Source organism: Pteropus medius, unplaced genomic scaffold (assembly GCF_902729225.1).
Source record: "Pteropus medius unplaced genomic scaffold, Ma_sr-lr_union100, whole genome shotgun sequence".
Taxonomy (NCBI): Eukaryota; Metazoa; Chordata; class Mammalia; order Chiroptera; family Pteropodidae; genus Pteropus; species Pteropus medius.
In genome coordinates, this window is record NW_024354550.1 from 2,419,029 (window position 1) to 2,563,207 (window position 144,179).

General features: G+C 33.3%; 1 protein-coding gene across 9 annotated transcripts; it reads right to left on the bottom strand.

The window, feature by feature from the left end:
* Positions 1 to 1,533: 1,533 nt before the first annotated feature.
* Positions 1,534 to 113,135, bottom strand: USP25 (ubiquitin specific peptidase 25). 9 transcript variants are annotated; one of them, XM_039855097.1, is made up of 27 exons: positions 112,659 to 113,135; positions 90,776 to 90,853; positions 87,540 to 87,684; positions 83,647 to 83,730; positions 75,908 to 76,031; positions 67,414 to 67,576; positions 62,030 to 62,116; positions 58,402 to 58,539; positions 56,909 to 56,985; positions 55,541 to 55,614; positions 51,136 to 51,284; positions 45,753 to 45,880; positions 45,267 to 45,362; positions 43,928 to 44,089; positions 43,075 to 43,301; positions 40,590 to 40,660; positions 39,648 to 39,876; positions 38,001 to 38,195; positions 29,184 to 29,323; positions 24,182 to 24,295; positions 22,104 to 22,199; positions 14,147 to 14,325; positions 12,584 to 12,662; positions 9,532 to 9,611; positions 5,660 to 5,783; positions 3,317 to 3,512; positions 1,534 to 3,036 (listed from the first exon to the last, which is right to left on the bottom strand). In XM_039855097.1, the coding sequence occupies exons 1-27, from the start codon at positions 112,701 to 112,703 to the stop codon at positions 2,864 to 2,866; spliced, it is 3,453 nt and encodes a 1,150-aa protein (XP_039711031.1). In that variant the 5' UTR covers positions 112,704 to 113,135; the 3' UTR covers positions 1,534 to 2,863. The 9 variants fall into 9 exon arrangements, with proteins under 9 accessions (XP_039711031.1, XP_039711032.1, XP_039711033.1 ...); XM_039855098.1 differs by lacking the exon at positions 90,776 to 90,853; XM_039855099.1 differs by lacking the exon at positions 83,647 to 83,730.
* Positions 113,136 to 144,179: the final 31,044 nt, after the last annotated feature.

Consider the following 144,179-nt stretch of genomic DNA (forward strand, 5'->3'; position numbering starts at 1 on the left):
TCTGTCAACACCTTGATCTTGAACTTTCAGCCTCCAGAACTGTGAGAAAGTAAATGTTTTTTAAGTCAGCCAGTCTGTGATATTTTGTTATGGCAGCCCAAGCAAACTAATGTGTATATTTTGGATGAAGTTACCGTGGGCACAACAAATGGTATTTAACCTGCTTACTGTTGTAAATTGAAAATAAACAAGCAAAAAAGGTTACAAAAAGGTACCCTTACTCACTTCCCCCAAGCATCGGAGTGATTATACTTTTTGGGAATGACAGGGGACCCAGAAGTCAACAAATCATAAAACAAAGACACTGAATTTCTAGAGAATCAGATACAGGAGAAAATCCACCTTAGTCTCAAATCTAACAACTTCCTTGAAATTACAAGTGAGGAAAATACTGAAAATCTTCCGACAAACAAGGGATCACAAGTGAATGGTAATTAAATAGCATCAATTTAGGGTTCATTAAATGCGTCTAAATTTTATTTAGTGCTATGGTTCTCAAACGTTAGCAATATAAGAATCATCTGAAGGACTTGTGAGACCACAGATCATGTGATGAGTTTCTGAGTCAGTAGTTCTGCTGTGGGGCTCAACAATTTTCAGTTCTAACATGTTCCCAAATGTTGCTGAAGCTGCCAGTCTGAGACCATATTTTGAGAACTACTGATTTAGTGTATGGTCATTATAGTATTTTAATGAATTTGAAAAGTATTAGTGGGGTCTCACAGGTTCCCTCATGATTACAGTTGTCCTAAACCTTGTGTTTTAAAGAAGTTCCTACAAGTCTTAAGTTCTACCTATTTGAAATCTATACAGAATTATTTCAAAGCATAATTTTGGGGGAGTAGGAAGAGAGGATTATAGTAATCAAAATGAGTCACTTAAACCAAAATGAAATCTGCCATGGACGAGAGCTTTATGAAGTTCCAAGTTTTAAATTACAAGCTATAAATTAAATTTAGCCCAGTAAATTATAAGAAATTTATTGACCTAAATCTTAAGACTAGATTAAAAGCTGATATAAAAACAAGCAGTTTCCCCAGGTCTTGAAAAAGGTCACTTCTGTAAATAAGTACTTCAGATTCATTACTAGGAATGAATAAAATGGCTTTTAACTACAAAGCAAATGTAATAATAATACTTACCTTCAGCACAAGAGCCACATGTAATTCCCTGTATGTGGCTTATAAAAGGAGTAATTTCCATATGGTGTTTGAGCACTTTGTGTCTCACTAGTCAGTTATACAGCAAACACAAACTACTTTGCTGTTATGATAGAATATCATAAATTATTGAAGATAATTTATAAAAGCTTTGATGATACATATGAAATTTCTAAACTTTTGACAGGACTTGAAAACCAATGCAGAATACTAATTCTGCTCAATTAGAGAATTTAAAATCTAAACCAAAACACATTTTGATAGCTACAATATGCAAAATCTAACTTTATAATAGAAATAGTACCAATTTCTTGTCACTAATACCTCAGTAGTACACTGATACCTTTATAAGAAGCATCATGAAACAGCTTAATATTTTCCTCTTCCTCTTCCATCCAGCATCTTTTGTGAGAAGCACTTATAAAAAGCACTAGTTTTGGCGACGCTATAACAAACATACACATAGTATAATGATATATTTTACTACGCTAACAAAGTATTGTTTATAAAGAAATTTTTATAAATTCAAAAATAGGTCGTTGGTAACATGATTACCTTTAAAGCATTGATTTTCATTTACAACATTACTTCATTGATTTTAAACAGAAGTTCCATCTATAAAATTTCTACAGCTTTTCCTTTTTGAAAAGGAGGTCAATAAAAGCAGGTAAGATACTCATAACTTCTAGTTCAACAATATCAACTTCATTTCACAGCATTGATTAGTAGAGAACATTTTCAATTAAAGTGGTATACAATTTACAAAAATAGAATGATTATATAAGGCGAAACATTGTCCTCCATTATGAGGAATGTGTGTATGTTTGTGTGTATATATACATATACATATTTATTATAAGTGTCACTATTAAATAGCCCTTATTCAAGTATTTTTCTCCGGTATCTCTTGAATTAATCACCTTGCTATATTATTTGTAAATACATAAAAAAATAAAAGGTTAATCTAAGAAAAAGTTAAAAGTTTCAGTGTACTTGACTTAAATATTAGCCACTCACTTCAGTGAAAACCTGATTTGAATTCAAAGCACGTTTAGGTGCCATATTAAGTTTAAAAACTTAGTCAAAAATATAGATACACTTAAGTGTCATATATTTAGTAAATTTTCAATGTGCCAACATTAGAGCAAAATTAAGTCTGTAATAATCTATTCATCACCCGATCTTAAACAATCACCCAAATTCGTTTATATATTATATCTAAAATAATACACTAATATACAATATACCTGCTTACAAACACATAGGTAGCCATAAATAAAACTTTATTCTTCAATTTCATTTACAAGCTACCAAATATTATGTATCGTACACAGTGCTGAACACTTAAATGGCTGTAGTCATGGAAGAATCCAGACTGAATGGAAAGCTGTAGATAAAGATAAAAGCAAAATAATACTGTAACAGAAAGGTGGCAAAAACATGGTTTTGCCATAATAAAATCAATCAGATTTGTAATTATACATGAGTTCTGGTTAAAACAAAGTCTGAGTGCCATGCGATTCTCAGCTTTATTGTTTGCAATCTGGCTAAAGTTTGTATAGTTATTTTCTTCTGCAGTTATTAAAATTAAAAAAAAAAAAGTTAAAAACTATAGCAGCAACAAGCAAACCCTGTGACAGGAAGGCAAGGGTTAAGAACTAAAAAAAAGTTTATACAGTGTTTTCAGGGAAAGTGTGTGCAGTTTATCTCCCGTCAGCAGGAGTTCGACTGAGCGACAACATGATTCGGGCAAATCGCTCACAGAGTTCATGCGTGGAATACGAAGGTAACTTCGGTGGCTCCTGGAAACCCTTAATCTCCGTAGAACAATCAAGCAATTTTGGCAGAAAATCTGTCAGCTTCTCTTGAAGGTTTGCTGCAAATACAATTAGAGGTAACTAAGGACAGAGAGCGAGGGAGATAAACGATCATCTTCAACGTGATTTCTTAATTTGGAGTGATCAGTTAATGTTTCATTTCAAAATATTTAAAATAATTACTATTTTGGGGAAAGAGGTAAAATATAAATGGCAAAGGAAGAGTGCACGGCTTAGTTTAGAAATAAAAAGTAATGATGTGAATTTTATAGGATAAATAACATCTAATTCTGCACTTAATCCCAACAACTAAGGTGGGTGCTAACACCTTAAACTTACATTCCATTTCTTGTCCAAGGTAAGAACACCATCGATTTCTCATGTCTTCCACAGCGAGTATATCTTTCTCTTCCATTTCATCCACCAATAACAAGGGCAAAAATGGGACAATAAACTCATTCATGATAATCAGACCATTGTTTACTTCTCGATCCTCTCCAGATTCAAATAGTTCTGCAGCTTGCTCATTTAATTTCTTAATGCAATGAGAAAAAGAACAGATTTGTTTCCTTTTTAATGAAATAAAAATACCCATAAGTGTTAATACTGAAGACAACACAGTATGTTCACAAACAGCATTAGAAAAAAGGGCGATCAGGAAAAATTATCTCAACTTGTCCTAGCATGAAAAATCTCTTAGAAAAAGCTATATTCATAACAACAGAAATAAGAAGTGGGGAAAATATTGTTATCATGTTTTTAAAGTTTATGTTCAGCTTATATCACTTTGATTATCATTACAGGGGTCAATTTTTATTTATTCTCCAGAGGTGAACTTCTCCCAATTCTAAAATTTAATAAGCACTCAAAGTAATTTTAAAAATAAAGAAATTCAGACTCCATATTAATTTTTAAAACTCTTCATCATCTTCTCTATAAATATCAATGGAATAGTACTGCTATATTCCTTGGTACAAAAACATAATCAATTAATTCATTTATCCCGTTAAAAATTTTTTACTGAGTTCATGTCATATGCCAGAAACTGTTCTAGATGCAGGGGTATCCAAGTGATTAATACAGAAAACTCTCATGGAGCTTATAATTTGGTATAGGATCAGCAAACTTTTTCTGTAAAGGACAAGATAGGAAATATTTTAGGCTTTGAGGGCCATATAGTTTCTGTTGCAATTACTCAACCGTGTCACTGTTGCACAAAGGCAGCCATATGTAATATGTAAATGAATGAGTATGGCTGTGTTTTAATAAAACTTTATTTACAAAACTGAGTGACAGACTGGTGCAGGCCAAGTATGCTGACCCCTGATATAGGAGAACGGGGAAGTGGTAAAGAAACAGACGTAAGAGATAGATAAGGAATATAGGTAAAATAAGAGCTATCTATTTAAGGGTTTAGATTTGAAATCTTATATTTATAGCATGATAAATATAATTTTTAAATAATTATAATTTTAAGCTGAATTTCAAATACAAAAATTATAGTGTTTATCTTTGTATTATGTCATTCCTGTGCAATTTATCTTTACTTTGGAGAGAGGCTTATGCTAAACATCTAACTCAGCCACTAACCAATTATTTAACCTTGAGCAAAAAAGTAATCTCTTGGCTTCAGTTTCTTTACTTGAAAAATAGAATACTATTATACCTCCTTACATAGTGGTTAAGAAGACTAAATAAGATAAGCCTTGAAGTATCTACTATAATTTTACAATATGAAAGACATCACTATTATTCTGAAACTTTATGTTAGGTTTGGTATGACTGAGTTTGTTTTCAGAAAATTCTGGAAGTAGTATACTAGAGAGCAGACTGGAAAGGAGTAGTGATCGAAGTCAAGAAAGAGAGAGGTAGACAGGGGAAGGAAGATGAGTCTCAACTAAGGCAGAAGTACAACGGGTATGAAGAAGAAGGTATAGAAAATGGTGAAGCAAATGAAATCAACGGACTTGGCAACTATTGGATGAATGGAAAGGCTGAATCAAAACATGTCCTGGTAATGCTTTAAATATAATCTGTCCAAAACCAACCTTGTTTATGTTCTTAAGATTCCCTAAAGCCAAACACAAAACCAAAAAGTCAGATAGCTTTGATGACTCTCTTCTTTCTACTCAACCAATATGGTATTATAACCAAAAAAAAAAAAAAAAAACCTGCTATAAAGACTTTTAAAAAGTTTATAATAGCAGCAATATTTCAGCACAAAGTGAAAATATTTGAGGAGTAAACTAATGACTAGGTGAAAAAATATATTGTATTACAATGATCCTTTGACTTATATATACCACATATACTGCTACTTATAAAAATTCAGAAATATCTATTACTTTTCTGAAATAATGATAATTCTTTGTGCTCTATGCAGCCCCTCCTCTCCCACCAAAAAAGGGACTGGTAGAGGGATGAAGAAAGCTAATATAAAAATGTAATCCTTCTGATCCAATTTTGAGAACATTAGGATTTATCACATGCAACACTTAGGACCCATAAAGAAGGGATAAAGAATTGAGTGTATTCTCCTATCTTAAGGGAGTAGACCCAAATTATAGGCATCATCATGATTCTTACCCCATCAGAGTTTATAGAGTCAATCACTTATATGAGTCTGGAAAATTTGCCCAATGTAAAACAAAATGATAAACATACTATGTACATTCAACTTACTAGTAAACATTCTCTTCTATAATGTGATATCAACTCTTCATCATGTCCTCTGTATGGGCCTTTGGACAAGAGTTCTTTGTTATTCTGATAGGCACAGATAAGGAATAGCAAGGAATCTATATAACTTAAAAATAAAGAAAAACATATAGTATTAGTATTTCACATTTTAAAAGTCAACTAGAATTATAAAACATTTTAAATAAACATTTAAATTTAGATTTTCCAGAACATTACAATAAAAAAGACCATCTAATGCACTGTATGCCTGAGAGCATTGTTTTAAAAACAAATACATGTGAAACTAGAAGATAGTTAACATCTTAAAAATAAAAAATGAAAATCAAATAGCAAAACAAAACAAAAAAATTTGGAAGAAAAGCCATAAATGATGAATTCATGAAGTTCATTTTGTCTGCTTTGGCATTTATTTTCCTGATGTCTTTCACTTCGATTCAAAATTAAGACCTTGTGCAAGTCAACAAGCTATTTGTTTAACAACATGTCATTTTTGTATGAAGGAAGGTGTTTGTTTTTTGATAACAAACATTATTTGATTCATTCAGTGACTATTTGGTTAGGTTTTTTTTCTATCAGGTATAGTTCTAGTCGTTGAGACAAATTTACAGGTAGAAAGGAGAATATCTAAAGGAGATGATGGAAGTAGAGAGGTAAAAGAATGCTTCTAAATCTGGGAAATTAGTGGGATGCAAAGAAACAAAAGAAAACACTAACATAAAAAGCTGACAGGGTAGACCTTTGTATTATATTTAATATAAGTAATATTCATGTTATATTAATTAAATCTAGATATTATGAAGTTCAAACTAGTTTTAAAAAAGGTAGGAGAGGAAAAATATTTAAGTGTTATAATTGCCTCTAAAATAATTATCCTTCTTCTAACATGCAATAGGACAAAATACATACAGCTATATATTTGTATAACTGACATACAGAAAATAGTTTAAGATACCATCATTATTTCAGTTTGTCCAATCATATCTCCCCATAGATTAATTCAGAAAACTGTAGCATCATAACAAGTGAAATATTGTAAAGAAAAACTATCTTTAAACTCTAGCATACACTGCTAATCAGTGGTACTGTTTATTATTTAATTTCATGTACTTAGATATAAATCAGTGCTATATGCCAAAGATTAAATGTACATTTGGAACTTAATGCATACATTTGTGACAAATAGAATTACATGTTTGAAACTATGTCTTAAAAAATAAGTTATTTGAAAATGGTTTGTTCCAGGAATTTGTTTTCGAGAAAACTTAAGATTATGAAACTTTATTTTGAAATAATATGGATACAGTCTCAGCTAAATATTTTTTGTTTTAGTTATGAAATTAAAAAGAAAGGATGATAATATCAAATGTTGTTTTATGCAACTAAGTTGAAGTAATTCGCTGGCACATCTACTTTTTCTTTTATAGCTATTAAGTTTCCTGTTAAAAAGGTATCTCCTGAATGACATTCATATCTGGCCTCCTAGACCTCGTCACCTCTCCAAGAATAGCCCTGAAACCATGACCTTGTTCTAATTTTCTACTGAGGTGCACAAAATGTTTTAAAATATTATCAATACATTTTCAAATAGATCAGAATAAGATTCAGCAGTCCAGTTAACCACATTCTTATTTAAGATAAAATAAGATCGTAGCTTGGCATACTTTATGTTTCCTTATACTCTGTAAAATCATGGTTGCAAAAAACATGATTTTACTTCACTACTCACAGAATTGACAATAACCCATCAATCAATATTCTATTCATGGCTTTTAATGGTTATGTATTCATTAAAAATAAGTTTGACACAAAATTTTGGCAATATTTTACATGCTGCTAGCTATGGTAACTGCTGTATTTAAAGTGATAAAATTAACTTTTTTTTTTTACAATGTTCCATAAACATTATTTGTTATCGTTACTAACTTTCTATCTGATCTTTCCAATTTAACATTTGGTATACTAGAATACTGACTCTGAACAAGTATACATTTGAGAATAAGAAAATTATGAAATTTCAATGTACTTTCCAGTTACAGTTATATCTTAAAGACCATTAACAAATGTTAATAAAATAAGCTAATGTAAATGCTACTGTAGAGAGTATGAAAGTGATAGTTTCATCTTTTTAATTCTTAAAGAAAAAGGTAAATGAATAACATTTTTTGTGCTTATCTGATTTCATTAAATTATACAAGAGTACAGAGGTCTCTATGTTAGTTTTTCTCTCCCTAGTTAGTTGTGTGACTTTGACAAAGTCATTGCACTGGGGGATTTATTTATTTATATTTTTGTTTGTTTGTTTTTAGCATTTTATTGTTAGTTTCAAGTATACAGTACATTGGTTAGACATTTTATACAGTTTATTAAGAGATCTCCCTGATTATTCTTTCACCAATCTGGCTCTACATACAGCCATTACATTACTGTTGACCACATTCTCTATGCTGTGCTCCACATCCCCATGACCATCTATCAACTACTAATTTTTACTTCTTTAACCCTTCACCCCTTTTTCCCAGCTTCCAACCCCCTTTCCCTCTGGCTGTCACCAGATTGTCCTCTATATTTGTGAGTCTGTTTTTGATTAGTTTGTCTATAAAAAGAAAATGCCTTTTTGGTCTTAGACATTCTTTCTTTGTAATGTCATATTAGTATTTTTCTTACATCAGTGCAAATCTCAGAAATCCTAATGTGAATTTGAATATTCCCATTAAAGAAATAAAACCTAGACCAAAGTAATAATAAAAGAGCTATTGATCAAAATAGTTTCCTATTTCAATAACCAATGTGAATTTTCTTACATGCAATGACTAGGACTTTAATAATTTGTATCTGAGTATTTAAACTTTTTATTTTTGTGTGATAACTTCTAAAACTGTGATAAGTGTAAAAAAATAACATTGTGTACTGTCTAATGAATAGAGCAACACTTCCTCAATAGAATTTTCTGTAATGATGGAAGTATTTTAATCTATTGGCCAATATAGTAGCTACTAGCCAGATGTGGCTACTGAACATTCAAAATGTGGCTAGTCTGATAAATTAAATTTTTAGTTTTAAATATTTTAATCTAAACTTACATTGTCACACATGGCTGGTGGCTTACCATGTTGGACAGCATAATTCTAAAAGTAAAGGTCTATGTTGTTATTAAAAAAGATAGCATCATTATCTCAATGACTGTAATATGGCATTATTTACAGTACAAAACTTTCTAAAACAAATCGCTAGTCAAGTAAGTTAATGTTGAAGGATATAAATTAAGAAATATGTGGAGAAATAAGTAAATGCAAACTAGCGAGTAATCTGCAATGGTAAATAAATCAATATCTACCTTTTCTTCTTGGTAACAAAATAATAATTATATTATAGTTTAATAAGTAGAAATGCCTTTAAAATCATTTATAATTTAAATGAAAAAGTCTAAAATGTGTTTGCAGTCACAATACTTAGAAAACAAGAGATCAGTTTCCTACAACTATATTTTTTATAACGCCTGAAAGGTAGGTGCCTGAAGGTAGGGAATACAACTTCCACGTGCTTGGAGACCAGCTTCTTTGGTCCCCAGCAGACTTCTGGGTTCCATCTAATCCTATCTATGCCTAAACTTCAGCTGCAGGGTTTGAGAGCTGATAAAAACAAAGACACTATTGCCAACCTTACACATTTAATTTAAAATAAAACTCGCTGTATTAACTGTGAAATTTCTCTGTAAACCTAAAACTGTTCTAAAATAAAATGTTTATTAAAAATACCTATTGTGAATAAATCTTTTCTATAGATAAGGTCATAGCTGAATAGAATTAAGTACAAAAATTAAGCTCTTTTTTTCGGATGTGTCAACTTTTCCTTACCTTTCTCTCTGAAAATTCTCTAGTCCAATTATGAGATACATGGTTGTTTCCCTGAATTTCCTATACTCCTGATGCCACTCCTGTAGGTGAAAAAAATATTAATAGCATACAGAGAAAGATATTAAAACTCTAATAAAACCGTTCATAAAGTAATATATTGTTCTGATAACTATTTGAATTAATAGAAGCAAAGAGTTCAAAATTAAGATAAACTTGACTTAAATCAAGGTTTTAATTTCTGACAAGACTATTTATTAGTAAATAATAAATATAAAAATTATTAGATACAGATGAGGAATTAAACAACAAAGATCTCATTAGAAGATAACTGAAATACAAGGACAGGATAATCAACCAGGTTCTCTTTCTCTCAAAATTTCTCAGTATAAAAGCATATTAAATATTATTATACATTTGTATCACACTGAAAGTAAGAGGTAAATGGAAGTTACTACTCTAATATAAATCAAAGCTTGAAGTCTGTTATTTGATGCCAAATTTCAAGAAACTAAAAGGAAAAAAGTTATAGTTATAATGAATTTATTTAACCTTTTAATTTTGCCAAATTTGTTTTAAATTTGATTTTAAATGTAGTAGCTGAATAGTTTATTCTTTTGAGATACAGTGAAAAGGATAGACACATTTCACGTTTCACTACCCTATCTTAAAAAAATAAAAAAACAATTATGGGGCATCTCATAGGACTAAACAATTCAGAAATGACATTCTATAATTTTAGAAAACAAATAAAAAATCATGATTTTTTTCTTAACTTATTTAATAAAAATTGATTCAAAGAAAACCACAACTAAAATACACGATAGAATTATCCTAAAAGAGATACTAACAATAAAAGCTTTTATGTACACATTCTTATAAGCAAATTAAAGTAAGAAACATAAAGACAGATCAGTTATTGGCCAACTATATTCTCCCTGATATAAACCATTTTAATTTTTAATTTTAATTTTTTGAGGCATAATTTTCATACAATTAGACCTTAATAACAAAGGCAAAATTTGTCTTACAAGTATAAAGTTAGCTTTCCTGGGGAAAATATTCAGATTGCCATTCTATTGTCATCAGAATTGCCTTAGAAGTTGTGAGTAGGTAAACTTTTTCTATAAATGGCTAAACATTAAATGTTTTATGATTTGCAGGCCATGCGGTCTGTTTACTCAAGTCTGTGACTAACGAATGAAAAGACACATGAACAAATGGCTGTGTTCCAATAAAACTTTACTTATAAAAATAGGTGGTTAGCTGGATGTGGTCTGCAGGCCAAGGTTTGATAATCTTTGCCTTAGAGAAAAACAAAGATATGTGAGATATACAAAATCCCAAAACATGTTATGTGTTAGATTTAATGGCTCCGCAGTTAGAATATGAGTTTTCAGAATAAAAATATGCTGAATCTAAAATGATGAAACAACTTTGCAGAAGAACTGCAGAATCAAATCACAATTAAAAATTAAGTCCCATGCAATTTGAATTTTGGGGACAAGGCAGAGTTAGCAACCGATTTGCTTGCCATCTCTGGCATGTATCATGTGTCCATTTATTTATGGATATGTTCTTAGATCTTCTAGGATGCTTTGTTGTTATAATTTACCAATTCTTATGTTAACATTAATTGATTCCTCATAGAAAAAGCCCTTCTATCTTTTTCTTCAAGAATGTCAGGGCTAGACTGAGATCTTTGCATTTCCTTGAAATTTTTGAATCGGCTTATCAAACTTCCTAAAACAACTTGCTAGAAGTTGGAAAGGGACTGAAGTGAATCAATAAATCATTTAGGCGAAAACTGTCATCTTTACAAAACCAAGTTTTCCAAACATGATATATATTATCCATTAATTCAGGTCTTCTTTAATGTCTCCTAAAATCATGCAAATTCTTTGTTAAATTTATTTCTAGATATTTCATAATTTTGGATGCTATTCCAAATGATGTCATTTTAAAATTTAATTTTCTGCTTGTTATTAGTGTCAGGGAATAAAATTATATTTGGCATAGGGTTGCATGTCGCAAAGCTCTTATTAGTTCCAATAAATTTATCAGTAGATTTTGTTTATTTTATCTAGGTATAAAATTGCAAATAATGATAATTTCGTTTCTTCTTTCCCAATCTTTTCCTTTATGCTGATTTCTGTTGCCTTACTGTTCTGCTTGAACTTTCAGTACCATTCTGAAGATAGCAGATATCCCTGTCTTTTTCCTCATCACAAAGGAAAGCTTTCAATGTTCACAATTTATATATATTTGCTGCTGTAATTTTGTTGTGTTATGTTTTTTGAGGCACTCTTTAGCAGATTAAAGTAGCTACCTATTTTCCAGGTTAGCTAAGGGCTTTCATCAAAAATGAGTGTTTTCTATATCTTTTCTTTTATCTGTTATAATATGGTGAAATACACTATTTAAGGGAATTTAAAATAATTAAGTTTGTAAATGGGATCAAACATTAATCAAAGGCACTCATGAGAGCAACTAAAAATTCTAGATTTAGAAATAAGACTATATACATATATGAATAAAGTATTATACATATTTAACAATACACACACACACACACACACACATATACTATATATAGTAGAAAGTTAAATGTAAAAGTTTGAAGAGATACTAGTAGTTGAATTGGTAAAGATTTTAAAAAGTATTAATTTTAAAGCCAAAGAAAATACAAAGAGAATTTTGTGCACGAAAATTACTGTAAGCACAATATTAGTACGCTAGTGTGCATTCTTTCTCATGGCACAACACTGTCCAATAATGACAAATATATATGGCATTCAAAGATTAAAATGAATTTCTAACATCTCCCAAAAGATGTTATAAAACAAATACAAATGGCTTCATATAGTATAGCATTTAAGAATGCAGGTTCTATTAACAAGTTGTAACCTGCTAGCTGTAGAAAAACTTTGGTCAGGTTATTTAATCCCTCTATACCTCATTTTCTCAGGTGCTTAATTTTGCTAAAATGAAAGGAAGATCAGTGAATGACAGTTCAACCTCAATCTACAGTTCAGCCTCTCAAAAGGCACATTACCTCATATTCCTCCAAGTTTACTTCTTCAGGTTTTATCATTTCAAGTTTGGCTTGAGCAACTTTCATTATGTTGTGACACCTTTAAATAAAAGATATATATTCCTAAATCAAAAGCAAAATCCATAAAAAGTTGAAAACTGTGTTATACAAAACCAAACTAACACATATGAAAATGAAATCCACTGTCATTGAAAAATAGCTTTTTGAGAAAACAACTCTCAGGTAACCTTAAGTGAAAAATTTGTTCTTTTGGACGAATGTTGGATAGTTACAAAGTATATAAAGAAGATAGCATTGATAATTCTAAGCCAAATTTATCATGTTATTTATATATGTTTTAAATTACGTTTTATTAATAAAGTTGCATAGATAAAAAGTTTTAAAAAATGATTTATATATATTAGGCAAGCTTAAGAAACATGAAATCTCATTTCCCCCCAAATGGCATTATTTGTAAATAGTTAAAAGGAATCCAAAATGTGCCTAACGTTTTGGGTAAGAATGGAAACATTCCAATAAATTTTATGATCAGAATCATAGCTAAAGAAATCCTCATGAAATATATTTAGTTATCACACACACCTTACTCTGTCTTTCAAGCACAATAGAAATTAGGTTATTAAAACAAATTGACTATGTACAGTCCCCAGGACAAATAATTGCAAAAAAAAAAAAAAAAGAATTAAAAGTCAATGTGATTATTCCATAAATCTCTTCCCCAAATTTAAGAGCATATATTTATTGGAACACAGTCCATTGACAGCCCAGATATAAGGGCCATAATCAGTCATATTTCTGAGTTTTGTAGTCATATATAACAAAATCAGTAATGCCAAAACTACTACTAATTAAAATAGTTAACAGCCAACACTCACTAAGCACTCACTGTCTACCAGCTATTGTTCAAAACCGTTCACTTTATCCTAAATTTCACAGCAGACACATAGTGAGGCAGGAATCAATCCTGGAAGCTTTGTTTTTCTTCATAGTCTCCTCTGCCAAACATATTTTTAATTCAGTATTTTTGAGACAGTCATAAAAGGATAATCATTTATTTCAGAATTAAAATATGATTACAGTGAAGCCTATATTTCTTTTAATAGTATTCATTTTAACGAGAGTAAATTTTAATTTTTAACATTAGTAAACAGTTTTAAGGGGCTTCTAAGAGAAAGTATGTTTTGGTAAAACAAAACTAATTTAACCAATTATCTGACCCAAAATATCCATAGTGTAAAGATTGAGAAATTCTTTATTTCTTTAAAATATTGAGTTCCAAAAGGGCAGCAATTATAGTATACTCTTTTGTGTATCATTATATTGCTTAGCTCAGTACTTTGGTTCACAATTAAAATGTATTAAAACCATCTGAATTATTTTTAGTTCAAACTTTTGAAGGTCATGATTATAAAGTAGATAAATTACAAAGCAACTGCTCGAATTAAGTGCAGTCAAATTTTGTGCTGTACTTTATCTTACATATTTGTGTATATGTAAAATGAACATTCAAAAATTGCATTGAGAGCTATAAAAAGACAAACAATTTGAGCATTTTCAAATTACCTTTCATCAAAACTCAAATTTCTGTCTCCAAATTGTTCTAGTAAAGTTTTCTCAATGATTTTCTTTGGTGCCTGGTTCTGGATAAAGTAGACCACTACATGATGTAGACGATAATCTGTTTCTGGTGGGGTGTCTTCTTGGGCCAATTTAAGCAACCTTGAATACTCCAACTTAATTGCCTAGAAAATGCAACAAAAATGCCAATTTTGGTTAATTATAATAATTAAATCCTTTAGTATTGTAACTTTAATTATTCTTGCATTCAAATACTTTTTTCCTTTTAATCTAAAGAATATTGTCCCATGTTCCGTAGTTTAAAAGAACTTTCTGAAAACTGACCACATAAACCCTTCCTATCCCTTCACTATGTTTTGTTTCCACGCAGAGAAGTGACAAAATAAACAATACATTTAAGCTATTTAATTCTGTAAAACTTATTAGAGGCTGGTCAAAGTCTATTCAGAGGCATCCCAAGATTGAGATGCTAAGTATCTCCTACCTTATGCTTTCTAGTATCAGTCTGATGTATTGTCTAATTTCCCAAATTCTGAGGCTGAAATACAGGTTCTCTAGAATAACCATATCTGAAAGAAAATGGCTCTGGAATGTATAATATCACTATAACTAATTTTTAGCTTAATAATCAACAAATAAGGGATGAAAATGCAAGTCCTGAGATTGTAGTTACCCCAGAATGAATTTGTTGTTTCAAAAGTATTTGCATTTTGTTAGTATATTAATTCTTTATTAATTAATATTATCTCTATTACTACCCTTGATGCTTGAGCTTACTTTACAGAGAGAAATACCTTATAATTTAAAACTAACTATAACAGGAAATAAATACTAATACATGTTTCCACACGTGAGCAAATAATTTGGAAAATATTTCTCATATAGAAATATGTGTAGTTATAGATCAAATACTGATTTACAAGAAGTTTATATGATTAAAGATAATAATTTTTAAAATATTCATTTATCTTAGACTTAAATCTAAATTCTAGCCCTATTAACTATAAAATATTTTGGAGCTGCATGAAAAATACATTATAAAAAATCTATTTTACTGGAAAGATTTTTCCTTTTATTAAATGAATAACTCTCTTAAGCAATTCTTGGCCATACAGATATTACCATCTATGTAGCTATATTTTATAGAAGGGAGAAAATATAACTGACAAACATTAAATGAAATGTTGTAGTTATATATTCTTATACTTCATTAAGGGGAAGCCTAATAAAATCCTTTCTATATGGCTTAGCATTATAAACAGAGTAATTAATTTATAGCTAAAATTAAATATTCCAATTATTTTAGTATATACATGTTATTCTAAGTCTTAAACTTGTGGTTAAATAGCCATGAAAATTAACTATATTTTGATATGTAAGATTATCAAGGTTCACTTCTTCACATACATAATTAGATAGAGCACATAAGCTTTGCTTGGAACTCTTCAAAATCTCCCTATTTTACCATTTTGAAAAAAGGCATGTGTTAATTTGAGAAGAAATATAAAACAAAAACAATAATTGTTTTTCCTTACTATGGCCCTTAGACAATGATCACTATAGGCTATTACAAGGTTTTTTGAATATTCAAATATTTCAGATATCATGCTTTTGGCCAAAATTAGTATGGCAAAAATAAATTTGTATTGAGTTTCTTAAAATAATATTATGGGTTTAGAGATAAGGAATGATAACACTAAATAGTTATCTATTTTTCTACCTACTTTCAGAATACAGTCTGTGATTTTTTTTATAAGTAAATAAATTTCTTTTAAAGAGCTGGTATGTATATATGTATGTGTATGTATATCTTCTTTTACTCTAAGATTATGTTTCTCTCTTGATTTTGCTCTATTTAAGATTCACCCAATTTTCACAAGTAAATACTGAAGTTTCAATCTCTAGGTGTTTAAACCAGTAGAGGTAGAAAAGCATGCCTAAATTTCTAGGAATAATTTTTCAAACACACACACACACACACACTTTTTACCAACAAATTCATTTCTCATTTTTTTTGAATTTATGAACTTCCTTCTTAAGTTTTCTGACTTTTATTTTTCTCCCTTCTTTAATTGCCCCCCACTCACCCCACTTTCACCCCTGACCTAAGAATGTTGCCATCTCCCCTTAAGAACTGGATCTCTGAAGGCGGGGCATCCCCTCCCATGCACTCGTGGAGCACACCAGGGGCCTAGCATCTCCGGCGCACTCGGAGTATGGTCCGTGACTCCACCTGGGGCGCAAACCCAAGGCCTTCTACATGTAAAGAAGATGAGCTAAACACTACTTTATGAAGCCACTGAGTTTTCTGACTTTTAAAATGTACTGTAGTCCTATCTATTCCTTCAAATTTTCAACAGATGTACCATGCTGATATATTTAACAGAGCTTTATACAATCTATCATTAATAAAGTTAATACTGTTAAATTTACCTCATATTAATGCCTCAGAATTCTTTATTTATCCTCAGAATTATATTTGTCCTTTCCATACTTTCTGGTTGCCTATGAAGGCATTTACTTAATTATCATAGACACTACAATGAAACCACCACACACTTACAAAATGAAATGTGACATTGGGAATTAGGTGATGGAACTGCTTTAAATTTAATTAACGTCTTTTTCATCAGACTTTTAACTGGGTCCTACTAATTAGGCCCAATGTTACCTATTTAAAACCTCCTTTTTTAGGCTTGTCTCCCCACAAATGCACATGTACCTTTGTTTTGTTTTTTAAGTTCTCTCTATATATGATGTTCTTTCTTGTTCATTCCCTATCTACCTATAGACAAACCATTCAATAAGACTAGTTTAACTCTCTTTAAAAATCTTCAGTTCAAAGGGTTCATGATTTCTACTTAGACATTTTTTACCTTTCTAAATCATATTCTAAAATCATATTCTAAATTTATAACTTCTTACAGACTTTATTTGATTTAACTATACATACACATTAGAAGATACCAAGTATACAAATATACAATATACTTTGGAGGCAGTTAGATCTACTGGAAAATCGGTTAGACTAAGATTCAGAAAACTAGTACGCTATTTACTAATTGTGACATAAAACCAGTCACATAATTCTCCAACTTTGAATGCTTTTCTCTCTAAAATAAAGTTAATTGAGTACTGAGAGTATGCATGTAGGTGTGTATGTGTGTATATGTTTAAAATGTCTATAAACTATTTTTAAAAAACTGCGTGTATCAAGAGATGAAGAAAACTTACTTCACATTTCAGAAGAGCAGAATCATATAGACTATGTTCTTTGACCAAAATACAATACAAACAGGAATTAAAACTGAAGATAGATCCCCAAACTAAACACTTAGGAATTTAAAAATACTGTTTTAAATTATTCTTGAGCTGAAAGAATCAAAATTATATTAATATTGGAATATTAGATATAAAAATCTATAGGACACAGCCAAACTGGTAGTCAAAAAAAATTCCAAATTAAGCAAAATAGAATAAAATTTATTTCAAGAAGCTAGGGAAAGGAAGAAAATGAATCAAAATAAAGTAGAAGAAATAAAATAATAAGACAATTGAATATAGATAGTCAACATCTTTTTCTTTCCAAAAGCTGGATATAATACCAAAAATGAGAGAAAACTGAACACCAGAAATAAGGTGATAACACTGAAAACACAGATAAAGGCTTTAAAAATTATAAAAGAATAATACATATAACTTTATGCCAATAAAGTATAACATCTTGATTAAATAGATGATCATCTTGGAAAATATAAATTACCAGAATTGCTTTAAGAGGTAGAAAAAACTGAAGAGACCCAGCAAAACTACAGAAGAACTGAAAAGATTGCCCAAGATCTGCCCAAGATCTGTACCCAAAAGATTGCCCAAGATTGCCCAAGATCTGTACCCAATAAAGGAATCAGGCCCACACTGTATTAGAGCTGTGCTGTTATGCCAAAATCTTCAAGGACCAGATGATTTCTATGATATCTAAACTGCTCCAAAGCCTGAAAAAAGGGGAGAGTCTCCTTAATGATGGATTATACAAGGCTAGTTTAATCTGAATATCAAATATTGACAAATATTAAAAGAAATTATAGATCAATTATCTATGAACATAGATATCAACATCCATATCTATTTTTGATATCACTGTATACCAAAAGAATATGTAGAAACAGATAATGTTTACAATGATTAAAAAAGAGTCAATGTTAAGATATTTACATTTCGAGGATTAAGGAGAAAACTGTTCAGCAACTCACATAGATGCATTAAAAGTTTTCTAAATTCCAGCACCAGTTTAAAAGAAAACTCCTATGAATTTAAGATGTTTTTAAATTTATAAGAGGAATCTAATAAAATCAATATCCTTAATAATAAAACACATTCTCATTAAAATAAAGAACCTCTAAAGTTCTTTTGTTGTTTAAATTAAATGAGCATTTAACCTAAGAAATTTGATTCATCTATAAGTTACAAATTGTATTTTGTAGTTTGTCATTTATCTTTGTTTTTCAGCATCTTACTTTGTAGAATGTTTAAAATCTTAAAAATAAAGCAACATTTTCTTTATGGGTTTAGGGTTATATGAATATTTTCAAAATTATACACATCTTTAATTTTAGTATCTTCATTTTACTTTTTGTTTAGATGCCTAGATATGGGATTTTGTTTTCTTCAAATAGAGAAATAGCCAAACAGTCCACACATAAAATTTTAACTAATACATCTTTTTTACACTGGCTTAATTACCATTGATAAATGGGTTTCTTTGGTCTCTCTATGCTGCTGTACATTTTATATCTACTGAATAAACAAAAGAGTAATAATAATAATAGGCATTTAAAAATAAAAGAGTGATAAAGTTAGGTCAACTGGGAACAACTGTTATGAAGTCATAAAATAACTAGTAAAACCAAAGTTTCATAATATAAGTGTTATTACTTCATTAAAATCCTGAGTGTACTTTAATAGGTATAGAAAAAACTATAAAAAAGAAATTTTAATGTCTTTTAAAGTAAATGAAAAAAAGGTAAATTAACTCCACAATTAAAATTATCATATGACCTTCCTACTGCCACTCCTGTATATACACACAAGCAGATAGTACTTTGAGGATATTCTTCTTTTTTTTCCTCCTGGCTTTTATTTTTGTTCATCATAGTAGCCCTGTACTGCCTTTCTCTGGATTTCATTTTTACATGATAGAAACTTGTTTTTAAGCCACTATTATGTGGGAATTTTCTGTTAACCATGAACACTAATTCTAACAAATTGTCAAATTGGCAGAGGGACCTAGGTGTCTTTCCTCATATATTTTTCCAGCTCTGCCTGCCTATTGACTCTTTCATATTACGTTTATGGGGCCAACTCCTGTGTGGGAGGGCCTGTGGTTAAAGCTGTAACTGTGACTGGATGGGTTGGTAATTCTTCCTAGTTCAGAGGTTGAACCTTAGCAAGTTCACTTATCCAACCTGATGTAAGTTTCATTTTGCAACTTATATTTTTATTGGTAACAAAGCTAACATTTTCATCACATGGTTTTACCACTAGCAAACATATATAACACATAAAAAGTTGGCCTAATCATAATACGTAAGGAAATCCATATATAGAACCTAGCTAAAAAGCCAATAAAAAAATGAACCCAACAAAGATTTTTTTGGTAATGTGGTAGAAGAGATATAAAAAAAATCCCCTTCTCCCTCAATTTATAATAGACTAAGAATTAAAAAATAAAAATTAAAACTATATTATATCTAATTTTAAAAAATAGGAAGACAGAAGTGGCCATCATACATGAGACACTGTGCTATATACATATTTTAGACATCTCTATAACTGAATGACTGCACTTTGTATACATTACTTTTGTTATTCATTTACATAACCGATTTTCTAAAATCATGTATTATCAGCCAGAATTTCCCAAATGCTATTTATCTATACCAACAATATACATTAATTTTAAACTGATAATGTTTACTTATAGAAAGAGAGACATGTGTGAGATATAAATAATACACAACGGACAGCATGCAAGGGGCATCCCCAGGGTGATGGTGAAAGGAGATCTCAAGATACTAGTTATACACCAGGAGTAAAGGAAAAGCGGTGCAGTTGGGAGCAGGTCATGAAGCTCTAGAACTGATTTTTCCAAGAAGATAAAGTTGACAAAGAATAGAAGAGGAGATTTAAGCGAATAGTGGAGAATTTAGAAGTGAATCAATGATACACATAGAAAACTAAACAAACCGAAAAACAAAACACTAACTCTGAGGAAAATAAAAGCTAAAAAAGGTAAAAGTAATAATGTTTATGACTTAGCTGAGTAGCATATATAGAAATAATACAAAGAATTCTGATTTAAAAAAAATGACAAGATTTTGTGTGTGTGTGTATGAGAGAGAGAGGAGGGAAACTGTATGTGCCAGTGTATGGGGGGTCAGGAGAAGAAAGGGCTCATCACTCACTTCTCATAGCAGAGAATTCAAAAATGTGTAAACTAAGAATCATAAAAACAGAAGTATTCTACTGAAAGTTATGGAATGAATGCCAAAGGATTAGATAAAATAATTGAAAGCTGTCACCATAGGGGAAGGGGGTGGGGTGACTAAGTATAATTAGTTAGTTCTTTGAAATACATCCAGAGATTAATTTCATAAAAATGAGACTTCCAATTCAATATAAAGATACCTAACTGGACAAAAAGTGACAATGGCACTGTAAAGGATAGTTAACTTTACCACAAGAAATAGATGAAAACTTCGGAAGACATATATCCAGTGTTTTTTAAGAAAATACAGACTACCTAGGAATGAGGGTGAATGTTTAAATAAATTTTTTTTAAGAGTAGTTTTTTAACCTTTCTTAAGGCATCTTAATAGGGTGATCAACTCATCCTGGGACCATTTTGCTGGAACTTCCCCAGTTTAGCACTTAAAAGTTCCTGTATCCCAGGAAACCCCACAGTCCTGAGCTTTTCAGGGTGGTTGGTCACATTACTCCTAACAAGTTCAAAAGCGTTTGTTGACAGGCTACTATGTACAAGGCCTTTGTTTTGTACTACATGTTGGAAGAAATACTAAAAATAAGCAGTTTTTTGAAGATTAAGTTTGATGATGGCAATTTTAAAGGGAAAATTTTAGACTTTTAATGTTAAGGGAGCCTGCAGCTTATTGTAGTGAATTATACCTCAATATATGTTTCATTTTATTTTTTTTAGAAAAAAAACAGTAAAAAGTTGATAGGAGTAGAAAAATTTGGTAGATTTCTAATCTAAATAAAATGACAAAATAGAGTGTTTTAGTTTTTCAAATATGTAAAAGCAAATAATATTGTAATCAAAACAATCAAAACACTGTAAAGATCTGGCATTAGATGGAAAAAAGATTAAGTCATGGAATAATGCATCAGCTTGATGTTCTCACATGTCTTGAAATGACTAGGATATCAAAAATTATAGGAAAAACATAAGTGAATAAGAAACATAAAAAGATAATACATGAACAAATTATTTTAAAAACAACCTAATAAAGAAAGCAATTTAGTACCACATGATAATAAAATTAAAGAAAAATATTATAATATTGACTAATAGTATTATGAAAATAAACTATTATCAGAAACAGTTACTTAGTTCCTTGTATTGTTCATCACTACCTTTTATTCCCTTCAAATAAAACCACAATTCAAATTTTTGCTAACAAATCAGAGGTACACTATTAGGGTAAATCAGGTAAAATGCTTTGTTTTTGATTAACTATCTGGATTAAAAAAAACACCAGTCTTAGATTCATGCAAACCTCCCCTTCCCCCGCCTCGGAACATTAGGTGACCATGGCTAAGACAGGAAAAAAGAAATCATACAGAAAACCAAAGTTAGTTCAAGAAAATAAAACATTTTAAGAAATTTAATTAAAAATAAAAAAGAAAATGAAAATGTTAATTGTACCTTAAAGAACCCTGCTTCAGGGCCACACCTGTCATATACACTCCTGGATTTACCTATCGCCATGATAATACCTTGCATGTTCGGTGTCATCATGATCTGCCACAGGGATTTAAAGTGAGAGTTTTTGAATGATTAACATAAAAAAAAATTTAAAAACCCCAAATAATTTCTTCACATGCAAGTTTAAAAGCCCTTTTATTCAATATTTGTAAATCAGATATTGCATTTTTTATAGCAATTGTGATCCAATATGCACGTAAGTATCTTTCACAATCATCTGTACAGGGCCACATCTAGTTCATATGGTGCCTTTGTGCAAAATGCAAAAAGGCATCCTCTCTAAAACAAATAATTTTAAAAAGGCACCCTCTTCTAGACGAATTAAAAAAATGTGCTATGCTGTGAGAGAATCATTATTTAGAAATAGCAACAATCTTTTTATTAAAAAAGGTGCCTCTTCTTTAAGGCTTGAGGAGTTTAGCATGAGGTCAATCTCAACTCCACTTCTGCCCATTGGCTAGGTATCCCTGCACAACTGTACAACCTGAACATCATAAGCAGCAGCCCTGTATCCATAGGACTTAGTTCCAAAGCACATGCACTGTTAAACTGTCACTCCAATTAAAAAAACAAAACAAAATTCTGCCAGTAGCATAAGCAGTTGCACAAATGTTAGTGTTAAATGAGTAATCACAATTCTATTTTTTTTTAATGCCAGAAGGCTCACCCTAAAACAAGTACTCAGGTACTTGATCAACAAATTAACATTTTTAATAACTGACATCAGTTTCCATAATTTTCAAGCACCATCATGGTATTAGAATAGTTAGCTGGAAAACACACTGCTATTAAGTAATAAATACTGAAGTATATTCTGTTTTCATAATAGATTGTTTTTAGCTGTTTACATTTTAAAATATCTGCAGAATGAAATAACTCAAGGCACTATGAAGCTATGATGTTAGAGCTATTGAGAGATTACATCCATTACCTCTGATTCACTGAACCTATTACTCATAGTATTTATTTTGGATAATAAACTGAGATTTGCAAAAACATTAAATATTTCAGAAAATCCTTCTGACTAGTTCCTATCTCACAAACCTGATTCTTATTCTTTTCATGGCCATGCTTTCTTACATTGATACGGTAATATTAATGCCTTTATGACACTTGAATTTAGTGTCATACATTTTAACTCTTATATAATAGTTTAATTATAACCTTGGAGTAAGACTGGAAAAAAATTACTTGAAAAAAACTAATATATATTCAATTTTCATCCATGCTAATAAAAACTAACAAATGATAGAATCCAAGGTCTTCTCAGTTGTTACTACTCAGAAACAGCTTTTCTGGCCCTTCTTGAAATATGGAAAAGATCAAATATAAGAGTTTTAAAAGTGAAAAATAGGGGAAAAAATCTGATGGGACCAGGATAACAGCACATTTTCATCTGGATTCTCAAAAACTATACCGTGAGAAGCAAAAATGCCTCCATACTATTAGAAAACTAAGTAGATGAGAATCAACAATGAAGGGATAAGAATAAGATGGAGGTTCTATTGTGTATAAAACACTGGTAGACATTAAGCAATGTTGGTGAATCACTCAATTCACAGTCATACAGAGGTTACAAAGCAAAAATATCAATGATCTATTCACAATTAGGATGTAAGTTCTTCTGGCAGAAAATGGTGAGCAAAGTATTATAATAAATAACTGAAGTAAAACAGGAAAATAAAAATTACTTTTAAATGTTCAAAATTTTTTCTATTTAAATAAACCTTATTGTAGTCTAACAACCTGAGAGTAACCTGATCCTATGTCTGCATAAAATAATTAACACTAGAAACATAAAATTATTATTTTGATAAATTCCATGAGCTTTCTACTTAAATTTTCACTTGAAATTCAAAGTTATGTTAGCAGCGGGGAAGGTATTTCAGACTAGGAGTGGCACAGCTGAATGTTATGCATCAATAGACATAAGTGTGAAGGTGCAAGCATGCCCAAAGTAGTTGTATTAAATAGTAATAAATAAGTAGAAATAGTGCAGAGTGCTATAATAAAGGTACCTCATCATCATAACCCCCCTCCTTTGACTCAATCACAAATTTCCCTACATTAGGAATCGCCACCTCTACAACTTGCTGGTTAGAAGGTGGTTCGCTTGTGGTACTTTCAGGTTTCTGCAGAAGAAAATCATTAGTGTGAACATTAGAAAAGAGAACAATAGAAGCACCCTGTTTAAGTGTAGAAATTCTTGAGTCTTTTATAAATATCTGCATTTGAAAAAAACCAAAACCTGCATTTGCGTAGTATGAAATGAAACCACCTAAAATTGAGTATTAGAAACAAATGAATTAAAGTGATAATACTAGAGGATCTCCAGCTTTCTCTTTGCAACTCAAACACTAATCATTTTTTTCCCCCACAAAGCATCTTGGACTCTTAAATCCTTAAAAACAATAAACAGTGGAGTTGTATTTCCTACGGCTGTTCTTACAGCTGAAGGTTTTATTATTTTTTTAAATAATAAATTATTAATTAAATTCCAATACCTCCCAAAAGTCTTTCCTGATATCTCTGTCAAAATAAGATATGACCCTCCTCTGAACCCAGAAAGGTTTTAGGTTTTCTTTCTTATGATTGTACCTGTCTATCCTTTCTACTAATCAATTGTATATTCACTTAACAGCCATACTCTAGTGTGCTTAACTCTAACAGTCTATGAAATTTAGAACCATATTTTTACATCTAAGTATACAGTGATTTGTTTTTGGAAAAGCTGCTGGAAAATACCATTTTTAACAACTCAGATTTCTTTCTTTCTTTTCTTTAACAAATTCTATGAATTTCACTAATCCTCAGTAACAGAGTGGAAGCCAGTGTGAAAACAGGAAAGTCTACTCAAAGACACTAATATGGTTCATTCAAAATACTGTTGAGTTTCACAAGGGTCTTATTTTACTGAATAGATTTATAACCACCATTTACTATTTCTATATACATAAATTTCAAAAGTACAAAGTGCTTCAAAGCAACTTGCTTAAGTAATTTCAAATTGCACCATGTAAATTTTCCAAAGCAAAGATAAACTTTAGTTCTGACATAAATGGAAAACTTTAATAAGAGCAATTAAGGGGTTTATTTCAATTTAAAATATAGGTACATTTTAGTTATGTGAACATATTCTACCTTTCAAGAAGTACACATGCAGAAAGTATTTAACAATAAAACAAAACAAATGGCTGTCCCTTTTAAAAGAAATGGTATTTTTCACCATAACATTTTTAGAAAAGGTTTCTTATTTGAGTCTCGAGTTTTTAAAGAGAAAATAACTAACTTGCATGGTTGTCATGCTCATGAGAAATAATATTCAGGTAACCTAATACCTGGTGCAAAATTATTGTTCTATAAATTAGGCATTACCAATATTATTATACTGTGCCACTTTAAATTGCTTATATTTGAATAATTCTAACTCAATATTACGATCCCAAATATCCTAGAGTGATATGCCTAGCCCATGATTTTTAATTGAAGATTTTTAATCCTTATAAGATTTTAAAGAGGAATAATTGTCGTAGGTCTCCATTCACAAGAGCGAAATACAAGCAGTTAAATGAAAAATCTGTCTGGCCTTTTAGGTGAAAAATTCCTCACAAGCAAATCAATCCCAAACAATACTGTCTTAAGAGGAGAAAATATAAATTTAGGCAAGTAGCAATCAGGAAATGTATTCTTAGAATATGGATCCTTACAAAGCAACACATTCCTTTTGGGAAAAAAAACTGCACTTAGAAAAAATAAATGTTTTATAAACCTTTCCAGTTACTGCAGAATAATTTCAACAGCATAATAGTGATGGGTGAAAACTGAAAAAGGGAAGAAGCTTGGATACATATAATTATTCTGTAATATTGTTCATCGAGTGTAGTTGAAGTAAAACACGTGTATTGCTTTACTTCAACTACACTCGATGAACAATACTACAGAATTATTATATTTTTCTATTACTGTCAGGCCCTATATGAACACTTTAACAAAGGCTGAATTTGAAAGAGATTAAAATAAGTTCCTCAGTTGCAAAAAATTAAAATACAAAGATTTTTATTAACTGCCTGAAATCCACTAAAAATATTATTTATTTAAAAAGTGATCACATAAAAGGGGGTTAGAAAGCTATTTATCTGGACCCATTTCACTCCCTTAATATGCTCATATCTTTTTACTCTGCAATTCAATTACACAGAAGCTAAAGAAATAACCTGAAATACGGAAAAAGTTTCCTTTCTAGCAGCCTATTTATAATAATATAAAAGTAAAAATAAATATACAATGGGGGAATAGGTAAGTAAATAAGAACTTAATCTCTCAATGGAAGAATAATGATTAAATGTTTTTTATAAAGAGTTTACAACATGGGGAAATGGTTATGCTATGTGAGGTGACTAAAAGTAAAAAGTTAAGATATAAAAATTTATATACAGTAGTAACTCAACTACAAAAATAAATTCCAAATCTGTATATAAAAATAACGATGAAAGAAAACGTATCAACATGTTAACTGTGTTTCACTCTGGATAGTGGGACTATGTATGATTCTTTCTTGGAGTCTACTTTTCTCTATTTTTCGAATTTTCTAAAATATTTCATTGAAATTTAAGGACATTCTTCTAAAAAGCAAGCTGTTTAAGTGTTTTCAGTATCTCTCTGTGGTTTCTGTGATTCCAAGCTTTCCAGGGAATTCTTCTTACACTTAGGTTGGAGCCTAATAGGTCATTTATTTGTGAAATGGTTAGGATTTAAACAACAAAAGAAAAGTAAGAGCTACTTAGTGCCTACACTATACTATAGGCACATTGAAAAAAAAAAAAAAGATCTTATATTAATCCCACAATCGCCTCCATTATATATAAAAGAAAACAGGTTTAGAGAACTTAAGCAACTTATTCAAGTTTGCATAGCTAGTAAGAAGTAAAACCAATATTCGAACATCAGGATTACCTAATCTCAAAGTATGAGACTCTTCATTTTTCAATTTAGTTTCTAAAGTATACCTTTAAATGAGAAAGCCCAGCAAGTGGTTATCATGATTCTAAGCAACAGACCATAAAACCAAGAACACAGGCTGCTTCAGATAGCCATGATTAACATATTCTTAGATATGTTGTAGGATTTATACAGACAATGGGGCCAACTGTTGGTGCTACTCCAAATGATAAGCCAAATGGAAAAATATTTATGCTAGTTGTCTGTCATATGTTCTTCATGCCACCCTTTCTCAAGTTTAAGCAGTAGGTTGCTAGCTTATAAGATGATATTCATATTAATAAACTAAGTAATCAAAGTGCTGATTTCTGCAAATTTAAACTACACATGATTAGCCAAACTAAAAAATATCATGATTCTATGTTAAGCTAAGGAATGCTTTTGATTTCTGATACCAGTTAAAAGGATGATACTTATTAATCATAATGTAGGCTCTAACAAATAAAAATCCTAATCAGCAAAGGCCCTGGCAAATTAATTTTTTATGTCTGGCAAAAATATTTCTCCCTTTACATACTTCTCTGCCCTTTATCTCTCCCTAGGTTTTCTTCCTCTACCATCTCCAAGAACTAGACATCCCAGATCCATTAAAAGAAGCATTTTCCAGCAAGTGCTTTAGAGTTAGCAGGTGTTCATCTCAAGTTCAGTTAGAGTCTCTTGAGCATTTGCAAAATTTGCAAAATTAAGAAGGATAAAAAAAATATATCTACCTATATTAATATACATTGTTTTTTATAAAAATTTTTCAAATGTGAAATTAAATAATTTCTAATTATTTCATTCATCAAAACAAAATTAACGCAATTCCCTATTAATTAGACATGTCGGTTAATTGAGGTCTTATCACTTTAAAGACCTCATTGCAACTATAGTCAGTTATTGTTCAAATTAAGTTCACTTACAAAGTAGTAAATTATGTGTGTAAAATTATATGTCCTGTTCTGTTTAGTACTCTGGAAGGGGAATGTTCAAATACTAAAATTAGATATCATAAAACCTGCATTAGAGATGCTTATGCTCCCTAAAAAAAAGACTACAGCAACTGAATAGCTTTGTAGTATCAAATTCTTGAAATAACATCTCTCAGAATGTCATATTCACTGAAAACATAATGCAATATAAATTTTTTACAACAATGAATTTATACCAATTTATTGTTATAAAAAGACAAAACTGAGAATTATAATACAGAAAAATTAAAATGACAATTTTTGTACATGACCCTATTGAAATATGCATGAACCATTTTGTAAGGTCATATTTATCCTGCGAACACTACGCTAACCTAGAGAATCTAGTATTTTATTAATAAACACATTCCATGGAACAAGAAAATTATACTTTATATTCCTAATTATTCTAAAGTGATAGGACTAAAAATGGAAGGAGAGGTGAGAGACAGAAGAAATACAGTTGAACCTTGAACAACATGGGTTTGAATTGTGTGGGTCCACTTATACATGGATTTTTTTCAATAAATCCAATGAATGTATTTTCTCTTCCTTATGATTTTCTTAATTTTCTTTTCTCTAGCTTATTTTATTATAAGCATATGTTTATAATACACTTAACATACAAAATCTGTGTTAACTGACAGTAAAAATTCTAGTCAACAGTAAACTTTTGGTAGCTGAGTTTTTGAGGAGTCAGAAGTTACACATGGATTTTCAGATGCGTGGCGGGTGGCACCTCTAACCCTCACGTTGTGCAAGGGTCAACTTGTAATGCCAAATGTTATAGTTCTCTTTTTAAGTTCCCAATCAAGTGACCAAGTTAGTCTATGAATATAATTTTTTGTATTTCTCTAATTGATACTTATTTTTTAAAAAAAGTATTTTTTAAATAACATCTGAGAAAACTACAGCCTGGGGGTTAGGTGACACCCTAAGCCACTGATTATGTGCATGACAGAGTCTTCCCTTGGCCCTGTCTCTTGACTCCCAGACAGGTCTCTTTCCTTCACACTGCTAGGGAATGTTGTGAACATATCTACGTTCAGAGAGTTAAAAGAAAAATTCTTACCGACTGCAAAACTGTTTCAGGAGTTTTATCTTCATGATCATGTGATGCCTTGGTAATTATTTGAATAGTTTCTTCTTTCAAGTGCTTTGAGAAATCACTTCTTGATGGTTGCTCTAGATATTCTGGTTCTCCTGCTTGTGCTTCATGAGAAAAGAATCAATTGTATATCTAATAAAATCACAGAGCATCTATACTAAGACAACTCTATAATTTATTTCTAATGCAAAGTTATACAATAATCAATTTCACTCTTCTGTTTAAAGGGATATATCCTTCAACACACAGCACTTACCTCAGAATTAAAAAACAAACAAAAACAAAAACACAAAAAATACAGAAGTAATCAAATAATTACTGAAGGAAGTATCCATTATAGTTTATAACAAGGAATTCATAGTAAATTTTTCTTCCATAATAAGTACCAAAATCTCATTTTGGGAACCACTAGCCTTCTACCAAAAAAAAAAAAAAAAAAAAAAAAGGATTTGGTTTCTAGACTAGGTTTCTACACAGAGCACAAAGAAGCTGTTTTTCAGGCCACAGTGTCCTTTTTTATACCCACCTTACAAAACCCTAACCTGGAATGAACTCAACCTTCTATCTTTTCTGAATTTGCCCCTGGTAGTGTGTTGTTAGAAGAAAAACAATTACAACTTGGCAAACTGGTACCTATATAAAGTCAAGATTTCAAATATCATCCCTTGAAGAACTCCCAAAGTTACAGATACTGTTCTGATGTCCAGACCCACTGATGCAACATTGTATTCTGGATATCCACTGAGTGTTTCATAGACAACTCCAAAGGCTTTATGTGGGCCTCTTCTTACATCTCCAACATAACCTTGTATCCTTTGCTCTTTGCTCAAAAAAGGGAGACATACTAACCTTTTTTCAACTTATCAAATACAACAAAGAGGTTTACTTCCGACCTTCGATCTTTCTTCATTTTCTTCCTTCTGTCTCTATGTTCACCCACTCTCACTCTCCTCACCTAATAACTACTTTATCCTTTTGTTGAAATACCACTTCCTTGTGAAAGTACTACTAACTGCACCGTCCAGAGCAGGGTTTCTCATCCTCAGCACTACTGACATTTTGGTTTGGATAATTCTTTGATGTGGAAGGTTGTCTTGCACAACCTGGCACCTACCCGCTAGATGCCAATAGTACTGTCCTCCAGGTGTGACATCCAGAAATGTTTCCAGTATTGTCAAATGTTCCCTGGGAGACAAAAATTACTTCCAGATAAGAACCACTGCTCTAAGGTAACTTATACTTTCTTTTTAATAGCACTTACCACAATTATGACTTAGTTATTATTATAAGTATTTGTTTCAAGCCCACATCCTCTGCTGAACTGTAAGGGTAGAGATGCTATCTCCCTTTTCTATTGCTATTTCTTCAACACCTAGCATATAATAAAGTGCACAATAACTTAATGGAACAAATGAATTAACAAATAAATTAATTATTGGATATGAGGAATAAGAAAGTACACTAAAATGTTCTACATTACTGGGATTGGTTGAGTCCTTCCTCAACCAACTGGGCCATATATGCAGGGCCATTCATTTATCTAATAAATTTTAATTAAGCATCTAACTATGTGACAGGTATTAGGCTGGGACAGGGATGCTGAATGTGAACAATACAGCTGGTCTCTATCCTCATGAAGATTGCAGTCAACTGTAAAGAAAGTCATTGACCAAAGAATCACACAGCAATTGTGACCATATTATAATAATGCATTCTAGGAATACAATGGAAGAAAGGTAATTAAATTACGGGATATATGATAAAATGACTATTTAGCTGAAGGATGATGGGTTGGGTTTGCCAGGTAGAAGAATGAATAGCCCATGTCGTGAGCATGAGCTGGATTTGAAAGAAGACCAGTGTGGCTAGACTACAGGACAAAGAGGAAAGATATGGCAAGAGATGGTGCAGATAGGGGCAAGATAAGGGCCTTTGAATCACGTAAAAGTTTTGAGGGCAAAAGGAAGTGAATAAACGTTTTCAATACAATGGCAACACAGCAAGTTTTAAGAAATTTATTCCAGCTACATAGTGAAGAACCGATCAAAGAGGAAAGTGAAACTAGAAATCAGTGAATGTACTAGAGAAAATGATCAAGAGAAGATTGTGCTTATGGATAATGGAGAGCAACAGAGGCAGAGAGAACTAGTTAGATTTAAGACCTATTTGGACACAAATAGGTTTGGAGACTGGATATGAAGATGACTCAAAGTTTCTACCATGAGTAACTAGGATGATGGAGGTGAAATATACTATAACAAGGAAAACCAGAAGAAGGAATGCTTACAATGTGTGTGATGAGAAGTTAAAAGTCCTCATTTCTGCGTTTCCTGACTGGACTGCAACGTTCTCTCACTGCCCCTTTATAATGAATATTGTAAAGAAAATTTTAGGCTACACCTCCAGCTTAGCAGAAGCCCCTACTAAGTTTCATACGTGGCTTAAGCCAGCTGCTTTAGGTCTTAATAAAGAGAAATATCTTGTCGATAACGCTTTTATCTGTGTTTGCCACTCTTTGTCTTTTCTCACTGTAATAGATAAAACATCAATGGTTGATAGCTTGTAAGCTTAATGCAACGATGGTCAACAAATCCATCTGATCTGACATTGGTCTAACTCACTGAAACCTGGACAGTAAAATAGGTCCTTAGTACCAAAGTAATTTTATCTGATCAAGAGTCAATATATCTCAGGTCATCAGGGTCAAGGTTTCCTTCTACATAAGGATTTGAGTCCAAAAACCTTATGAGTAATGCTAAATGATTTTGCCTAAATTTCACACAGAACTATTTCCTCTAAAGTTTTCTGTGTGTAATCTTCCAGGGAACATATCTGAGTGGTGCTGTAGTCACAACAGGGGAACGTACGAGGATTTGAGATCTGGGAGTCTGGAAACAAAAACCGAAACTTCATTCTCAATGTATTTACTGAGCCTGTGCCATTTTCTGTATTTTGGTATTAATAATGTAAAAAAAAAAGACATAAAATTCACTCACTTTAAGGAATTCTCAATAAAATCAGATACATATAAACTTCATTACAGTGTAAAGTACTATATGCAATAGCAGTTATGCACAAGGTTCTACAGAAGCACTGTGGACCCAATACACACACTCAGGATAATACTGCATGTTAAGAAAGATTCTCTAGAAGAAATGCCAACTGAGCTGAGTATTGAAGATTTTGTAGAGAGGATTATCTTGGAGATGGAGAATAAGATTCCAGGCAGAAGAAATAACATATACAAAGGCACTGTAAGAACAGATAAAAGATGAATAAAATGCTGGCTATTAATGAATCTTTATACCAGTCAGCAAATTAAAATACAAGTACAACATGATTTGGTAGTGAGAAGAGATTAGGATTTAGAGGAAAAAGATAATAGTTGTGACAGGGGTAAATTTAGGGGTTCATAAAGACTTTGGGATATAAGGTCTTAAAGAATAGGAAAAATTTCAAGGATATTGATAGTTAGAGGAGATTTTTAAAATGAAGGATACTTGATGAACAATGCCATAATGATAGGAAAGTTCCCTATAAGCAAGAGTAATGAAGAAAAATCTGGTTTAGATATAACATAAGTAGGTATTCATTGGGAAGGAGCCTTAGAAGAATTACAAAGGAGTGAGATTCAACAGAAGTTCCTCATAACAAAGAAAAGAAATATTGGCTTCATTTTGTCAATTCAGAAGAGTGAAAAAACATGTTGACTAGAACAAATGAATAACCAAAATGAGAAAAATAAAAAGCTCTTTCCATGACTCAGAGAGAAGCGCTATTAATATTTTTAGTAGCATATATTTCTAGACTACTTTACCTACCCACATTTTACAAACAAAAAGAATTATTCTGAATATATTGTTTTTAACTTAATATAACTAGCATTTTTTTAATGTCAATATAATTTTTTCTGGTTATACTGTGTTTGTGTTCTTCCATACAGAGGGCTTATACAATTAATACCCTACCACGCATTTAGGCAATTTCCATTTCATTGTTAAAAACAACAGCAGGACAAAAAAGATGAATTTTTCTGTGTGTGTGTAACTCACACAATAATTTTTGATTATCCTATAGCCTTACAGAAGCCTCATCATTGCTGGCCTGTATAAATGGTAGGCACTCAGTAAATAGAGACCATACTGTTTTTTTTATATTCTAAATGGCACTTTATATACTAACTGGTCCCTCCATTTAATGTATTGTTCAGGCTTCGACTTGGAATATAGCTGATGATTACCTGTGTATCATTTATTATTCTTAAATCCTTGAAGTCTTCCTTGGCTCTCTGCCGACAGCTGCAAACTCCTAAATACACTCATTGCACCATAAATGAGCAGTTCTCTAGTGAGGTATATAAAATCTCTGTACCCAAAGTACTTCTTAAATCATTTATTTGTTCTATGGGTCCTTCAGTGAGATTTCTGGATGGCTCTCATCCACATAAGAGATTTTCTGGCCACGCTCTATGTTCATAATGCCAGGGCTTCATTTATCTGTTGGGATGTTATAAAAGACCCAGCATTTGGAGAGTGCTCTGATTCTGCTCCTTTGGTACACCTTTATGTTGAAGTGAGGGATCAGGAGGGCTTGGGAGTATTCTACTGAAGAATATTTCCTGATTATACTCTTCAACATTTTAAGAGAATTCAAATCAACAACCAATGGTTTTCTGTTAAAGTGTAAGGATCTGCTCTTTAATTAAATATATCTATGTATGTATGTGTGTGTACATATATATAAAATATTTTATATATATATTATATATATGTAATATATATAAGCAACATCTCATATTTCCCAGAAGTATCTAAAACCTTGACTTACTAATGAGTCATACTTACTACATTCACAAATAGGAGAATATTTTTTAAAAAGTACTTCAAAGATATGCAGTCTATTCATTTCTAGAAATGTAATTAAAATCAGTGAGTTCCCAAAAGCAGCCTATAAAGAGCCATGCTAGGTTGGCTGCACAGAATCAGCAGAAACTTAAAATTGCAGATTCTCGGATGCCACCACAGAGAGGATCTTGGGAATAGGGGGTGGGGTAGAGGTTTAGGAACCAGAGTTAAACCTCAAATTTATGCAGGACAGAACTACATCAGCACCACACATTTTTAGCCTGCTTTCCTAACGTATCATTATTTTGGCTATACTCTTAAAATGCTGGAATTCCCATACGCTGAGGATCGGCTCAAGGAAACTCATATTGAAATCTCCATAGGGAATGAATTCAATTCAGAAAACATTCAAAGGAAACCTATCACTAATAGTGATAGATTATGAAAATTTAAATAGGAACATCACCCACTCCCTATTTAAAGAAACGAGATTACTGAGAACACTGTTCCTTCTACCAGGTTTTACTCTCAGAAACTAGCTGTACTTTCCCAGAATATCAGCTTATTTTCAACTTGTGGACAGTATCTGTAGAGAAGTTGCAGAGACAATTCTGCAAGCCACCTCTAGACAAATTTAAGAAAACTTATAGAATGCATTTCATAACAATATTAACCCTTTTTACCTTATTTATTTTTTGTTTTGGTTTCTTTTTTAATTTGGGTATGTTACATGCGTTGTAAAGACTTCAAATAGTTTTCTAGTAAGTAGAAGTAACACAAGTAAAATAATAACTCTGGCAAAGCTCTTCTCTCCAGGTTAATTTCTCTGCCCACGCTCTTAATCAGAGGCACACCTCAGAATTATCTGAAGATCTTTTAAAAATATATATATTCTGGACCCCTCCTTCAGAGAATCTGATCCTAGTGAGTCATAGGTGGGGGTATGCTGTTTACTCTCAATAAAACTCCCCAGTAATGTTGATGTATACACCTGTAGTAAAGAACTGGTGGCTACCTCTTTAAATATAAGTTATTTGAAGAAAGTAGGTTAGGGAGGTAGGATGAGATGGATCAAATAATACTTTCCCATCACTTATTATAAGTTGCAATAAGACAATGAATGGTACTAGAGAAGTGGAGTTCTTGGTCATATGTAAGCAGAAGAGAAAGACTATAAGTTAATATTCTTATTGGAATATCACTCAGAAGAAATCGATTTTAATAGCTCTTATGTTACAGCTTTATTGGGAAGATTTGCAGAGAGAGAAGAATATCACTCTTGTCAACAGGATTTCCTTGTATTACTTCCAGTAGTCACTCATAATCCTAGTGCACACCTGAGAGATTTAAATACAGGGTTTCTTTGATATTCTGAAAGTGCTATACCAAATAAAATAAATTACTTTAAAAACTGTGAAGAGAAATAGGAAGATGACATGGGCATTAAAGTAAAATCTGTCTACTGATGATAGCAGCTAACTGATTCCAATAAACATTCTAAGTCCCCTTATCCATTGTGATAGAGTAAATTCCCTTGCAATACAGGATAGATTTCTTAATATGATATGCAACATAATATAGTAACAGAAACCAATCTTTTAAACAATCTCAGGTCCCAAATTTATACTTAGAACCTTCTATTTCTCCTAACTCAAAGTGTATACTTCTAGCATTTCCATAGAGGACCCATGTTTCCTATTAAGACAGTACTGCCAGTGCTTTCTAAAAACCCAGTCTAGAAGATAGTAATAGTTACATGTGAATTGACCATTTCAGTCTCTTTATTTTTTTAGTTATTTTATCTTCTCTCAGAAATATTTTTATTTTCTTCAAGTTGCTTAATACTAAAAAGAGAGACATGAAAATATATGCTCAACACCTACTGCTGAATTTTTAAAAATTATAAAACAGCATATAAAGTGTATGGTAGGAAAAACTGATCAGAAAATCAGGGTGTGGGGCATACAGACATGGCCTTTTATACAGAGTAAATATAAGATGACAAATGTGGAACAGAGATTGGCTAGTCTCGTCAGATAGGAATTAATATTCTCCTAATGTGGGACTATGTATTAATTTGACTTAGCAGAAATAAAATGTGTTAAATCGTAAACTTAAGAGTTTTGTGAGAAACAGACCAGATGAAGAGAAGGAGACTACGGAATGCAGTATTTTGGTGCCATAAAATATAGATGAACCAAGCACAGAGTTGCAGGTTAACCAATGAATGGAGGATTCACCTTCATCAGAGTGCTTAGGTACTACTACTTGCTCCAATTATGCAGCCCTCTTCTCCCACTAAAAATAAACACAGCCACATGCAAATGGAGTATGTAAAAGTTAAGAATAACACAGTAGCTCCATCTTGGGGCGAATTATGGAGAGTGGTTTGGGAAGGGTGTGAACAGAAGATAAGGAATGAAATCTCAAAGGGATGGAATTGGCTGAAATTGAAAGGAACTGCAATGTCGTTACTATACTGCGATTTGAGCTCAGAAACCTTTTGATATCTACTGAGCTCTTTCATTTTCTACTAGTGGACAAGGTCACTGTAATGAAACTGCACTGTTGTGAAACCACAGAGCTACACCTGTTCTACACAGTGGCCCTTGACGTATGGAAAGAGCTCATCAGATGACAGTGGTGCTATTCAGATACACTGTATTGCATTTAATTATCAAAATGTTGGTATAATACTATCATCTTGGTCTTTTAAAAATTCTATATCAATGCCTCTGAAGATCAAGATCAAGAGCTCAACTATTCAATTTATGTAAAAACAAGTTACAAATCTGAATACATCTGTGCATGCCCGTATCAGTTACAATACTATATTGTGGTATTGTAAATCTACTATTGTAAGAATAATTCTTTCTAAAGTTCAAATCATAATGCTGAAACCCATCTACTTAATGCTACATGGGAATCTGTCTGTAAAAGAAGAAATTAAACAAACACCTAAAACATTTCCTAAACAACTAAAAACAAAACATGCAGACCTTATGAAAAAAGTCATTTATTAAAAAGGTCAGTTATTAAAAAAAGGCAAATGAATTTGAGAAAAATGTGTTTAATTTATCTATTCTCATTTCTCCAACTATTACAGAGAAATAACACTTTTCTACAGTATGAAATGTTACTCTAAAATATATTCATAACTCAATGACGAAATTAATCTTAAAAAAATCAAAGATATTCTATTTTCAATTTTGCTAGAACATATTGTCTTTGTTTTTGTACAGTATTTACTTTAAATATTTTATTATTTGCTAATAATTTTAGAATATTTTCAAATATTTGTATTTCTATAAATTTATGTTTTATAAGTCTATACACATTTTTACTTGAAATATAATAAATATTTAAAATTGGCTAATTTTGTTTTTAATTTTAAGAATTCTGAAAAAATCAAATAAATATATTAGTGCTTTTTCAGTATATATATTTGAGTATACTAAAAAAAGAAAAGTGTTATTTTGCTCAAATATGAAATTTAGTTGAGTTCATTCTATTAATAGCTTTAGTGAACTGGTTTGGGTTACTTGTTGGTTTCACAGCATTTTCAAGCTTCCTGCCAAAAAGGGTCAAGCCTAATCAAAGCGGGCAGGATAGGTAGAGGGAGAATTAGCAGAATCAACTCATTTACCTTGAAAAAGGTATATATAGTTATATGTATAGTTATTTTTGACTGCAAAGAAGATTGGCACCCCAACCCCTGCGTTGTTCAAGGGTCATCTGTATATGTACAAAGTGGTGTCTGGTAAAGGGGTAAAGTAAATTGTTACCCATGGTTATCACTGAGTAAATTTCAGATGACTTTTACCATCTCCTTCATACTTTAAGATAACTATCGTTTATTTTTTTTAATAAGCATCTTATTTTATAACAAAATAATATGATCTTGATAATAAAATGCAGTTTAATAATATGGACTAACCTGTTGAAGACTCCGATTCCCTCAATTTCTGAGATGCCAAAAGTTTTTCCTGCAAAGCTTTCTGGGCAAGTTGTGCATCCCATTCTTCCAGTTCTTTTTCAAATCGCTGGTTATCTTCCTCAACAAAATCTCTTAAATCTGGTGGTAATGTTTCTATTCCAACAAGGGCCTGCCCAGTTTCTTTATTAAACTCCTCTGCAAATTATATTTCAAAAACTAATATAAAATTAAAAGTTAAAGAAAAAATGCAAAGCTTAAAATAGAATGCATTTCAAATAGAATTTAAAGTATGAATTATTACCATTTAGAAAATAAACGTTATCTAAAAATTAAAAGAAAACTCAAACAAATGCTCAGAAGAGCAATGATGCAAATATTTGATAATGAGTTATAGGTAATGTTCTCAGCTTTTATTTTTATTTATTTTGGAGAAAAGTTATTCTTTCATCCTTTCAGTTTTTATTTTTAATTTGAAGAGTAAAAAATGGAATAGATATAAAGCCAAAATGGCTGCTTGAATACTAATATGGTATTACTTTTTTTTATTATGAGAATACCAGATATTTTATTATTCATGAAGTAAAACCTATCACAAAGTGAGAAGAAATAATTCATAACCTTATTAAGCTCAAAACAGAACTAAAATTCTTTTTCATCTAAAGCAGTTAAGTCTAGCAATATACTTATATGTAATTTGAAATTAATTGACATAGCAAGGTTTTTTAAAACATTGCATAAATATTATTTTAAAAAGTTACTCAACTTCTATTCCACAGAAACGATAAAGTTTAGCTTTCAGTCATAAGTGGACTGCCTAGCTAATTTTGCTGAATGGTTAAATACAAAAAGAAAGTATATTTTATCAGTTTCAACAAACTTCTAAGTGTTTTCTCTATGCGAAGCCTATGTTTGAATATGAAAAATAAAACGATTAAGACATAGTATGACATGATCCCTGGCTTTGAGCAGATCAAAGTGAAGTAGGAAAGACAAGTTGACATACAATTCCAGCACACAATAAGGACCTGATAGGGGTAAGCTATGAGAACACAAGGAAGATTACTTTCTGGCAGATAAAGGAAATTTGGCAGAGCAGATGATACCTAGTTGAATCTTGACAGATGAGTGGGAATTAGGAAAGAAGGAAGAAATAAGAACATTACTGGTAATAAATAAAAAAAATAAATAAAAAAAAAGAATATATGGAAATAAATGTGTGAATAGAATATAACAAGAAGTTCAAGTATCAGTAAAGTCTGAAATGAACTATGGTCATAAATGAAGCTAGAAGGACAATCAGAGGCCAGAAAATGGAGGTATTATTTGTCAGGCTAAGGAGCTTGAATATGAGTCAATGTGTGATGTAGTCATTAAAGAATTTTAAACTAGGAGAAATATGTCACATTTACATTTTATATTGTTACTAAATAGTTACTGAATAATTAACTTTCGATACAAAATATATTCCAATTCTCAGCTCTGGTCACATTACTTTTCGATTCTAGTTTACACACTTATCCAATAGTATTTCCTAATCACATCTATCACCTTCTGGGTTATACTTAACGAATCACGCTGAGACCAGAGTCACATAAAAGGGCTACTTATTTAAAAATATACACCATCGTATATATATCATATTCTTACCTTGTATTAAGAATTGTGCCTTATCATTTATGTACATTAAACAGTATGCACTGGCATTTCTATAACCACCAAAAGAATCCCTCACTAGCTCTTCCCATGATGATTTTGTCACAGCAATATCATTGTACTTCATCCACCTGTTTTCATGATGATCAAAAATGTATGCCCAGTAGTGCCCGGCATTAGCTTGGCCTTCATGAACTAAAACAGCATGTAAGCGATAGGGAACCTAAATAAGAAAACAGAAGAGTTAAACAGCTGTCAAGTAGTCTATTATGCCACATTCCAAGAAACTCACAAACTATCTGACTGGAGGATATCATAAGAGCATACGTTTCTTAACAAGAGAAAATTGTATGAGATGAAAATTTTGAAAACAATTAAAATATGAAATAATAAGAGAAAAAAATAAGCTAAAGATGTGGATAAGTGTATAAATAGGATGATTTTCAAAAATTTGAAAATGTATTTATGTATTTATTGACCAATTTCAGTCACTTCTTTTGAATAAAAAACTTATGATGAACATTTTTATATACAGCACATGCTCTGTCTAAATCTTCACAATTATAAATTGATGGCTGAGTTCAGTAATATGGCTTACATAATGTATAACAGAAGCTAAAATGTAATTGAGCTCCATACTTTCTCCCATAATCTTACTAACCTTAAGCAACCTTAAAATTTCTCCCATAATATTTTATCTTTAACTATTAAAGTATTTTGGAAAATTTTGATAAATCTTATTGTAAAATAATAAAAAGAATAAGCAATAAATACGGTATGAGAATATAAGTAAATAGGAGAAATACTGATATGGCTCCTTTAAGTTCAGCAATTTTATAATAAAACATGTAAGGAGAATTAGGTCAAGATATATAGAGATAAATAAAAATATGTAAATAATTTTGATAATGCTTACTATGTCAAAATTTAACTTACCTGGATCATAGATTTGTCAGAGTACATTAGTTCAATTGTTCGATGGATTCTGGATATGCTTTCCTGCAAATCTAAGAATAGAAGATATCATTTAATGATTAACATCAAGTATGTATCTACTAGACTTAAAGTGGGGACTAAAGGTTTTCCTACCAATATGTTAACCTGAAAATAGGGAAAGGCCTTCCTAAGCTTGATAGAAAATCAAGTAACCATAAAGGAAAAGATAAGACTCTCACCCCAAACTTAAGAAAACCTACATTATAAAAACAAAACCAACACGAAGGAAGTCAAATGACAAACAGGGAAAATAACAGCTGCAGCATACACTATCTAGGAAACAGGTTAATACCAATAATGTTACAGTTTCTATTAAGCAATAAGAGAAAGACAATAGGTTCACTATAAAAAAATGAGCAGATGTCACAAAAAAAAAATTTGTAGAAAAGTAAAATTTCACTCATAAAGGGAATGCAAGACACTAAAATACCTTTTTTCCCCTCCTTTTTTTTCAATTATCAGACTGCCACAGACTAAAAACTGCCCAGAGCTAAGGAGGACATGGAGAAAGAGGCTCTTTCACACAGTTAGTAGGAATGTAAACTGGTTCAATGTTTTGGGGAAACAATTTTAAAATAGTAAAATTTAAAATGTATATACTTTGGACCAGAAATGGCACTTTTAGAATGTACTGTGCTCACAAATGTATGTAAATATGTGTGTGGAAGGCCAGCACTATTCACAGTATCAATATAGAAATTAAAATATATTGTATTCATATGCTGGAATACTATACAACAGTTTAAAAAATAACCCTAACAGCTAATATCAACAGTGATAAAAGAAAGAAAACAAATATTCCTAGGAAAATCTTTCTTGATCCATGTTATCGGTCCAGAACCTTATCACGTGAATATTTCTCAAGTTTCTCAAACTTAAAATAGCCAAAAGTGGACTCATTATATCTCTACTTCCTCTCCTGAGGTGGAGACCTGTGCACCCACCCTTCTCCAAAGTACACTCTATCTACTTATTCGTACCATTATGAATGACTAAGGGGACATCTTTGAGTCTGCCCTCTGTCAATGACCTAAATCTGTCTCCAGAGAATTTCAAATTCATTCATTCCTTTCCTCCCTAAATGCCACTACTTAGGTGTCAAAAACTTCCTAGCTTTCCCCTTCTAAATATAATTTTATAAAACAAACACAACCTGTCAAGTCCAGAAGAAAATCATCCCAAACTTAGCAGTGTTCAGGATAAATTATGCACTTAATTAATGTGTGCTAATGAATTTAAATATAAAAAAATAGTAAGAGAAATATTTATAGTTATTAATGTTGTTAGTAACCATAATATCCTATTTATTCTGTTAAATTAGGACTGCTCTTTATTTACACATTATCTATAAAGCATCAAGCTGGGCATCTAAAATACAATAACCGATACTATTTAATGTAGTTCCAACTTTTTGGTATAAAACTGTAGTTATTTTAATATTAAAATCTTTAATTTTAAAAACCCTAGATTTTTCTTTTTTCATAGATTAATAAAATTGAGATAAAATTGGGGGACAATGATCAAGTATTATTTTTTTGACATGTAATAAGATCATAATAAAATCTACCATAAAACATTAACATAACTTCATTTAAAAAAAAAAGACATTTTTAGAGCACGGCATAGGGAGTTAGCCATTAATGTAATGGCTAGGTGGAGAGCCAGAGGAGAGAAAGAGCAATTAAGAGGATCGTTTTATAAACTATATAAATGTCTAACCAATGTACTGTATACTTGAAACTAATAATAAGATAAAAATTAAAAAAACACATTTTAACAATAAAAGTAGAAAGGAGATAGTTTCAGAATAAAGGAGACCTCCTTCCAAGAAAGGACAGATGGCAACTTAACACTAGCACACACATGCATACACACACCTCCCATAGAGCACTGTCCTTATTTCTTTTATTTTGCTACATGCCAGTTAAAACTCATTACAGGCTGGCACTGAGTTCATAGATCATGTCTAAAAATATCGTTAGAGCAGACTGAAAATTAAAATTCACATTTCTAATTTTAGGCCTAAAGAAAATTTTTTATGACTTGAACTTCATTGAGTAAACATCAAGGTAAGCTATTTGTACTAATTTATGTATGTAAAATATGATGCTGTATGATATTTCACCAATAAAGTAGCTGTGAATACCAGTTTGATATAAATTTAGAGCACTAAACTAGAAAATCAGACCATCTGCTCTGTCATTAATCAGCTATGTAACCCAGGGAAAATCTTTTGGTCTCTCTGAACCTGATATAAGATCATAAAAATGGGAGGCCAGGCTAGTTTATCTTTCAGAAAACCCCTTCTAGAAAAAAATACTATATGATATTTACATATGAAATCCAGAGGTGATTTCCCTTCTTAATTTTATCTGTATACATGTCATCTGAGATAATAGCAACTATGTCGTGAGAAGCTTCTTACCTCTGGTGTCATTTTCTATTTCTGTCCTCCAGCGATGTAAACAGCTTTCTAGCACAGAAAGTTCTTCTTCTGTTATGTGCCTTGGTGCTGGATGCATGGGAAGATCTGGGGGTATCCGAGACTGAGTGAATGGTTTGTGGATTACCGATCTTGATGAAATAGCAGCTATTGATGCAGGTGATGTGCATGGCAATTCTGAAGAAGGAGCTCCCTGTTGTTCCGTTGTGCTGTATTTTTAAAGCATAAAATATAAGTAAACTTTCCAAACTCTAGACAAAGACAATGCTAAACATGTAGTATTAAATTAGCTCATAATTTAAAAAAAAAAAAAAGGTCTTTAGAAAAAAGAGAGAAATATGTGGATTAATCCAATAATCTAATGAGACTCTTAACGTACGAGGACTATATTATTATAAGGGCAAAATCGTTTGGTTATAGAAATGGCTTGATCATCTTTATTTAAAAAAAAAAAAACAAACAAACAAACATATGTACCAGAATTATAAAGACCGTCCCTTGCTAATACTTACCAGCTTACAATATAGAAGAAAATTTTAATTTAACAGTATTATTTTCATGGATAAAAGGTTGAAACATATAACATACCAGAACAACCTAAAGTATAATTCTTAACAGAAAAAATATGAAAAATTCAATCCACAGCCATAAAACCTATTGAAAAAAATAAAAAGCACTCAGAAGATGTACAATCTTCTAAGTGAATCTAATCTTTTTAGAGTTCATTAAAATCAGTAACAACATGCATTTTATAAAACCTTCTTTAAAGAGCATCAATTATATTGTTATGTAATATAGGTAGCACAGCTGTCTCTTGTATCAAAAAAAACTTTACCTTGATAATGCTTGTGATGGTATGGAACCACTAGGTGGGGAACTAGCATCAATATCATCAACAGGAGAAGTGCAAACAGGTTTACTTGAGGCAAATTCCAATGCATACTGTAGAACATCTACCAAGGGGAATCGTTTGGGACCCGAACCATAGCTTAAATATCTGTTAACCATAAAATGTATGAATGCTTTTATTTGTATGTAAAGAGAATCTGTTTTTTTAAATAATTTTTATAAACCATCATAAAAACATTTCAATGAATCTTCCTCAACAATGAAATTAACTTTGCTTATAAATGAAGATTAAGACTAAAAATACATTCGAGAAATAAATGTCCTTCAAAGAAACCAAAGCTGATTAAAATTGAATGTGTATATAAACCGTTGTAAATTTTAAATGCCGCTCTAAGTTGTAACCCAATAAGAAAATGAAAACTGACAGTGCCATCTACTGTTTTTATTTTTAGATCTGTCTTTTGGTCTCATGACCAAGATGGTGACTAATATTGTCTTCCTACTTATTACCTTCAATTAATTTTCAATATGATCACTGCTACCTTTTATGAATCATAATTACTGAAATATATTATTTTTTGTATAAAAAGTTTGAAGGCATTAATTTTCAAATTAACGTTAACATAAGGGAATACAGATTAGATAGGAGGTTGCAAACTGGGCTCTCTCGGGCTAAATTTCAGGCTTTGGACTTTTGTATGAACTACACAGCATTTCATAGTTTAGATTCTGGCTTCTTCTGGAAACAGTTTGAAGCCCTAGATGACAGTAGGATGAAGTTAATCAGGATGCCATCCACCAGTGCGGATGACAGCCGCTCCACAGGGGTGTGCTCTCTAGGCAACCCTTGTCCACCACATCTATTTGACTTGCTTCCCTTCTTCACAAAGCCCTCATAAGGCACTAGTAGGCATCTGAGTTTGTATCTTCAGCATTAAGGAGAAAAACTGTCACCAACCATTTGAATGGAAATCTTGAGAGTAATATTTCGTCTCATGAAAGAAGCTTCGATTGTAGATTAGTTTAATTTTATATTTATTTTCGGCACCCATAAGCATTACCAGTTGATGGTGAGAATATTTAATTCTAAACTCTAAAATAATATTCTAATGTCATTTATAAATTATTTTAAGTTTCTAACAGAATTCAAAACTAAACTATATGAGCAAAAATATTAATTAAAAATGATTATCTATTACTAGAATCATTCATAAATACTCAAGGCAAATTTAATATTAAAGATTCTATACAGTCACTAAAATATGAATTCCTACAGTTAGATCATAATTCTGTAAAATATTTTTCTATATAATTCTGTACAATACCTTTCTAGTCTCTGTTGTAATACTGTAAGGTAATCTTTTAGTCTCTTGATCTCTTCCCTCTTAATTCTTGTTATTTCTCTGTTTCTGTGCATGTATCTATCGGGAAAAAGAAACGTAGCAATCATTAGTATTTCTAAATATCATAGAAGTAGATTCAATATTAAGTCTAACCAATACCACATTCAAAATTTGAATGATCAGTTCATTCAAAATTTTATAATAAATCAGTACAAAATAGTATTTTTGAAAATTCTGACAGAATTACATGAAAAATAATAATTTTTAAAAACTTCTTTATAACATTATTCCCATTAACTATTACTTTTCTAAATAAAAAAAAAGAACTCCGTTTTTCTTGAATGCTACTAGATACACTATGCAAAAAGTAAAGATTAATTATAAGCAAAATTCTTCTCTAAAAAATATACTTCTTCACTTGGTTACTAAACTGTTTCCAAACTAAGCATGCTGTATATCAAACCATACCTGTCCAGATATAAAACAGGAGGAAATTCTAATTTGTTATGAATTTTTTCTGGTCTTCCCAATGTCTGATTAAATTCAAATCTTGACAATTCAAATGTTAACACAGGTGGTAGTTCGGTAAACCAATGCTGAAAGAAAACAACAAAAAACCTTAGTATCACCTTTCTGTTTTCTTCATTTCAATTTTAGGCACAGGATGTTAGCACTGGCATTTTTATATGTATCATCAAACACTGACATCACAAATAATTGATTGGGTATACAATTTAGGTAAAAGTCAACTTCTTCCTAAAAAATTTCCACACCTCTTAAAAATTCCAAGGATGAAGATAACATACAACTAGGAAAGAGAAAAAGATTCTAACGACTTCCAGGAAATCTTCTTCTCTTCTTCCAGGCTAATTTTTTACATTAAAATTTCTAAGCCAAAAAGAAATCATAGTTTAGGAGCTCAAGTCTTCTGGCTTCTTCAATATTATGTCACTATTATTACCATGAATGGTACATAAACTAATTACAATCAACCACACTGTTAAATACTTGTGACAAAGTAATTTGTAAGATGTAGTACACAAAGGAAAAAAGATTTATAGCATAAATGATCACAATTCTCATACTAAAAACTAAAAACTTTTTTTAAATTGAATTTTCCCACTGGAATTCTGGCTAATTTAAGATAAAGATCACTAAACAAATATGGAGTTTATACTTATGATAACTATATTTAAAATCTTATTAAATGACTAGTATTTAAAGAATTAAATGCCTCATTGCTATAAACCAACTCCTCCATAAACTTTGGCAACTGTTCAGTTAAGCATGACAATGAAATTTCAAAAGAAAATCATTTTCATAAAACAGATTCAAGTTTTACATACACATTATTACTTAAAGAGAAAGAAAAATGAACAAACTTGTGAATCAACAAATATAGAAGTATAAAACAACGTAACAAATATGTTTAAAGTGCTTATTGTAAGCTGGGTAGTATACAGCTTTTTACTACTGTAAAAATAAATTGCCACATACTATATGTGATACTTTCTTTGACTGGCACAAAATGCCACCACACAAATGTCAATAAGCTAACAGTACACTAATTTAAATTCAAACATTCAAAAAAGGCAGAAACGATGCATATTTGGCAAACTAGATTTAACTAAGATCTTGAATGTTGCTACTTTTCTCTAAATAAAGCCGATAAAAGTAAATGGTTATTCAAAATGATTTCTTGCTCACAAAATGCTAATGATTATCTGAACTGAGATTTTCTGAGTTGGATTTGATTTATCTTTTACTAAAAGTTGAAGTTTAAAGAATTTGTTTTATTTTATATTAGTATTACCAAAGTGACTAGAGAAAGTTATGAAAGATCTAATATCAGAAATATATCTTAAGTTTTAAAATTTCTTGAGCAAATTTGCTTATTTTGTTCTCACATGACACTGACAAGAATTTTAGTTCTAATTCTCACCTAAAACTACTATTAAGAATTAAAATGTACCCCATATATCACAAAGAAAACTTCTGATGCCTTAAGATATCATTTTCTACTCCACTTTATGATACTCAAACAAGTATATAAGTAGATTTCAAGAACTAGTACTTCCACATTTTATTGCAATACTTTAAATGCCACTATTAAAATTAAATAGTTATATACTTAATTCATGGAAACCTACAACGGCCAGTGGAATGAAATGACACGAATTAGAGTATGTTTTTGTATAGAACATGAAAAGTCCAGGAAATAGCTTCTGTATCATACAAAAAGATGTTCATATGTTACATAGTATGTCTCTGTTGTGAATGCATTTCTTCTAACACCAGTGACAGTTTTTTCCTACTATAGAAGTGGAAGGATTTCATTTTCTCATTCTCAAGCTAATGGGCACAAGAGACAGCCAGACATTCCCTAAATTCATTCAAATAAATGTTATGGGCACCTCTAACTCTGCAATTTTAGGATTATAAAGTACAGCAGTACATAACTAGAATATTAAATAATATAAAACAATGACACTTCTCTTTCAAAATATTATTTTTCCATACAACAAACTTCTCTAATCTAATTGGTATGCTATGCTTTTGAGATACAGGTCATTAAAAATAAAAATGATACTTATATTATCCATATCCCTAAACAGATTTATTATTAATACATTACATAATGAACATAAAGAACTTATAGATAATCAGCACTGGCCACAAAAGTGCTTCTGAATTTATTATGACTATATATCTGACCTTAATTAGAAGTATTTTCTAGAGAGAATATAGTCATTTCTACGAGTTATAACAGTTGATTTTTCTATTAATGTGTTTTAAATACCTTGCTTTTGTGAGATTACATGAATACAAGGGAGGGGAAAAAAAAAAAAACCCAGAAAAAACAGACCTGCCATTTTAAATTCCCCATAGAACACCAAACAAAGCCAGGATATAAACTAAGAATGAGAATCAAAAACTTCCTATTTCAATTCAAAAGTTAGTTTCAGTCACTGAATTTTCTTTACTTATTTGGCCTTTCATTTTAAAAAATAAATTTCCCATATAACATCTACATATACCTTACATTTTACATGAAGTATTATTTCTCTAATTTAGGTTTTTTTTAAAAGTTTAATAAAATTTCTTTCATCACTTTAATTGTAACTTAGTAAAATCTTGTGTAGGGAAATTTGGTAGTACTTTCATTTTTAAATGAGTATGCTTTGTGACCCAAAGATTCCATTTCTAACTATCCTACATTCCTATATGCTCAAGGGTTTTTATAGACAGTCTTTGAAATAATTCTTTGTCAAAGAATTATTGTCTACTGTCCTGTAGAAGAATTAAATCAACTTAATTTTATAAATAAAAGCAATGTGATACTATGCAGTTTTCAAAAAGAATGGTGTTAAGTTATATACTGACATGGAATGATGCTCACAACACACCGGTGAGTAAAACACCCAGGTCTCAGGTCAGTATGAACAGACAAATGTTTATATGTGTACAACAATAGTCTAAATAAGTGGTGAATACCTACACCAGAAAGGAGGTATCTACTATTTGAAATTTTTTCCTCCAATAGGCAATCAAAAAATATCTCCAGGCTTCCTGGAAAGTTTGACTCATCTATAAATTGCACTCCACTTAATTAAAATTAAAAAAAAATTTGACTTAGAAAAATATTTTATAAGTATTCATCTTACATATAATCATTTTAAATTTATTTAGTTTTCTGTTGTTGTGCCATTCCTGATATTCAAATGCTTATAGCCCACTGAATGTTTTAACATAAGTGATTTTGGAGACTAAAGGTCTTCCTATTTTAGTTGACCACAGCTATTTCAGCAAAAAGATATTTTTTTGTATCAAAGTAAAATCAACAGTTTTTACTAAATAACAGTGTAACAGGTAAAAGGTGTTATCAGGGATTATGTCAATTTAGAAATAAGCCTAAAATGTTTCTCATTGGTCTTGGTAGAGACTCAAGAAGAAATAAAATAGTTATTCCGAAGGATATAATGAAATAAGACTAGAAACTTTTTAAATAATCTACTCCAGTTTGGTGATAGTCTCTTAAACGTGGTTGAATTATCATTGAAACTAGTGTCCAGCAAATCTAGGCAACTGGGCAACTTGTAATAGGAATCACAGGTAATCAAATTTGTTATTACTGAGACTACTTAGACACGACTAAACTTAGAGATGAAAAACCATTGTACTCCATAGGTTAGACGGAAAAACCTAGGCGGAAAATGTATACTACAGTATAGGGCATTAGAGTATAAAGATGAAAGATAAACCAAATTTTAAAAAATAAATAGTAAAATTCAGATTCAATGTAAGAAAAACACTGTTTAAAAGCTAGGAATATGTGAGAAAGATTACTTACCAATAAACCACAGTGTATTTTATTTATAAGCTACAAGGTAAAGAATATGCCATCCCTCCTTTCTCTGCACAAACCTACCACCCATCACCCTTTTATTTAATAGAAACAGATCACACTTTGGCAGGAGCGGGGTAGGGGGGTCCTGCTTTCTTGTTCCCTAATGGAATGTTGGGAAAGTCCCAATCCTTAGAGATCAGTTTCCCAATCAATAAAATAAATAAACTTAATTTAAATATTCTTAATAATAGGTCTATATCTTAACCACTTGGAGCTCTTCTGCTCACGCACCATATCCCTACTCTAGATTCCGACTTGAGAGCTTTAAAGTGAGGCCTAGGCACCTGTTGAGAATTACTGAAATAGATAATCTGCAATACTGTGAAAAAATCTATTTCACATATTCTTTCTTTCACTATTAAAAAAAGTGCAAAAATAGTAAATATTTATTTCTGTTTTTGTTTGGATACTTGAGAGAAGGAAGTGAGAATGCAATTAGAATAAGAAATGATTAATTATATCTTTTTTAAAAAGCACACAATTCAGATAAAAGCAATTTATTCTCAAAGATATGAGAACCCAGTCTCTTTTTAGATAAACACAGAGATATAATCACTCGATTATTAAGCACCTATTCAGGGAAAAAGATCTCAGGAACTTTTTTGATAACAATGAGACATTTCATTCAGTCAATAAATATGTATTATGTAATTCTATTTGCAGTTGACTATACTATCTACTAGGGAGGGACATAGCAGGGAATGGCACAGATGAAGATCCTATACCCATACATGGAGCTTACAAAGAGGCAACTGCATAACGATGACTAATTTGGGGGCACGTGATCTGTTCTTTGCTTTCTATTATAGTAACGCTCCCAGATGGATAAGTACCTGGATGGGTAGATGGATATACAGATGAAGTGGGAGAGACAGACTTGGATGGCAAGACAGACATAAAAAGTTTATAATATATTTTTTAAATTATTTCAGTCTTGAGAAAGCAAGTTTCTTCTTCTGATATTCATGAAATTACACAGCAATTTCACAAGAAAAGTATTCTGGTGTTTCCTATTTAGGCTTGGACAAATTCCAACAATATGTGATACAGGTAACACGTGTCTATATAAAATTCCACCCTAATATCAGTGTTTTTCTCCTTTACTTCCAGGACTAGCATGTTTTAATGTTTGGTACCTTGACTGAAAAATCTAAAAAGACTAAACAATGTCCTAAAGAAAGATTTTAACAGAAAATTTTGAGACAAATTGTTTAAGTGACAATTTAATACAGATTATAGACTATATTAACTGTGTTAATATAGTTAATTATATTAACATAGTTTCCCAAATATGTCTAAATTACCATCATTAAGTCCAAACACATATTCAGAGTATTCTCGCTCAATTATTAGGTAGCTATATAAATAGAACTTTAAATTGTGCTTTACAGCACTGTAAGAAAGTCCTAGGGGGAAGGGAAATAAAGTAGATGCTAAACTCACCTCTTGGCCTGATTTTCCTGAATTCTCTGAATGTAAAGATTCAATTTCTCCTTCAATCATAGCAGCTTCCAGGCATTCATGTAGGTCTTTGAATCCATTGACCTGAAGTGGGTACTGACCAAACATTTCGGTATTTTCAAATTTTTTACCTACAGGAGGAGCGAAAGTTGATTAACATTCCTCAATGTGGCCTTTTAGCTACTAAATGTATACATGACTTATCTCCTGAACGTGAAAACCGTAACTCTGACTGATTATGTTCCAGAGAGTAGTGAGTTAATCTAATTTTCTTGTTGGTTTATATATGTATATATGTACATTAACATCTAGCCATAGATATTCATTATACAACTCATATGTATATATGTAATTATATACACACACCTCTATGTATGTGCATACATACATACTGATTCTTTTAAAAAGTTCCTTTTAAGGGCAAAATACTGTGCTAAACACTGAGAATATGTATAGCAGTGAACAAAAGAGATATGGTCCCTGAGGTGATAAAACTCAGCTGCTTTTGGAAGAAAGACATTATACATACTAATTGCACATATAATTATGAACAAATAATTGTTTATTATTATAAGTGTTATAAAAGTTGTTGTGGTAAGACAAAATGCTGTGAGAAGGTACAGAAAGGGGAGCTAACCAAGTCTTTAGAGCTGGAGGGTAGAAGAGAGAAGATTTCTATAGCAAAAAAAAACCAAAAAGCAAAAAAACCACACACACATTTATGCTGAGACTTGAACAGTGAGTGGGAGTTAGCCACTTGCTAAGTATTCTTGGCCAAGAAATATCATACACAAAGACTTTAAGGCTGTAATGAACGTGGTATATTTGAAGAACTAAGAATAGGACAGAACAGCTTAGGGAAGCAGTGGAGAGATGACAATGAAGAGTTAGGTAGGTGGGTCGAAATCTATAATCTAACAACCTTTGTTAAGAATTTTTTTCAGTATCTTCTGAGTATAATAGAAAGTCACTGCTTGGTTAAATCTAGGAATAATAGGATCAGAGTTATGTCTTTGAAACATCCATATGGCTTCTGTGTTAAGTGGGTGGTACACTGTTAGGAGACTATTACAGAATCCATCTAGAAATAAAGGTAGTATGGAATAGGCTGTTAACAGTAAAAGTGTACAAAAGCAGATGAATTTACACATACACACCTTTATACATATATACAAGAGGGAACACCAGTAAGATTTGATTGATTGGTTTGCAGGCAGGATAGGGGTTAGAAGAGAAAGGAAGGTATAAGGAATGATATTCAGATTTCTAGCATCAACAATTGGATTCATATTTATGTACTGAAAGGGACATAAGGATTTTTAAGAAAAGCACAAAGGATTTTTTTTTTTCCTTTTAAGGCAGTAATGGCAATCATTGTTTTAGAATGGTCCACGAGATTTTAAGTTGAGAAGACGGTTTGATATATAAGTCTGTAACTAAGATTAATCTTCTGGTCTGAAGCTATATATTAGAGAATTGCTGGCTTTCTGATAGCAAGAAAGCAAGGGAGTAAATGAGACTGCCTAGGGAATTAGTGAACATGAAAAGAAAGAGAGCCTAACCTGAGCACCAAGCATCTCCTACTTTTAGATATAAGACTATAACTTCTAAGAAGTACCCATAGAGACATAAACAAACAAAAAAAAAAGCCAAGGAAATATGGTGCCATAAAAGCCAGAGAAGTGTTTTTAAGAAAAGAATAGGAAAAAGGAGCACGGAAGAGTAAAGTCAACAGAATTAATAGCTAATGAGTTCAATCTAAAAACTGAGGAAGGTACGATGAACTTGAATATATGTAGAAAATCAATAACCTTAAAAAGATTCCCTTTATAAGAGGTCTGGGGCCAGAAGCTAGAGTGAGATGGTTTGAATAAATGGAGAGTTAGCAGGTGAAAACAAACTCTATTTTAAAGGGGCTTAACTCTAAATAAGATAAAATAAGATTAACTGCAAAAAAGTAGGTGAAGGGAAAAGTTTTTTTGTTCTTTTTTTAGATATGAGATACCAGATCATGTCTAAATATTGATGAGGAAAACATATTAAAATGGGAGAAGCTGAAGATACAAAATAAAATAATAAAAACCCAACATCTACAAGATAACGGATACAGTAAGGCCTGAGTGAAAGCATGAAGAAATGGGATTCTGAGCACGTATAAATAGCCTTTTGATATGACTGAATAATTTCTTTATTATGTGGAGGGACAAAAATAATGTAGTAGAGTTAGGAATGGATCCAGGTTGTGAAGCTCATATATTTGATGAAGTTGTTTTAAAGAACTATGACAAAGCATTATAAACACGAAATTAGATTCAGGGCTTTAGATAGGACCCATGTTTAGGCTTCACTAGCATCATGGTAAATCCATGAAATCTGAGGTAAGGTGTTTCTCAGACAATGAAGAGACAAAGAAGTTAAATTGGAAGTAGAAAAAACTGAAATTGTGAATGCAGAAAACGGGATAGGAGACCAAGATTAAAGAAAACAAGTATGAATGACAGGTAGGGTTATAGAACTGGGACCAGTGTATCTACTACAAATTCTTGATCCATTTATAATTAGCCCATTTGAGTGACTTTCAGGTACTCAATACATGCAGAGAGATGAATAGATTAATGAAGGTCACAGATTAGCCAGAGATGGTTATAGAAGAGAATGAGGGAAAGGGAGTTTTAGAAATTTATAAGAATAATTATAATGGACAAGGAAAGAAGTAAAGTAAAAAAAGGGGCTGAGAGAAACTAAATGGAGGGGTCGGTGGACTATAATTTCTGGAAAAGTTGAGAAACTTTTGCAATGTTAATAAACGAACTGAAAATCATCTCTACTTAGGAGTCACTGGTCTAAAAGTGTTAGGAAGATATATATGTGATAAGAAAGTGCTCTAAAATAAATTTACTGAAGTAAACACATAGTTCATGTAGAAATGTATTAAAGTCACATTTATGTAGCACAACAGCTTTGAAACAATTTACTAATACAAAGTACAAAAACTTCGACACTGATTGACAAATTAAGTATTTTAATAACAATCACTTTTAAGAATCAAGATAATACATATAGAAATGCTCATGAAGGGTATTATAAATAGTGCCCAGTCACAACCTAATTAGAGCTACTCTACTGCTTCAGATAGTGTTCTGCTTCAAATAAAAACCAGAATGGTAGTATGGACATCCGAGATTGGAATGTAATGTACTGTGTAAACTATTCCACTATTTATAAAATAAATATTTAGCATTTGAGGCAAACAAAGATATACTGACACCTCAACAGAACCTTTTAAATGCCTGACCAAATCCTTAGCCTCTGCCTTTTTCCAAATTCCAAACTATAAAACTATATTTAAAAAAAACTTCATGGGAATCCACGATTTAAGATTCTGTTTGTGGTTAGAGAAAGTTTCTGAATTTCATGATTTGCTAATGTTGTAATTACTAGTAAATAATTTTAGCATATGCATTTTGGATCGTTTCTTATAAAATTAATTTTTTAATGTGGTGTCCTCTTGTAAAGGCTATTAAATTGTTAACAATATAATTGAAATTTCTAAAATCATTTCCAAATATTTTATACTTCACAATAAAAGTTTATTTAAAAAGTTAAGAAAAAAAGATCCTGAAGGAAAACCAATTTTCCAAATTTTACACTTAGGGTGAACTTTCAAAAGTTGATGTATTGGGCCATTCAGAAAAAACAAGTTTTTAAAATTTTATGTTTTGGGACTTAGTAATATTATTATTTGAAGTATATCTACCTGGTCAGTTCTCTTTCTTTGTTAGAAAGAAAATTCAAAGAATAACTTTAGGTCCAGATTTTAAATAATAAGTATTTAGGGTAGATGGAGTAGTATCACTCTTAAGTAATTTTTTTAAAAGATAGAGTACGACTCTTTCTTGTAAACTAGAGTCTAAAAAATTTTATAATCACTCCTAAACCACAATATCCTGACTATACTAAATGGCTAAATGCAGCTTTTGACATTCAAAGACTTAAAACCCTCAAAAGCAGTGATCATTATACAAAGCCCATATTCAACTCCAGTAGCAGCTTCAAAAAGATCTACCAATTGCCCACTTAATCTCCATATCCCAACAATGGACAGAATCATAGATGCCTTCCAAGAGAAAGAACAAGAGGATCATATTAATTAAGTATCAATTAGCATGTGATAATGCATGCACTCTGTACCTTCATTTTCATTCACTCAATTCTGTGCTTTCTATATAATTGATTAGTAGTAGCAATGCAACAGGAACTATAGACAAAGTAAATCAAATTAAAATTAAAAAGCATTCAACAAATAGAGTTATTATCAAGACAAAAGAGCTAATAGATAGTATCTCTTCAATTGTAATAAAAAGTAAACATGTGTAGCTAACTATACCTTCGAGTACTCCCACAGCTAGGAATCTTCCATAGAACAACTCTACCATGGGGTTCTTTGGCTTCTCTTCATCCCTAAAGCATGTTAAGAAACATAAACGTGGTTATAATTTTTAGACTGTAAAAATACAGGACATATTAAAGAAACAGTAATATATGCCAAAACAATAACATTTATGTGGTTATCATGCACTTAGCTCTGGTATTTAGTATCCCCTTGGGCAAGATACTTAACTTTACTCTTCCATTTCTCTATCTGCCAAGTGAAGATAATAATAGTAATTGAACTCACAAGGCTATTTTAATGGTTAAAATGAGTTACTATGTGGGACACTCTTGCAAGAAGACCTGACACAGTTTGTGCTCATGAAGTACCTGATTTTTCAATTATCATTATAAAATTTCAATCTTAGACTTTTAGTCTATATAATATATGCTAACTTGGACTTGTTGGGAAGGGAGAAAAGCTATTCTTATCAAACATGGCTTGTCTATTTTCTGAATTAGAGTATTCTACCAGTGTTACAATCTTGTCAGACTAACAGACAGCCTATGTGTGGACTTAATCTGTGGTTGTCTACCTTGGTTTATTTGTTTATAAAAGCATATGTTCCTTGTATCTTTAAGGTTCTAATACCAAAAATTTATTGTGCATGTTCCCTCAGAGTGTGAAAAATATTTGTATCTCAATCTATGATAACCAAGGCTCCTTGAAGTTCTCTCAGTAATTTTTTGAATGTTATACACTGAAATCCCTAGTTCTTCTTATCGAATCTATCCAGATTTTTTGTAAGCACTTCATATGGTATCTTACCATCAACACATGACTCCCATTTTCTTTTTATCTGTAGACTTAAAAGGGCACCACTTGACTGTTTCCTGAATCCTTGTTCTGCATTATTCTACTCTGATTACATAGATCTTGCTTATTATTCACTTTTTGTTAATTTTCTAATCACCTTTTCTGAACTAGTAACTAACAAATTATCTCCTACTTTTCTAAAACTGTTTTAAAAGAAGCTAGAATTTTTCTATTTCTCCTGAAATCTTAAGTCTTACCTGAAATATGTCTCTCTCCTCATTGAATCTAAGGAAAAGAACTGGGTATGTAGGGTTAGCCTTTTCAGAGATCATTTTTTAGATCTTTCTGGCTAGATTCTGATCTTATAATGGAAATCTAAAGCTACCCAGCATTTGTAGCCACGAATTTCAAGCTGCTTGTCAATAACACAGATGTGACATTGGGTTCCCATAAGCCTATCTCAGACTCTTATTTCTCTGTTGACACTGAACACATAAGAGAAAAAAAAAAATGAGTACTATTTACAGATCTCCTAAAACCCCATCACTAAATTTCATGGCAACTTACGTCTCCTCTTCAGCTTTCATTTGGAAGGCATCTTCTAACCAATCTAATAATTTGTGTGTAAACTCACTCACATCTTGCTGTGGAAAGAAAAAAAGTCTTGGTGATGTTTGCGCCTACTAATAAAAATACTAAATATTGTAACATAAAACTTATACCTAGGCATCCAAATGTATAATTACTAACTTCTCATAAAGGTATCATATGAAAAGTTGCACATCAAATGCAAGAAATAGTTATAACTTAACCAGAGTATAAAATCAGTATTTGAGGAAAAATAAGCATTATATTGATAATGATTGTCATTGGATTTCACTTAAGGGGGAAAATGTGTGTGTGTGCGTATGTATATATATGTGTGTGTGTGTGTATGTGTGTGTATATGTGTGTGTGTGTGTGTGTGTGTGTGTGTGTGTGTGTGTATATATATATAAAATCAAAATTCAAACTTACAAATGAGATTTTAAAAAAGAATTGTCATGACCCCCAAAAGTTCTGTAAGGAATCTTTATAAAATGAAAGACTCACATTACCAAAAAATTCTTTATATTATAAAGAATTATTACTGGCTTCTCTCCTAGAAGACATGCTTTTCTTAACCCAACTTTTTTACACAACTTTTTAAAGCCATATCCACCTTAATTAAGATACCTGTTAACTTGAGTCCAATCAATCAGTGACTACTCCCTGACTACTGAGTTTACCATCTCATGAACTTCAAACTGATCCTCCATTCAGAACTAACACACCTATCACTTTTTGCCACCTCTTCCTTGGGTTCTAGCTCCCCCCAACAGAAAAACAGGAACAGGCAAGAGCAGCTGTATTTAGTAACTACCATAATTACTTCAATAATGTGAGTTGGAAAAAGAAAATAGGTTCATATAGAACCTAGAGAGAAAATAAATCAGAACTACTAAGATCACCCATCAAAGACAGATGAGTCAGTATACAACGAATACTTTGTTTCTCTTTTTTCCTTCTTTAATTTCTCTGACTTCTCAAACCATAACTGAAATGTTAGACATTTTCTATTTTATAGGAAAATTCCCTAAATTCTTTTTAAGAAATGAATTAAAAGCCACATATAGCACTACATAAAGAATGGAAAATAAAAGCAAAAAACAAAGTTAATGTAGTCCAGAAACTTTTTCTGAATAATTAAGGAAAACTCCCTGCCAGCAAAAACAAGCATATCAAAAGCATGTATACAGAATTGGTATTAGGTTATCAAACACTTGTGAAGATTATTAATTACACTTTGTGACCATTAATTTTACCCATTGTTTTCACTTATCAGTTTCAATCATAATATAAATTATATCTTCATTTGTCTTAGCTTTTTCAAGATTTTTTTTTCTTAATTTAAAAGTAAATCATCCAAATGTTTTAAATGGCTCCAGTTTATTTTTTATTAAAAAAAAAACCTGCTTATTGAACGATCAGATTAAATAAAACACAAACAGTTAATAAACAAGAAAGCACCATAAAACTACCTGCTGGGAGTCATTTGATTTGAAAGCATCCTTAAGAATTTCAACTGCTCTTGATGGATCAACATATTTCCTTTTGGTACCAACGAGAAGTGCAAATAGATATCTCAGTTCACGCATAAAAGGCAAATTCCGATACTCCTATAGGGGAAAAAAAGAAAAAAACCTTTAAATGAAGATTAACCAAATTTTTACTGGTAAACATATATTCATTTTAAAACTGAACAAAAATTTAAGTAATATAGACTAGGAATGAGTCCAGTATGTCTGTATCATAATTAAAGAGTGTTGGTGTCATCTAGGAGACTCAAAGGAGTGAAGCACAAAAACAGCAAAGGAGCAAAGGATACGAGCTAAGCTTACAATTTCAGTATAAATGCCACATATTCATAGCAAATTATGTCAATACCCAGACAAGAATATCTTCCTCATTCTAGTCTGTTTATTATAATTCTTTCCATTCAGCAAGGCCCAGCTGCTGCTGAGGACAGCAATAACAACAATTACCATTCAGTGAGTGCTAACTACGTGCCAGGCACTGTTTAAGTACTTTACCTCAATAAACCCATTTAAGCAAAAAGCCCTCCTCCTTCATGAAGCCTTCTCAGACCCCTCCAAGGGAATGATTTCTTCAAACTCCACATCTACTAAAATGAATGTCTTTCATTCAACAATGAATCACCAACTGCCACTGTCATGTGATGATCCTAATTATCAGACTAATATTAGTCTATTAAGTAATTAGACTAGATCCTAATTACTTAATAGACTAATATTAGTCTATTAAGTAATTAGACTAGATCCAATATTAGGAATACTATGTATCATCCTCCTAGTGTTCCTCTTAAATCTTACTTTTGTTTCTCAATAAGAATAAACTCAAAGTGTATCTCACTTTTTGCTACACAAAGCAGGCATTCAGTTCTTACTGGTTGATTGAACTAAACCTCCAGAAAGAATAAAAACAATAAAATATTATCAATCATGATTTATTTTAACATGATTTATTAAAAACAATTTATTATAAAATAAGAAGAAAATTTTGAAACAGAATGTAATTCCCATATCTTAGTGAAATACTTTATGGCAATGAAAGCAATTCTTACTATGGTTAGCTCTTACAATAACAATTTTAACAGATAAAACTTATGCTATTTACATATTAGAAAAATTTTCCAAGTTTGTATAGTTGGCATTCTCAAAACTGTAAAATTGTAGGGTTGTGAGTATGTGCTGTTCAGACTAATATAATCAATTTAGAATCAGTTGCTTCTAGAATGCATTAAAAAGAAATCCTAAGAAATAGGGGTAAGGCAGGGGTCCCCAATCCCCAGGCGGTGGACTGGTACCTGTCTGTGACCTGTTAGGAGCCAGGCCACACAGCAGGAGGTGAGCGACAGGCAAGCAAGCGAAACTTCATCTGTATTTGCAGCCACTCCCCAGCGCTAGAATAACTGCCTCAGCTCCACCTCAGATTATCAGGCATTAGATTCTCGTAGGAGCACCACTCCCTGGTGCCAAAAAGGTTGGGGACCGCTGGACTGTAAGGCAATAAAACTGATCCCAAATATTTGCCATTTGATCCAAAAACTATACAGCACTTACAGGAATCACAAAGTGCACTGCCTGGCATAAAAATGCTGTGGTATGAAAAAACACGGATTTTATTTAAGTATAATAAATTTCATCATCAATGATAAAAGTTGAATTAGAAAACTAATTCATGATTTTTCTGTGGTACTTCTTACTCCCCTATAATTTCCCTACATAAATAAATTTTAGGAATGTAAATGCTAAGAATTTTAATCCACAAAATACTTTCCATAATATTCTTAATTTCCTGAGATCAATTTCTTCATTTATCACTATATCTAAAGTCAGTGCAGTTTTTTGAGACATTCCTTGCTAAGTAACAAGGATGAAATAAACGAGTTTTGAAAATTAAGTGAAATTTTGCTGAGAAGTGTATATGAAAAGGAAAATACTTTAATATAATGAGATATTGTTCCCTCAGTCAATTCCTGTGGCTAGAAAATCTTTTTGAAATTCAAAGGGCAAAACTGTAAATGATGTTAAGAGCAACTATGGTATTTGGCTAAATTATGAAGATACCACTGCATGTACAAATGATGGAAACACTTTTCTTTGTCCATTTCAAATAAATTTATCAGGGTATAATCTTATGATTAATAAGGCTTTAGCTATTTATATGGAGATTACTTCTATATATTATGAGCTTATGCATCTCTATGTTCTCAACATTTAATATATGTTTTGCCATCAGTCTGTAACTTTTTAAGCTAAAGAGAATATGTGTGAAGGTGGGGATAGGTGAGGTGTTCACAGTGAGAATCTATCTTTAAATTTCTGGTAACCTCACAGTTCTACTAGACATTAAAATTATAAATAGTACAAATAAATGTCAATATATAAAATTAGTTTTGATTTCTAAAAACAATAACTAAGTCTCCTACAAAAGAAACTTACTTCAAAGACTGTATCTTTCACTCAATAGGTATGGAATATTTGCAGCAACCTTTAATTGCTGATAAAAATATCCTGCTTAGCAGCGCATGCAAATGACTGCCCAACACTTTATAACCTCAAGATTATAGCCTGCAAAGCTGGTTATAAATCAAGTTATATTCTCACTGGCTTGCTTTATAAATGTTTCATATATGTGCAGAAAAGTAGTTTTCAAAATTATACACTAAATGAAAACCACAATTTAATAATTTATCATTACTACTAACAATACATCACACAAAGTTCAATACTTTAATGAAACCTAAAACTTTAACTTCTTTGTCTCTGCAACCAGTTTCTTTTAGGGCTACAATTTCTTTGTGACAAGATCACTAAAGACCTAAGCTCAAGCATATTATCTCCATAAACAATTTTTTTTCCATTAAGTATGATTTCTGCATGCAAATCAGCCCTATATTTTGAAAAGGTAATGTGAACAAAAACTAAGATCACCTGGTACTGTACCAGGCACTTTTAAGCCTTTTACATGTTTTATCTCATTTAATTCTCACAGCAACTCAATAAAATAATTGCTATTGTTATTTACACTTTTCAGAAAAAGAAACTGAGCAGAGATAGATTAAGTAAGGTGACCCTGTCTTGCTTTAGGTTCCACAGCCAGAACCTAGGCAATCTGGCCCTGGTGTCATGCTGTCACATTATATTGCCTAATAATATTAACTTACAAAATAGATTTGCACTGCAAAGACAGCCAGTGCAAAAATAACCTTTTAACGGGCTGGTCTTCAGAAACAATTGAAAAAATTTTTGATTTCAACATAAGTTTTCAGGAGACAATTAAAGAAAGATCTTGAATTGTAAATTGCAGGGTATAAAGTTTACTGAAATTGGACAAAACAAAAAGAAAAAGAAAAAAGCAATTACTAAAGTTACACAAAACAATGGCATAATACTGATATACAGGTGAAGAAAAATTTAAATTTACAATACAGTGACAAAGAACAGAAAGTTACTATAGTAGTAATTGAGATTAATGCATTGACATTTAAATTTGACTGTTTCAAGATGTAATGAGAGGTAAGTGCTCTCAAAACAGACATATAAAAAATGAAGACCACTTGCTTAAAAATCTTTTTAATTTTACCTTTTGGTTTCGAGGTAAATCTTGAGCATTTGACGGAGGCTTGTAATTCAGAACTAATCTTCTAAATTCCAAAAGATTGAATAATGACTGAAAAAGAACAACAACTTAAAATAACCTAAGGGAAAAGTCTATTAACAGAACTGTAAAAATATGATGCATCTCAGATTTATTTCTGACAATTATTCTACTTATCACAGAATTGCTGCAATTGGCACAAGCAGGCCTATTTTCCCTCTGGGAAAAGTCAATTTTCTTATAATATTTTGACACAGTATTCTTTATTATTAACAACATTTATTGTACTACAAAACAGAAAATTATACATGAACAACTCAAAAAAAACATACTATGCATTATAGTAAAAACTTTCTTCATATTATCTTAATAAACAGTTTTCTCAAAATAAACAGTTTTCTCAAAATAAATGCAAAGTCTAGAACTTTTTACGCACATTATTTTCTCTATAAGTTTTCTAGGTATCAATTCTGCAAAAATACAGAACAAATAAAGTTATGAACCAAATGCATGGTGATAGAGACACAAAGAAATTACATATTATATCTATGCTCAAGGAGACACACAACCTAGAAGGGAGAGAGATATATAATTATAACGTTAGAAATGTGACTCTAAGATATAGTAATATTGTTCACACAGAGTATAATGAGAGCATGTAAGATGCCAATGAAAAGACTTCCTGGAGCTGATTTATAAACTATGGCTTATAATCCATTAATGTCATCACAATGAACATTTGTTTAAAAAATAAAATAAAATATAATGGAAAATATCAGAACATATCACACACAGTAAATTCACCACAGGGTATTGTTTATAAAATTTCACTGTAGATATTTTACATATATGTGTATGTATAAAGTGTTTTACAATGTAAAATATATTCCCTTCTGGGAGTCATAGTTTATAAAGTTTGAAGGTCACAGTACAGGAGGTGATAATGTATTAAATCTAAGTTAAGGTGGGTTAGCCAACTTGACAGAAGATAAAGGTGGCATCACAAATAGATGAAAAAATAAGGGTATTTTTTTAGTAGTTGGGTGTTGGGAAAAGTGGCCCACTATATATAAATACAGTTTATCTATCTATTTATCTATCTATCTATCTATCTATCTATCTATCTATCTATCTATCTATCTACCTACCTACCTACCTACCTATCTATCTCTATATTTATATATAAATCTATATGTAGATATAGATATATAAATATACATGGGGATTAAAGACCTCAACACGAAAGGCAAAAATCTGCTAATAGAAATAAAGGAGAATATTTTGGTTATCTTGTGATGTGGAAATATTTCTTACTTAAACAATATAAACACATGAGATAATTCATTTAAAAAATATTTATGGAACATCTACATGCCAGATACAAGGAAGACAGGCAGCAAAGAATAAAATATATCAAGTCTCTGGCCTTGTGGAGATTACAGTCTTGTGATGGCAGGTTAAAAAAATGAGAGTAGATGTTATAAAACAGAAATAATGTGAATACAATAATAGCAGATCAAGATCAGAACCTTAGGAAAGCAGCAGCATTTAAAAGCTACAGGAAAAAAGGCTAGGAGAAAGACAAAATAAGAACACAGTAAGGAAAGTACAGAGTTTAAGATCACAGAAGGAAAAAGAATAGAGAAAGCAACAGCTTTTAAACATAGCTGAATAGCAGAATAACTGTGGAGCTTTAAAAAATATCTATGTCAGGGGCCACTCAACAAAGATATAAAGTACCATAGAAGATTCTCAAGTACATCAAAGAATCACTGGCAAATTTCAAGAAGATTAGCAATACTTTCAAAGGATGTCACATTCCAGTAAGGTAAGAGCAGAAAAATAACTTTTAGATTTGGCATTTGGGATGTCACTTTTCAGTAGAATGGTGCAAAAAGAATAGCAGCAATGAGTACTGAAAAAATGAGATACAAGTAAGGGAGACAAAGTACAGACTGTTCTTATGAGGAATTTAACTAGGAAAGAGAATACTACAAATTAGAAGAATCCCAGTCCCATTTCTATGCTCTGAGCTCCCACTGGATAACATTTTCCTTCTTTCTAAACTCCCATTATAATCTCCTCGGGTGTTAGTCTGCTGGTGATAAATTTTTTCAGCTTTTGCTAGACTAAAAATTGTTTTCTCTTCATTTTGGAAAGACGTTTTCTTGGTAGTTATAGAATTCTAGATGGCCAGTTATTTTTTTCCAGCACTTTAAAGATAGCATTTCTGTTGAGAAGTCGACTGTTAGTCTTATTTTTTTTTCCTTTATTAAAGGTGACATATCTTTCCTATTTGGCTACTTTTAGGATTTTCTCCTTGTCTTTGTCCATAGCTTTTTTTTTTTCCCCCATTTATTATGATGTGCCTTGGTGCAGATTTATGTTTATACTACTTTATTGCTATTGCTTCCTAAATCTGTGGCTTGATCTCTTTCATCAAGTTTGAAATATTCTGTCATCTCTTCAAATATTGCTTTTTCCATATTCCCTTTTTACTCTTCTCCCTCTGTAACCACAAATATACTGTTTAGTACCATTTACCATATCCCAAATCTCTCTTATCTGTATTTCATGGCTTTAGTCTGAAAATATTCTTTAGACCAATTACCCAGAGCTACATCTTCATCTATCTCAGGAGAAAGGCATGTCCTTTATAAAAATGAGGATAACAAGAGAAACAGCTAGAACTGGTTATAGTTAAAGCAGGACTAGTAGTGGAGCTTTAGGGAAGATTACTGCTATTTTTCACTATAAGCCTTTTATTGCTACAAAATTCTTGGCTCTCTCTTTGAACTAGGTACTTGGGTTCTTAGAGGAAAATTAAGAAGATAAAAACAAGTGATGTAAATAAACATGTTAAGTATCTGGATTTTTTTTTTTTAACTTGCAGCATCTTTTCAGTCCCATACATGGGTGATAGAAGCTTCTTAAGTCTTCAATTCCATCATAAATACTATATGTTCCTTTTTTTGTTCATTCATTCACTCATTCAATAACTACAAAAAGGGATCTTCTAAAGTGTCAGACACTACTATATTCTGATACAGAATAACCTAGAAGATGTGTTCTCTGCTCTCAGGATGCTTATATATTTAATCAACCTGGAATTACATGATTTATGAGTATGGTGAAAATGAAAAGCTACTTAGAATAGAATGGACTTTAAAATTACAGTAAAAAATGAAATTTGAAGCGATCTTTAGACGAAGTGTGCTTCCTACCCCAAATTTTCCAAAATCTGAAGTTAAATGTTTTTTTAGACCTCCAAAAGTCACTATTTCAATACTTCATTATAACCCAATTTTTTCAAGGTTAGAAGTTGCTTCTAGATGTCTAGATTTCTCCAAAAGAAAAAATAAATAATTCCAAGTGCCCTATACTTGCTTATGTTAGGAGTGTAGTAAGTAAAGCCATGCTACCAAGTTAAGCAGCACTAATATAAGATAAAGTTTAAAATTAGTAAATCACTTCAAATGTTAAAAAAGACAAGCAATTTTGTCCAGTCCCTTCCCTGTCCCAACCAAAAAACAGCAAAAATTTAAAATGAAAACAAAAGCTAAGGTCAAAATACCACTTAAAGTAGAAATAGGTGGACATATCTTTCAAATTTGAACTAAGATACTGAAAGTTTATCCTATAAAAGCAAAAAGTAGTTATCCCCAAATCTATTAATTATTTCAAATGGGTCTTTCTTACAATACTGTATGGAGAAATAAAGAGCACCTATTCTAAATAACAACTACTGATTATTTGTAAGTGCTTTCTTCTTACAGTTTTATAAGAGAAGCTTCTAATCAATGAGCTTCATTTATTGGTCAGAATAGTGCAGAAATAACATCTGTTTGTCCAAATACAGGCAGCAGAGCATATTCATGAACACTCAGATCACAACCTTAACACTGTGCTTCATATTTTAAAATAATGTTTAAATTATGAAATTTAGATTTGACAATGAAATGCAAAAACCTTTACTAATAGTGCAAATAAGGTAAAGCCAGAGAGTCTTTTAAGAAGATCTAAGAGACTCTAAAATAGCAAATAAAATTTTAGATACTACTGGCATGTAAGCAAATAATTAATGCATAATCAAGGCTAGGAACAAAGATATTATTACAGATTTATGTTAATCCAGGTATTCCATAACATTTTAATGGTCTGGAAAACAATAACATAGCATAATTACTAATTAATATGTATCATAGATTATTAAAGAGTGAGGCATAAATCCAGAAAACCAAAGGAAATCAAATTGTATGGTATTATGTGCCAATCAAAGGGGGAGGGGGTCAAAAATTATACCAATGAAGTACAGAAAAAGTTAAAATTACATATTAATTGCCTAGAAAACACAATTATCAACCCTGTAGAAAATGAACTAACCATTTAGTTGTTTTAATTATCATATGAAAGTTTACACTGTCACACATACAGATTTGGAAAGATAAAAAATGAAGAGATATTGTGAATACAAAAAGAAATGGCATACACATCCAATGATTTAAAAAGTACTTATCAGGGACACTAAATAATAAGCTACAATTCAACTGTATTAGAAAATTAACAAAATTTTAATTTTCCTAAATGGGTAATAAAACTTAAGGGCACGTTATTATTCATAGATTGTTTTATTTAAGGAGACTTTTAAGGTTTAGTAATATGATAGGTAACATTGTCAATGTCTAAGCACAGTAAATAGTTTGACAATAATCACATCACATAAGAGAGTTAAAAAAAAGAAAACTGTCAAAATTCAAAAGAGAAGGGATATCTATGCATGTAATTATTTTTCATTTTAGAATAAGGGGCTCAAGAAACATTTCGTGAAAGCCTTTGCAAGTTAGAAGGAAAATGTATTATTAATCTATGCCCTCCTCAAATAAAATGGCTCCTTATGTTAAAAGTAGTATCTAAGTGAATATAATTCTACAGAAAATATTTTCTATTATATATAAATAAGTCTGATCTGACTCACAAAAAAATCTAGTTCTGAATTCATATCTTGGTTATATCCTTCCCTAAATTTGCAGGGAAATACATACAGAAATATTTTCTTTCTACTCTGACAATAATTCCTAATGGCGGTGGGGGGGGTGGGGACAGGAGAAATTAGTTTCAAATAAGAAATTAATTCCAAATAATCTGAAAAAAGATGTAGGCACTGCTCTATTGTTAAAACTTCATGCTGTGAGTGAGGAACAGAGGTTAGGGAATGCTGCCATCTCCAAACTAGTTCTTTAGACAGAAAGGCCTATCAAAACCTGGCCTGCAATTATGTTTCACGTACTCAACTTAAAAAGAAACATAGAGCCGACCCACTTTCCATTGCAATCATGCCCACCAAATAAGATCTGCATAAACATCCTTACCTGAATAACAGCACTAAACCAGCAAGTATTGCCAACATTCTTTAGACCAACAGGAGCTTTGTCCTGCCTTTTTCTATCATAAGGGTTTCGAGAATCCCTCCAAACTTCCGTAGGTGTCCTCTTTAAACATGCTTTGTTTTCTGCTATGCTGGCTTCAAGAACTCTTAGGCGATGGGAAGAAAATGATGAAGAAAAAACAGTATTAACTTAGTCCTGTACTCTAGGAAACAGCATACCATAAACTAAGGATTTTGATTACTTAAGCTCTGGATAATGTATTTGGGGAAGTAACATTTAAAGCTATCTTTACTCAAGTAGAGGTTAATTTAAAAAACAAAAACAAAAACAAAAACAAAAACAAAAACAAAAAACAGCAGTGGCAAGACCAACAGATTGTAAGACATACAGCTTTTTTTCCCCCTAAGAAAAAGGAAATTTCAAACACAAAGATAATATTTATAATAGAAGGTACGTTAAATTTTGTTTCAACAAATTAGAGGTTTAGTACCAGGAATATAGCACCTAGGTAAATTTCTGAGAAATCACTGTATTTAAAGTACATATTTACAATAGAAAAAAATGACTGTTTTTTATAATGATAACTTTGAATCATCAAGAAAATATTAAAAGCTGAACAAACTGTACTTTAATACCTCTGACCATTAATTTGTTTTTTAATAAAAAAAAAAAAGGTAAATTCTAGTGTTCTTTTCACTACTAGATATCTATGACTTTATGACGGCTAAAGGAATAGAATATTTATGTGGTCACTTCTTCACCCAAAATATTTGCCTAGGGAAAAAAATTAGTGAAATAAATACCTACATATCAGAATAATAAAAGATCAACCTCTTCAAAATAAACTCACCTACAGATTATCTTAAATATATCTAAACACGGCAAGAGTAATGCTACCTTGCTTAATGATGTTTTCTTGCAACATGCTAGAAAATCCTAATTCCCACATGTAAACTAAACAAGCATATTGTTGGATCAAGACGTGTTACTATTCTAAATAAGTATAAAGAATATTCAGGTGTCTTAACCCGCTGAGTGTTAATTACGAAAAACCTCAATAAGAATGATTTTTCCAACTTTCTGGCTTATTGAGAAAATTTCATCCATGCTATACCATCTTTATCCTAAAGATTTTGCCCTATCAGATTAATGTCAAAATAATATAGCTATATTCCTTAATTATGGGGAAAAAATAATGATTCCTTTATCTCTAACAGCAGTATTTACAACATGACATTAGATACAATGCATTAAGATTCTAAGTTATCATTACTTAAAATAACTTATGTCAATATAGAATAAAGTCTTTTTTTGGGAATCAGTATACCACATACTTAAAAAAAAAAAACAGGTAACAACATGATATGTTAAAATGTAAAGATCAAAGTTAACTTATATATTTAAAAGTGAACAGTTTACACTTCTGTCACTTTTAAGAGTGATCCGACATTAGCAGCACTCTTTGCCTAATAATCAACTCTCGAATGCAACTCCAGCCTCTAGAGGCTTTTTTCCACTAAATATTTACCACTAAAAGGTACCAGAAGGCTTTGGAAGGTATTTAATTAGATGAATTGAGGTAGAAGAAATTCAGAATTAATCTAGAACATCCCACTGTTATCAGAAACAAGTCTGCAAGAACATAAGGGGAGACAACAAATCAAAGAGCCAATTGAGACTTCTTATCGCTCAAGTTACATAGTACAGCATAATATAACACAGTAATAATAATCAATTAGAACAAATTGATTATTATTTATACAAGGCAACTAGTTTATGCTCAAAAAAAAGTTAATGCATAGTATATAAAAGGTAAATATAACACAAATGACTGCTGTATATGAGAAAGTATATGTAATTTTTTATTGACTTGTATAAATAGTAGTGTTTCTTTTGAAAAATCTGTATGTATATGTATATAGAAGTATAAATAAAGAAACTTTATTTCCATCTTCGTAATTAGAAATGAATGAACTAAAATAAGAAATGAGTTCTGGGAAAAATAGCAGCAATATTACAAACAGGAAAGAAGAATTAGCACCAGTGGTCACATACAAGATAAAGAAGAGACATCCAGAAATTGTACAGGTAGCTGGGCATGTACAAAACCACTTAAAAAGAAGATCTAGAGCATACTCTTAAAATATAAACTAGACAAAGGTCTAGGAGAATTACACTTTATCCTGAATCTCTTGGTAGTTTAATCTGTACCATTATACATATTTAACCACTAATTATAATAAAATATTAATAAAAACTAACCCTTCTTAATAATGCCAACAGGCCAGATCACGTTTATAATGACTAGGCAATGTGTCACAGACATTAGTTATGGAAAACAAGAATACTCAATTTCTACAAAATACACCCAATCTGCAAAAATTAAAACCCATATATGTCACATGAAATAATAAAAAAAATATTCAACCTCAAGATCAGATTGAGTAAAACTAGGGCTCTTGTTCCCCCTAAGTGTCAACATCCCAACTCAAATCTTATCTAGACTACCCTGAGATAAATGATATTCTTATTCCAGATCTGGTTAAGATCACTAAAACCTAGAATTTTTTTTTTTTAATGTTTTCATATAGTCAATTCCTTCACCCTTCTCTTTTGCTTCCCTCCCAACTAAAAAAAAAAAAAATACACTTCTTAGTTTGTATGTACACGTACAAATAATGTAATGTAAACATGACTTTAATGTGATGAGATAATGAAAGCTTTTCAGTTCCCTTGTATACTCTCTCCCCCACAGGACTTTGGGAGAATGTATGGCTTCAAATGTATTTTCTAGGATGAAGCAGCTTGACTGCACTGTTTGTATTACTATTATTCCACACGGGAATTTGGAGGGAAAAGAAAGTGAAAGATATAAACTGAAGAGACGATCTTCCCAGCATTCCTACATAACTTTCTTTACACAGGTAAAATAAGGTACAAACTATAATAACTGATGAGCCCTCAAGAGATACACATTCATTGCTCCTGAAAATCATCTAAAATATAAAAATAAAAGAATACGTATTTCTTTCTTAAACCATATTTATATTTGGGGTATATATATGTACATATATACACACATATATATGTGTATACACATACATAAAAAATTAAATATTCATGTAATTCAATTCAGTCATATGGTAGATATCATCATTCATTATAATAAAAGTATGGTTTTTAAAGAAATAAGTTTATTATAATGGTCTTAAACCACACCATATGGTAGAATTATGGTACTAAAAGATGGTAGATGAAAGAAGGCCATGACTTTATAATCCCTTTGGTTTAGAGATTATACACTTTCAGTTTAGTACCACCAGGGACTTAAAACATGCTTCAGTAGGTTCCCCGCTCCTATCTCCTGGCTTCTAGAGGACTTTATTAACACATCTATCACAGTGCACCAAAAATATTTGTTAATCAGTCTCTCCTCAGCATCTAGAAGGTAGAAACACAGATTTGTTTCACCCCTAGAGCATACATGAAAAATAACAGAGCCTAAACAAGTGTTAAAGTAAATAGATGATTAACATATTAGATGCTGTTACTTTGCCTTTTTTTTTTTTTTAAGCAAATGCTACTTTATTCCCAAGCCCTTGCTCCCTTCTACAGTCCAGTACTGGCATAATGAATATAAACTTTCTATAAAGCTAAGTTTTACATAAAGGTTCCTTCCTTAGCCTCATCAAATTAAAGCCAGTGATATTACTCAGGTTTTTAAGTATAGAGTATACAATAGCTACATTCCAGGTATTAAGGTTGCCAGTAGAGAGAGAAGAAAAAGTTAAATAAGCACTGAAAATCTCAAACAGATCTAGAAATAGCTTATACAGAAATGTAGCATGTCGAGAGGCAACCCCAAAAACCACAAATCAAAAGCCAGCCCCCACTACACTGCACATGCTTTCTTATCTTCCCAACGCTGGTCATAACCATGGTATTCAGTAACATAGAAAGATGACAAAATGTTTTGCTGTCTCTCTTTCACACATTATACTGAATGTTTAAAGCCCCTATTTAAGTAAGTGTTCACTTTCCTATTAAAATTTTATGGTACTTATTGTGGTTTCTTTTGTTGCTGTTGTTGGCTAGTTTTATTTGTTCCATACTGTTATTTAAATTGAATTATAGCAGTAATGTTGAAAACATTTCATTCAGATCATCTAAGTCCATTTGGGGAAGCATCATACTGAAAAACATCCATTTCATTTAAGCTGTATAGATCAGCCAAAAGGAAGGAAGGAAAGAAACGAGGGAGGAAGGGAGGAGGAGGGAGGGGAGGAAGGAAGAGAAAGGAAGGGAAGAGAAGGGAAGGGAAAATGAGGGTGGGAGAAAGGAAGGAAAAAAAGGGAGGGAGGGAGGAAGGGAGAGAGGTAGAGATCATCATGTTGACTTTCTTAAAAAAAAAAAAACTATTGGTATTTTGATTGGATCACACTAAACCTATAAGTTGATTTAAGGAGAACTGACCAGTTTTACAATGTTCATTCTTCCAATTATGAACTATATTTCCAATTATTAAATATTCATTGATGTGTCTCAATGATATTTAATAATTTTCTTCATGGAAGTTCTTGTATATTTCTTATTAAATTTATTCCTGGTCTTTAAAAATGTTATGTGTTATAAATAATAGCTTTTTAAAATCTCACCTTCTTATTCTTTCTAATATATAGAAATATAATTTTTTTATATTATCAATCAACATTGCTAAATATATTCTTTTTTGTAATAGTACTTTATTGAGGGATAATTTACATATAATAAGATACACAAATCCTAAATACACAGCTGAGTGTTTTTTTTACATATGTATACACACTCATGTGACTATCACCCAGATCAAGAAATAGAAAATTTCCATTATTCCAGAAAATTTTCTCATGCCTTTTTTCAGTCAGCAGTGTCTTTTCCATCTTTCCAATAATCACTATTTTGACTTCTATCACTATAAGTTAGTTTTGCCTGTCCTTAAACATCATATAAATCAAATCACATGGCAGTTATTTTTCTATGTCAAGTTTCTTTCACTCGACATGTTGCTTTGAGGATTCCTCCACATTCTTGCAAGTCCTAGGAAAATTTTTTCCATTATATTATTTAGTAATCCGTTGAGTGAATATACCACCACTGTTTACTATTCTGCTCTTATGGATATTTGGTTGCTTACAGTTTTTAGTTATTATCAATAAAGCTGCTATGCACTCCTTTCTCAATGGTCTACACCTAGGCATGGAAATGCTAAGACCTAGCATAGTATATGTTGAAATTCATTAGAAATTACCAGTTTTCCAAAGTGGTTATACCATTACACATTCCTACCATCAGTATGATAGTCCTAGTTGTGGTACATGCTCATTAACACCTGGTATTAACAGTCTTTTTAATTTTTGTTATTGTGATATATAATAGTGCCTGTATCCAATGAGAGGACTTATCAAGCTTGCACTGTCCAGGTCACCACCATTGCTATAATCTATCATATTCATCATGGCACATGTCCACAATCATTGAGTCCAAATTAAGGGATTCTATGTTTCTGACACAGGGGCTACCACTGCATGTCCGGACATATGACTCCTGCCAAAAGTTTTTCTCACAGTGAGGGAGGCCACATTGTATGGGTTGTAGCTCCTGCCTACTTTTGGCCGACTGACCACATCGGACCTTTGATCACCTCGATCCCTGCCCACTCCAACTGTTCTTAAGATTATCAGTGGTACCTCACAGTTGTTGACACTTTTTCAAGACTGATCAGCAAACTCTGACCATAGCTGACAATAAGGGTAAAATAAAGAGAAAGTGGCCTGCATGGCCCTTGAAACTAATCTGTTTCATCTTTTCAACTTTATTTATAGATAAAAAGTACATCATTGTCAGATTCAGTATCATTATAATGAATCTAAGTGTTGGTTTCTTTTAATTTTCCTAATTGAGATTTGTTGGTCGTCATGAAACTACAGGTTATTTTTTTCACTTTTGAAAATTCTCAGTGATTACTTCAAGTTTTGCCTCTGACCCACTTTCTCTTCTTCTATAGTATCAATTAACGTATGTTAGACTTACTTCATTTTTCATGTTTTAACTTTTTTCCATCTTTTTAGCTATCTGTTATAGCTAAAAATTTCTTCTTATATATCTTCCAGTCTACTTATATGTTCTTTAGCTATATCCAACCTGTTATTAAACTTTTTTTTTTTACTTTAGTAATTCTAATTTTTATTTCCAAAAGATATTTTCAGTTCTTTTTCACATGTGCTAGGTCATATTTTCAAGCATTTATTTCCTTTAAAAGCTAAAGCACAGTTCTTTCAATCACAATATTTAAACAAATGGGTGCATTTTTGCTGATTCTCATGATAACTTTTTTCTAAGTATGTTTGGTAATTTTTACTGGTGGGGATTGTATAGATTCAAAAGTTACTGAAGAGGATTCTTTGAAGCTATAGATAAAGACACCTTCCTAGACAGAGAATGTATTTTTGATTTTGCCAGGACTTAGAGACAACACAAATCTAATCTTTTAAAACTAAATTCCCAAGTGAAGATTTATTGGATCAATAAAGTGACATAGATTTCAGCTGTAAACGTATGATTTAAATACATGCTTATTAACTGCACATTTTGCACTTAACTTTTTTAATGTTAATTATAAAACCTATACACACCAAGAAAAAATTATATTTTGCAACAGTAAATTAACAACTTTTTAGTTCTACAGAGTACAATTTTATGTAAACTTACACTATGCCAAATCTCTGTAATCTATAATAAAAATATTTATAAAATATTTACTATTTTAAAAGTACATTAGAAATTAAAGGACCAAGAATAAAAAAGAGCATTATCTTAAGAGATTTTTTTTCTCATTAGGACAAAAATGAGTATCTAAAACAATATATAACATATACATTGAACTTAACACGTTAGGAATAATCTTAATCCTCTAATTTTTAAGTTATTTTTACCTTTCATTGTCTAATTAGTACATATCGTTTTAAAATTAGAAAATATAATATGAAACTGCTTATACTGTTTGGTATATAAGCTTTCAGATTTTTTAATTTGTATTCTAATATAAATTCATATAAACAAAAACAAACATTTGCTTTCTAAAATATCTGTATTGCAGCATATATTCGATTTTATAATCTTTTTCATATAATAGATCAATCCCCTCAAATATGAAATCCAACTCATATATATCATGTTTAAAACATTCCTCATCAAAGCTTAAGTATTATCAACACATATAATTATTCAAGATAGTTATTTCTTTCCAATCTATTTTTTAAGACAAAACTAATTTTATAATTTCTCCAAATCCTTCACAAAATAAGCCTAACTAAAATGTCTAAAAACAGCCTATACATTTTTGGTTTTCATTTAAATTACTGGCATTAAATAATATTAGCCACAAATAAAGAGGTTATGAATTTTAATCAAGTCCTTCTATCTTAATACAACGTCTTACAAGGTACTTTCCAAAGTAGTAGACACTTCAAAATATTACTAAAAAAAATTATGTACCTTTATTAAACAAAGAATTTTAAGACATCTCCTAACGTACAGTAATTTCGGATTACTAAGAAGTATACTACTGATATTGTGCCCAGGGATAATATCTGAGAAAGCTGGTACAGTTTGCTACCAACCTGTGTGCCTTTGGCAAATCGTTTAACCTCTTAAGAGATAAAATTTCTTCTTCAGTAAGAGTTACTAATGAGTTCCTAAAGAGTTGTTTAGAAGATTATAATTTAAATTTTTTTTTTAAAATCAATATTGTTTTGTGATAAAATTTATTTATTTAATCCTCTAGTGGACCAAACTGTTTCAAACTAAAATCAAAAGATGCTTTCTATCACACATCTTGGGATCTTGCCGATTAAAAAAAACCCTGTAAATATACTATCATATTATAGATCAGAGGTTGGCAAACTATGGGTCATGAGCAAATATAGCTGGCAGCCTGTTTTGATAAATAAAGCTTTATTGGAACACCGCCATACTCATTAAATTAAGTATCATCTGTAGCTGCTTTTGCACTACACCACCAGAGTGGGTAATTGTGACAGCAACCATATAGCCAACAAAGCCTAAAATATTTACTATAGGTCCTTTACAGAATAGTTTTACTGACATCTAATATAAATGACTATAAATTGAATTGGACAATGTAGGCAAAAAGAAACAGGGGCAGAAAGGAAAAAATCAAAGAAATATTAAAATATACACCCGAATTTAATGACACATAATGCCATTTCAAAATCCTAAAAATCTATTAAGCCTCAAATGCAACTGGAACTACAATATGAAATTTTTGGTTACATAAAATATAAAAACAATACTGAAGTATATTAATAGTTTATTTAGAATAACAAAGTATATCTTTGTGTGTTTTGAAATTAAAGCCAATTATTATTTCTATTTATAAATAGTACTTATATCTACTTTATACAAATTATGTTTTTACCTGCTAATGGCTTGCTCCTCATCAGTTATTCCAGTCTCCCTGAATGCCCTGTTTGATTCCGCCAAACTCAAGGCAATTGCTCTCTGAAGATCATCTTTATCATCTCCAGTGAGATCAATCACATCTGAAAAGCAAAACTATCTTTCTCAAAATCAAAAGTCAAACAAATGAAAGGTAATTCTTATCATGGAGATTTTATACTCAATATATGCTTTCAAATCAAAGTCAGCACCAACTTAATTCTGTGTAAGAGCCTCTCTGAAGAGAATGCAAAACCACTGTAAATTGGTTATACTTCAAAATTTAATGTTTTTCTCTAAATTATACCTAAAGCAATACAGCATATTTTTCACTGCAGAGGAATTTCAATATTTACCATGAAGTCTCTGATTAAAAACTAATGAGCAGAAAAAAATGCTAAAAAAATTTATTTATTAACAAAAATTGAAATCGACATAATTAAACAATTATATTTATGCTTTCCAAAGTTAACCCAAATACACTACAGTTCATCCATACTACTCCTTAGACATTATCTACCAAAGTATAATAATTTAACAACTGAGCTCTCAAAATTATGTTTTTAGAAACTAATCAACTACATGTATATGTTTACTTATATATTTTTTAATGTCTGGAAGTATGTACCAAACTATTAACAGTGGTTAATTTTGAAGAGGGTTGTGGGAGGAGAAAATGTAAGGATCTTTTATTTCTATATTAAAAACTTCTGTACCCTCTGAATTATTTAATAAACATGCAGTTTTTTAATTTTTTAAAAAAGGATTTCATTTCACAAAAAGAAATATACAAATAAGTGAGTTTTCTTTTTTAACAAAAGAAAATAGTCTTGATGCTATAAGAATTCTTTTTTCCAAAGAATAAAGGCTATAACTATAACCATTTTCAGAAAAACCACTTTTTAATCCAATTCCCCAATACAAACTGGTCAATTTCTTTAACCCAAAAGATGCCAGTAATATTATTATTATCATTTAAATAACAGAAACTATAATATGTTGCTAAGTAGAAGATTACAACACAATATTATGAGAAAGAGAAAAGAAGTATAACTGTTATTACCTTATTTTTGTGTGGTTGGAATTATGCTTATTGATATTTTGGACAAGTTTTATATTGATTTTATTTGTATTTGAGACATGTTAAAATTATTTTTTTTGTGTAATCCTGAAATTTTATCAGAGAGAAACAAATAAAATGGGTAGGGAGTGGGAGATAAGGTACCTGCATTTTACCTTCTAGCTACAAGGTTTTATAAAGATACTAGAAAAGAAATCCTATACTTAATGAGCAAGAAATAATATATATGACAGTTTCAAAAAAATTCTTCTTCTACTGTTATCCACACTTCTTTCTCCAAACAGTACTTTACAAGAATATTAGAAATAATAGTTAGCCATGGAAGGTGTTCCATCAAATAAAATGTGGAACAAACAAGGTAACTGAAATGATAGAGCTTGTCTACACACACCAGCAGACCAAAGGTTTCCTAAGTCTGGCTTACAAACTCTAAGTCCACCTAGACCACAGCTGTAGATGGGTGTCACCTGGGTGTAGCCTTTCAGCACAACTCAAATATTGATGAAGACGCACAGCTAGGACTAGAGAGGCATGAAACGGCCTCATAAAATGAGAATTATCATGGTCATTAAATAATGACTATAACTTAGGTGAGTAAAACAATAATGAAAGTACGGGAAATAATTTGAAAAGCACAAAGCAGCAGAAAAACAGATTTGGGGGATATAATCAATTAGCCCTCAGACTCGATTCTCTCATCCTCCTAGAAGGTTTTCTTCAACTACAGAAGTTTGAAAGTAGAAAACAAATCTATGTTCTTGATTTCTTGGTTAAAGCTCTGAATAAAATTTAGAGTCTACCAAGTGGATGCATTAATATGAGATTTGGAAAGTAAAAGTGAGGAGGAAGCGATTATCCTGCTGCTGTTGGCTGTTTTCTCCAACATGATTGAACAAATGAGGGTTGTTCCACGGTAGCATCCCAGTGTCCATTTTCCAGTTTCAGGGATGTCAAAAGACAGGGAAGTGGCAATTAGACTCTGCATTTGAATGTCTAGGCACAGCTCAGTGGCAGTTACCTAATCCTGGCTGCTTAGTCCCTGGGCTACAGCTACAGATGTATGTTCTTGAATCAGGAGTCTCAGTGGCAGCCTCCTGATTCACTACCTTCCTGACTGTGGCAGAGGGAGTAGCTTCCTTGACTGACCAGTCCTGTGAAAATCTGGAAGTCATTTCAGAAGGCCAAGCTACAGATTCTTCCACCAGCCCTTCCAGTGATTTGTGAATCCTGTTTTAAATTTAAACCATGGGATACCACCTCGTACCAGTCAGAGTGAATATTAACAGAAAGTCAACAAATAACATGTTGGTGAGAATGTGGAGAAAAGGGAACCCTTGTGCAAAGTTGATGGGAATGCAAACTGATGCGGCCCCTATGGTATGGAGACTCCTCGAAAAACTAAAAAAAAATAAACACACACACACACGACCCTTCAATTTCATTTCTAGACATTTATCCAAAACAAAAACAAAAACACTAATTCAAAAAGATGTATGCACCCTGTGTTCACTGAAGCATTATTTACAATAGACAAGATATGAAAGCAACCTAGTTGTCCACTGATAGATCACTGGATAAAGAAGATGTGGTACATATATACAATGGAATGTTACACAGCAATAAAAAAAATGAAATCTTGCCATTCACAACAACACGGATGGATCTAGAAAGTATTAGGTTAAGTCAAATAAGTTAGAAATAGAAAGAAAAACGTATGGTTTCACTTACATGCAGATTTTAAAAACAGAACAAAACAAACAAAACAAAAACAGACATAGAAACAGAGACCAAAGAGATGGTTACCAGAAGGGAGGGGTGAAGGATAGGTGAAAAGGGGTAGGGGAATATAGTCAATAATATTGCGTTAAGTTTACATGGTGACAGACAATTACTAGAATTAGCGGAGTGATCACATTGTAAGGTATTAAAATGTCAAATCATTATATTGTATACTTGAAATTAATATAACCAAGATAAATTGTATAACAACTATACTTAAATTTAAAAAATTAAAAATAAGTAAAACCTTTCTTCTTTGAAAGTATCTGGAGTGTTTACTGTCTCATGAATGATTGACAAGTAAACTAAACTAGATAGAGGAAAAAACTCATTCAGAAATAGCAACAACTTAGAGATCTTCATAATTTTTCAATTATAACTAAAACAACATAAAGCAAATGACAAGGAGAGATGTTTTAACCCTATTTCATAAATAGGGTAACTAAAGTTCTAAGAAACAGTCTAATATAAGAATAAAGAATGGTAGACAGGCTTCAATTTAAGTCTTTTAACTATTAAATCAAGTGGTCTTTCCTCCATACTAGCAGTTCTCCAAGCGTGGTTCATAGATCCCTGTGGATCCCCAGGATCCTGACAGAAGCGGGTTCCTTAAGTAAAAAAATAATTCTCATTATAATACTTGATATTCTTATAATAAAACATGTTACTTGCCTATTCTACTGTTATCATATTTGCACTGATGATGCAAAACAAGAGTGCCTGAAACTGCAGTATCTTAGCACTGATCAAGGCAGGAACACCAAGTTGAGTGTACAATTCACTGTATTACTCATAACTGTGCATGCTTACTAGTAAAAAAAGTCATTTTCTCTTAAATCCTTGATAAAAAGGAGGAAATTAATTTTATTAAATTGAAAACTTGATTTACATGTTCTTTAATACTATGTAACAAAAATAGGTAGTACTTCTGCTCTATATCCAAAGTATGCTGTTGCTAAAAATACGAATACCAATGCAATGCTTGAGGTGCAAACTGAACTAGCTGACTTTTTTCATGGAACACTATTTTTACTTGAAAAAGCAATGACAAACTGCAAACTATGATTATTCATACTTTAGTATTTGGCAGACATTTTCTCAAAAATAAACAAAGTGAGCCTGTCACTTGGAGAACAAATAAGAGTATTTGTTGCCAATGATCAATATGGAATTTTCAAGCAAAAATAAGAACATCATTAAACTTGTTTTCGCCACGATGAGTTTGATATTGTCCCAAGACTTAAAGGCTTTTCTGATGAAATCAAGTGATAGTAACAATTTCAATGTGTTTTATAATGCAGATATTCTTCCAACACTTGGAAGAGAATCTTCCAAATTACCAATGCACGATGTTATAAAATCATGCATGGGTAAACAATCCATTCAAGGAGGAAGGTAAGTGATAAAGATGCTAGGAGCATATCCACATGCTGGGAGGGTGGTGCACCCGAACTCCACAAGACAGATACTTCTGCACTTGGGACCCTTCCTTATGTACCTCTTCACCTGGCTATTCATCTGTATCCTTTATCATGTCCTTTATTACATAATAAAACTGTAAACATTAAGTGTTTTCCTGAGTTCTGTGAACCATTACAGTAAATTATCAAACTTGAGGAGTCATGAGAACCCAATTTGTACAGTAACCTGGGGACTCATTACTTGTGAATGGCATCTAAAATGGGGACAGTCTTGTGGGACTCAGCCCTTAACTTGTGGGATCTTATCTAGGTTGATAGATGAACTGAACTGAACTGAACTGAACTGAACTGAATTGAATTGAATTGAATTGAAGGATACCCAGCTAGTGTTGAATTGTCCAGGAAAAAACACATCTGGTGTCAGAAGTATTGTTGAATACGAGCAGAGGAAGAAACAAGCAATAGTCGTCTTTACTGCTAGAAAGGTTAGCTGACCAGAAACTTCTGGTCCTTAACTGAAAAGCTGAGACTTCTTCAAGTAATGAAGAACGTTTGTTTATTATCTATAGTTTCACTATAGTTACAATAATTTTCTCCATGATGTTCCTATTACCCCCATAAAGTTGCTTCTTTACATAGGATACTTTAGAACAATATGGCAATCCTGAAAGAAGACTATTATAACCTACTCGCATACTGAATACATATGATTATAAGACAAGACATTAAGAAAATAAAATATTAGTTCAATAGAATGGTTAAACCTGAATTTCTTCTTTTTCTGGAGTTAGCAGAACAACTGCTATAAAACATGTAATGAACTATCAATTTCATAATGAAAATTAGCCCTCTGATTTTCGTATTTGCTTATGCTCAAAAGAGAACAGAGAATAAGCTTGGCTTTAAACTACTTCTAATTAGCAAAAGTCAATTATAAAAATTTAGCCTATATAACAATTCCATCCAAGTACCAAAGTATTATGAATATTTTTGTATTTGTGCCAAGAGAGAAGACCTTGGAAAAATGCTAAACTCTGTTTTGACCAACCCTCCCTCTTGTATTAGTGTGAACCAACTCAAAAGCACAAGCATGTTAGTTTTGAATAACACTGTAGAAAAATCACGTTACAAAAGCCTGTAAACAGTAGTCTCTAACATTTTCAAGACTGCCCAAATTAAAAGATTTTTTCCTGTAAAATCAGAAATGTACATATACCCAAACATAACTGCACCCTAAGTCTTTCACCTTCTAAATAATCACCATTTGAGTAAAACTTAAATATTACCAAATACTTGTCTGCTAACTCCAAAATATAGGCAGACATCAGCTTAACAATTATCAGACTTCAAATGTATACAATTGTTTATAATTCATAATTGATTTTCCCATGAAAACAGTATTTTCAATAAAAATGAGGTATTGAAATCAATTTACAAAACCTAATTTAGTTCATAATCCAGTTGAACTGCAATATATGCAAAGATTTTGATTTTAGAAGGAAAAAAAGTTTTTCTATTGTTTTCCTTATCTATATAGGGCTAAACATAAGGGAAATAATTTTTTTAAGTAAGCCAAATTTATATTTACCACTAGCAAAGATTTCTAGACAGGGTAGTGACAAAAGTAGAAAGAACACTGTCAGTAGTTAAAGTAGTTGAACAAGAGTCTGAGAAGAGTTGTAATAAGAATATATACCAGGGTAGGAGCAACTAAAGGAAAAAATATGCATTAAAAAACTGATAGAACTGCAAACTAATTGTTTTGGGAAATTAGGAAGAGCTGTAGAAAAGAAAAAGAACACTAGGTTGCCAGAAGCAATGTGGGTGCTCTTAAGAGAGAGGCAAATATAAACACAGAGATGGTTAGCAGGGGACCAGAAATGAGAATATTGCCATTCTTACCCTCACTCTCTGATTCAACCATGGTTATGTCCTCACTATCAACATGTCGGTCAAATACAATCCTGCCTTGGGACAAATACCCTCTGTCCCTTTACCCCGTTCTAACGTTCTTCATAAACTTATCACTACCTGACATTATTTATTTTACTGTCTTCCACCTATGTAAACTGAAACTCTCTGTGTTTTTTAATGGCCTAAAGAAAGTATTTGATACGTAGTAGGCAATAAACAAAGAAAAGTTAAGCAAATTAAAGTTAATATCTAAACTGTAGAAGAGATAAAATTTAGTAAGGCATCTTCACAGTGAACTAATTAGAAGACTTGAAAACATGCTTTATCCATCTAAAATTTTTTTCTAGTAAGTGAAAGAACAAATAGCATAATAAGTTATGTTAAAAGGATATTTAAAAGCAAGAAGACATAAACATTCTCCTATTCTACTCTGCCCTCAGCTTTTAAGATGTTCCTACTTTTCCAATCTTCTCACTGTTGAACTGAGATCTCTAAAACAGTGATGTCCAATAGAACTTTCCGTGATAACAGAAATGTACTTTTATCTGTACTGTCTAATACAGTAGCCATTAGTCACATGTGACTAGTATTGAGCACTTAAAATGTGTCTAGTGCAAGAGAGAGAGAGAGAACTGAATTTTAATATTATTTAGTATTAATTTACATTTACAATTGCTATCGGCAACTCTGTTGAACAGCTCAGCTCTAAATGGTCTTGTTCTTTTTTTAATAGATGCTAAAATTATAATGGCGGCATTGGTAGGTAAGGAAAGTAAATAGTAAAGGAGCAAGTCCTGAATTTTGTCATCAATTTTACTGTTTTCCAACTTGGATTGTGAAAAAAAATAAAGTTAACATTCTGTATTAGTCAACGAAGAGTTCAAAGACCAGGGCTATCGTTCTGCCCTAAAATGAAAGAAAATTCATAAAGTTATACAAGTCATTTTTATAGTACATGTCCAATAGGATGTAAACCTAATTCAATCCAATCGGTTACAAGTGACTTCACACCACTGTAACATCTCATTTTTAAGCTTAATCTGGACTTTTGGTGAATCTTCAAAATAATTTAATATATTAGAAATCTCTATGGGAAAAATGATTTACTTTCATGGCATTCATTTTTTTTTTTTTTTCCTATCTGCAGTCACTTGTTTAATACATTTGAGGAATGGAAAAGATATCAGTGTTCAATTAATAAAATCCTATACTACTTAACCTGTTATTTACCCTCAGTAGGAATGATAGCACTAGATTTAGATCTATTTATTATTTGTGCTTTAAATCACTTTTAAGCTGACTAATGACTATAACAAAAACCAGAGTTCTAGGAAAGAACTTCAATATTTTTCTCACTTTCTAGGCAATCCTTACAAGATAATTCAAGTTCATTTTGAGGGGAAAAAATACACTAATGCTAAATTTGTGGAGTCGACCACTTAACACTCATTCCAATGTGTTATACCAATTTCTCTAAAACTTAAGCCAATATGTGGCATTACTTTCTGTGTTAAAATTACCTACCTAAATCCCTTTTATCTTTTGATCCATACTTTGATTGCTCAATTGTGGCACATCTTGTTCTGGCGGGCATATACTGTTTTTTTCCTGTTTTAAAAAAGTTCAGAAGAATTTAATGGTCACGAAAGAAAGAATATTACTATTTGATTTCAAACTGGGCAAAAGCTTTGTATGGTCATGACTATGAGACTTTGCCATGACACAAAAATTGCACAGAATCTCTCCTCTGACTATTAAGTACTCTTATGATCTCTGAATATCCTGCATTATTTCCTAGTCTCCTCTGCATTAATACTTTTTTACTGCAAAACGCCAATACAATTTTATTTCCAATTTAAGCTGGAGGTAGAAGGCATTCATTTGATAATCCACGATATGGACAAGAGACCCAAGTAATGAAGAAAAGGTGCCAAAAATTTTTGCTAATAATACTAAAAATGATTTTGACCTTTTCCCAGAATTTAACTGAGTATTAGATTATACTATGGAAAGTTACCAAAGCAAGATAAAGACTCCAGGTACTCTACTTCTTAATTCCTTGCTATGCAAAGTACAAGCTTTTCTTGAAATGTTTCATTTTTCTCTCAAAAACCTTTGAAAAGTAAAAATGCACTAAAAAGGCCAATCATTGTCCTACTAATTACTGAAAATGTAATGACTTCTTCAATATTAAATGAAGGTTCACAAATATGTGTTCTTCAAATCAAGTAGAATGACTTACTTTACCCACTGATATACCCTGGTACACACACATGAAAATTTCCCCACCAGTTCCAAATGTGACTTCTACGGAATGTTAGTTTAAAAGATAAATTTTTCTAGTCATTAAAAAAAAAAATGTATTTTATTCCTTCTAAAAGATACCCTCAGTTATAAACAGCTATATTTCAGATTATATCAATAAGGAATCATATGCATTTTGCATTAGAGACTTTTATTTCAAAATATAAGATGTTTTGTCAGCACTGCTATAGATAAACACACTTAAAGTTAGCAAGGCTCTGTTTATGCATTAGCCCTGGTAATAACAGACTTATACTTAAAAAAAAAAAAAAAAAAAAGAATTAAAAAATATAAACCTGCCATATTGGAAAGAAATAAGTGAAATAAGTTAAACTTTGGTCAACTTTCAAATAACAATATATTTCACATAAAATTTAAAAAATGCTCATAAAGGGTTTTTATATCTAGAAAACCTCCCCATACTCTGATTACTCCCGTACTACACACTCCTTCAGCACGTACACAATTTTTTCAATAGAGGCCTGTGTTTAAATACATAGTTATTTGTAATGATTTCCTTCCCAAAAGTTTTGCCACTCTTTCCAAGAATTAAAAATATGCACAAAAAATTTTATTTTTCTCAGCAATAATAGCATAGTTATTTAAAGAATATGCTGAACGCATGACATCTCGCTTTCTCGGTTTTAAACCATGTAACATTATTATGACACTATGGAATTTAAATGCTGAATCAAGACTATTTCTAAAAGGCAGCCATAGTTAGAACTTTAGAAAATATGGTACAAATTTGTTAAATGGAAAAGAATTACTGTTACCTCATTAGCTATTTTTCTCAGTTTGATACTAATATTATTAATAATACAATCATCACATTATATTTCAACAACAGTTTTTTTCTCACTAATCTCAAACCAACTTTATGGATACACTATCCAAATTATTGAATTATTACATATGAATTAGCATATGGTTAGAAGGATAGCACATTTTATTGATAAAGAAACCACAACAGCAAGCAATTTGCTTAATACAATAGACAATCAGTTTAGATAAAACCAGAAACCCCATTTCTCTACCATTTCTTTCAAGTGAAATATAAAATTACTTAGTGGATATTTTTCAAGAGCAGCACATGCATACATGCAAAAAAAAATGTAATTATGAGCAAATGGGACACATCTTCTGAAATCAGGTTGCCTTCTCCCTCAGAGCACCTATTTAAATCTCTCTGTTCACTATCGTCAAAAATCTTGAACAGGTGTTAACACCTGGCTTAAACAGTATTTTCTGACTTTCACAAGGCAAATAAGACATTTTCTTTTGTTCACAACAGTCTTAAAATCCTAATTCTCCACCGCATATCACAAAGCCTATCATCTATATTAAGAATTTACAGCTATCATTCTAAAATCTTTTCATCTTTTCAGCTAAAACACTGAACCGTGTTTAATCAACTTCCTATTTCCTTCACTTTCACCAGCTGCCTTCAATCAAAATCATTCTATTTTTCCTTTCTTCCACCTAACTAGTTTCATTTTCCCCAAGTCTCAGAACCTTAAAAGATATGAGATGTTATTCTCATATACTAATTCCTCCTCCATTTATACCACTTCTCTTTTTCCACGTTTTTACCACTTCATTTTTCTTTTTCTTGCAACAAGCTCGTTCCCTTTCATTGGTTTTGCAACAGCTTTTTAAATATATATTATCAAAAATAATTTGACAAACTTGTTGAGAAACTATGACATTCTAGCCTGATTGTAGGAACATCAATGGTCTCTTGTCTCATTAAGTTTCCTGTTTGGTAAGCAAGAAAGGCACAAGCAAATAATTTCAGAATAACACAGTACTCGCTAAGACAAAAGTATGCTGTGGGTGCTAGAGAAGCATCCAACCTAGAGACAGAGGTAACATTCCAGAGCCAGAAAATCCTGAGCTAAATCTTAAACCAGAAGAAATTAGGCTGGAGGTGAAGGTTAGAGGGGATTCCAAAGAGAAGGAACAGGAAGTGTACAGACAAAAAAAAATGAAATAGCATTGGGTGGATGAGAACTTCAAGCCCTGCCGTTTTATCGCAGTGTAAAGTAAGAGGATGAAAACAGTAGAAAATGAAGTTAGAGATAGAGACAGGGGCCAAAGCACAGTTTGCAATTGGTCCGTCTCACACATATAAAACTTCTCCCATTACCTATTATCTATGTGAGAAAGAAGTATTCCAGCATTGGCTGACATAAGGTCATTTGTGAAGCAAAAATATTAAGATTACCCTGAAAATTTGAAATGAAAATATTTTATTTAATCAGTGTTTTAAACATTAATCAGTGTTTTAATGCCAATCACTAGCTGTAAACATCTATGTAAATGGGTTCTTCCTGATTGTTTCCTAATTTTGAGAAAGTCTATAAACAAAATCAAATATTCTCTTCAAATACAAGTTAGTAATCAAACTTCTCAAATCTGGAATGCATAAAAACACCTACATTTTATAGTCTTTATTATATCATAATGAAATATGAAAGTAATTGACCATACTTTTAAAAACTTAGTGCTATATAAGGATAAAGTGCTCATATTATGAACAAAAATTAAAATCCCATGTAAATTTTTCCATCTATATGTATGTATATGTGTGTGCATATGTGTGTTTATTTATTTTGTTACATGGTAATAAAACTTTTTTCAAAATCTTTATTTGGGGAAGGGGTGGGGATTGAGGGAAAGGAAGTTGTATTAAATGATAAACCTGTCAGTAATTAGAATATTTTACCTTAAAAAGTAATATTAAGGCCTCTACCAACATTTAAAATCCATAAAACAAATAACTGTGCCCATTTAAAATTCTAGAAATTTTTATTTCTTTAATCTGTAATGAGTAACACCTATAGCTATTCCCTATTTCAAAACAACAAATACTATATGAAATGCTTTATGAAAGGATATATAACTTAAATATAAGCTTTTACTTCTAAACTGGCAAAAAAATATAACATGGCTAATAAAAACATGTGCTCCTTTCAACTACACTAAAAAGAACCAAGTTTAAAGCAGTTCTTTTATTGTCCTTCACCTCTGCTTAAACAAAATAAACATGTTCTCAAGGAAAATTTTTATCATGTTCTTACTAAAATATTAAGAAAGAGAAGTAAACTTACTTGTGTCTGCTTGGCTGCCCACACTGATGTATCTGTCGTTGCCAGGAAGCGCAGTTTGGTAGTATGTTGTCTCTTCCTGCTGAGGGGTCTTGGCGTTCTTCGCGGTAAGGAAAGCCACTGCTAATTCCAAGTTTCCATTACTATCCTTCAAATATCAAGAACAGAACATAAAATATTTTTAAATATTTCTATACATTCTCACATGATTTATGTAATTTTCTTTGTAACAACTACACTTAAAAGCAAAAATCATTTTCAGTTTTAAACTATCCCTTGTGATTCTAATTTTACAATGTAAATTTATTGTGAACAAAGAATATATGTCAATAGTAATTCCTTTTTCTATTAAAATTACTAATAGAATGTAAAAATCAATTCTATATTTAACTTCTTAGTTTTCCATTACTTTCATATCTGCTTAATAAAAGTCAATCACAAATTATACTTCTAAATAAATGAACAAACAAAAAATGTTTTCTGGAACTTGCCATATAAAAGGGTAAAAATGAATATAATAGTACTTACGCAAGTAAAGACACTAAAAGATATTCCCTTTAATATGGATGTGGAATACATACCTACAGACTAACTTAAGCAAATGTCAAAGGCATATAGGAAGAAAATGATAAAATGTTCTGAAGTTTGATAGTATGAAAAGACACAGAGAATCCCCAGACAGAAATACTCAATACTGACAAGATGACAATCCTATCCGAATTATAAATACTATATAAATTTTATGTAGTTCTCATTAAAAGTATATCTGGACACAACTTTATTCTAAAGTTAATTTAGAGGAAAGGAGATGTTAGAAAACTTAAAAATTTCTGAAACAATGAAATGAGACTTGTCCAATTATATCTCTATATTCTCTATACACTTAACAATAAATGTAACACTAGCTCTATGACAGCTAATTGAAACATTAGGAAATCCAGGTGTGAATAATGAAGTTATCTTTGTAACAGAAGAACACTTATGACTGTGTAGGCCATAAGAACTTTAGTATACATGCAAAGTGTAATAGGAAGCCATTGGAAGGTTTTGGATGGAAATGACATGGTATGATTTACATTTAAAAAGGATGATTCTGGCTGTGTGTTGAGAATAGACTATAGAAGAGAAAGGGCATAAACAGAGTCCAATATTATGTGCTATCATATTAAATGTGAGGGAGTGACAGAAGAAGAAAGATCAGGATGATACCAAGATATGAGTCCTGAACAACTGGAAGAATAAAGTCTCCAACCCACCCTAACTCCAATTCTATTAGTGGGTGAGGACAGAGAAAAGTAAGAGAGTAGTTTGAAAAGCACCACTGCTTTAAATTTTCTTATCTGTCACAATTATTACAGGATTCTTAAATAATTTATCCAAAATATGGGTATATCGTATTCTACAGTGTGATAAGAAATTCAGTTGTGAAAGAATTTACAATAACAAGGGTTAACATTATTCAGCACTTACTATGTGCCAGGAAATGCACTAAGTGCTTTTCACATGCTACCTCATATAATAATAAACTGAATGCAACAGGATTTACACAAACTGAAGGTCACTTACTTTGAAAGACTAGAAATAAAAGTGCTAAAGTCAATATCATGTAGCTCCAAGATGCAGACTTCTTGTCAGTATATAACTGACAGAGTCTACTCATTAAACATCTCACAAATTCATATTGGGCAACAGTTAAGGTTTAAGCACACTGTGTCCCTCCACCCCGACCCCAGCTACTGGTAACTGTAACAAAAGTTTAAACACACACACACACACACACACACACTATAGTAATACAACTTATCTCAAAGAAAATGTGGGAAATAATTAATTAGATTAATTCTTTATTCTTATTTAAACATATTCTACATGTTTCTCATTAAAAAAAAAAAATTTAAAAAAATGAATTCCTTAAATTTGCCCTGACAACATAATGGGTATAGCCTCATACTCAGTGACATAGAATGGGAAAGACACTTTCTGAAAATACACATGGGGTGATTTAGTCATATTTATCAAAATAAAGAAAAACTGGCAATCATCTAAATGTCAATAGTCATAAAAGTTGATGTACGATACTTTGCGTCCGTTCTAAATATTTACATTGGCTTCGTAAACTCTGCAGTAATGCTCTGAACAGTATTGTTTCATCATTTTTCTAATGGGAAGAAAGGCTAAAGCAAAGCTAGCAAAAGCAGAAATTAAGCGTGTCATCCTGGAATCAGGCTGCTTGGTTTCTATTCCAAGCTCTTCCCACATACTAGCTGTGATCCTGAGCAAGTCACTTCAACCTATGTTCCCTTATCTTTTGAAAAAGGATAAAATAATACTTACCTCAGGGAGTTATTAAGAGGATGAGTTAGCCACATAAAAGTATTTAGAATAGAGCTGGTACTATAAGAGCTTAGTAAGTGCTAGTTATTAACTTATCTAAGAAATAAATTATTTCTAGAAACAAGTGAAGAACTTTGGGCTCAGAATCAAAAATTGCATAATTAATTTTGCCTCATGCAGCAGGTGCCACAGGATTGAAGCTGTGTGTAGGTCTATAGTGGCACAAATGCTATATTGCTATAAGCCTTTAGTAGCAATATATAAATAAGCTTAAAATGGAGTTCTAGTTCTTGAACATCTTTCACTTATTTGATCCTTTTCAATGTGCACATCCACGTGACCTGACTTATCTGGGTACCTCTTTGTGAAAATGAGGGTACTTAATAAAATACAACCAAAATGATGCATTTTATTTGTTGCATATACTAAACAGTTTGATGTTGAATATTCTAAAAGTGCAATAAGTTGAATGTTAGCCATTTATATTTCTCCTTCATGGAAAGAAAAAATGTAAGCTTTTGGTCGTCTATTAATTCTCTACTTCTTCCTTCTCTTCTACCTCCTCTTTATCCCACTCCTCTCTCCACTCCTTACTGAAACTCTAAAAACATGGCTCTTTAGTAAAACCAGCCAACAACAGTTGTATTTACACTCCTCCATTTTGCATGAAAAGGGTTTCATACATAGAGAGATTATGTTGCTCCAAAGTATCTTGGAAAATTAGGTTGCTGAAAGCTAACATGCTCAATGTTGCAGTATGTTAAGTAAGGCTCTTACTTTATAAAAGTTCTTTCTTATATCTCTACTACTACCACATGGTATAACTAAAAAACTAAATTTTTTAATATGGTAAGCAGTAGAAATGAGGGTGTAACACAAACTATGTCATAAAACAGAGGTCATACCTTCAAGGCTTGCTGTAGTATCTGGGCATCATTTATCCCAGTAATTTCTCTCAGCTGATTCAAAAACGTCTGCTGGTGCTAGAGGAGGGGGAAAAACCAAAATCATTACACTCTAAAATCTGAAAATATAAATGACCTTTGGGTTTAAAAAAATGCAAACTAGAGTGAAAAAGAAAAAAAGAACTTGAGAGAGACTGAACAAATTTCATTCTTTTAGGAAGAATGAACCATGCTCTAGGGAGCTCTTATTTTATTCTCTTGTTTCCAAAAGAGAGCTTTTATAGTACTCTCCAAGAAGTTTTATTGAATTAACAGTTTCTGGTCCATTCTTTACCACCTCATTTATGCCTCCCCAGAAGAAAAGGAGTGATTTGCATGATGGCTAAGCCTAAAAAGAACTAAGGTAAATAGGTATTCATTGGGCTACTTCTACTAGGGCAGGGGTCCCCAACCCCCAAGCCGTGGACTGGTACTGGTCTGTGGCCTGTTAGGAACTAGGTCACACAGCAGAAGGTGAGCGGCAGGCAAACGAGCAAAGCTTCATCTCTTTTTGCAGCCACGCCCCAGAGCTAGCATCACCACCTCAGGTCCACCTCAGATCATCAGGCATTAGGTTCTCATAAGAGCACCAGTCTCTGGTGTCAAAAGGTTGGGGACTGCTGGCTAGTACATGGGACCACTGACTAAAATAACATAGCTTTGGTAATCTCTCCCTGTCCTTAGGGTCAGCCAGCATCCAAGTACTTGAGATGTTTGAAAAAAACACATGCTTTTGGCAGGAGATGCACTAGGTCTATTATATCATGGAGATCCTACAATCTATTCAAGGAAAAAAGAATTTTCTCATTTTCCAAACTGTCAAAAAGGATCCTAAACAGAATTGATCATTTGCCCCCATTTGTTTCAAATCTGTTAATACTGCACTGGTCCATATAGTAAGCTATTATACTCTATTGGAGAGAAAAAGATGTAGATAGGATCCTCTTATCAAATCCCTCCCTGAACTTCTCTAGTTAAGAGCCATATTCCTCCCTACGCCGCTGTATTTCTTAAAACAAGTTCCCAAGACCCATGAAATAAAGACAGCTCAGTGGATATGATATGAAAATCAAGATGTCCCTAGAATAAAAGGATCAGATGAAATCTTTCTTGAAAATGTTTTACATTCATCTCAGTAATAATTCAGTCAAGAATCGTCAATGGATGATAAAACTATTAGGTCAAAGTTTGGTTAAGAACAGGATAGTTACATAGTTTCAAACTCTCTTTCTAGAAATTATAAAGGGAGAAAGAGTAACAGTAACTGTAACGAAGAAACCTGACAGATACGACCTCAACCAAGTGATCAAAGTTAGTATTACCAGAAGTGGGATAAAACGACAGTGTATGCCTCCTGATGTGTGATGAACCAAGAAGACGATATCACCTGTGGTATTCCTGCCATAATTTGCATAAAACTGAATCTAATCTTGAGGAACCATCAGACAAATACAAACCGAGGGACATTTTGCAAAATAACTATTCTGTCATCTTCAAAATGTCTGTATCATCAAAGACAAAGGATAAGTTTCCAGATTAAAGGAGACCAAAAAGGCGGGGCAACCAAATGCAATATGGGCGATCAGATACTAAACTCTATACAGGATATTATTGGGATGATTGGAGAAATATGAATATGGACTGCTTAGCAACAATATTGTATTAATATTACAGTCTTGAATTTGATAATTACATTATAGTTGTATAAAAATATATTTTTTTCTTAGGAATACACCTGGAGTATTTAAGTGGCAAAGGGGCATGCAACTCACTCTCAAACGGTTCAGAAAAAAATAATTTATGAAAGTTCTTTACACTAATCTTGCAACTTTAAATTTGAAATTACTTCAAAATAGAAAGTTTTAAAATGTTCTGAATACAGATTTGTTGATGTTAGAATTGTATAATGTGCATTTCAAAACATATTTGATAATTTAAATATGAATAATGTATACACATCCAGAGATGAAGAGTCCTTAACAAATTTCAAAATAAAAAAATAAATTTGAAAGTTTGAGATAAATATCTTTTACAGAAACAACATGTATAAGTTAGAAATTATAGTCAGCTACATGCAACAGAGTCCCATCTAAATAGTAGCTTCATCATACTGCAGTATCTTCTTTTCCTAATATAAGTAGACTGGAAGTGGGCAGTTCAGATCTGATAAGGACCATTCCACATGATATCAAAGATCTAAGCTCCTTCTGTCTTTCCACTAAACATTCTTATATGTGACAGTCATCAAATGTCTATCACTTCCATGTCTCCTCCTCCAGCATCCTGTCCAAGTGATAGGTAGTATAAAGGTAAGGACAAATGACAAAAGTTTGCAAAATGATTGTGCCTCGTTTAAAAAACCTCATCTAATATCTTCCACTTAAAGCCTCACTGATCAAAATAGAGTCGCATGGCCATTCATAGTTGCAAAGGATATTGGGAAATTACTTTTCAGCGAGGCAAAAAGCTGCTCTGAAAATGAAATCAGGGTTGTTTGTAAGGGAAAAGAAAAAAACGTATATTGGACAGACATTTGCAGTATTTGCAATGCCATCAATGAATTTTCATTTCCATAAAACTCATAATAAGAGCCAAGATAACCAAAATTATCTTACAATAAAACACATAATAAAGCACATAAACAAGGTTTATAAAATGCCGGGAAGAATCGAAATTGTTGAATCAAAGAATTAAATTGCCAAATTTACAGAGTTGAATTATGAGAAAAATAAAATTCTCGTTAAACTTGTCAACTTCTCTACTTTCATTTAAAAAAATTACCAATAACTAGCAATAGAACGATAACTAAGTTACAGTATACCCAACATTACAAATTAAAGATATATAAAAATATTACAGAAATTCTCCTTATCTTTAGATATCTCTTATTTTAGTGAACATAAAATACTTAAAAAGATTTTATGAGCTTGTTTGTAATCTCATAATCACCGACACTCCAAACTTCATTCTTTACACCAAATATTATTTTCCTCAACGGCAAACTAATAAATTGTGGATCATGGAAAGACAATTAAATACCGCCAAACACACACACAATTAGTCATTTGTACAAATGTTGCTGGCTATTATTTATAATCCTGGAAAACTGGAAACAATGAAAATGTCCTTCCACTAAGGAAGAGATTCTCAACTTCAGTGTGCAGAGAACGACTTGATGAGTCTGCGAATAATAAAGATTTCCAGGCCCCACCCCCTGAGACTGTGATTCCAGGGGAATTTGGGTTAAAGCTACGATCTGCATTATTAATAAGCATCTCAAATGATTTTGATACAGTTGGGCCCAGAAGCAGTCTGAGTCATGCAAACAACTGTATATTTTTAAATAGTGAATAATGTAATCTATATAGAAGTTACCTTTACAAAACCACATTAAGCTAAAGTGGTGGAATGAGAAATAATATATATACATATTAATGACTGCAAGGTAAAACATACATGAATATAAAGCCTAGAAAAGATTATAGAGCCTATGTTAGACTCTCAATTCTTCTCACATTTCTGTAACCACACCTTTGGCCATTATTCACTTTCTCCCACTAGACACAGGCTATATTTCCCTGCTGCATTGATGATGAGCTTGGTCATGTGACATGCTTTGACCAATGACGTATTAGCAGACAGCATGCAAGCAGACATGAAATGTGCTTGCATGGTTGGGCTTACCCTCTCAAACTTCTGTAACTTCCTAAGAACATAACCTGTGTAGCCCAGTTGCCCCAGAAGAATGGGGCACCTGTGGAGAAGAACCATCCAACCAACCTGCAAATCTGTGAACATAACGATAATATTTTGGTATGGCACTAACTTTCAGAGTGGCTGTTATGGTGATAAGTTGGCTGATGCAGAGTGCAATAAGAATACTGAGTATTTTATGAAGAAAAGTAATGTCTTCAAAATGTTATCATTTGGTGTTATGTTTATCTTTCAAAATAAAGTCAACTAAATATCCTAGAAAAAATAATTCATGCATATCTCTAGCATGGTTTGTGATCTCATGAATTTTGACTAAAAACGAAATGATGCAGAGAAAAAGCATCAGGGTTAGGAAGAAGGCTAACTGGAAGTAGAAAAAGTGAAAGAATCTTCTTAGCTCAGTTAGCAAGAAATGGGAAAGAGATCAAAAGAGGTGAGCTATGAGAAAAACTCTAAGTTTATGGCAGAGAAACTACCTCATTTGTAAACTTTTCCCTTTGTTATTGGCGCTTTACATCTGTGCTTTTTCTGTCTTTGAAAATCTGCACCTTTATTTCTTGCAATTATACATTTTTGTTTCTGCTATTTCTGTTGGTACTAAGACCCTGGTATTTCTCTCAAGATTTGCAACTTCCTATTTACCAAACTTCTGGTCTACAACACACCCTGATCCTCAACTAAAAATGTCTTGCATATGTTTCTCTCCTCCCTGACTAGCAATTTTGGATCTAAGGTGGATCCAACCCACTTCCATTTCGAGAGCTCTTTTTCTGAGCTCTGAGGACTTCCTTATACGGATTTCTAATTTACTCAAGTATAAGGGGTGGTGGGTGCAGCCTGTTCACACTACTGGACCAAGAAGGGTAATTACACTGTTCAAAGAGAGTCAGTGGCTTGCAAACACCACAAAAATTAAAAGCAAAGAAGCCAAGTCTACATACGGGCCTTCAGATTCCTTCTTCTATATTATTTTTACTGTATGATAATCCTCAAGTGCCTATTATATTGCAAAAATACAGTACCATGCACTTCAGGGAGAAGGAAGCAACAGGAATTTTAATGCAAATTAAGGATCAGAAGATTTCACAGAAATTCCTTCCCTTCCCCATTAACCCTACCTAATATTCGGTCTGTTTTAAATCTGTTTCAGAAAAGACTATAGTATATATATGTAACATTGGTATAACTTTTGAGGATACCAAAAAAAAAAAGCGGGGGAGGAGGGAATGATCACTGATTTAGGCTAAGGAAAGAGGATAAGCATTTACTATGATCTTGCTGTATGCCAGACTCTCTTAATTGCTTCCAGTATATAATCTCATTTAAAACATGCACACATGCACATAGACATCCCCTCTAGAAAGTTACTCTCATTTGATGGTTAACGAGTCTTCAAGAGATTATAAACACAGAGACAGGAATGGAAACAGGTTTTTCAAATTCCAAAGCCCATGTTCTTTTCACATTTGCTTTTCTCTATATCTGATTTTGGAGATTAAAGATTCAGTGAATAATGAAAACTCAACCCCCAAATTCACTACTCTGTTGATGTCAAATGTTTAGATAACGTCTTAAGAAAAATGAAGCACCACTGACTACAGGGCAGGAAAGCTTTCTGTGTTAAGGGGTGAGTGACTCATAAGTCAGTGATTGGTTCCTCTGAATTTCCAAATATAAATAAAAACTGGTTTAGTGCAAAGGAAAGAAAGTCAAAGGTTTCCATCTTCAGGAGGAAAAAAAGGCAACTCTTAAAATGACCTCTAAAAAAAGCTTTCAAAATTTCTAAGAAAAGATAGTGGGAGAAAACAATTTGATAGAAAATCCCAACACATTTTTAAAATTCCGAATCACATGCTATTGCTAGGCACTAAGTAGTAAGCATTTCAAAGTTACCTATCAATGAAAAAAAATCAGACTACTGCCTTTAAGGTATGTAACCACATTTACATCTATTTTTGTCAATACCTCTGCATCTACCTGATAACACTAAACTGCCCTAGTTCATGTTATCTCTTACTATAACAAGAAATCCCCAAACTTCACTGCCAGATAATTTCAAGTACATAACATATCCATGTAGCTCTTCATAAACTCGAAACTGGCCTATAATCAGCTATATAAGCAAACAAAAGCGAAAAAAAAAACTTTATTTCCTGAATTTTGTTCTTATTTTTATCTGCAATTAAAAGGGGATGACGTGATCATTCATTCCCATCATATATTCTACGATCATTCATTCCCATCATATATTCTATGACCTCTCTGAATTTTCCTAGCACATTCCTTATCATGGCTTAAAGGGCCCTTTGCATGCCACAGCTATCTCTAGCTTCACTTTGTCTTCCTCTAGCCTCTGTCATTCAGGATCTACAAAATACCATTCTGCTTTCTAATTCAAAGGCTTTTGTATATTCAGCTTCCTTCTCTTAAGGTTACAGGTTTTCCTGGCACCACAGATTATAATAATATACCATGGTTAATGACCAGACTAAATCCAAACAGAGCACAGACTGTTTCACTCATCAATGTATTCCTGGTAACTAGTATAGTGGTTCGCATGTGATAGGCACTAAGTAAACACTGATTGAATAAATGAATATAGCAGAGTTTGCAGAGGTGAACTGGAGTAAGTCAGATTACAGGGCTTGAAATCATCCATAGGAAAGAGGTATTAACTAATAACTGCATATGGGAACAAGAAGCATACATAAATCAGGCCCACTTACTAAGTAAACTTTTCATACTCTCCTACATTCTACCTAGAACTTCATAGAAAGCTTCATTTCCTAGATATAGTCCTGTCAATCCTGTTTGAAGTTGAATATATAATATAGTATTATAGAAATCTCCAGTTACAAATAATCTATACAGGAATCCCATGAATATTTGGGGTATCTGGTATTTTCGAATGCCATAGAGTCAAGGCTTATATCAATCTTTTTGGGTTAATGGCACTTTATTACTAAAATTAATCACATACCTCTATGAGTGCATATTTGATAGTATGCTTTTTTATTCTTTACTATTTACACTTAGGCTTAGAAATGCCAAAAAGTCTGAATTTAAAAAGTCTTTTCTTATCTTTTTATAGAATTCCAGAGCAAAACAAATATTTTGAAGCATTTGTGTAACACAAAAAAATCAATTAAAAAAAATTTTAAAACCACCAGAATACAAAAAGAAAATAAAGAAATGAGATACTTTATGGGAAATAGGTAGCAAATAACAATGGATTTAGGTGATCCTCAATAAATGTTTGTTTCTATCCTTCCTCAGCTCAGAATTCATATCCCCATCTACCACCTAAACCCTTCGACCAATGTAACATCTGCATGCTGTCCATGTCCTTAATGGAATGTGCCATCCCTATTAACTAGCAGACAAAAGAAATGCATCATACATAGAAACTCTAAATGGAATCCCCCCCATTCCGCAAAAAAAAATCATTACATAGTACTAAAGCTAAGAACTCAACACCATGAAACATGGTTTCGATGGGAACATGCAGTATGAGGTACAAAAATCCAACTTGCAAAATCTTTTGGAATAGTGCGTTTTTAAATTAAGAAGTGCCTGTATTCTGAAAAACATCTGGTTAAAAAAAACTTTTGTGAATCACATCACATCCGTGAATTATGATCTCTGCAGTTTAAATATGTATTTAACTTGTTTTGACGCTATAAACTGATTGATTCCTAATGTTTCTCTTTTATCCGATTAAATCTTTATGTATCTCTAACTTTCTTAAATTTTCATAATTGAGATTTCCAGTCAAGATGGTGGAGTAGGTAATGCTGTGTTTGCCTCCTCTTATAACCACATCAAAATTACAACTACAGAACACCCATCGTTGAGAATTGCCTGAAGTCTAGCTGAATAGAAGTCCTACAACCAAAGATATATAGAAGAAGCCACCTCAAGACTGGTAGAGACTTGAAATAGGCTAGTCCCACACCTGTGTTTGGTGGTTAAAAACTGGGAGGAATATCTTGGTTGTGGAAGTCCCTCCAGAGGAGTGAGGGGTCTCAGCCCCACATCAGACTCCCCAGCCCAGAGTTCCAGTGCTAGGAAGAGAAATCCCCATAACTTTTGGCTGTGAAAACCAGTGGAGATTATGGCTGAGTGAGATGGATGGCTGCCAGAGTTCCAGGTGTTTCACATAAAGGGTCCAAGCATGGACTTACTCACTGATGGACTCACTCGCTCTGAGTTCCAGCACTGGGGCAGCAGCTCAACGGGCACCAGGGACATATGAGAAAAAACTGAGTCGTCTGGCTTCAGGATGAGGGCTGGAGGGGCAGCTTCTTCTCCCAGACAGAAATGCTGGCAGAATCTACTGTTTCTTTGCTGACAGACAAAAGACACAGGTGGCCACCATATCCGAGTCTCCATTAAACTGGTTAACATTGTTTGCCCTGCCTAGGTGATTCCCTGAGACCCCATTCCACTCAACTTGTGCCCCCCCCCCAACCCCCCAAAAGCTGTTTCCAGTGACTTTTCCATATAAATAAGCCTGTCTCAGCTCATGCTATGGACTTTCTCTCAAAGGTTCACAAACTCTAAATAAGTAGCATCTGGCCTCAGTGTGCCCTGTATCTCTTGTTGAGCAGCCCCAAGCCTGGTACTAGCAACAGCCAGCCCTGATTCACAGCTTGGCCTCTGGAGGCACCTCCAAGCTCAGTGCAGGTGGCGGTCACCTGCGGATTGCTTGGTAGCTTGTAACAGGTGACCATAGGCAGGGAACAAGCTGTGGCTGAACTTGGCCTGTGGCATGGCCCCTCCAAGAGGTCCCTGGGGCCAGCATGTGCAATGGTTGGCTTTAGAATGAGCTGGAGCTCCATCTGAGAATGACAAACCCAAAGAGCAGACTGGGAAGACACCAGAGTTCTGAAAAAGTGAATCTTGGTCTGTAAGGTCAGCCCCTCACCAGCCAGTCCTCACAACTAATCAGCCTGAGGGTCAGTCCCTACCATTGATGTGTAAATAGCAACCAAGACTCAAATACAAAAAAAGGGCACACATAACCCATACAAAGGACACACTTGGAACATCTGGCCAGATGACAAGGAAAGACCGTACTTCTGGGCCCCAGAGGACACCTACTACATAAGGCCACACTAACAAGACGAGAGACATAGCAGTAACTAATACACAGAAACAAACATAGGGAGGCAGCCAAAATAGGGAGACAAAGAAACATGTCTCAGATAAAAGAACAGAACAAAGCTCCAGAAAAAGAACTAAACAAAATGGAGACAAGCAATCTACCAGATGCGGCATTCCAAACACTGGTCATAAGGATGCTCAATGAACTTAGGGAAAGAGTAGATGAACTCAGTGAGAGCTTTAACAAAGAAAACTTAAAAATGGAGATAGAAAACATATAAAAGAACATGTCAGAAATGAAAAATAACTGAAATGCAAAACACATTACAGGGAAACAACAGTAGATTAGATGAAGTAGAGGATCAAATCGGCAATTTAGAAGGTAGCAGAAAACATCAGAACAGCAACAAGAAAAAAGAATCCAAAAAAAAAATGAGGGCAGTTTAAGGAGCCTCTAGGACAACATCAAGTGTGCCAACATTTGCATCACAGAAGTATCAGAAAGCAGAGAGAGCCAGCAAGGAATTGAAAACCTACTTGAAGAAATAATGATGGAAAATTTCTCTAACCTGGTGAAGGAAATAGACATACAAGCCAGGGAGTGTAGAGTCTCATACAAAATTAAGCCATAGAGGCCCACGCCAAGAGACATTATCATAAGGATGTCAAAAGGTAAAGACAAAGAAAATCTTAAAAGCAGCAAGAGAAATGCAGTTGGTTATTTACCAGGGAGCTCCCATAAAACTGTCAGTTGATTTCTAAACAGAAACTTTGCAGGCTAGAAGGGACTGACGTAAATATTCAAAGTGATGAACAGCATGGACCTACAACCAAGATTACTCTACCCAGCAAAGCTATCATTTAGAATGGAAGGACAAAGAGCTTCCCAAATAAACAAAGAAGCAAAAAAGCTAAAGAAGTTCAACACCAAACCAGTATAACAAGAAATGTTAGAGGGAATTCTTTTAGAAGAACAAAAAAGATGAAAAATATGACTAAGAAAGTGGCAATAACTATATATCAACAATTACTTAAAATATAAATGGATTAAATGATCTAATCAAATGATATTGTGGCTGAACAGATAAGAAAATAAGATCCCTACCTATGCTGCCTACAAGGGAATCATTTCATATTGAAAGACACACACAGATTAAAGTTAAAGGGATGGAAAAAGATACTTTATGAAAATTGAAATGGAAAAAAAAAAACTAGAGATGCAACACTATAGCAGACAAAATAGACTTTAAAACAAAGGCTATAAAAAGAGACAAAGAAAAACCCAGTAACCCAACTTCTGGGTATTTATTCAAACAAACCCAAAACACTACTTTGAAGAGTCATGTGAATCCATATGTTATTTACAGCATTATTTATAAAAGTTAAAATATGAAGGAAATCTGGTGTCCATCAATGGATGAATAGATAAAGAAGAGATGGTACATATATACAATGGAATATAATCAGCCATAAAAATGAATGAAATCTTGCCATCTGCAACAACATGGATGGACCTAGAGAGTGTTATGCTGAATGGTATAAGACACATAAAGACAAATGCCATATGATTTCATTTAGGTGTAGAATCTAAAGAACAAAATAAAGGGACAAACAAAACGAACAAACTCATAGATACAGAGAACATTTTGAGGGTTGCTGGATAAAAGGCAGATTGGGGGGGTGGGTTAAAAAGGGGAAGAGATTAAGGAGTACAAATTCATAGTTACAAAACAGTCATGGAGATGTAAATTACTGCATAAGTAATACAGTTAATAATATTGTAATAACTGTATGGTGTCAGATGAATAACAGATTTATTGGGGTGATCATTTCATAAGATATAGAAATGTCTAATCACTAGGTTGTACACCTAAAACTAACATAATATTGCATGCCAACTGTAACTGAAAAATAAAAACACTATTAATAAATAAATAAATAAAATTTAAAAAGAAAAACAAACAAGAGAAACAAATATTTCTCGATGGTCCATAAACATACAAAAAAAACAACCAGTTTATCAACAGTAGGATGGTTAAGTTCTGGGGTATACAGAAGTAAAATTAACTACAACAGAATATGAACTTTGACTCTGGCACCTATGAACACACACACAAAAAAACTCCACATAGATCACCTAAACATAAAAGCTAAAATAATATAACATTTTAGAAAAAAAAAAAAACAGAAAAAAATCTTGTGTAGACTAAGGTTCAAAAAAATTAGGTTAGAACACATCAAAAGAAAAAATGGTATAATAAACTATCAATGTTAACATACTTCGACATCACAGAAACTGACAAGAAAATGAAAATAAGCTACATACTGAGAGAAAAATGTATTTATAATAAGACATTTTCAAAATATATAAATTCCTACAATTCAATAGCAAGATATAAAATATATCTTTAGAAGATATAAAGATAATCATTAAGGAAAAAGTGAAGGCAGCAGGTTCCCAGTCCCTCCCCACCACACTCCCTGCCTACCTACTACCCCTCCCACAGTCTAGCTTCCCTTCACATCCTGAACAGTTCCCTGAGACATTAAGACACGAGGAAAAGCAGAAACAGAGGTGCTGACAGCCAGCCCCCCCCTTTTGCATATTAAACCCAGAGAGCTCTCTTAAAGACCTGCTCTCCAGGCAGTGCAGGGGGTATGAAGGATCCTTGATATCATGTGCACAGCCAAGAATGTATAGAAGGGATTTGAAAACTGCAGAAGAATCTGAAAACTGCAGACCTTGAGGCTAGAGTTTGCCTGAGCTAACCCCAAGATGGCCAAGAGTAATATAAATAATACAAATAAATGTTCACCAGCCCTAGGACCACACCTCCTCACAAGTACCTCATGCCATGAGGGGGTTTCTCTGATCCCCAAGTCCCCAGAAGCCTTGGCCCCCTATGCAGGGGATACCACAGAAACCAGAGGTAACCCTAGCCATCTCATACGCTGCCTTCATCTCTCCAGGCATAGCCCGACATGCTCAGATGCATGGTGCCCTCCCTCTGATACCACCAGCAAGGATAGAAATATTGTTAGTTCTGTTAGTTCTACAGTTTTCACTTACTTGAAGTCCTGGCCCCACTGGTAAAGAAGCCTGGAAGTCAGTTCTGAGAATCTGTATGGTGCAACCAGAATAGGCAGAGTGTCCACTGATCCCAGGAGGCCTGTGCAGAGAGCTGCTTCTTCCCTCTAAAAACTGGGAAATTAAACCTGAGGCATAGGACTGCTGTCAGTTTCCTTTCGATCCCTTTCCTCAGCCCTGCCCTGCCCCGCCCCAAAATCTTTCTCTAAGGCCTATGGGAAGACTTCAGAGGCCTTCTTGATGAGTCCCAGAGGACCTAGCTCCTTCAGCTCTTCAGCCAATCCTACCCTCAGGCCTAGTGCAGCTCACCATCACTTGACCCACTTCCAGGATGAAAAGCACCTACAAAACTCCAAGAAATATGGCGTTTTCTGTTCCAATTCAAAACAGGTTCTTCTTCTTTCTTGCTCTCACATGGACCAAAAACTTTAAGAAAAGTCTTTTGCTGCCCTATTGCCTGTCAGTCACCCAATTCCACAGTTCATCCCACCCAAACTTCCAAAGCAACGACAATGTGGAAGTATTATGTACCCAATGGAACAAAATATACATCATAAAAAGCTTTCTCTTGTGTGTGCCATTGATTTTTAAAGAGATTAATTTAATGTTAGTTTGAGGCATTAATAAGTAAAGGGCACTAGTGGTTACTAGACGGTAGGGAGTGGGGGAGGGAGGAGGTAGACCAGGTAAAGGGGGTCAAATATGTGGTGACAGAAAGAAATCTAACTATGAGATGTGAACACAGTGTAAATATACATATGCCTTACTGTTAAAGTGTATAGCTGAAACTTATTGGATTTCGTTAACCAGTGTCACCATAAAAAATTAATTAATTTAAAATAAATAAGTAAAAGGCTTTCATTCTTCAGCAGTGAGCCTTTTTATCAGGTGTTAAAAAAAAATGAAGAGAAAATTGTGCATTTTCACTTTGTTTTGTGAGCATATTAGTACTTGCTCCTCAAACGTTTTACCTCCAGGAACATCTTTAATGTTTTAGTCATTTTCAGACTTGGAAGAATTGTTATTGTTATTGCTGATCTTCTGAGAATATAAAACTGGATAATATATAAGAAGAAGCAAAATTCTAAAATCATCCTAAAATGGCTAGTAAGCACATGAAAAAAAATGTTCAAAACTATTAGTCATTAGGGAAATACAAATTAATACCACAATGAAGTACCACAACATACTGACTAAAAATAGCTGCAACATAAAAATTGACAATACTAAATGTTAACAAAAATGAGGAACTGGGACTCTCATAGAATTGCGCAGCCACTTTGAATAACCATTCAGCAATATCTTGTAACAATTCTATACCTAAGTAATTGCCCAAGAGAAAAGCAAATATGTCTACTGAAAGACCTGCTTACAAATATACATAGGCAACATTATTCATAAGACCCACAAACTAGAAACAACTCAAAAGTTCACCAACAGGTACATATTACAGAGATTTTGGAATATTTATATAATAAGAGATTACTCAGCAATGAAAAGAAACTAATACCTGCAACAACATGGCTGAATCTCAAAAACATGTTATTGAGCAAAAAACAGCAAATGCAAAAAAAAAAAAAATTATGTTTGCACTTATGTGAAGACCTAAAACAGCCAAAACTGATCGATAGTGATAGAAATCAGATCAATAGTTACTTGGAGGAGGAAAAGTGGGGATACTAAATGGGAAAGGTGACACAAGGGAATCTTTTGAAGTAAGAACTGTCCTATTTGCCCAAATTCATCTAATTACACACTTTAAATGGGTGTTTTCATTTTATTTTTTGTAAATTATACCACAATCACATTAACTTTGAAAAGTCAAGATAGCAGCTAGTGGGATGCGGAGTGAAGGGACAATGCGGGTGAGGCACAAAGGAAACTTCTAGAATAAGATATTCTATTTCATATCCAGGGTGGTACGAAGGGTACTAACCTTATTATATTTCATTAAGGTATACATAAGTTTTCATAAGTTATGTTTCATACATGCATAAAAAAAAATCTTTCACACATACATGACACTAAAAGAAAAGACCTAGGATGACACTACCTTCTTCCCCAGGATTCCTGGACTGAAAACTTTTATAAGAGTCACCTGGACTCAAAGGAAAAAGCACATCCTGCATTAAAATGTAAAATAACACTATGTCCTTTAGTTCTTTAGAAACAGAATCGTCTTTATAAGTTTGTACAAGTAAGACATATAAATACTATAGAAGTGCATTAGGTACCAATAGGGAACTGTCCGTTAAAATCAGCAATAAAACAACGATATCCACTATTATCGCTCCTAATCAACATTTATTATAGGTCTTACCTAGTACAAGAAAAAAATGTAATTACAGGCATAAAATTTAAATAAATTAGTAAACCATCATGGCTTTTTCATGTTATGATCTTTTAAACAGAATATCCAAAATTATCTCTAGAGAAGTATTAAAATAGAAAAGCTTAGCAAGGTGGCTGGATATAAGGTCAATATATAAAAGCCAGTTGCATTTGTACACACCAATAACAAATAAATATTTTAAAGTACCACATATAATTGTTATCAGAAATTATCAACTAGCTAGAACAAATGATGTGTAAGAATTCTACAGTTAAAATTATAAATTAAATGAGAAAAATTAAAGAAGACCTAATAAAAGAAGTATCCCTTGTTCATGGATAGGACTTAATATCATAAAGGTGTTACTGATCCCAAATTCGTCTTTAGATTCAAGGAAATCAATTTAAAAAAAAAACACCAAAAAACCTCAAACAGGAGTTTCTCAGAGAACTTGGTGTGATTATTCTAAAATTTCAAGAATAAAGTGCCATGACACCTTGAAAGAAGAGAAGCAAACTTAATTTTCCAGTACTAGAGATTATTATGAAGCTACAGTAATGAAGACAGGATGGTATTCACAAAATTAGTGATGCAACAGAAGAGTGCACAGGGAAAAAATAGCATTTTACATAAAGCTTTTGTAAATGACAGAGATGGCATGTCAGTTCAGTGGGAGAGAGCATTAACTTTTCAATAATGTAGAATTATCAACAAAAAAAATCAAATACATACTAAAAATTAATTAGATCCCTACCTCATACCAGGCACATATATTAAGTACAGATGAAATAAGGTCTAAATGTTGCAAACATAACTTTAAAACTCTTAATAGAAAAGACAGACGAAGACATGGTTCCATAGTGTAGCAGTTAGCATGTCTGCTTTACATGCAGAAGGTCCTGGGTTTGTGCCCCAGTTAAGCCATGGTCCATGGTCTACAGCCATGCCATCCTGAACAAGCCTGATGTCTTTTCTTGGAAGCTAAGCAGGGTCGGGCCTTGTTAGTACTTAGATGGGAGACCACCTAGGAAGACCAGGTGCTATAGGCATAAATAATAAATAATACTAATAAAAAGACAGGTGAATATCTTTTATTCATCGAGGTTGGGAAAAGTTGTAAATTTAACAGCACTAAAATGAAAAATATATACCTTTAGGAACTCAAAGAGATGCAAAAAAAGGAAATCAAAGGGAGAATGAACACAGGATTCAGGATGATTAAAATTTCTAATGAAAACAGAGGGATGGGTTGAGGGGACTATATGATTACATATAGGTTACTTTCAAAGTTCTAGCTTTAAGTCGTGTGTTCACGTGCATTTATTAAAAGTTATAAACAATTTCATAAGTAAAAAAATTTGCATATACAGCTCATCATGAACCAGTGTATATGATTAATTCAATTCTGTGCGCACTTTAGAACCAATTATAAGTGTATATTATTTAAACAATCGCCTCCCAAAAAATTATCTGACCACCTACGGAGGTAGTAAATATAAAATTGACATTACAAAAATAATAATCTGGACAATAAAACTAAAAAGTTTCTTGAACATATAGAACAAAAAGAAAAAGTACAAAATAAAATTTGAAGGAAGAAAGGTAAATGATATTCTAATATTCAAATAATGTTGGTACAGAAGGTGAAAAAAAGAATAGAAACAATAATTTTAAAATAAATTGTTTTCCTGAGAAGAACACTAAAATTTTCATATCAAAATTCTAGGCAGCTCGCTCTCTCTCTCTCTCTCTCTCTCTCTCTCACACACACACACACACACACATACACACACACACACAAAATTTCTGGATTCTAAAACCAAAGAAGCAATCACTACCAAAAAAAAAAAGGTAGAGTAACATCAAATAGTATTATACTATATAGAAAGACATAGTTAAAAGTAAATATCTAATTTTTAAAAACTAATTAGCTACTAATGTATCCGTAACACAACTATTTGTAATATTTTTGATGTAAGATATACCTTAAGAAATTTAAAATGGCATCACTTAGAATTACAATTCTATATTATTCCAATAAAATCAGGAGTGCTGTAAATAAAAATATGCTAAAAAGTCTTCTTATTGGTGGCATAGGAGGAGGTAAAGCTAATTATTAATTTCTGACACTCTAAGAAAAATATATGTTTAGATATATTTGTTCAAAATTTAAAAAGCAAAATGAGAATATTTCCAAATCATTATAGGATATACAGGCAAGGGTCGGGGAGGTGATACAATGAAAACTTGATCAATCCACCAAACTTGAATGGTGAAAACATGACTAATAAATGGAAACCCAGAGGACAATAAGAAAATTAAATGTATCAGTTATCACCATATATGTTAAGTGATGAAATCCTACTAAAGAACAGCAATATACTGATCTTGGATTAGATCTATTAGAAATACAAAGAAAATTTTATGAAATTATGTTAAAAGATATGGAAATCTCTCAGAATTTAAGAATTAAAGAAGAAATATTAAATATTCAAATCACACTGTAGTCTTCATTTAATATATATAGAACTCTATAACCTTCAAAGAATACACATCCTTTTCATATGCTCATTAAAACCTCATATAGTTAGTCATAAGAAAATCTTAAAAATTTTCTAAAACTATTACAAATTATATTATTTTTAAATAGTGCATCAAAACTAAAAATCAACAATTTTCAAAAAGCAACACCCTAGGAAGTAAACCAAAAAACATCTTTTAAGTAATGAAAGAAAAATAAGGTCAAACCCAAAACAAAATCAAATAATCTACAGTCCAAAATGCTTTTCATTATTAAACATAATTGGAAACTCACTACATATGAATTCAAGTGAAAAAGAGCAACAATAACCACTGGAGAGAATAGAAAGGTGAAATTACTGAAGACAAAAGCAAAAATTAATAAATCAGAAGACAGAACAGAGAGATGTATGAAACAGCTAGATTTTGGAAAGTCCAACAAAACAGATGAACATCTGGCAAAAATTACTGAGAACAAAACAAAACAAACAGGAATAAGAAAGTGGTTTATCTATATACACATATTTAAAAGAAAAGATCAGACTAATGAATACAAAAATCTAATTGAAATCAAATCTAAATCTATAAAACATCCTTAAACTTGACCCTGGAAAAGGTAGAGACCCTAAAAGATAACAAAAATTTGGAAAGCTTATCTAAATCTTGCTGTACACAAAATGTTCATCCTGGTATAGTTACATTCATCAAACTTTCAAAGTAACAACAAGTACTTAGGTGGAACAATGAAAAATGGTTAAATACCACCAATTTTGAATGGTTTAACCTAATCCCACACTAAACAATTCCAAAAGCATAGGAAAACACAAAAAGCTTTCTAACGATTTTATGAGCTAACCTTACCTTGACAGCCTATATGCACAAAAGCAAACCACATAACTAATCTCATTTAAGAATACAGATACTAAATTCTAATTTAGTATGATGAATTTGAAAGTATGAAGACTAAGTGAGATTTGCCAGAAAGCAATATAGCATAATTGTTAAGAGCAGAGAGTCCTGAGCATCATGACCCTGAGTTTAAATCCCGCCCTCAACAAACACAGCAACAATAAAATGTTGGTTTAGTTCTTAACTTCTCTATTACTGTTTCCTCGATCACGACATGAATGGAAGGAAAAAAAAAAATGCTCATCAATAAAGTGGTTGGGAAGATTAAATAAAAAAAAATTAAACAATTTAGCATAATTTCTTAAAGTATACAGTAAATATTCCATGTGTTATATATTACGATCATTATTCTTATTATTGACATATAAAATATTACATTAGTTGTTGCAAAAAAAAGGAGACATTTGATAGCTAATATTCCAAATCTGATTTCAAAACATTTTAAAAACTTAGAACTATAAGGAAATTTCTCTATCATAATGAAACAATACTCAGAAACTAACATTAATCCAAGTAGTATTCTGTAATCTTAGCTAAAGCAATAAAATAGTAAATGAATAAAAAAGAGATATCAATGTTGAAGAAAATCAAATATTTATTAGAACTGATAAGAATTCATTAAGGAAGCCAGATACAATGTTAGTATACAAATCAAAATTAGGTGAAAAAAGGAAGGAATAAGAAGTAAATAAGCAGCTGGATCCCTACCTCTCTGCCCAAACCAAGTCTTATACTAATAATGAGATAATCAACTACCTAGTACTAAAGAATATTCATTTTATTTAATGTTTACAATGACTTATACAATGTTAACTCTCCCTTGAAATGCTGTATTGTATTTTTATAACTTTAGATGATACTTAGAGAACATTACATTACTTTAAGAAATTTACCCTGAACCCAGTTTGTACTATTTCTTCAAATTTAACTCTAATTTGGTTAACCTATGACATCTTTTCCACCTAACCTCTTGCCATAATTATTCCTTCTGCCTTCATCCTCTATTATTGCTTTATTTATTTATTTATTTTTTGTTATCCTCCCTCTTTGTAATAAATGCATGCTTATATATCCACTAAACACTCAGATCTAAAAAAAGTTGCTCATGTCTAATCATACTAACATTAAGGCTTTAAAAGAGGATTCAGAGACATTTGATGACTCGCCCAAGGTCATCGAAAGGTGATTTAGATCCAATCCACATCCTACTGTCTTTTCACTACACTATCTATTTCAACAATTGTCCATTTTCGAGCTTTTGTTGCTTCTCAATAATGTTAAATCTTGAAATTCAGTTAGGTAACTAAAAAAATTATTGCATTTGCATTCATTTTAGAAAACATTCACTCATTATTTCATTCATCAAATATTTACTGAAACTTACTATGTGTAAGCAATTGTTCTAAGCCCTAGGGTGAAACAATATAGGCAAAATACCTGCCTTTATGAATGTTACATTTTACTCAGCTCAGAAGGATGCATTTAATGTAAATAGTATCCAGCTCACTTCACTCTATAAATAAATCTGGTCCCTGGGAGGAAGGCTTCTACCTTCACTTGGGACCCGAATCTATGTATCAAATTTCTGAGACCTAAGGATCCTACACTTAGGAAAATACCAAGCACAAAGGCTAAAGAAAAAATGTAAGGCAGGATTTAACTGTACCTCATCTGCCTCCAACTCCACCTCACCTGTATGATCTAAACCTCAGAAAAGCAGCTCTTTGCAGTTTTACTACATCTCATAACTGTCTGCCATAGCCAAACTAGCAATCAAGCAAAGAACACATTAGAGAAAAAGACAGCCCTTTGACTTATATAACATTGTGACAATATACTTTGTAGGTAAACAAAAAACCTATGAAAGTTTTGTGTTGTGTTGCTTTTTTTAATAAAGATTACCACTAATCATACATCCTATGGAATAAAAAATCTTGAAAATGTTGGAAACTGTTCTAACCACCAGAATATACATTTACATAAAACTAAAGTTATACAAAAGCATAAAGTTTTACAAGAGCAGAAAAGAGTAAAATTCTGCCTGTGCAATCTACACTAGATAATTCTCGTTTTACTGATATTTCATAAAGTTTTGAAGTGAAAACTAAGTTTCACTTTTGTTTCTTCTAAAGTATGTTCACTTCCTAGTTACTAGCTTGAAGTCCACTTCCTAGTTACTAGCTTGATGGATTTAAATCTATCAGTTTATTCAAAGTAGATGGTTTAAAGTATTTATACCTATATAAATATTTTTAAAATAGTTCTAATATGAGTAACAAAGTAATAGTATAATATAGAAAGCAAACAGACACATACTAAAAATAGCATCATAGTGGTAATACTTTAACAACCACTCCTTTTACGTAAGGAGAGAGTTCATTAAATTAGGAAATTGAACTTGAGGGCCAAGATCACTTTCAGTAATTTGATTCTTGATCCTACAATTTTATGCACAAATTCCTGAAAATAGGCAGATCTATATTATCTGATTCTATGCTAAAGAAGTCAAAGTCAATTAAAAAACACTCATAAACTTCTTGCCATTGTTCAAATTTAAGATATGTAAAAAACATTAGCTACAATTCCCACTTTGAAACAGGCTTTAATATTCAACACTGAAAAGAACTATAAACAAAAACGACATGAAACCTATTAAATATTACTTAGTATACATATGACCACCAGATCCTCTTCTAAGTATTAACACTTTATCACATACTCAAACATCAAAAACTAAAGTTTAAGATATACAAAACAGAACAGAGATTAGAAAATAAACCGTTCTAAACTCCCACTATTAAATCTAGAATTATTTCACTGTAAATAAATTGCAGTTTGCAATAATCTTCTAAATTTACCAGGAACAGTTAACTAACACACGAGTTCCAAGACAACTGTCTCAAAGGGTCTAAAATAACGATGCACTATCCTTGCTTTCCAAAACTCCTGAGCATCTTCGATGACCTCAAATACTATCATAAAATTTAAAAAATAATCTCAAAGCAAAAACTTAGCAGGCTATGAATATACAAACAGTCCAGTTTAAGACAGCAGGCCTTATTCTATAACCAAGCACAGGTAGTATATAACTACGCCCAAACTACAACAGGGTGGGGCATTCATTACTCAGCCAGTTAAACTAAACACAGCTTTGAGAGTTGCTCACAGAAAACCCTAGCTATCCCCATAATTCTAACACGACTAAAGCAATGTTTTCATTTTGTCCCAGATGCTTTGCACGTGCCCCCGCGCGCGCGCGCGCGCGTGTACACACACACACACACACACACACACACACACGTAAGTCATAGCCAACTACTCTTCTGGATACAGCGCAAGCCATGATAGTGCACTTGAGATTCTGAAAGCAAAATCTAAAATAAAAGGGGCATCTCTCACTACCCACTATAAAAGATCTGAAGCGTCACAAACATAGATTTTTTTTTCACTTGAGTGACCATTTGAATGTGTGACTTGAGGCAAGAGTAAAAGGGTGAACGATGGAACAAGGTCAAACTTAGGGGACAAAAGATTCCTGGAATAAACATGGACAGAAAGGTTTCCTTTCTTGAGCAGTTGTTTCTATATTCAGAAAAAAAGAAACGAAAAAGGAAAAGAAAAAAATAAAACAAGAAAAAGAAAAAGAAACAAAGAGAAACAGGAAAAGGAATCAACCAAGTCCTCTATTTCTACAGAGTCCACCTGGTAAATGTACCTGCCCTGCCAGTCAGGCCATTTAATTACGGAGGAGACCCTTTTGCAAAACAGTAGGCCTTCGAAATACAAACTATATTCAGAAGGGATGACAACTGATTCTTCTTTTTTTTTCTTAAGGAGGAACCTAAGTTTAATTAAGAAGCCATATAGAGGAGTGTAGGAATGTGAGGGTCGCTTCCAACAAATACCCAGCACCGTCTGTTACAGGAAAACAATCAGCAAAAGGAAGTGGACTGAAACCCGCTAACTACACCCAGCTTCCCACACGCAGCCTGGCACGGGGCGCGACGCTCCCAAAGACGGGTGGGGGCGGTGGGTGGCGGGGGGAGGAAGCCCGGGGCAGCGGAGGCCCGAGCGGTGGCGGAGGTGACCGGGGAGCTCCAGGCCGAGGCGGGTGCGAGCAGCACGTCGGAAGGAGAAGCGGGGCCGTGCCACGCCGGCTCGCCGGCTCGCCTCACCTTCTGCGCCGCGTTCTGCTGCAGCACATTCTGCTCCACGGTCATGGCCCCCGAGGCGCCAGCAGCAACACAGGCGGCGGCGTCCGGCTCCTCGCGCCTCCACCGGCCCTGGCTGCCACGCTCCGCCGAGCTCCAGGGAGCGGCGCGGACCGCCGGGGAGGACAGCGCCCCCGCCAGACAGGCGCGAAGGCGATGGCGGCAAGCGTGCGCGGGCACCGCGGGCTGGCGGCGAGGCGCGGACAGCGAGGGCCACCGCGGCGACCCCACCACTACGCGCGGCCCGCCTCAGCACTGCTGGCCCGCCGCGGCCCGGGCCATGGGCAGTCGGCGGACGCCGGAGCGCGGGAGGGCGCGAGTAGCCGGGCCGCGTCACGCGCGCGCGCGCGCGGTCCTTCGCTGGCGCTCACGGGCCACTGCGGGGAAGGGAGAGGGAGCGGAAAGAGCAGCGGGCCAGAATGGCGCTGTCCTCCTCCCTCCTAGCGTCCTCCTCCCCTCCCCTCCCCCAACCGCCGTCACCGCCCCCACCCGGAGGCTCCTCCCCCGCCGAGCCCCGCCCGCCGGCCGCCCTAACCCTACATTGTGACCCGCGCGGCGGCGGGGAGGGGCGGGGCGGTGGGGAGGGAGGGGCGGGGCCGGTTCTGGGTCCCGCCCCCAAATTCCGGCCCCGCCCGTCCTGGCGCGGGCCCACTGCTCCGGGGTGGGGCAAGAGGACGCGCCCCGCAGGCCCCGCCTCAGAGCCGCCCCTGCGGCAGGTTGCGCGACGTCAGCTCTTGGTCCGCGAAACTCCAAGCAGAAACTAAGGGCTGCGTTCCTTCCTGTGCTCACGACTTGTCAGATCACCGTCTCTCGGAACTATTCCAAGACAAGACATTTCCCTCTAGGCCCAGTTCCCAAACCTCCTTGGCTCCAGAACCCCGACTCCTTGCTGTCTGTGGTCCTCTGCCCTCGCCTTTCTAGGAATTTCAGAAGCAATACACTTGCCCGAAGGGAAAACTCAAGAGTGATTTAAGCAAAGGGCTGTCAGAAGTCTGTAGGCTGGAATGTACTTTTCTGCTTAACTAATCATTACATAAATGATTATTGACATTCTCCGTCTATTTCATTCATTCATACAAGTGCCAGTCACTGCTAGGCTCTGGAGAAATAAGGTTTATTTTCCGAAGATTCGATATAAATGAAATATGGTCTATACAACAGACAATATTATAAAAGTGTCACTGCCTAGACATTACATAATTCTAATATCCCAGTTGTCAAACTATCATTAACCACCCTGCATGGAATATTTGACTATATATGGAATTCTGAAGGAAACCAAACATTGAGAAAGTAATCTTTATCCTCAAAAATATCTTAAGTTTCATGAGCTAACCTGGGGAGAGGAGGTGAAGGTGCTGCGTTGGGAGGGGCAAAATAATGAGTGCGTACTACACACAAATGCACTACACACAGGCAAATCTGGGTTTAATTTTCAATCTGTTTATAAGAAAAGCAAACTTGGTAAATAATCATTGAAATATCATCTGGTTTTAGTTAATAATCATGGATCAAGTAATCCTTAAGTCTTCGTAACAAATCTGTGCACCTTTACAACCGTCTTTGCCCCTTAAACGTCTTTAACCACTCTTTCGGATCTTTCCCTCAAGTCTTCATATTTTTTGCTCCTTTGATTTTGACAAATTATAAATTTTATTTTATTGATATAATGTATCTTTGCCAGAAGAAATTGAAAAATAGTGAGATAGCTGTAAAAACAGGATTGGGGGGATAATGCAACAGTCCGTTAAAATGCACAAATTGTTTATTAGAACACTGAGACGCAAAGAGGGTGACTTGTCAAAGAAGACATACTGGAACCCATTTTTTCTCATTTATAGACCAAAGTTCTTTCCAACGTATCATCTTCATGTTTCTCTGTATTATAGATTAAAAAAAAAAAACTTGGTTCATGACGTTTGAATTTAAGAAAGTTAAATTTAACATAAAAATTTAGTACTGTTGTTAAAAAAATAAAAAAATGTTGCCAGATACTAAAAATTAGTTTCAAGAATTTGGTGATGAGTCTGAGTTAAAATTTTTAATTACACAATTAATTAACCGTAACTGTTGTTTTGTAGAACTTTGAGAAGAAAATTTCAAGTTTTTTTTATAGGCATTCTGTTTTAGAAAGAGTAAATTGGAATGAATAGAAGATGGAAACTTGAGAATTTGAGATAAATTTTCACATAAGACCCATTTCCAGATATCCTAATTCATTTGTCCTAATGTCAGTTTTGCTGTTCATGAGTCAGCCTTAGTATGTATAGTCAATAGAATTTCTCAGCCCCCAATATCCTCAGGATATTAATAATTCCTATATTGTTGCATTACTCTGGATTGTTGACATTCAGGTAAACACATAAAGTGATAGATTTCATATAAAATGTAAAATTTAGTTTTTAATGAGTCTATTTTTCTATTTTCGATCAAAATGATATTTCTAACAATATTCAGTATTGTGACTTGTATGCAAACCAAGAAAATTGATATCCTTCTATTCTGACTATTCATTTCTCTTTGTTTAGGAAGAGCTTAAAAACCCATTTCTGGACACCCAAAATCTAATATGTTGCTAAACATATTTGTAAGACACAAATAAGAGAGAAACGTTAACTCATAATGTAGATTTGAACAATTTCCATGACAAAGAGTGAGTTCTTGAATCTAATTCAAGAAGGATAAGAATCGGTTTCCCTTCCTTAGGTGTACTGACATTTGGGGATAATCCCCCCCCACACACACACACTAATAAGGAAATCATAAGCAATTATTCAAAGAAGAGCTTTCTATGATGTCACAATGGTACAATTGAGTGATAGAGTGTTCATAAGATTAGAATCTGTAAGAGTCCTATTTGCCTGATACATACACAACAAAATGCTTACTGAATTCAGTGGGCAGCCATGAAGGAGAGAAAATAGGTTTATTTTGCTTTGCAGTGTATGTCTAACTTTAGCTTCTCATTCCAATTGGACAATTTTGTGGTTGTGTCAGCCATACTGTTTTACATGATAAAGCATATCATTATTAGTATCTCCAGCAAATCAATTGGTGCCTTGAGAGTCTCTAAATATTGCTTTTTTAATTTGCTAGAGCAAACATAAAAAATATCACAGACTGGGTGGCATAAGCAACAGAAATTTATTTTCTCACAGTTCTAGAGCATTGAAGTCCAAAACTAAGGTGCCAGCATGGTTGGCTTCTCCTGCGGCCTCTCTCCTTAGTTTGCAGATGCTGCTTATATTTGGTAAGAGATATATTAACATTTTAGAGGATAATACCTCTGCATTTTCTGCTAATATTGACATTTCCAATTACAACAGTTTTGTAATTGGAAAGAGTTCTTAAATAGGAAACTAGTCCAAAGTGAACTATTTTTTTTTTTTTGCAAGGTATTCTTTAAAAGCAAGGTCTGCATGGAGAAAAAGCTATACTTTATCAACTGGGAGCCAGCACAAAAGTGAAGATTTCTGGCATGAATAACTTGCTTCCCTGAAATTTTTCTATGGCATATATGGACAGAGAAAAACTACAGAAACTAATGTTGCTTCCCAAGATTCTGTCTTCTGTATTCAGAGCGCATGATAGGTACATACATACAAATCCCAAAGAACAATCCCGAGACTGCTAGTGCTCTATGATCTTAAACAACTTTCTTAAGCCTTTTGCGCAATCCTTGCCTAATTGCTATCAGGTAAATTTTTTTGCACTTCTGTTGCTTTGCTCTGAATCATAGCAAGGACTATCCCTGCATTTTCCACACTCTCAGGTCAACTGGCTTCAGAATGGATTTGGCCAATGAGAGGCATAAGCATGATACTGGGGGCTGAGAAGAAGGGAGAAGCCAGGCTATTTGTCTTTCTCCTTTTCCCTCACCCCTTGGGAGGCATCTCCTTTGGAGGTTCTATCTCTCACCAGACTAGCCTACCTTAGTTCAAGGTCCTGCTGGAAATCTTGCCTCCTTCCATCATCCCTCCAAATTCAGAGTCATAATGAGTTTTTGTTATTGCTAACCTCTGGTTTAACTCACTGTTCCTGTTTGGCTTCTCAGCTCTTCCATTACCTATATAGCTAATTAAGTATCCCTTTATTTAAATATTTAGAGAATATTCTCTTTTTCTGACATGACTTTTACTAGTATATGTTCTCTGAGTTAGTTCTGTCATCTATAAAATGAGACTAATAATATAGGTTAATTTTAATGATTAAATGATTAAGTACATGTATAGTAATTAGAATACTGTAAAGCAAAAAGTAAGTACATAAGAAATGTGAGCAAATTTTTGCTACTATTATTATTAAAGCTTCAGTGATCTATCGAGAAGTTAAAACCAGTAGACGAGCACCAAGAATTAGTCAGATGGGATTGAATATTCTGCGTCTAAGAAAACAAGACAAGAAGCAGAGTAAGTAGGTCAGTTTACAAAATTTGACAGTCTAAAAGGAACTGTTTCCACTGTTTCATATATCGAACTATATACAAAAGGACTTGTTGGTTATTTCTATTTACCCCTAGTTTCAGATCCTTGGTGATTATTTGTGTTCTCTCTTAGCAAAAAAGACACAAAGTTCATATCTAAATGTCTTTAATTTCCAAAAATACATGCTAGAGATACAGTAAATCATAAATTTATTTTTGGACAAATGATGCTATTAGCAAGTAGAAACAAAACAAAAGTGAAAACATGTTAGGCAGAAATGCTTAGTCCTATTTAGATTCTGTAAAATGACGTTAATACTAAATGGGTGCTCAATAAATGCCGTTGAAAGGCATTTATAAACACGAATTTTAAAAATCTTCTTTCCTAGTTTCTAGACTTTCAGTAAATGTTTTTAGTATATTTAATATGTTTAATATCATCTTATTAATTTGGTCTGTTTTTCAATAAGAACAACACCATTTTTTAACAAGAAAAAGGTTAATTAAATGGTTCTGTTCAAATCTATCATAGCTTTCAGTTTGGGCTATCATATTATAAATACCTATAATTTTATAGAAATATTGACTGGGAATAAATCCTCTTTAAGTGACAATAAGATAGCATATTTTAAAGTTGGATACTATTGGTTTTAATTTCAGAACATTCCCTCCAAAACTGGCATTACTGTCAGATGAGTTGTGATGACTATTCTAGGTCTTCTATTTTGAGGGGAGTACAGAAAACAGTCTATGATACGTTAGGGCCAGCAACTATTTTTTATATGCTTACTATGTGTCAGAATCTGCACTAAGCACTTTACATGTCTAACAGTTTAATCTTTACAACAACCCCAAGAAATTGAAATTATTACACTCTTTTCAAGAGAGGAAAAGTTGTGGCTTATTGTTTAAATAAAGTGCCCAACGACACGCAACCAAAACATTGTAAACCAGTTTGAATCCAGGTAGGAGGTCTGCATGACTTCAAATCTTCTGTATTGAAACCTCCTACATCATAGACTAGTCATTTCTAAGTGCGGTTGATGGATTCCTGGAGGTCTTCAAAAATCCTTTCGGGGGTCAGAAGATGCTCTCTTTTCCAACAGCACATATATTTGTGTGAGACCAGATTTCCCTCATATGCCAAACAATACATAGTAACAAATAAAATGAAGAAGTAGATTAAAGAATTCTGTTGTCTTCTGTTAAACCATACATTAGAGAGCAAATAATAATAATAATAATAATAATAATAATAATAATAAAACAATGTAAGCCTTCTTGCTAATCTTTTTTTTTAATTTTGGAAAATATAGATATTTTTCTTAAGAGCAACATTTATATTAAAATATAATGGGTTTCTTGTTTATAAATGAAATAATAATTAAGTAGTTTTTCAAATTTCTGTTTAAAATTCTAATATAATAAAGAGTAATAGATATAACCTTCAGACATAAAATCTCATCGAGGTTCTCAATAATTTTTAAGAGTGTAAAGCAGTCATAGGACCAAAAATGTTGAGACCCACAGCTGTAGACTACATTGTCGCCATGAATTTTGTAAAAACTAAGAATAAAACTGATCTGACGGCTCTTTATGTCTCTCAAATATCATGTATCATTATTGAGATCCTCAAGAAATTGAATTAAATCAAAATTTTTTTCAAACAAGTAGTATTCAAAAGCTAGTTTAGCTCTAGGTTTAGAAATTATCATGTAAAAAAGTAGAACCCTAGAAATGTGTGAATGAAAAATAAACCAGAGATGGTGATTCCATCTTTTCAGTTGTTCAAAGGATCAACGATGAAATATTGGAAAGTCACAATATTTTGGTAGTAATGAAATTATGAAAGTTAGAAACTTGCTTTTAGAGATATCCATGGTGTATTTAATACATATAATTCTATTGCACTATTATATACATGTATATGTGTATTATAATGAACATAATATAATAAATGTAACTTTATATTTATTTAAGTGTTTTACCATATAAAAATCACTGTGTCTCATTTAACTCTCACTAACTGTGCTATGAAACAAGGCTAGGTGAACTCTATATTTATTCAACAAATGTGGAAACCTAGTAAAAGAGTGGTTCAGTGACTTGCCAACAGAGTACCGCAAGTATATGATCATGTTATGTCTTGTATCTAGCATAATACCTCAGCAAATATTTACTGAATAAAAAAATAAAGAAATCAAGTCTTCCAACTCCTAGTCCATTGTCAGCTCTGGCATATACTGAGTTAAGAGGGTAATGTATTTTGCAAAACTGCCTCATTTGCCAACATTATTCAAAATGAATTTTAAAAAGCATATTGTGGCAATCAGTTAGCACTCGCTTATGCAGATCTTTTCAGGAGAGCAACAACAGATGAAGATGATATGAATTCTTATAGTAAAGACTTATAGTCAATCCTCAAATATATTTTTTCCATCTTTAAAAAGCAAGTGATATAATGCTAACTCTTTTTCACTTGGCATGTTAGAATTACCTTCCAAAAAAGAAAAGCACATGTCCTCGCACACACACACACACGAATTTCATTGAGTTTCAAAAGTATGACAATTTGCTCAAATGAATGGGAATATAGTATACATCTTGTTTATGACATGTCTATTAAAGACAAACCAGTGGTCCCACTCTATGGATTCTTTCAAATTTCAGTACCATGGACAAAGACTGAAAGAAAACAAATAATTTCTACCCCCAAAAGTCTATAGCTTGGTGAGGAATCAGCTACAGAAACAATGTTATCGTGTACAAGGTAATGAGGAAATGAGGAATAGGGAATACCTAACTCTGCCCAAAGAAGACAGTCTTTGTTCTGATATGGTTTACAATCTGGTGGAGAATCACAAATATAGACAAAAGAATGTGGGATGTTAGTAAGCAAATTTATTAAGAAATTACTGGAAACCAAAGAAAGAAAAAATGGACCCAGTCTGAGAAAATAAAGCAAGGTTTTATAGAGAAAGTGACATTTGATATAGGCCTTTGTATAAAAAAAATAAAGTAGAAGTAATTAACAGTATGGACCTCAAGTCCCAGCCTACTGAATGAAGTATTAAAAACTTGACCTTTCCTTTACCTTTGCTTTGCAGAAACTTGAAGTAAATTATTATGAACCTAATGTGTTTATTTGGACCAATTATCTGCATGTGATGAGCAGACAGTCCTGGAGTCAGAATTATTCAACACTTAGGCTGGTGAATAGGGGACATTTGGGGGGGACATCTTTGAGAATGGCAATCACACTTCTTGAACATTACAGAATTCTCATTCCAGTGAAACAGAATTGCATATAACTGCAATGAATGTAACTTCTGGAAAGATGAGACATCTCTAGAAACATTTTGTATTATCTCCTTCTTTATGTAACTGTTACCTAAAGTGGCTGTATACTCTGCCATTAAATAATCTTACTCTGATGTTCTAGATTTCTCTGTCTATATTTCAAGTTTTTATTGAAACTCATATCTGCTGCCCTTTTTATTTCAACAATACCATCTAACTAAGCCTATTTCTAGAAAACAACAACATTTTGTACTGGTTGTATCAGAGATTATGGTTATGATCTGGGACAGAGGCAGCCAACTACCTAAACCCCATGTTTGGGGTATTAGCCATTGCGTCTTGGTGAGAAGTAGAACCCCAACTACTGCCATAGAAAACAAAAATGTCAAATACTTGCTCCTCCCAATTTCCAAAATGAACTCTGCCAATTAGATGCTGCCTCAGACCCACTGAATCTTTAGCTAGTGAGGCAAAAAAAGAGAGAATTTAGAAGTTTTTCTGGTAGTAGGAGTGGTGGAGAGGAAAGGGAGAGTGGTGGTGGTGAGGGCTTCCTGAGTGGTGTCGAAGGATGTAGCAACACTGTGCACTGGCTGCTTGAAGGTCATCTCTTTAGCTGGAGTTCTAAATCATCCCACATGCTTTCCTGGTTCCTATCTATTTTCTAAGCTGAATTCTATATCCTTCCTTTTATTCTGTCAGCTGCCCGATAGGTTTCCAACACGTTTCTTTCTTAAAGGCAGAATTGATTTTTTTCTTTCATTTATTTCAATGGACGCTGACTGACACAGTTTTCTTAAGTGACAGAATGTATAATGTAATTATATCTTGTAGTAATTCTAATTGGACAATTTCTATGGGAAATGCATTTTAAGAATGTCCTAACAATTGTTAAGTGACAGGTGATGACATCTCAAAGGAAGGATGTCTTTATGATTGAATATAAAGAAAGATACATTAATTCAAATAGCTCACATGGACTCCCAAATCCAAAGGAACAAACTAACATTAGACTTTGCAATGCTAATACTTGCTAATTATAACCAAAACATGGCTGGTTAATGAATACAACTTATTCTCCAGTTGGGAAAGTCAGAGGAAGGAATAAAACTAGGAGATGGAAAGAGCAGTTTGTTAGCAGAAGGCTTGAATGTAAAAAGAACCACAGTACTACAAAAAGGAATTCATTAATTAATTTATTCATTCAAAGAATATTCAAGGAATATTTATGTGCTAAGTGAAGGGAGACACAAAGAGAACCAAAGAGAAGTTCAGCTTTCAAGAATTGTATGAGAATATAGACACGTAAAAACTTAATACAATGATGCAAAGTTACCAGAGTTACCTACAATATTCCATAGGCTAGTATATTCATTTTCTATGGTTCGTAATAAATTAACATAAACTCAGGGGCTTAAAATAACTTGCCTTTATTATCTCAATTTTCTATGAGTGAGGAGTGCAAGCCCAGCTTACCTAAACCCTCTGTTCAGTGTCTCACATAGCTGCATTCAAGGCATCACTGGGCCTTGGATGTCATCTGGGCTTGGGGGCCTCTTCCAAGCTTACATGGCTATTGGCAGAATACAATTCTTTGCAGTTGTGAAAGTCATAGCAGTTTTCTTCTTCAAGGATAGCAGAAAAGGGAGTCTCTAAATCTCTTTAACAGGGCTCATGTGATTAAGTCAGACCCATCCAGGATCATCCCCCTTTTGATTAACTTCAAAGTCAACTGATTAGAGATTTTAATTGCATCTGCAAGTCACCTTTTCCATACAATATGATCTCAGGAGTGATATTTTACAACATTAGCTATATCTCATTGGTTAGAAGCCAGCTCCCAGTCCCACTCACACTCAAGGGAAAGGAATTATACAAGGGTATGTGTCATGGCGGGGAGTCATCTCAGAATTCTGGCTACCACGGCTTGGCACTATCTTCAGTCATAAACGTAAGGAGAAGGAAAGTTGAGCAAGCGACAGACCAAGAGAGAAAAGGCACTCAAACTATCAGTTTGGTCCTTGCCCTCTGGTAGAGGCCTTCTTTCGCCTACAGGAGTCAGGTCTTAAATCAATTGCCTAAGAAAAGGTCAGAGGCATTTTCAATTCCACTCAACAAAGCTTTGTGATATACATTTTAGTCCAGAGAATCCCAGGAGAATATAAGAACTTTCTGTCATTAGTGGATTTATAGCTAAAGAAAGATAGAAAAGGACATACCTTCTATCCAACTTGCATTGGCAAGCATTCAGTTTAGCAGTGATTCAACAACACTTTATTTCTTTTAAAGCTAATTATTTACCCTCTTCTCCCAAGCGCCGCCCCCTCCCCTTCATTTTTCTCTATATCCACGTACATGTTCCCTTCTAGAGACAGATTCTTCTCATAATTTAGACAAAAGATTGAGCCCAGTCTCAACTTAATGAATATTGATGAGCTTCCACAATATGAGGTGAATGGAGTCACATGTTAACTCCCTTTTGCAGTTCTCATTCTCATTCTACTGTTATGACCAGATAACATCTGGCTAATACCAGAAAGATATGCAAGTGTTCTGGTCCCTTTAATGAGAGCTAAAGCTATAAGACTTAACCTTTAATTACCTGAATAAGGAACCTTTTCTTATGATTTTTAATATTGTACATTCAGAATAGTCTAAGAAAGGCCCAGTTGACTACTTCCATTTTGCACCCTTCCTGAAGGGACCATCTGCTACTTTTTTTCAGGTAGGTGCCGTTGGGGTGTGAGGGCGGGGGGAGGGAGGCTGGGCCTTTGAAGCTTTTTTTTCTGAGCATCCTGGATCTTCCTGCATTAGAACCATCTCCAAAAGGGTTGATCAATGGAACAAGAAGACAATATTTAGGATGCATTACCATATTGGATCTAGGATACTTTGGAGAACACCCCCAAAGTACTAATCAGGGGTCTGAGGCTGGAAAGAACCTGACTTGCAGCACTGTGTCCAAAAGAAGAAAATGGTGGATAATAGATCTTCATGGATGTTCTGCATAACCTGATGAAGTACATCCTGTTAGAGACCTTACAATGGAAGAGAAGGCAGAGAACCATGGCACTGCCCCATACCCATCACTCTAAGGACTGAGAACCTCTCTGTAATGTAGTGTGACTTCTGTATCTGTTAATCACACATACCCAAGGCCTATAATCTTAGCTTTGGATTTTACTGTTTGCCTTTGCAGGTATCTACGGTTCAATTAATTCATTATTATGAACTTCAAAAAATAAGTTAGTGGGGATATCATACTGTTGGCCCTTACTGATATTTGGCCAGAAAAATAAAAAAAAATTTAATGACCTCATAATCCTACTATGATGAAATTTATTTCCAAAAACACTTCTTCATTATAACATAAAGTAATAGTAGAATGGCAGTTATATTTCTGCACTTCTTTTGTCAATAGGAAGCATAAGATTCTCCTACTCCCAGCCCATGTGCTTCCTTAGTTGGGGGAATAACAGTTTATTTTCATGTTAACATCTCTTAAGAGAAGGCAGTAAGTGCCAAACGAAGTTACAGCTTATAAGAATTCAGATACCTTAGCCAGACCCAGAGATTCTCATACAGTAGGGATGGGTCCCCAGCATCTGTGTAGATTTTCAAAATAGATGATACATGTGTATAGAGCCAAAATTTAAATTCTAAAAGGATATATAGATGAAATATTTGTTTCCTCTAATCCTCTTGTTTTGTTTTGTTTTTGTTTTTTTTTCCTGTGGGGACAATTGTTCTTACAGTTTCTTTTCTATCCTTTGTGCATATATGAGCATATGGAAACCAGAGAAAAAAGATAACATCACATACACTATTATTTACCTTGCTTTTTTATTTTCCATTTAATAATATATGTTGGAGATCATTTCATGTCCTTAAAAGCACATACCCTCCAAGTATTTCAGTAGATTGATATACTGGTAAAAATCCTTAATGTGCACTAGGTTCTTCAAATATTCTATAAGAGAAGTTTTGTGCTGGAACCATACTGATTTCAAAAGATCGCATCTAATCCACATTCTCTTTATCCTCATCTACCAATCCAAATTTACCTACCAATCTAAGTTTGTAACTTTTTTTTGTCATTAAAAATGAGGTTTCTTGTGAGACTAGATGGTACACTGGGACCTTTGTCTTGATGAATCTAGGAAATTACTCTCTCGCATAAAATTCTAGCCTTCTTATTACTTCTGCTTTTGATATTTGCATGAAGACAGCTAACAGGATTGCAAAGCATTTTGTTTGCAAATAATTATACTCTACAGACTCTAAACTGTGTGTGTAAGGGCAAGATATTAATTGATTATCTAAGATAAACACTAAATAAATAAATGAATAAATAAATGAAAGCAGACTTAAATACCAATGGCTAAGAATTTGGACTTGAAAAGAATTTTACTTTCCTCTTGAAATCTTTATTTTGTTCAAAAGCATATAGCTAAATGAAGTTTAAGAAGAATCATCTTAATCTTCAATCAATTTTATTGCATCTTCAACTTGAATCAAAATTAATCTTGAAATTATATTGAATAGACTAAAATAACACACACATGTATCAAGAAGCTTCAAATCTGAAAATCTCCAATTTACAGTTAGTGACATGGGAGTGATAAAATAGTTTCTGTCTTGCTTTAGTTAGAATTTACTCAGCACAAGTACTTTGCTGTTTAAATATTTATTAATATTTTTAAATATTAAATAGAAAACGTCTGTGATACTAGACATGCACTAAAACAAATTAGAATTCATTTCTGAGTTTCAACATTGGTATTCTCTTTGTGAACAACTGAGAAAAAGAAAATTTAATGACAAAAAACTGCATTCGTGGACATCCTCGAATCCAAAAATAATGTACATGTACTATATATTTATAACTAAAAATCTAGAGAATTTTACATATTCTTATTTTTCAACTCTATTAAATAAAAACAATACACTTCCTCATTCTTAGACTATGTGGTTATGGAATGCAGTAAAATATACATAGTTAGGAATTATTGTCTTTCTTTTTTTGAGGTAAAATGATTTTTTAGATTTTTGGTTTTGGATATTTTAATCTTTCCTGAACATAAAGTTGGCCTTTGAAAAGAATATATTCTGTCTATGTTTGTGACACAAACAGCATAATTTATTGGATTTACAAAGGTAAGTAGTTGCCTTTCATATTATGGATAAAATAGCATACTAATAGTTCCTCATTTTTCCACATCTTCATTTGATTTTTTACTAATTCCATTTTTTATGGTGATAAACAGATTTTTTTTGCTTTCTTTATATCTAGATGACTATCCATCTAGTGCCCAAAATTTAATCATAAATGTGAGTCATAGAATGAATATGAATAAATCACAGGGTTAGAAATAGATTTTTCCAACTTCATACAATTAAACAAAAACCTCTAACAATCTCAAAGTTTTAATTTAAGTCCATACTAATTCTAGGGAATAGGTGGTCTGGTCTGCATTAATTTATTGCCTTAACAGACTGTTCCCATTTTAAAAAGATAGTGATCATTTTTCACAATATTCTTGTGCTGTCAGGCATTCCATTTTACTGACATAGGGCCAAACATGAATGTGTGTCTTATTTTTTAGAATGGAAATTAATTTATAAATCTCTCTTATTGCTTATCAATTGTTTTCAGGCATATTAATCATATTTTTTAAGGTTCAAATGGATTTTTGTAACATGGAGGAAAAATTGCCCTTATCTTTAATACTACATTCAAAATGATCAAAGTGGGTAGATAAGTTTATTTTCTTACTAAGCAGGCACTGTAGTTGGGGATGTATGGAATTATTCTTATTTAAGAACAATTCTATTTGTCAACAGAATAGAGACTTTTAAGAAATTTTTTTAAAAATTGAGATTCGTTCATAGTTCTGTTTTGTTTTGAGACTTTAGAAAGCCATCATACTTCATGACTACCACTTGGAAATTACAATTATATCCTATAATGCACTGTTGACTCTAGTTCTGACTAAACAATATTGTATGCTTACTAGGGTAAAAATAGAATATAGAAATGGGAAAAAGAGATATATTAATGCTTCTCAAACAGAATTATGCCTTACTATGGACGGTACACCCACACTATTTTTCTTTTATCAAAGTCTGTTGTTATTTAAGTTTGGAAATGATACTCAAATAAATATCCATTCAATGATTCAAATGATATTTACATTAGTTAGGCACTGGCTGAGGTTCAAGAGTAAATAAGGAAAACAGTCCTTGCTGTAAAAAAGTGCATCGTCTACTAGAGATAAAGCACAGGTGAATACAAGAGATATAGGTGCAATGATGTTAGTATGTTCAGGGTAACAAAGACAGATGTGATCATTTCTAATGGGGAAGGTCAATGTAATGGACTGAATGTGTATCCCAGCAAAGTTCATATGTTGAAATCCTAATCCTACATGTAATGGTATTAGGAAATGGGGGACATTGGAATGTGATTATACCAATAGGACAGAGCCCTCATGAATAAACTAATCTCATGAATGAATTAATACCCTTATAAATGGTATCCCAGAGAGCTCTCTAGCCCTCTTTCCACCATAGCCTACAATGGGAGGTCAGCACTCTGCAACTTGAAGAGGGCTCTCATCAGAACCTGACCATGCTATCCATTCTAATCTCAAACTTCCAGCCTCCAGAACTGTAAGCAAACAAATTTCTGTCGTTTGTGTCAGTCAGTTTATGTCGCTTCGTTACAGTAGCCAAAGCTGATAAGATAGCCAGTAAAGTCTCATAGAAGCTGTAACACAAGTTGTGTCTCAAGGTGAATGGACAGAACAGCATAAACAAAGGTGAAAAAACACCATGTGCCTTCTGGGAACCTTAATAGTGCTGTTTGGCAGCATGAGAGCATTTGGGAGGCAAAAAGAGTACAATAGTAATTAAGGCTGGGAAGGCTGGCCAAGGCCAGATAATGTAGAGCCTTGAACCATGCAAAGAAGGCTGAGCTCATAAGATTTTATGTTGTCTATCATTTGTTTTTGATATTTTTAAAACTGCTTCTAGAATCGGAGCTCCTTTTCCTAAGAAATGCCATGTGAAGACTCAATGTATAAAAATATATATGTAAGTAGGTCCTCTCTGATTAAAATGAATGTGAGATGCCCAGAGTCACTGTAGTGATATAAAGGCCTGTTTCAAATGCTTGTCACAAAAATACATACATTCAAAGAGCAGGCACCTTGTCTTTTGAATGTTGAGGATGGCATGTCCATTCAGCCCTTTGCCAACAGGATAACAGCTTTTATTTTTAGTTGTTTTAAAAATATGAAGAAGTAATGCAACCAAGGAGAATGTAGCAGTATGAAGGAACAGTCTATTGTTATTTTCTTATCAATAGACATTTCTACCCCCACAGAGGAAGAAGCCTGCTTTTATTTGGCAGGGTCCTGAGAATGAGGTCAGATGCCAGGTACAGTGAAACCAACTAAGAAATGTATTACTCTTTTTTGAACTCTCCAGTTTACATTTTACTTAAGTTATTTAACATCAGGATTATAGTTGATGCTGGTAACAATACAGTGGCTTGCTAGATGCTGAGTGAAAAAAGAAAGGAAGAAAGAAAGATAAGGGAGAAAAAAGCAATTTATATTAGGAAGAAAGACATGAAGAATCCTATGTTTAATGAGAATTTTGTTTAGATTTCTGCCACACGGTATGTGAAGTGATACATTCTCCCTCTGCAAAACCTTCAGTAAACCATCCATTTCTCATCACTACCTGGCAGAGTTTTGAGTGCTTTGTGAGAGACCCAAAAAGTACTAGAGACAATCTCTAGGTGGGTAAGGAGCCATAGCTGAGCTGGCCCAAAAAGCCTCCATGAGTGAGTATAATACAGATGAATGATTCACAGTTTATCCTGAACTCCACTCCTCCCATATTAACTTAGAAGATACGTGTCACTTTGACTCACTGTTAAATTTGTGGTATGTGATTGTGATGTCAACTAAAGTCATAATGGCATCTTTCCCTGCTACTTGGACCCCCAAGTCATAGCTATTTTCATCCCTTCTTCTTGCTGGTCTAGCAACTGGTACTAAGTTAATATCAAGTGTTTGGACAACCATGAAATGTCTAAGGATTTCTTCGAACATTGGTTACTAATTCCTCCTCTGGAGCTATAAAATGCACCTATACCAAAAACTGATTAGAATACTAACTATTAGGGCTACAGGTTCATATTTCCCCTGATCAGAAAAGTTCCAGCTTTCCTATCTTAACTGTGCTGAGAATACAGATGCCAAATCCAAGTTAAATGATGAAGCAGCCATCAAAAGGAGGCATGCTCAAGGGGGCTTCGCTCACCTTCAGAGCATACATATGAGGTTCCTCTTGCTATCATCCCTTTGGTGTAAAGTAAAAAGACAACGTTTTGGATATTGTTGTTTTGTTTTTGACAGGCCCTTATAAAGAAGAGCTAATCTATATGCCTAAAGAAGAGAGAGCAATTCAACTACTGATATATGAGAGCAATACGATGGTTAAGAACCTAGACCCAAAAGTAGTGCTTTTCAAATATGAATAAACATACACATTACCTGGAAATCTTGTAAAAAGTCAAATTCTGATTAAGTAACTCTAGAATGAGACAGAGCTTTCAACATTTTTAGTAATATCACCCACAATACAATTCTGCTGGTCCATGTAACCCACTTTGAGTAGCAAAATTCTAGAGTCAAATTACCTGGGTTCAAGTCCTGGTTCTTGGCTCTACCAAGCTTAATGACCTTGGGCAATTTAACATCTACATGCCTCAGTTTCCTCATCTGTAAAATGGGAATAATAATATTACCCACATCCATGGGTTGCTGTGAAAGTGAAAAGAGTTAATATATAGTAGTACTCAGAAGAATGTCTGGCACGTGGTAGGTGCTCAATAATTATTTGGTGAATAAATTACTTAGCAGCAGGATAGGAGGGGAAAAAGAGAACTATGCTTTTGAATCCAACTTTTTTACACCTCTCGGAAAGAGTTATCTGCCTTTCAGCTTCCAACTTGATACTATTGGTTGCCTTTGAATCAACTCTGTGTATCTTAGAGTTCAAATGAACAGAGCAGAAATCCTCCACAGAAGGTAATAAGGAGTTCTTTTTTTTTTCCACCTAAGTGTGGAAATGATTAGTTTTATATTTAAGAAAATCACCTTGAGAGCAGATGGGAGACAGTAAGATTTGACTAGAACTAGAGCTGGGGAGATAAGCTCCCAGTCAGTTGTTAGGCCAGGGGAAAGACAAAAAGAACTTGAGAATAAGGCAGTGGAGAGTTGGGGAGAATGGTCGGTACAAGCAACAGTCAGGAGGTTGACTGGGCAAGACATGGGTGGTGTTATCTAATGGGCACAGCTGATGTTCAAAGAGAAGCGTGGGCAAGGCTCTCAGCTTTCTAGCTTAGGTAAGAAAATAGATTTGGGGGACCATTTGCAACAATAGAAAGTAAAGGGAGAAGGAATAATTAATAATAAAGGGTATGAATAAAGTGGAAGAGGAATAGAGGGTTATAAGATTAATTCTGGGCAAGATGAAAGTGGCTATGGAGCTGGATAACCACAGGCAATTAGAAATTCAGGTCTGGAGCTGAGGAAACATACATGTAGACTGTACAGATTTGGAAGTCATCAGAATTCATGTATTAAGGTCCTGGAAGTGAATTAGTCTATCCAGGAAAGTATGAGCTATAATTTGAGGTAGATATAAAATGAAGGCCATGAGAAAGACTGAGAAGGAACAATGAGAGAAATGGAAACAAAGTCACAAAAGAGGTATGGCAGAAAGCCAGTGGGAGAATGCTTCGGCAGTGAGGGAATGGTCAACAGGGCCGAATTCCACAAAACAGCATCTACCCTCCTGGAAGCCTTTTCTTCCTATGTGATTCATTGAATATGACATCATGATTCTAATCTCTCAGCGTCAAAGCCTAGAATCTGCTTCTTCATTCTCTGTATTTAAGATATTATGATCCCTTTCTTATTGCTGGCTTTCCATCCCTTTCTAAGCTCAATTTCATATGCAAGTCCAAATACACCTAGCTGACATAGAAATTTTCTGTATGTTACAGCTGGAACTAAATTCTTGAAACATTTTTTTCATCGTGTCATATCTATTTTCTTCCTTACTTTACATTTTTTTTTTAACTTGGAAAATGTGATTTGTTTAGGAACATGAGCATCTCTGTATTTAAGTGTTAAGAAATGCATGAGAATAACAAACACCAAATTTAGGATGATAATTACCTCTGCAGAGGGTGGGACAGTTATGATTAAGGAAAGAAGCACAGGAGTTTTAACTGGATTAATAATATTTAAGTTTTAAATTATGTAACAGGATCATGGATTTAAGTTTCTGGACATTTAAATAATACAAACAAACTATTTAAGAAATTCTTCATAATGACAGCACTCTGAAATTCAAGTTTTTAAGGTCTCCTCAATTTGAGACTCTGCTCCCTGTCTCATTTTATTTTCCACAGACCTTTATAGTATTCTCTTTGGGTCCATCTCCTCTCTATATTGTACAAAAAGTTCATTGGTAAGTACAGTTCTTTTCCTCTTCATAGTGTCCCCTGTTTTGTTTCTGTTACAGTGTTTTTGATTTTTTGCATGTCATTTTGATTCTTAGATTTTCCATCTCTGCTTACATTACTCCTCTGTTCCTGAATGTTTCTATTTTTTCCATTACAGCCCTTACCATGTTAATTAGTTATTTTGTTTTATTAGGAAAAAAGTTTTTAAGAAGCCGTTTCTTTTCTGTCAACCTTATTTCCATTATTTGTGTAAGAGTCTGTAGATGAACACCTTGAAATCATTAAGTGGTTGTTCCTACCCACTTGGTGGCCTGAGTAAAGGGAGCTACAGAGCAGTCTTCAGTGGTGAGCTGGCACTCCAGTCTTCAGGAAGGAACTGCTGAGAAGGCACAGAGGGCACCTGTACACATTCAGACCTGCTTGTGACCCTGGGTTGAGTAGCAGTAAATTCAAGAGCTGGAACAGTTTGTTCACCCTAAAATTCCTCTTTGGTCACAGCTTTTTCAGCAGCATCCTGCTTTTCCTTCTCAAGCTCTTCAGGATCTCTATAGAAGTAGATATCAGCTGTGGTCTGCTATGGCTGATTACCGGTTATGGTACAGTACAGGCACAGAATTACCCAGGCCAGCATCCACCACATCAGACCCACTGAGTGAGTTCCCTTATTGTTGCAAAGGATGGCAGTGTCCACATAGTGCAGAGGAGAGTCTGTGTTACACAGAGCAATGATACGTAGGTTAACGTAAGAGTCTCTGTGAGAGGCTGGTGGCCTGCCCTGGGATCAGTAATCACCGGAAGTCTCCGCTCCTGGAAGGCTATCTGAATCTGGTTCTAGATTCCAGGAGTGAAGCAGCCAGCAATAGGAGTAGCTCCAGTGGCAGCAACAAACTTCAGCATGGCCCACTGGTCAATATTCCTAGACAATATGACGATGACATTAGCCAGGTTTTCAATGGCAACATAGTGCAAACTGCCAGCAGAAGCTTCTCCCAGGTTCTCTTCAGATTTATGATGTAGAAGCCATGACTTTTCCTTTTGTAGATGTACATTTACATTTGGAAGTCAAGGTTGGTGCCATCTAAATAGGTTCCTGCTGTAAAAAAAATTAAGGACATCCTCCTCCTTCATTTTTAGGACACCAAGGGATCTGAATATTATGGAAGTTTTCCTTTAAGTTACAACAGGAACCTGGAACAATGCTATGTGGACCCCTCTCTGGGTAGTGTTGAAAAGATAATCATTGTTATTTTAAATTCCCTGCCTGAAAACTCCTAAATCTATCTTGTATCTGAGTCTGGTTCTAATGGTTGCTTTGGCACTTTAGATTGTAGTTTTTTCTTGTCTTTGGCAGGCCTTGTAATTTCTTTGTTGAAAGGTAAATATGATAAGTATAAATAGTTGGAACTGAGGTAAATAGGCCTTTAGTGTAAGGATTTATGTTAATCTTTACTTCTAACAGGTGTTAGAAGCTTCAAATTCTTCTAGGGTCCTTGTTTAGTTTCCTTCCTTGACATTGGGCTTCCCTAAATATGCCTCCCTCAAGAGAGTCTGCTAGTGCAGGGCTTATAGTATAATCATTGTTATACTGGAGCCCTGTTGGTTTGGTGGTATGGTGTGGGCAAGAGGAGTATTCGTTAATCTTTCAATGAAATGTCAGTTTTTAGTGGGCCTTTGTCCTTAGACTGAGATCTTCGCAAATGTTTCTTCAGTGATGTAGCTTCCTCGACCTGCTGCCCTATACTCTCTTTCCCAGCTTCAGCTTTCTGAATCTATTTTCTGAAATCCTGATCCCTGCTAACTACGTTTTTGTTTTTGTTTTTGTTTTCCCTCTTTGGATGAAACAGGAAGGCTGGAGTGGAGTGGAGTAGGAGGAATTCCTTTTCTTCAGCTGAGATAAGGGGCTAAAACAGTCTTTTCCCCATGAGAGTAGTCCTTCATTATGGTTAAAACTGTTGGTTTATTTCACAATAATCACAGTGATCATTCTTGGATCTTTACAGTGAGAACCCAGTCGAGGTACTTGAATCGAAACCCATGAAAATGCGGGTGCCTTTTGAAACTGCAACCCCCGAAAGTTTCTCAGTCTTACCTTAGCTTCCAGCCATTTACCAGAATTATTGTTTCAGTGATCCTACCAGTCTATGGCTCCAGCAGCTTTTGCTCTAGATCAGCAGGTCTCACCTGTGTCTTTCTGGATGAACCTGTTTCTTCAGATTTCAGGGTTACAATGAGCCCTGAGACCTCAGTTCTCTGATGAGTTTAAGGATAAGCATAACTTTTCAGTTTGAACAGTTTTGTTCTTGTTGTAAGGAGGGCAGTGACAATTTCCAAGGTCTTTACGAAGCTGAAACCTAAGTTATTTCTAATTGTATATTTCTAAACTTAGGCACATGTATAGTTAAATTCAAGATTTAAAAATATTGTTGGAACTAAATATCTTGTCATTTAGCATATTTTAAAACATAAAAAGTTATTTTTAAAAAACTGTCATGTTTAATGTTAGTTGAAGTTTAGTGTTTGATTTTTGTCAATTTTTATTGTTGATACAGTGAAAATTATTTAGTTCTTTATTACAATATTACTTCTCAATTCATAAACATAGCAATCCAAATCATTGCCATTTCATGAAATCTTCATCAGAAGTTACATTATTTATATTCCCATTAATCGAGAGTAATGTTTTTCTTATTTTATTGTCAGTTTATTTTGGCTATTAATATATTTCTTTAACTCATGATATCTGAAAACTTTAATTAAGTTTACATTTAACTTTATATTTATGAAACTATTTTGATTTCTTAACCTAAAATATTTTGAAAATCACATTTAATGTCACAACCTCAGGATTAATTTGAATTTTGAAGCTTCTCTAGGATAGGGAAAGTATTGTTACTGATGGGGTTTAGAACATGTTACCCTAAAATATGGCACCTTGGCATATTGAATGTTTTAAGCTGTAGGAATTAGGTGCTGGAAGTCCTCTCATCCTTCCCCCCTGAAGCAAGTCTTTAGACCCTCATGTGAGAGGTGCTCCCTATACCCAGAGGAAAGGAGCATCCTTATCTCTGGAAATGAATGAACAGGTTTTGCTAAGTTTCCCCCAGTTTACTACACTTAGCTCATACCCTTTTTGTTCTATTGCATTTTTTCCATTCTTCATCAAACTTAGTATAAAAACACTCAGGTTTAACTGTTTCTTTGGCTTTGCACTTTCTTAGGAAGGCTCTTGTGTCACATAAAACTTAAATAAATTTGTGTGCTTTTCTCTTGCTAATCTATTGTTACAGAAATCCAGTCAAGAATCTAGAAGGGCAACAGGGGGAAAAAGAAAAACTTTTTCTTTATCTACATTACCAATAAATAAAGTTTTATTTTTGTCTTTTATTTTTGATTTGTATGTGGTGGTCACTTACAAATGATGTAACAAGCCATCAACATCATCCAGTAAATTATCAGTAAATAGTAAATTATCACTATTTTGAAATATTATACCAAAGGATTTTCTCATTTGAGTGCTCTATGATAATTTGATATCTTGTCTCATACTCTAGACCAATCAAAAGTTAGAGATGAGACCCTTTGTCTGAGGCTGTAGTTTCAATCAGCTGGGAAGCAGAGTACCTCTGTATTACTCAATCAATTTGATGGGTTCTTAAATTGCTCTATTAGTACAGGCTTACATAGAAATAAATTTAAATGGGTCTGTATTCTTAGTAGAAGTAAACTAGAACCCTGAAATTCTATAGGGCAATAAAGAAGGTAAATTGTGGAGCTTAGTTCTCTTGGATGTACCTCATGAAAAAATGGAAACTAATTGTGATTCCTTGCTTGTTGCAATGGAATGAAACTCTACAAAAAGGCCCCAAACAATTTTATCAGTCTGAGAATCTCCTGGGTAAGTATCTGACTTGCCTAAGAGGCGAGTTTGTGAGATTTCTGTGAGTCAGTTCAATCTCTCCCATAACTATTTCACGACACTTTCCTTTCTACAAAAACCTCCAATAACTTTATCCTCCTCATTCATAACTGATGGCCTTTTTCCTTACTTTGTGGAAAAAAATACCAATCTGACAACCTCTATCTGTAATCATATATCCTGTATTCCATCCTGTAGTTAAACTCAATAGATCACCTTTGGTGCAAGGTCAGTTCCTTCTCTTGTGAACTGCTTCTTAACACCTCTCACCTGCTCAAAGACTTCATTAATGCAATGGCTCCCCATTCTCTCCATATAAAAAACAAAAACAAACAAAGAAAAGGATAAAAACTCATCTTCTTCAGCACCATTTTCCATTTTTCTACTCCCCTTTACAAACCTCTCAAAAAGAATCATCTCTACTCATTGTCTACAATTCCTGTTTTCCTGTGATCTCCCAAAACTACTCTAGTCTATCTCCTGTCCCTTTCTCTCCATAAGAACTGTTTGTTCAAGGTCAACAATGACCTCCATGGGGCCAAATCCAGTGATTAATTCTCAGTCTTGGTATTGTCTTACCTACAAGCAACTTTTTGCCTAAGAATACCTTTAGACACAAATGATCATCCCTTCCTTGTTGAAACATTTTCTTCATTTCACGCCAAATCCTCGTTTCTCTTGATTGTCTTTTGAATCACTGGCTACTCCTTCCCAGTGGCCTTTGTGAAGTGAGGTTCTGTCTTACCTTGATAATCTGAGTTGGTCTGCCTCAGAAACTTTTTTTTTTTGTCTATGTATACTCACTATCTAAGCATTGTCATTTAGTTTCATGGCTTTCATGCCATCTCTGTAAAAGTCTTAAATTAATATCTGCCTAGTCTACATAGATATCTACAAGTACCTCAAATATAGATTGTCCAAAACCGAACTCTTGATTAAACATCTTCTTTCGCAACCTTCTCCATTATATACATTTGGGTGCTATTATTTGCCAGGTACTAAATGCTGAAAACAGAAAGGTGGTATTAAAACCATTTTTAATAGTTAAATTTTATTTTTTAAAATATAGTATGATAGGAGGTAGATGGTACGGGTGGGTCAAGATGGCAGACTAGGTAAAAGTGGGATTTGCATCCTCTCAGGTCCACATTAAAATTACAAACAATTATAAAATAATCAATATGGAGAATTACCTGAAGTCCAACTGATCATAACACCTACGTCTGATAATATAAAGAAGGAGGCATAACGAAGCTGGTAGGACAGCAAAATCACTAATTGGGTTGGACCAGGAGCACTGAGAAGGAGAGAGAGGCTACAGAGCCCCGCCTGAAGGAGAAAGAGGTCTTAGCCCCATTTGGGGGCTCCCCAGCCTAGAGACCCAGCCCAGGGAAGAGGAGTTCTCAAAAAACTCTGTAAAAATCAGAGAAGATTCTGGCCATCCAGGTGAGATGGAAGGAGACTGAATCCCAGATACCCCTTTAAAAGGTCCACGCACAGGCTCTCTTGCCTGCAGGCACTCACCTGGGGCACCAGCAGTGGGACAGAGGCTCGGGCAAGATTCATACAGAAAAGACTACATTACCTGGCACTAGAAAAAGGGCTGGACAGGCAGCTGCCATTGTGCTTTAGTTGGGGGCCCCACTATGGGGCAGTCTACAGACTGGCTCCAGCCTGCCTGTGCATATCCCTCCCCCAACATGGCCAATTTTGAAGCTGCACTGACCTGTGGATATCTCCCTGCCCTACCCAACCTGCAGATTGCCCGAGGCAGCCTGTTGCTGGGTGGCTGTCCCACCCTGCCCCTTTCCAGTTCGAATATTCTGCACAGGCAGCAGGCCTCAGCAAGCGTGCAAGCACATTTTGGGGACAGCTTCAGGCAGATCACTGCTGCCACACGAGCTTAGGCGGATTGAGGGGATCTGTGGGCCAGTCCCAGACAGCAGCTGGTCTTGCTGTGACCTGTGACTTTTGTGGGAATGCACAGGTGGACACAGAAGTTGCAGCAAGACTGAAGCTCTATTAGGCCCTTGTCTCTTTGAGACCTCACCCCACCCAACTCACAACTCACAAATTGCCTGCGTTGGCCCATTGACAGGCAACCTATCCCACTCTGCCCCTTTTTGGGACTGCGCATTCCACACAGCCAACAAACTTTGGCTAGCACAGGGCACGCACATTGCGGGGAAATCAGTTGCAAGCAGAACACTGCTGCCTGCAAGAGCTGCAATATCACTCGGAGGGATCAGGGGTCTGCGGGACTCCCCAGACAGGAACTTATCTCACTGTGATCTGTGACTATAGTGGGAACACATGAGCACAGAAGTTCAAATCCGAGGCTGTATTCACCTGATAGCCCTTGTCTCCTTGAGATCCTGCTTCATCCAATCCACAAAGTCCCTAGGGCCTGTTGACAGGCAGCTGCCCTTCCCCTTACTCCTCTCCAGGGTTGAGCGTTCTGTGCAGGCAACAGACCTTGGCTAATGCAGTGAACACATTTCAGGGAAATCGGTTGCAGGCAGACTACTGCTGCCTGCAAGAGTGGCAATATCTCTTAGGGATATTACCATTGGGGCGATCTGAACTATTGCCCAAGTAACACTGGAGATTCTTGGATCACTGCCACTGAGTCGATTCCAGCACAGCAGGAGTTATGAAAGATAATATTTATTAAACTCACATTTTGAGGTAGAAACAGGTCACTCTTAAATTGGCTGACTGAGTAGAAATGAAAATACGCTCCCTGTGAGAAGTGGGTGACAGCAAAGAGGAGAGCTCTAACAATGCAAAAGTGGGAAGGTCTGTATTATATTAGGACCATGGTGGGTGGTTACAAAGGCATTCTTAAGTGAGTGACACGTGAGGTAATTTTGAGTGACACTTGGCTGCTATGTAATACTTCGTCTACTGCACAGGTGCTTACCCAGAATTCAGTCTGTTATAGATTCATGAACTTCTGGGCATAAACATGGTAAACATGGTATTATAATGATGGCATAATGAGGCTGAGATTGCAGGCAGGTCAGAGTAGTACCTTCTGTGCAAGCATCCGTGGCCAGATTAAACTAGCTATGTTTATGGCCCTCCTGTCCTTTGTCTCTCAGGATGCACAAGTGAATTTTTAACTACCAAAGGGGTATTCTTTGGGTGGTCTTTGGGCAGTCTCTGGGCTGGGTCTTCATTTCTTTGTTCCCCTGTCACTCATGTCTGACTAACTACCTAACAGGATTATTGTAGGGGTTTGTGGGACCGCCCCAGATGACAGCTGATCTCACTGTGATCTGTGAATACTGTGGGAATGTGCAGGCACAGAAGTTGATGCAAAACTGAGTATGTACAGGCCTGATGGCTCTTATCTCCCTAAGATCCTGCCTCATCTAATCGACAAAGTGCCTGCAGCCCATTGACAGGCAGCTGCCCCTGCCCTGAGCCTATCTGGGGTTGTACATCTGAACAGACAGCAGACCTCAGTGAGCGCAGTGAGAAAATCTCAGGAAAAACAGTGACGGGCAGATCATTGCTGCTAGCACGAGATACAGTATCACTTGGGTAGATCACAGGGGTTTGTGGGCCCATTCCAGATGGCAGTAGGTCTCACAGTGATATGTGACTTTTGTGGGAGCCCATGGTCCCAGAGCCGGCAGCAGATCTGGTGTTGTATTGGCCTGACGATCCTACTCCTTGCTGAGACACCACCTAATCCAACCACAAAATTACCTGTGGGAAGGCTGTTCCCAGGCAAATCAGTTCCATTCATGCTTTCCTTGGGTAATAAGTTTAACAGCAAACAATAACACTCAGTTTGTGTGGCCCACACAAAGCCCATACATCTGAGAGAAGCTTTTGGTGGCAGGACACAAACCCCTGCCCATAAGCTTCAGTAATTCTTGAACAGATCTCGAGTGTTTGCAGGCTCAAGGAGAGCAGTGGCTGGACTTGCTGTGATCTGTGACTTTTATAGGAAGCCACAGAGACAGTGCTGGCATGTAAACTGACACTAGAGTAGCAAGGGGAAATCTGCTCAATATACCCAGTTGACTCCCTGGGTCCCCACACCACCTAATGTGCATGTCACCCAGAGGCTTTTCCAGTTTGGAGTCATATGGGCAACTGACAAGGAGCCTGTGAGGAGCAATGGTCCTCCTACTAAACTGCCCCAGGCCTGGTGTTGGGTTAACTGGACCACTGCCTACAGTGTCATTTCTCCCACTTATCTATAGATCCAGCATAGGCAGCAACCATCTGTGGATAGCTTTATAGCTCCCACCAAGTATCCCTGAAAAATCAAAGGCAGCAGCTGACCTTGGCCTACTGGGGAGTCCCTCAGAAGGAGCCACAAAACCAATGCACCCAGAGGCTGGCACTAGACCACGACAGAGAAACTCCTGACTAGCCCCTAAGAGATAAGCACAAAGGATGGTCTCAATGAGTACACAAGCCTGCTAGGGCAAACCCCACTCAGTGAGGTCAGCTCCCTCATAACAACTCATACCCATTTCCCACAGTTAGTCAGTCCAAGTGTTAATCTCATCTACCGATGTACCAATAAAGTCTACAACAGAAGATCACACACAACCCACACAAAGATTAAGTCCAGAGCCCCTGGCACAGGTGATTAGGGAGAGTATGCCACTGGCCACACAGGACCTCTTCCCCATCAGACCATCTGGCCATGGCTGTGACACAGAAGAAATCTTCCTAACACATAGAAATGAACACAGAGAGGCTAATAAAATGAGAAAACAAAGAAACATGCCACAAGCAAAACAACAGAAAATAGGCTAAATGAAATGGAGGTAAGCAACCTACCAGAGACAGAGTTCAAAATAATGGTTTTAAGGATGCTCAATGAACTTAGGGGGAGAATGGTTGAGATCAATGAAAACCTCAACAGAGAGATAGTAAGCATAAAAAAGGACATAGAAACCATAAAAACAACTAGACAGAAATGAATACTATAACTGAAATGAAGAATACACTAGAAGGATTTGATAGTAGATTGGACGAAGCAGAATATCGAATTGATGAACTGGAAGACAAAGTAGGAGAAAAAATCCAATCAGAACAGCAAAAAGAGGGAAAACAAATTAAAAATTAGGATAGTTTAAGAGACCTCTGGAACAACATGAAGCATAACAATATCTGCATCATAAGAGTACCCAAAGGAGAAGTGAGAGAGCAAGGGATTGAGAATCTATTTGAAGAAATAATGACAGAAAATTTCTCTAACCTGGCAAAGGGATTAGACACACAAGTGCAGGAACTACAAATAGTCCTAAACAAGAGGAATTCAAACAGACCCACACCAAGAGACATCGTAATTAAAAAGCCAAAGGTCAAAGACAAAGAATCTTAAAAGCAGCAAGAGAAAGGCAGCTAGTTACTCACAAGGTTACCCACATAAGAATGTCTGCTGATTTTTCAACCGAAACTTTTCAGGCCAAGAGGGACTGGCAAGAAATATTCAAAGTCATAAAAAACAAGAACCATGAATATTCTACCCAGCAAGGCTTTCAATTGAAATGAAAAGTGAGATAAAAAGCTTCCCAGACAGATAAAAATCTTAAGGAATTCAACATCAACAAGCCAGTATTACAAATAATGTTGAAGAGATTTTTTCTGAAGAAAAAAAAAAAAAGGAAGAATGGGGGAAAAATAAACAAACAAATACGAATAATAAAATGGCAGTAACTATGTACCTGTCGGTAATCACTTTAAATGTAAATGGATTAAATGCTTCCATCAAAATACATAGGGCAACTAAATGAATAAGAAAACAAGACCCATGCATATACTGTCTATAAGAGGCCCACTCCAGTTCATATGACACTCATGACTGAAAGTAAAGGGATAGAAAAAGATATTTCATGCAAATAGAAAAAAAAAAAGCTGGGATAGCAATAGTTATATTAGACAAAATATATCTTGAAACAAAGATATAATAAAAGACAGATAAGGGCATTACATAATGATAAAGGGATCACTATATCAGGAGGACATAACCCTAGTAAACATATATGAACTCAGCATAGGAACACCTACATAAGCAAAACAATTATTGACTGATATAAAAGGAGAGATCAACAGTAACACACTCATACTAGGAGACTGTAACACCCCATTGACACCAGTGGACAGATCTTCCAGATAAAAAATCAACAAGGAACAATGGGTCTAAAGGACACTCTAGATCAGATAGATTTAATAGATATTTTTAGAGCATTTTACCCCAAAGCAGCAAAATATACATTCTTTTCAAGTGCACATGGAACATTTTTCAGGACAGACCACATGTTATGCCACAAAACAAGTATCAATAAACTTAAGACGATTGAAATTATATCAACTATCTTTGATGACAATGGTATGAAACTAGAAATCAACTACAAGAAAAAAATTGGAAAATACACAAACACATGGAGGCTAAATTACATGCTACTAACCTATAAATGTGTTAACAGTGAGATCAAAGAAGAAATCAAAAGATACCTGGAGACAAGTGAAAATCTTTGGGACATAGCAAAAACAGTCCTAGGGGGGCAATTTATAGCAATACAGGCCTATCTCAAGAAGTAAGAAAAGCTTAAATAAACAATCTAACCTTACACTTAAAAGAACTAGAAAAAGAACAGCAAACAAAGCCAAAACTAATTAGAAGGAAATAAATAATAGAGATCAGAGCAGAAATAAATGAAATAGAGTCTAGAAAAACAATACAAAAGATTAATGAAACCAAGAGCTGATTCTTTGAAATGATGAAAAAATTAATAAACCCTTAACCAGACTCACCAAGGTAAAAAGAGAGAGGAGTCAAATAAATAAAATCAGAAATGAAAGAGGAGAAGTAACTACGAACTCCACAGAAATACAAAGGATCATAAGAAAATACTATGAGCAATTATACTCCAACATATTAGACAATCTGGAAGAAATGGGTACATTCCTAGGAACATACAACCTACCAAGACAGAGTTAAGAAGAAATAGAAAATTTGAATAGACTGATTACCAATGAAATCGAATCAGTAATCAAAAAACTCCCAAAAAACAAAAGTCCTGGACCGGATGGCTTCATAGGCAAATTTTACCAAACACTCAAAGAAGAATTAGCACCTATTCTTCTTAAACTATTCCAAAAAATTCAAGAAGAGAGAAGACTCCGTAATTCCTTTTATGAGGCCACCATTATCTTGAATCCAAAACTAGGCAAAGACATTACAAAAAAAGAAAATTATAGGCCGATATCTCTTATGAACATTGATGCAAAAATTCTCAACAAAATATTAGCAAAATATTAGAATTCAGCAATACATTAAAAATATCATACATCACGATCAAGTTGGATTTATTTTGAGATGCAAGTTTGGTACAATATCTGCAAATCAACTAATGTGATATACCACATTAATAAATTGAAAGATAAAAACCATATGATCATATCAATAGATGCAGAAAAAGCATTTGACAAAATCCAGCATCCATTTATGATAAAAACTCTCAGCAAAGTGGAAATAGAGGAAACATGCCTCCACATAATAAAGGCCATATGTGACAAACCTACAGCTAACATCTTACTTAATGGAGAAGGGCTAAAAGTGTTTTCCTTAAGATCAGGAACAAGACTAGTAAGCCCACTTTCACCACTTCTGTTCCACATTGTATTGGAAGTCCTAGCCACAGTAATCTGATAAGAAGGAGAAATAAAAGGTATCCAAATTGGAAAGGAAGACGTAAAGCTAGCATTATTTGCAGATGACATGATATAGAGAACCCTAAAGATTCCACCAAAAACTGTTAGAACTGATCAATGAATTAGTAAAGTAGCAGGTTACAAAACAAATATTCAGAAGTCAGTGGCATTTTTATATACCCATGATGAACTTTCAGAAAGATAAATTAAGAAAACAATCCCATTTACAATTGCATCAAAAACAGTAAAATACCTAGAAATCAAAATAACCAAAGGGGTAAAAGATCTGTTCTCAGAAAATTAGAAAAAAGAAATTGAAAAAGATACAAATAAATGGAAGTATACGCTGTGCCCATAGGTAGGAAGAATCAACATCATTAAAATGGCCATACTTCCCCAAACAATCTATAGATTCAATGCAATCCTTATCAAATATGAATGGCATTTTTCAGAGAGCTAGAACAAATAATTCAGAAATTTATATGGAACCGTAAAAGACCCCAAAAAGCCACAGCAATCTTGAGAAAAAAGAACAAAGTTGGAGGTATCATATTACTTGATATCAAACTATACTACAAGGCTACAGTAATCAAAACAGTGTGGTACTAGCATAAAACAGATATATTGATCAGTGGAACAGAATAGAGAGCCCAGAAACAAATCCACATCCGTATACTCATTTAATATATGACAAAGGAGGCAAGACTATATGACAGGGTAAAGACAGTCTCTTCAATAAATAATGTTGGAAAAATTGGACAGATATATAGAAAAAAAATGAAACTGGAGTACTTTCTTATACCATATATAAAAATAGACTCAAAATACATTAAAAACTTAAATGTAAGACCTGAAACCATAAACTTCTAGAAGAAAACATAGGCAGTAAACTCTCTGATATTACTAACAAACAAAAAAATAAACAAATGGGACTACATCAAACTAAAAAACTTTTGTACAGCAAAGGAAACCATCAACAAAACAAAAAGACAACTGACTGGGAGAAGATATTTGCTAATGATACATCTGATAAGTGGTTAATATTCAAAATATATAAAGAACTTATACGACTAACTATAAAAACAAACAAACAAACAATTCAATTAAAAAATGGGCAGAAGACCTGAACATATATTTCTCCAAAGAGGAAATACAGGTGGCCAATAGACATATGAAAAGATGCTCAAGGTCACTAACAATCAGAGAAACGCATATCAAAACTACAATGAGATATCACCTCACACCTACCAGAATGGCTATCATCAATAAATTAAAGAACAAGTATTGGCAAGGATGTGGAGAATATGGAACCCTCATACGTTGTTGGTGGGATTGCAAATTGGTACAGCCACTGTGAAAAACAGTCTGGAGGTTTCTCAAAAAATTAAAAATGGATATACCTTTTGACCCAGCAATTGTACTTCTGGATATTTATCCAAAGGAAACCAAAACAATATTTCATAAAGATCTATGCACCCTATGTTCATGGTGGCGCTATTCACAATAGCTAAGATATGGAAGCAACCTAAATGCCCATCAACAGATAATTGGATAAAGAAGTTATGGTTCATATATACTATGGAATATTACTCAACTATAAAAAAAGAAATC

Coding starts and splice junctions, on each gene's coding strand:
- USP25 (XM_039855097.1), bottom strand. CDS start 112,703: ATGACCGTGGAGCAGAATGTGCTGCAGCAGAACGCGGCGCAGAAG. Junction 24,296..29,183: donor CTGAAACAGTTTTGCAGTCG/GTAAGAATTTTT, acceptor TTTCTTCTGCAG/AAACCTGAAAGTACCACAAG. Junction 22,200..24,181: donor AGGGGGGTTATGATGATGAG/GTACCTTTATTA, acceptor TCCCTGTGGCAG/ATCATGATGACACCGAACAT.